Source organism: Lynx rufus, unplaced genomic scaffold (genome assembly GCF_022079265.1).
Source record: "Lynx rufus isolate CCGP_SWC_20201006 ecotype Redwood Valley unplaced genomic scaffold, mLynRuf1.p SCAF_2, whole genome shotgun sequence".
NCBI lineage: Eukaryota > Metazoa > Chordata > Mammalia > Carnivora > Felidae > Lynx > Lynx rufus.
The window spans coordinates 57,639,709-57,762,500 of NW_025814834.1; the positions used below are offsets into that span (position 1 = coordinate 57,639,709).

General features: G+C 37.2%; 1 protein-coding gene across 4 annotated transcripts; it reads left to right on the forward strand.

Annotated features, from left to right (window-relative positions):
* The first annotated feature begins 19,657 nt into the window (after nt 1-19,657).
* Nucleotides 19,658-93,882, forward strand: LNPK (lunapark, ER junction formation factor). 4 transcript variants are annotated; one of them, XM_047084765.1, is made up of 14 exons: nt 19,658-19,788; nt 26,148-26,240; nt 27,627; nt 28,044-28,085; nt 29,099-29,286; nt 41,133-41,191; nt 49,603-49,643; nt 56,681-56,764; nt 56,847-56,898; nt 71,544-71,756; nt 82,197-82,302; nt 83,602-83,672; nt 84,823-84,993; nt 92,862-93,882. In XM_047084765.1, the coding sequence occupies exons 1-14, from the start codon at nt 19,658-19,660 to the stop codon at nt 93,095-93,097; spliced, it is 1,488 nt and encodes a 495-aa protein (XP_046940721.1). In that variant the 3' UTR covers nt 93,098-93,882. The 4 variants fall into 4 exon arrangements, with proteins under 4 accessions (XP_046940721.1, XP_046940719.1, XP_046940718.1 ...); XM_047084763.1 differs by lacking the exon at nt 27,627 and adding an exon at nt 86,550-86,632 and having other exon boundaries at nt 19,699-19,788; nt 26,148-26,236; nt 92,862-92,955; XM_047084762.1 differs by lacking the exon at nt 27,627 and having other exon boundaries at nt 19,699-19,788; nt 26,148-26,236.
* Nucleotides 93,883-122,792: the final 28,910 nt, after the last annotated feature.

Below are 122,792 nucleotides of genomic sequence, written 5' to 3' on the forward strand. Positions count from 1 at the left end.
GAGCCACCCAGGCGCCCTATCCATAGAAATTATTAAAAGATTTCCAAAACAGTAAGTTACTTTTCAATAGTACAAAGAATATTTCTTTTATTTTTAAGAAAAATATTTACTTATTTTTGAGACAGAGCGCGCATTCTGTATATTTTTTGCATTCCAATGTATTATAAGGCATCTTAGCCCTGCTGGCATATCTATTGCTAACAAAGTCTTGTGGTTTAGGAGACTAGGCATGCAAACTTACCACTAACACGGTGATACGGTCAGAGCACACAAGTGTTCCAGTGACAAAACTCCCTGCACATATTCATAAGAAACCAGTGTATGGAACAGGAGCGACTCAGTTACACATTTTCCTGGTTATCACCATATAGTAGCAAATTAAAAAATACAGGTGAGTTGCTCCTCCTTGTCTTAACTTCAGGTTTTTTGGAACAAGATATTTTTAGAATTACTCTTCTAAATTCAAAGGTATCTGGAAGGAAATATCCTTTTGCAAGCCAAAGACTTCAACTGGAGATTCACAAAAGCCTCAAGACATCAAAAACTGCCTTATTACATCAGGATTGTCACCAAAGCTGTCAAAATTGTGAAGAAAAGGGCAGTCACGAGAGCCAAGAAAATACAGGTTTTTAAAATTACAGCAAAAGAGACAGAGATTGAGAGAATGAGGACCCTGCAAAAGAGGAAATGAAAAACCGAAGAAATAGAAAATAGTAAAGCAAATACAATTTGTGTAGTCAACGAAGGTTGGCAGCAGCTTTAGGTTGATGACTTCACGGACTTTATTTATTTATTTATTGGTTAATATTTTGGAAGAGGTTTTTGCTTTTGTTTTAAAGTTTTTATTTAAATTCCAGTCAGTTAGGGGCGCCTGGGTGGCTCAGTCGGTTAAGCGTCTGACTTTGGCCCAGGTCATGATCTCACCTCCGTGAGTTCGAGCCCTGCGTCAGGCTCTGTGCTGACAGCTCAGAGCCTGGAGCCTGTTTCAGATTCTGTGTCTCCCTCTCTTTCTCTGACCCTCCCGCATTCACGCTCTGTCTCTCTCTGTCTCAAAAATAAGTAAACGTTAAAAAAAAAACTTAAAAAAAATCAATTCCAGTCAGTTAACATACAGTATGATATTAGTTTCAGGGGTACAATATAGTGATTCAACCCTTCCATACGATACCTGGTACTCAATACAACTGCACTCCTCAATCTCCCTCATTTATGTCACCTACCCCCCCACCCACCTCCCTTCTGGTACCTTCAGTTTGTTCTCTACAGTTAAGGGTATGTTTTAGGAGGGCACCTGTTGGGACGAGCACTGGGTGTTGTATGGAAACCAATTTGACAGTAAATTTCATATTTAAAAAAAAAACATGAGTTTGTTTCTTGGTTTGTCTCTTTCTTCTTGTCTCTTTGCTTGTTTGTTTTGTTTCTTAAATTTCACATATGAGTGAAATCATATGGTATTTGTCTTTCTCTGACTTATTTTGCTTAGCATAATACTGTCTAGCTGCACCCACATTGTTGTAAACGGCAAGATTGCATTCTTTTATATGGTTGAGTAATATTCCATTGTATATATAAACCACAGCTTCTTTATCCAGTCATCAGTCGATGGACACTTGGGCTGTTTCCGTAGTTTGGCTATTGTAGATAATGCTGCTATGAACATTGGGGTGCATGTATCCCTTTGAATTAGTATTTTTGTGTCCTTTGGATAAATACCTCGTAGTGCAATGGCTGGATCATAGGGTATTTCATTTTTTTAAAAACTTTTTGAGGAAACTCCTTACTGTTTTCCAGCGAATAGGAAATTTTTCCAAAAAGACATACACATGGCCAACAGACACATGAAAGATGTCAGCATCAGTCATCATTAAGGAAATACAAATCAAAACTACAATGAGATATCACCTCACGCCTGTCAGAATGGCTAAAATCAACAATATAAGAAACAACAGGTGTTGGCAAGAATGTGGAGAAAGGGGAACCCTCCTGCACTGTTGGTGGGAATGCAAACTGGGGCAGCCACTCTGGAAAACAGTATGGAAGTTGCTCAAAATGCTAAAAAGAGAACTACCGTATGATTCATCGACTTTAACAAGGATTGTGGTCTTTCATTATGGCCTGTAACAAAAAAGTAATAATGACATTCAGTACTTAAAGACTTTTTTTCCCTTCACAATTGTGATTCTAATAATATTTAAAAGATTTTATTAGGGGCGCCTGGGTGGCTCAGTCGGTTGAGCGTCCGACTTCAGCTCAGGTCACGATCTCGCGGTCCGTGAGTTTGAGCCCCGCCTTGGGCTCTGGGCTGATGGCTCAGAGCCTGGAGCCTGCTTCGGATTCTGTGTCTCCCTCTCTCTCTGCGCCTCCCCCGTTCATGCTCTGTCTCTCTCTGTCTCAAAAATAAATAAATGTTAAAAAAAAGATTTTATTAATGTTTATTTTTGAGGGGGGGGGCAGAGGGAGGGAGACAGAGAATCCGAAACAGACTCCACACTGTCAGCGCAAAGCCTGACACGGGGCTCGAGCCCACAAACTGTGAGATCATGACCTGGGCCAGAGTCAGACGTTCCATCTGACTAAGCCACCCAGGCCCCCTGATTCTAACAATATTTATATAGAATCAAAGAGAACATAAAATGTGTAAAAGAGATGTTTCTCAAAAGGATGTTTAAAAATATTTTAAGTAGTCATACGCTTAGGAGTTTAGTCTAAGGCAGAAAAAGGTCATAGATACTGTTGTGTTTATAAATTATTTGCAACAGTAATTGAATCCAGACTTGACGTACAGTGGGTGGGTGTTCAGAGTTAACGAATACATTGAAAGCCCTCAAAAGGTGTGATCATTCTATGCAACGTACGACAACTAGAAATAATAGGAAAATATATGCGTAATGAAAGCCTTAACAAATAAACCAGACACCAAACCCTGCTCCTTGGCTGCGGATTCTATGCTAGATGGTCTCCAATGCTCATCAGTTGGCCATTATTGTTCTCTCCTGCTGTGATCGAAAACTCTATGTAGAGCTTTAAACATTTTGATGAACTCGAAAACAGCCCGTGGCTTTATTCAACAATGGAAAGTAACTTTTGGGCAATAGTAACCTGTGGTTGAAAACACTCATGCAGTCTTGTCCAGCAACATGGCTGCCAGGAAAGGTGAGGAAAAGGGCTCTTAGCACTCTTTAAAGATATTAATAAGTGTGTAGGATGCACACCATGTGCAGCTCATTCCTTTAATCTGGTAAGAGAAAAACCTGCCTCCACGGTTGTTAACCACGTTGGCATTTACGACTTATTTTCCTTTCAGGTTCCTCTCATAAACGGAGTATTTTACCTACATATATCAACTTGACTTAAAAAAAAGTCTAAGTATAATATAATGAGTTAACCATTATAAAGCCGTTCGAGCCTGGCAACATGGGCCAAAGACATTTTATGTACTCTAAAACAATATTTTTCGGGGCGCCTGGGTGGCGCAGTCGGTTAAGCGTCCGACTTCAGCCAGGTCACGATCTCGCGGTCCGGGAGTTCGAGCCCCGCGTCGGGCTCTGGGCTGATGGCTCAGAGCCTGGAGCCTGTTTCCGATTCTGTGTCTCCCTCTCTCTCTGCCCCTCCCCCGTTCATGCTCTGTCTCTCTCTGTCCCAAAAAATAAATAAACGTTGAAAAAAAAATTTTTTTAAACAATATTTTTCTTTTTTTAAAAAGTGTTTATTTTTTTTGCGAAAGAGAGAGAGTGTGAGTGGAGGAGGGGTAGAGAGAGGGAGAGAGAGAAATCCCAAGCGGGCTCCTTGCTGTCAGTGCAGATCATGAACTAAGCCGAAATCAAGAGTAGGGTGCTTAACCGACTGAGTCACCCAGGTGCCCCTAAAACATATTTTTCAAAGACCTGGAAGTAAAATCTCAACACGAGAAAAGCAAAATCTTACATAAAAAGTTGATAGAAATAAAATAATTTCAACTATATAATTCAGTAGGACACTTTGAAATGTTTCCGTGAGACATTTAAGAAATTGTCATCATCGGGGCGCCTGGGTGGCTCAGTCGGTTAAGCGTCCGACTTCAGCTCAGGTCACGATCTCTCGGTCCGTGAGTTCGAGCCCCGCGTCGGCTCTGGGCTGATGGCTCAGAGCCTGGAGCCTGCTTCGGATTCTGTGTCTCCCTCTCTCTCTGCGCCTCCCCCGTTCATGCTCTGTCTCTCTCTGTCTCGAAAATAAATAAACATTAAAAAAAATAAAAAAAAAAGAAATTGTCATCACCATATTTGATTTACATGAAGGGGACCATCTTTTGTCATCTTTAAATCTATTCATAAAGAACTGAGAAAATTTTCGGATAAAAAATTAATGGAAGATAAAACAAAAGGAGAAAAAGGTATGAAACTAATCAATAGAAATTATTCTAACAAATAACAAAAAAAGATTTCAAATCATCACCAAAAGCAGGAATTCACTAGAAGGAGGAGATTGATTTCAAATGGAAGTACTGAATAGGCTCTAGGATTGTCTGATAATTCATCTCTAATGAGAGGAGGGAACCATAAGAACACATTGAAAAAGGATATAAAGTTCTTGGTGATTTGACATAAAATGATTACTCTGAAAAAAGTAACATAAACTCATAATATGCCATTGAAACAAGGACATCAGTAGTAATAGTAACAACTGTCAGTGATTAAAACAATATTTCAAATTAATTAGTGTACAAGGAAACTTGAAAGTCCCAGACATCTTATAGCACATATTAAGAAAACTAACAACCTGATAGCACTTTCTCCATGTTTGACAACCATTCTAAAAATTTACATGATATTAACACAAAGCTGAAATATTCGCATGAACTGTCAACAATGCAAAAAAAAAGTTTGATAATTTTGAAAGATAGAAAGTGCATAGCAAGTGAGGAAGGGGCAGAGAGAGAGAGAGGGAGAGAATCCCAAGTAGGCTCCTTGCTGTCAACGAAAACCCTGATGCGGGGCTCGATCTCATGAACTGTGAGATCATGACCTGAGCCGAAAACAAGAGTCAGATGCTTAACGGACTGCCACCCAGGCGCCCTGCAAAAAACTTGTTAATCAACCAGAAGCCTGAATTATATTTGTATTTTTTAATAGAAAATGATATTACAAAATGATTGTCACATGGAGAGGCAATTAAAAAGTATGCAGGAGAACTTCTGATGTGGCCAAGGGAGAGAAAGCCTGTGTTTCTGATGATTACAACTAAAATCTCTTTCTAGACAACATAAAAAATGCAACTATCTGAGGACTTTGAAAAGTAAAGGAAAACAGATTGGGGAAGGAAGTAAAAACCGGGGGAAGTGAGCTGTAGGGGGGTTATTTTCCCATTTTTCCCCCTCTTTTTGCCCATGTTCTCAAGTCAAGGGTGAGCCCTTGGCAGAGCTGGGGCATCCATACTGCAGACAGCTGAACTCAGAGAAATCCTTCCTGTCCAAAAGACCAGGAAAGGGGATCCCCGTGGGCCAGAGAAAATGGGAGTAATACTTTTTTCTTTCACATCCTCGGTTTTTTGGTGTTTGTGACATACCAAGAGCTGGCCTATGATGGAGCTAAAGCAGTAGGTTTTTTTGTTCAGAGTCTTTTTGTTCAGAGGAGTTGAGAAAAGGGACCTGAGGGTAAGAGAAGGTAGAAAGAACTCCTTTTAAAAAATCTTCGTGTGTCGGGGGGGGGCAGGGGGAGGTGCCTGGGTGGCTCAATCGGTTAAGTGTCCGACTCTTGGTTTCTGTTCAGGCCACTGTCTCATAGTTCCGTGAATTCAAGCCCCACATGGGGCTCTGCACGGATGGTGTGGAGCCTGATTGGGATTCTCTCTCTCTCTCTCTCTCTCTCTCTCTCTGCCTCCCTTCCTTTCTCTCTCTCAATAAACAAACACACTTAAAAAAATCTTTCTTTTTGTCCTCTCTGCTTTGCCCCAACGGGCACCTCCAATTGTAAGAACTGTAGCAGCATGGGCATGTAGGAATCCAAGAGGAATCTCATCTTTCTCGACAGAAGATCAGTAGAAGGGACCCCTGTGGGCTGGAGAGTGTGGGGGAAAGTCTTGGAAGTGAGAGACTTGGAGAAGATGATCCCCAAAATCTGTGATAAACCAGCATAAAGCCAACCTCACTAGTGTGCTGGTGAGCTGCTTTTACGATATTTCCGACAGTAATTATGTGGGTTTTTCCCTCACGCCAACCAACTGTCCCTCTCTCTGGACATCCACCGGGTGTTCTACAATTCAGTTCAATTCAATTCTCACACTACCTACCCGGAGTTAGTGTCAGCCTCCACAGATATAAGGGCTCAGTCTGACAAGGCTGCCATCGCTTCAGATGTCAGTCACCAGTGTTGGGTCTCCAGGTTACCCACTCTTCTGTCTGACTTAGCTACACATCAGGGGTTTCCACAATTCACTTCCCTCAGGTTCAGTAATTTGCTCAAACAGCTCACAGAACTAAGGAAAACAGCTTACTTACTGTTACTAGTTTATTCTAAAGGATACAACTCAGGAACAGCCAAAGAGGAGAGATGCACAGGGCAAATTATGGGGGAAACGGGATGGCACAGAGCTGCCATTTTTAAGTGTACGGTTCAGTGACATTAAGTATTTTAATGATGTCACACAACCTTCATCACTGTCCATTTGCAAAACTTAAAAGAAATAATTCTAGATAGAAACTCTATAGCATTAAACACTAACTCCTCCTTTCCCCCTCCTACAGCCCATGGTTACCAGTGTTCTACATTCTGTCTCCATGACTTTACCTGTGCTAGGTACATCATATAAATGGAATCATCCATTATTTCTTCTTTTTTGTCTGCCTTATCTCACCGAGCATGGTTTCAAGGTTGACCTACGCCGTAGCACGTATCAGAATTCAATTCCTTTTTAAGGCTGAATAATACTCCATCCCACGTATGTGCCACATTTTTCTTAATCCATTCGACTGTTGATTAGCACTTGGGTTGTTTCCACTTTTTGGTTACTGAGAAGAGTGCTGCCATGGACATGAGATACAAGTATCTCTCTGAGTCTCTGCTTTCATTCTAATCGGTATATGTCTAGGAGTAGGGATAATGTGTTTGTAACCTGGAGTGATAATAGCCATCCTACTAGGTGTGAGGTGGTAGGTAACCCATTGTGTTTTCATTTGCATTTCCTTAATGACTAGTGGTTGTTGAGCATCTTTTCATGCTTTCTTGGACATTTGTATACCTTTTTTGGAGAAATAACTATTTATGGCCTTAGACCCTTCTTTGAGTTACGGTTTTTGTCTTTTTGTTCTTGAGTTTAGAAGTTCTTTACGTTTTCTATATATTAGATCCTTAAAAGATGCATGAGGTACAAATACTTTCTCCCATTCTATGAGTTGTTTTTTCACTTCTGTGATATTGTACTCTGACATACAAAAGTTTTATCTTTGGACCGTAGGTTTTCTTCTGAGAGTTTCATAGTTTTAATCCTTAAGTTCTTTGATCCATTCTGACTTAATTTTTGAATTGTGGTGAAAAGTGAGGATCCAAAGAAGGCAATTCTTTAACCTGATAGAGATTTACAAAATACTTACACCTAATATTATACTAAAACTGAAAGAATGTTTTTCCCTAAGGTTGAGAACAAGACAAGGATATTCGATTTTACTATTCCTATTCAATATTGTACCGGAGGTTCTATATAGTGCAAGAAGTCAAGAGAAACAAAAGAAAAAAGATACAGATCAGAAAGGAAGAAATAAAACTTTCTCTGTTTAGACTATATGATTTTCTACATGGAAAATCCCAAGGATTTTTAAAAAACTCCTAGCGCTAATAAATCATTTTAGAAAAGTCACAGGACAAAAGGTCAATATAAAAATAAGTTTTATTTCTGCATATTACCAACTAATATTTGGAAATCAAATTTTAAAACACAGTATCATTTATAATAGTACCCAAAACATGAAATAAGTCTCACAAAAATATGCAGGATCCGTATTCTAAAAATTATAAAATAATGATGAAAGAAATCAAAGATCTAACTAAATGGAAATAAATACTGTGCCCATCAATTGGAAGATTCAATATTGTCAATATGTCAATTTTCCCCACACTGATCTAAGCATTCAATGTAATCCTAATAAAAATCCCATAAGACTTTTTTTTTAAAGAAATTGATGGGCTTATTTAAAATTTCATATAGAACTAGGATAGCTGAAACAATTTTAATTTTTTAATTTTAATTTTTTAAAAGCTTATTTTGAGATAGAGAAAGAGCATGCATGAGCAGGGAGGGGCAGAGAGAGAAAGGAAAAGAGAACCCCAAGCAGGCTCCGAGCTGTCAGGGCAGAACTCGACCCGATCCCATGAACTGTGAGATCATGACCTGAGTGGAAATGAAGAGTCAGATACTTAACCGACTGAGCCACCCAGGTACCTAGTTTCATATTTATATGCAAAGAAAATTAAGAAAATGAACCTCACCTCATACTTTACACCTTATCCAAAATTAACTCACGATGGATCATTGACCTGAAACCAAAACCTAAAGCATAAAATGTGTAGATGAAAACTTAGGAGAAAATCTTTGTGATCTTGGGTTAAATATTTCTTAGATCTGATACCAGAGACATAACCCATAAAAGAAAAATAATTCTCTTCATCAAAATTACGAGCTTTTGCTCTTTGAAAGACAGTTAGGAGAATGAATAGACAAGTCACAGACTAGAAGAAATATTTGAAAATCACGTATCTGAAAAGGAACAATATCCAGAATTTACAAAGAATATTTAAAACTCAAGAAAAAGACAATGCCATTAAAAATGGATAATTTTTAAAAACAGATAATTCCTTGAGTATGACCTATTTGGGGAACAAAGAGAAGTCTGTCCAGGTGCTCTGCCCACAAAGGCAACTCCTGGAAACGATGCGGGTCCTGAGCACACTACACAGGACTTTGGTCCTTATCTTGTAGGAAAATATTGGTTCTGATTTCAGTGTTGCTATAGCATTGGAACTTTTCTAGAGCGTATGCATACATAAGGAAAACTAGTGCTTTTGAACATATGTTCGGAAGTGAAGTTCCTTTTACACTATAACCCCAAAATATCAAACTTTTAAGTTGTTCACAATTCAAGCTGCATTCCAATCTGCATGGAATTTTGTTTGTATATTCTATCTGTTACAGATGGGACAATATTGTTTGATTGAGGTTTGGTTTAACATCTACTGTTTGGGAAAATCAGGTCTTACGTTTTTTAAAAAATGAGTCGTATAGTTTGGATTTCCAGCTGTCAAATTTCAGAGGTTTGTCAAGGAAATGAATCCTACATTCTTTCTCATGTATTGGTCCGTGTCTCACAGCAGCAAATCTTTTTCTCCATTTTTATCTTCATTTTTTCCTCTTTCCTCATTTCTTAGAACTTTCTTTTTCATTCCTCTCATCTCTTCTTCCTTCTTCCTTCAAGCTTCTGCAATATCCTTCCCCCCTCCGAAATCCGTGGCATTTTCCAATTCTCTCTTTTTATAAGACGTTTTTTTCTCTACCCGGTCGTCCATTGGCGATGACTTTGTAAATCACCATGACTTAATCTTTTTCCCGTTAGCTACTGCCTACACATGTTTTACTAAGCTCCTCAGGGCAGAAAATTTGTCTTCCAATATTTTATGCTTTGTAAAATGCCATGCACTCTTATGACTCCTGCTAACAATAAATCTCAGTATAAATTAGTTGAATTTACATCTTCTTTGTTTTATGTGTAAGCTCTTTGTTTTATGTGTAAGCTTTATGTGCTTAAGAGTGAAGACTCAAGTTTCACCAGCTACTTGATCTGTCGTGTGTATCATTACTTTTTAGGTAGCGTTAGAATGCCGCCTTTTGGAATTACTGGGCACCAAGACAGGCATTTATTTTAACCTGCTTAGTTTACATGTATTTTGTTCCAGAAAAAGCAAAAATCTTTTTTCCATTGTAAGAAAATGTTCCTCTCTTTTTCGATAACTCGACTGAAATCACGTAGAGTTGTCGACATGCCCGGATGCCTTGTGTTCTAGTTGTACATCTGGTCTTTCAGGACAAATGGTCTCTGGAGTTACTAGGAGTGACAATTGGAATCTTTACTATTAGACTTATTAGGTGTCGATATCAAAATATATTGATATTTTCAGAGTTATTTCACACCAGTCTAGACTTTATTTCCTCACTTTTTAAAAATTTTTTTTAACGTTTATTTATTTTTGAGACAGAGAGAGACAGACCATGAATGGGGGAGGGTCAGAGAGAGGGAGACACAGAATCCGAAACAGGCTCCAGGCTCCAAGCTGTCAGCACAGAGCCCGGATGCGGGGCTTGAACTCACGGACCGCGAGATCGTGACCTGAGCCGAAGACGGAGCCACCCAGGCGCCCCTATTTCCTCACTTTTTTATTGGAGCAGGGGAACCACACTTAGCACACAGTTGCTTTAGGAGAGTGTGATGAAGGAGTCTAATTCTGAAGTGAGCAGAGGTTGGAGGAGCTGCGTGGCTCCTTTTGTTGTACCCCAAGCTCTTGGCTTTAGTGCTGTGCTTTCCCTGATTTTTTGTCCTCCTCCTTCCAAATACTATTTATCTTGTCTTCCAAGCCCACCTTCAGGAGGTAGCCGAGTAGCTTCCAGGACCACCTCTCTCTTGGGCATTTTTTAGTTTGGATTCTTTTTTTTTTAATTTTTTTTTCAACGTTTATTTATTTTTTTTGGGACAGAGAGAGACAGAGCATGAACGGGGGAGGGGCAGACAGAGAGGGAGACACAGAATCGGAAACAGGCTCCAGGCTCCGAGCCATCAGCCCAGAGCCTGACGCGGGGCTCGAACTCCCGGACCGCGAGATCGTGACCTGGCTGAAGTCGGACGCTTAACCGACTGCGCCACCCAGGCGCCCCTAGTTTGGATTCTTAAAGGTGAAACAATCTCAGCCACAGGACTTGAGGAATGTGACCTTCTTCGTACCATCACCAAGGCTTACTTGATGAGCCCCCCAGATATTTTGCTTAATAAGTAGGGTGTGTATTAGTTTTCTTTTGCTGCCATTTATTCTCTCACAATTCTGGCTGTCAGAAACCTGGGCACGCCGTGGCTCAGCTTGTTCTCTGCTCTGGGTTTTACGAGATTTAAATCAAGTTGTCAGCAGGTTGTGTACCTTTCTGGAGGCTCAAAGGGAGAATCTGTTTCTGGGTTCATTCAGGTTGTTGACAGAATTCAGTTCCATGAAGCCATAGGACTGAGTTCTCAGTTTGCTTGCCAGCTGTCAGGCAGGAGGCCCTCTCAGATTCTTGAGCCTGCCTACATTCCTTGGAGCTCAGACTCCTTTTCCCTCATTTGCAAAGTCAGCAACGAGGGGTGGAGTCTTTCTTGTGCTTGGAATCTCTCTGACCTCCTCTGCTGCTACTCATCTCTCGTCTCAGCTTCCCTCTTCTGCCAAACGTCACTGACTGACTCCAGCTAGAGAAATTTCCCTTTGCAAGGGCTCAGGTGGCTAGACTGGGCCCACCTAGCTTATTCAGGATAATTTTTTAGAAAATGTTTATTTATGTATTTTTGAGCGAGAGAAAGCAGAGGGAGAGGAAGAGAGAGAATATCAAGCAGGCTTTGCACCATCAGCGCAGAGCCTGATGGGGGGGCTTGAAACCATGAGCCGTGAGATCATGACCTGAGCTGAAATCAAGAGTTGGACGCTCAACCAACTGAGCTATCCAGGTGCCCCTCAGGATAATTTTTTAAAAAGTAATCTCTACATACAACGGGGCGTCAAACTCATGATCCTGCGATTAGGAGTTGGGTGCTCTACGAACTGAGCCAGCCAGGTGCCCCTGTTCAGGATAATTTATAACTTTAATTACATCTGTAATTGTCCTTTACAGTAGTACCTGGATTAGTGTTTTATTGACTAACTAGGGGATGGGAATCATGGAGGGACATCTAGAATTCTGCCTACTATAAGGTATGAGGCCTATACGATGAAAACGATAATCTTTTTTTTTTTTTTTTGGAGAATGTATAAAGACACTTGAACAAATACAGAGTTATGCCATATTCCAGAAAGAAAAGCCTCATGTGGAAGGATATTATTGCTCCTTAAATTAATGCAAAGAAATTTTAAGGAAGATCTAAATGTGATTTTGGGGGGTTTCTTGGTAATCTGGTTCCAAAGACAAGAATAAATGAATAAAAATGACACGAGAGTCAGAAAAAAAAGTATATTCCCCAACTCATTTTATGAGGCTAGCTAGTGTAATTTTAATGCCAAACCCAAAGAAAGACATTACCAGAAAGAAAAATTAGAGATCAATCTCATTCTTTCTCATCTATTCGTTTGTGTCTCGCAGCAGATAGTCTTTTCCTGTCTTTATTGTCAGTTTTCCCTCTTTCCGTATTTTATTTTATTTTATTTTATTTTATTTTATTTTATTTTATTTTATTTTATTTTATTTTATTTTATTTTATTTTATTTCAATTGTATTTCATTCTATTCCACTCTATTCTATTCTATTCTACTTTTAAGTTGGCTTCATGCCCAGCACAGAGCCCAATGTGAGGCTGGAACTCAATGGCCCTGAGATCAAGACCTGAGCCGAGATCAGAGCCAGACGCTTAACTGATTGAGCCACCCAGGTACCTACTGTTTCCTCATTTCTTTTTTTTTTTTAAATTTTTTTTTAATGTTGATTTATTTTTGAGACAGAGAGAGACACAGCATGAACGGGGGAGGGGCAGAGAGAGAGGGAGACACAGAATCTGAAACAGGCTCCAGGCTCTGAGCGGTCAGCACAGAGCCCGACGCGGGGCTTGAACTCACGGACCGCGAGATCATGACCTGAGCCGAAGTCGGACGCTCAACCGACTGAGCCACCCAGGCGCCCCTGTTTCCTCATTTCTTAAACAAAATAGGAGAGTCTCCCAGATCTTAAACAAAATATTAGCACATCAAATCCAGCAATATATAAAAAGGAAAACAGACCAATGGAACAGAATATGAAGGTCAGAAACAAATCCACACATACATGACTACTTACTTGGTTTATGACCAGGATAGTACTGCAGGGTAGAATGGGGAGGACCACCTGACAATAAGCAGTGCTGGTTTAATTTTCCACATTGAGGTGGGGGTAGGTGTATGAGGATGTATAGGCGTCTCCCTTTCTCCATTAATAAAAAAGTTAATTTCAGGTATGCTTAGAACTAAATTTGAAAAGGAAAACAATACAATTTTAGAAGACAACATAAGAGACTATCTTCATGACCTTTGGGTAGGAAAAGATCTCTTAAACAGGATACAGACACCTCTCACTACTCAGGAAAAGAGTGATAAATGACTCCATTAAGAATTTTTCATCAGGGGCGCCTGGGTGGCTCAGTCGGTTAAGCGTCTGACTTCAGCTCAGGTCATGATCTCACGGTTTGTGAGTTCGAGCCCCGCGTCGGGCTCTGTGCTGACAGCTCAGAGCCTGAAGCCTGCTTCGGATTCTGTGTCTCCTTCTCTCTCTGCCCCTCCCCTGCTCATGCTCTGTCTCTCTCTGTCTCTCAATAATAAATAAACGTTAAAAAAATTAAAAAAAATAATTTTTCATCAAAAGACATTATTAAGAGAGTAAAAAGGTGGGGCACCTGGGTGGCTCAGTCGGTTAAGCTTCTGACTTCAGCTCAGGTCACGATTTCACAGTTCATGGGTTCAAGCCCCGTGTCAGGCTCTGAGCTGTCAGCACAGCTGGAGCCTGCTTTGGATTCTGTGTCTCTGCCCCTCCTCTGATCACTCTCTCTCTCTCTCTCTCAAAAAAAAAAAAAATTTAAAAACAAAAGAGAGAGTGAAAAGGCAAGCCAGAATGGAAAAAAATATTTGTAGCACATGTAGTCAACCAAAGACTTGTTTCCACATTATATAGTCAATTAATAGAAATCAATAAGGAAAAGATAACCCAGTAGAAAAATGGGAAAATATGTGAGCAATGAGCCAATGCTTTTATGAAAAGATGTTATTCTTCACTAAAGTAAGGGACATACGAAACAGTACCACAATAAGTTCATATTACACATCCATTGGATTGGCAATAGTTAAAATGTTGGACAATTCAAGTGTTGCTGAGGATGTGGAACAGAAGAAATGTTTACACGGTATTGTTGGTTATAGAAATTGGAACAATTTATTTAGCATGGTCTTGAAAAGCTGAAAATGAACATGCCCAGGAATTCTATACCAAGGTAAAGACTCTATAGAAATCTGTGGTTATGTACTCCGGGGTAAACACATACACATGCGCACATACACACACACACACACACACACACACACACACACACACACAAACACACACACCAGCATGGTTTATAATAGCCCAAATCTGGAAATAGCCTACATCCATCAACAGTAGAGTAGATAAATTATATTTCCATGCAATATGGTCCCTTACATCAATGAAAATGAATGAGCTACAGACACGTCCACATGGGTGAGTCTTAAAGACATAACCTTGGTCAAAACAATTTAAGACATGAAAAAAACTTACTCTATGGTTCAATTTACATAGAGTTCGAAAACCGGCATAAGCTATATTTTTAAGAATGAGTAATTATGCAGAAAAAATATGAATAAAAGCCTGAAAGTGAATCTGCTAACAACAATGATAGTGGTTATCTCTAGGCCTTTGGGGGTTATAAGGGAAGAGGCACATTGGGGCCTTTTGGGGTATTGGTAATGTTCTACTTTTTGACCCAGTGGGTCACATGAGTGTTTGGGTTTTAGTCTTTAAGCAGTACACTTCTTTTTTTATTAACTTTTCTGTGTGTTTGCTATAGTCCCCATGACAAAAAATAATTCCAATCTTTTTTACCCCACACTTCCTGATTCTTCCTCTAGTTAGAAGAATCTACAGTGCCTCATAGAGACTTGGAGTTGTTACAGCAAGACTACAAAGAGAACAAACAATTTAGTCTTTAAAAACAAAAACACTTCTTAGGGTGCCTGGGTGGCTTAGTCGGTTAAGCATCTGACTCTTGGTTTTGGCTCAGGTCATGATCTCATGGTTTCGTGAGTTTGAGCCTTGCATCAGGCTCCTCGCCGATAGTGTGGAGTCTACTTGGGATTCTCTGTCTCCCTCTCTTTCTGCCCCTCCCCCACTCATGCTGTCTCTGTCTCTCTCAAAATGAATAAACTTAAAAAACAAAAAAACAAAAACACTTCCAAAATAGGTTCTTGAGAATAAAAAAAAAGCCTTGCCGAGAGCGAAACATAGCATTTGACCCTATTTCCCTTCCAGTCCTGGCCAGATTAGCTTAACAAACAAAAACAACAACAACAAAACCACAGACCCCTGAATTGGGAAGAGTATATGCAGCATAACCCTGAAGAAGATTGGGGTGGGGGCCAAGACCGGGAAAGGTTTGATGGGAGTGGGGGGAAAAGAGAGCATCAGGGTTGACTAAGCACCATTTTGGGAGACAAGGCAGGAGGCCTGGGCTAGGGGCAGGAAAGCTATTATCACAGCAGTCTGCAAGGGTTGCCTGCTGCCTCATATGCATCATTCAGCAAAGGACACCAGCTTTCCTCTGCACTGCCTGGCGGAGAGCCTAGGACGCCTCTGTCAGAGATACAGGGCGAAATCTTAGACCACCTGGTGGGGTAGTATCTCCCTCTCTCCGTTCCTCTCCTCCCTCCTACCCTTAGGGATCTTAGTCTGCAAGGCCTAAGAGTCTATTTTTAATAAGTACCTCGGGTAGCTCTTATGCAGGTGGCCCGTGGCACGGGCATACCATTTCTCAGAGAAACTCTTTGATAAGAAGAATCACCAGAGGCACTTGTTAAAAATCCCAATTTCTGGGCTCCATACCAGACATGTGGAATCAGAATCTCCAGGGAAGGGGCCTGAGAATTTGTTTTTTTAACCAAGGTCCAGGTGATTCATAGGGAATTCTGGGAAACAGCTTTAAAGACTTCTACGTTTTATTTTGTTTTCTGTAGTATATTTAAAAACAAAACATTTATTTATAATAAGGAAGTGGTATTTTTTTTTTGCACTGTGAAAAAAAATAAGTACCTTATGGAGAGAGATTACAATCTCTAATTTTTTTTCCCTCTCTTCCTTTAGCCCAGACTTCTCAGTGCTGCAGGATAATAGATCTATTTACACGACAGCTCTCCTTGAAATCACAAAAACATCTTAAACTCAACATGTTCAAATTGAAATCACCATCTACCCCCCAAACCCAACTGCCTTCCAATGTTCCCCATATCTCACTGGGGATCGTTACTATCCACCCACTGGGCCTACCAGAGATCCCATCATGTCAGACTCCTTCCTTTCTTTCAATCCCCAGTCCACCCCACCGTATATACATCCATCACCAAAGTCTCCCATTTTACTTCCTAAATTGTTCCATTTTCCCCACCTGTCTCCATCTCCTTGTTTCCATCCCAATCTGGTTGTACCACCACCAACAGTAACTACCACCCGTGGATCCTAATTGTCCATATCCCCACATTGCAGCTGGAATGATCTTTTTCAAAATACAGACCTGATCAGGTTAAATCCCCTCTCTGCTTCTCAAGAAAAGGATGAAGGTTCTCAGTATGGCCAACAAGGTCCTGCTTAGTCTGGTCTCCAGTTTCATACTGTAGCAGTCTCTTCCTGCAATCTATGTGCTAGCCACATTGATCTGTCCCTCAGGCTTGCAATGTTTCCCCTCTGACAAAGGTTTTCACGCATGATGTTCCTTGTTTTCTTTTCTCCTTTTCTCAGTATCTCATCCTTCAGATCTCCACTCCAGTGTGACTTCCTCAAGGCAGCCTTCCCTAACCTTTCTGACCAGTTCAATGAGTGACTCTATCGTAAGCCCTCCTGGTACTCATCCCTTGCAACTTTCATTTAGTTCTTGAGTGAAATGTGGTTTACTTATTTGTTGAATTAGGCCTTTTAGCATTCTTTTGCCTAGAGTAGTTTGTTTCCTTGCTCATCTTCTCTAGTGTTTTTTTGATTTCACTTCCTTAGACTCTATTACTAGACTCTATTCACTACCTAGACTCTAGGACTATTTTAGGATTAGTAAGGAATAATTCTTTAATATTTGGACTTCGCTAAAGCACCACCTTCATTGGCTTTCCCGTTTCCCCTCTGGCTGCTGTTGCTTTATCATTTTCCAACTCTTGAATATTTGCCTCGATCATAGCACTTATTTACCCTATATTGTATTTTTTTTGCTTATTTTTGTGAAGGTTTCTCTCGCTAGTATCAATTGCTTCAGGGCAGCTATTTTATTTCTGTATCCTTACACAACACATGGTCTTGTCCCTAATAAATATTTGGTGTGACCCTGATATAGTGCATACGTTGATTTCTCTGCTTCTAGTATCTTCCCTCGCTGTGCCTGACAAACCTTCATCACATAATATAAAGGAGGCAGTGGTATAATGCTAGCTTCAATGGTATATTTCTATTCAATTTCCTCATTTGAAAATGATATTTACCTTACAAAGTTGTTCAATTAAAAGAGTTAAGGATTCAATACATCCCTCCCTCCCCTTGCCAGGTCAAGCGTCTCCTCTTCTAGGGCAATTACCTATGGAATTTTGTCTCAGGATTAGATTTGGGATCTCTGGCAACCATCTAGTTCTGGTCTCCCCTCCCCCCTTTACAACAGACTTTGATGGCCCAATTAAAACTAGAGAACAAACCATTAGCAAGTGGAGAACATTTCTTCCCTGTTATCTTAGGAAAATATATTCCTGAGGTGAGGAGATATATTTGTGTAACTGCATAGGCCTTTAAAAAATATACTTTGAAATAGCATAGGATGAAAATCAAAATGGTTTAATTTCCATATCAAAATAAATGAATTGTTTCATTTTCTTCTAGGTTTGTAAAGTGCCTGACCCATAGTACACAAGAAGTAAACTTGGGTTCCCTTCCCTTCATCCTTTCAAGCTTAAAAAGCTGTAAGTTAGGACAAGCGATTCCACAGCGAATTATCTGGTAGCTTCCAGTGTAAGATTTTATTCTTACCAACTAGATCCTATGTTCAGTTTGTTACTTTACCTTATTTGTTTGCATTGTCAAAGTTTAAATATAGCACATTCAAACAATTAGTCTTTAAAAATCACGGAAACATTATTTTAATATAATTTATTGTCAAATTGGCTTCCTCACAACACCCACTGCTCATCCCAACAAGTGCCCTCCTCAATGCCCATCACCCATTTTCCCCTCTCCCCCATCCCGCCTCAGTTTGTTCTCAGTATTTAAGAGTCTCTTGTGGTTTGCCTCCTGTCTCTCTGTAACTATATTTCCCCCCCTCCCCCCATGGTCTTCTGTTAAGTTTCTCAAGATCCACATGAGTGAAAACATATGGTATCTTTCTCTGCCTGACTTGTTTCACTTAGCATAATACCCTCCAGTTCCATCCATGTTGCTGCAAAAGGCAGGATTTCATTCTTTCTCATTGCCAAGTAGTATTCCATTGTACATGTAAACCACATCTTTATCCATTCATCAGTTGATGGACATTTAGGCTCTTTCCATAATTTGGCTATTGTTGAAAGAGCTGCTATAAACATTGGGGTACAAGTGCCCCTATGCATCAGCACTCCTGTATCCCTTGGGTAAATTCCTAGCAGTGCTCTTGCTGGGTCATAGGGTAGTTCTATTTTTAATTTTTTGAGGAACCTCCACACTGATTTCCAGAGCGGCTGCACCAGTTTGCATTCCCACCACCAGTGAAAGAGGGTTCCCCTTTGGAAACATTGTTTTCAAAAGCCTATGTAACTAAAAATAAAAAAAAAAAAATCCCACGAAAATGTTTGCACAAAGGGTTAAAACATGTCACGGAGGTAAAACACTGACCAAGGCTTTGGCTTGCTTTTCTACCCTTCTCCATCGTTATCTTGTGTGGTTCAAGTATCTTTCTTTATTGGGACTTGTCATTTCCAGTTGACTAGGAAATTGCCCTTTAGCCAGTGTTTCAAATCTGAGGTGAATGCAGCCTGGGTGGTTTATTCGTGGGCCCACGTATCACGACCTGTGAAGGGAGTATGAGTTTTGAAATAGAAAACTCAGCTTCTGCCATACATGGGTTTGAAATCAACATCATGTGCCATTTGCAGCTCACCACACACGGGTGAGGTAAGCGTCCTGTCATCAAATGACCCTTTTTGACGTCCATGGGTGATAAGAGCCCCAAGCACTCCTGGAGTCTAGGCTGAATTTTCCCCACTGGCTTGGGAACTGGCCTCTTCTCAGCACTCGCACTGCTGCCGGCTGGATGACAGCTGATCTGGGACTCCTCAAGGCGGAGTCCTTTCCAGACACAGCCGTCTCCACCCTCAACCGCACTCGTCTCTCTCGCGGCCGGTCTAGGACCACCAGGACCAATTTCGGGGTTCTCCTTCTCCAGTGAGACTCGGCAGGACAGGCTTCAAGAGAATCGGGGGCAGAGGACGAGTAAGAAGTAACCGCTATTGGTAAGACTCCTAATAAATGGCAGTATACCCCTGAGACACGACGAGGAGCACCCTGCTTAGCCGCGGAAGCCACAGGGACAGGAGGCCCCCGGCCAACGGCCGGACTGGCCCGCCCCAACTGTCCGCTCGGGTCACAGTCACGTGACCGGGGAGCGGCGCGCGCCGGCCGCGGCGCCGATTGGCCGGCGGCGGAAGCGCGGGGTTTGATGGGAAGGAGTTGGCCGGGCCCATCGCTCTGTCAGTGGCGGCTGCTGCCTGCTCGGGAGGCAGGCTGCGCGGTGGCCGCCGAAGCTGGCAGACGTGGACAGAAGCGCCGGGCTTTGCCCGCTTCTTGCAGGTAGAACGCTTAAAATGAAGGCAACTGGGGGTGGCGGGCTCGGCAAAGGGGAAGCGCGCCGAGCTTTTCCCTGGGAGATACGCTCCCGGTTCCCCCGCTTGCGTCTCCCAGGCGCCCCCGCCTCATGCCAAGTGGCCTAAGAGCTCTGCGGCGGCGGCTAGTCAAACTCCCGCCGGGCTGCGCGCTAACCAACATCGCCTCCTGCTCCTCTTGATTTCCCAGCCAAGTGGCAGGGCTGACTCTGGAGTGCTAGAGACCCCTTCCCCCCACCTATCCCCGCGAAGGGGAGGTGGTTTCCCCGCCTTGTTCTCAGATTCCGGTGTGGGTGTCTGGGTTGAGTTGAGCATCGGCTCTTTGGCCCGCCTCTGTCGAGACGAAGGGTCCGAAGGTTCTACCCTAAGCTAAGCTGTCGCCTTGAGTGTTCTCTGTCTCGTTTTTTTTCTCTGAGTTGTGCGGAGGCGCCACGAATTGGACAGATTGGGAGGGACCGAAAACTGTCAGTGTCATGCTGCTCGGCCCAGCCATGTGGGCGTGGATTGTGTGCTGCTTAGAGAAGCCTCTCTACAACCGTTGTCCTTATTTGAGGGACGGTGGGCGGTGTAAGGCTGGAGGGCAGGGAGAGGTTGCGTAGGTGTCTTGGGCGCAGCGGGAGGAGAAGAGCAAATCTAAACTACATCCATAGTTTATTTCTTGGGGGTGCCTGGGTTGGGCGGAGCCTGCGACTCTTGATCTCGAGGTTATGGGTTTGGGCCCCGCATTGAGTGTGGGGATTACTTAAAAATAAACTATTTAAAGAAAATAGTTTAATTTTTTTAATAGTGGGTATGGGTATTGAGAGTTGTGATTGGTGAACTCAGTTTTGCTGATGGTGCCCTCACAGTAATAAAACTGGTGACTCATTGAATTTTCCATGTTCTGCTTTTTTCCCAGTTGGCTTCTGGTTTGTGTCAATTGTTTTCTCCTTTCTCTCTGGCTTGGGTGTCACCGTTGACAGAAATGACCCTGTTCACAGCAGTGTGTGTGCATCTGAGTGAGCTTGGCTTCAGGCATATGTTCAAACTGGCAGCGAATGCTAATCTCTTGTTCTCAGCAGCCCCCATAGTTCCATTTTAAGAGGAAGTTGATTTTGAACACGTTTTTAAAAACAAGAATGGTGCCTTTAAAATTAGAATTTTAAGTTTCTCTGTCATCTACTAAGATCAGTCCAACACTGTTAATAAAGTTACATGGTGATTATATATTAACTTGAGAGAGAATGTAAGAAGTCCTATGACTGTCAAACAGGTATGATTTAATATTAGAAACCTTTCCATATTAAATATAGTCATTTCTTGGAAGTTAGTTCAGAATGAACATCAACTTACCATGAACACCAGAATTAATCAACGTGTAGTAAAGTTACTTTTAGAGGTGTACCTCTTTACAGTAATTTTATTTTTGAGCAATAAATGTGGTGGTTTGGTATATTTCAGAATTGCCTTTAGCTAGGATATTTGAAAGTTAGAGTTCTAGAACAAATCACTCTTAAGCTTAAACTGAATAGTACAAATAGAGGTACTGTTGATGGTGACTGAATAGTTTCCACTTAGGTTTGGAAGTTGATAAATATAAAAGTTAACTTGCTTTGCTGTTAAAGGCCTGCGAGATTATTTTAATGGAAGAACCTGCAGGATATGTTGTTTTATTTTTTTAATGTTAAAGTAAATGGGAGCAAAACATTTTCAGTTAAAATACAAACTGTAACTTATTTTTCCCATTTTAAAATTATGAAAACAGATACTTTATGAGTTTAGAAAGAAAGGTGTTTGTATGAGGAGCATTGCTTTCTGATAATAGTAATAATAGTGGCTACAGTTTATTATGTGCACACTAGTTGGACACTGTGTCAGGTGATACATAATTTCATTTAATTCATACAATAATTCTGTAAAGTGTAGATATCTTCACCACTCTACAGATGTGGAAACTGAGGCTTAGAGAGTTTAATTTACCTAAGATCACGTTGCTAGTATGTGGTTGAGCCATATTTTGAATCCAGATCTTTTTTACTCCGTTATTTTTTTCATTTTATTAAAAAAATTTTTTTGAAATGTTTATTTATTTTTGGGAGAGAGAATGCCAGTGGGGAGAGGCAGAGAGAGGGGGACATAGGATCTCAAGAAGGCTCGATGCTGACAGCAGCAAGCCCAATGTGGGACTCCAACTTACAAACTAAGAGATCATGACCTGGGCCAAAGTTGGTCACTCAATCAACTGAGCCACCCAGGCACCCTTCCATTATTTAAAATAATTAATTAATTAATTATTTTTGGGGGGAGGGGGAGAGGAGCAGAGAGAGAGAGAGAGAGAGAGGGAGAGGGAGAGGGAGAGAGAGAATCCTAAGCAGGCTCCATGTTCAGTGCGGAGCCCTAGCAGGGGTCGATTCTGTGACCCTGGGATCATGATCTGAGCTGAAATTATGAGTTAGATGCTCAATTTACTGAGCCACGCCCCTACTCCATTATTTTAATATGACTTGAAGTAAGCTGAGAATTTAAGAATGACATGACCCAGGATTTTAAATTCTGACACCCAAACCTGAGTGTGAATATCAGTTAACATTGAACATTCAAAACATTGAAATAATATGGTGGGCATAATTACTTACTGGAAAACACATTAGATGCATCCAGCTCTTAAGGTCATGTCAGGTTCCACTGTGATATCAGAGTGGAAAGAGACCGTACACATTTATGGAAGAGTTCTTGGGGACAAGCCACTTGAGATTGAGCCATCTGTCCACTCAAGGGCAAACATTGATTTATGCTTCTGAAAGAAATGGTAGTTATTTGCTTCCCATGTATTTTCCATTTGTTGGAAGAGATGGATTAGGAAATAGCAATGACCACAGCAGTAAAAACAATTTATATTGAGGAATTATTTATGTGTTAGACACTGCTGTAAATGCTTTAGAATGCATTGTGTCATTCAAGCCGTTCAACATTAAAAAACATTTTTTTAATGTTTATTTTTGAGAGAGAGAGGGTGTGTGTGCCCGCACAAGTTGGGGAGGGGCAGAGAGAGAGGGGGAGACACAGAATTCGAAGCAGGCTCCATGTTCTGAGCTGTCAGCACAGAGCCGGATGTGGTGCTTGAACCCACAAACTGTGAGATTATGACCTGAGCTGAGCCAAAGTTGGTTGCTTAACCGGCTGAGCCACCCAGGTGCCCCAAGCCTTTCAACATTTAAAGAGGGTCCTTAACTATCCCTCTTTTGCAGATGAAGATACTGAGTAACTGAGACATTAAATAGCTTATTTGCCCAAGGTTTCATAGTAAATAACGGGCTACAGGAATTGGAATATGGCAAGGAGGGAAAAAGAGTTGGAAAACAGAAGAGGTATGAAACGAAAGCTATAAAGAGTTGATTTACTTAATTTTGTTATGCTTTCATATCTGATGGAAAGTACTACCATTAGTTGTGTATTATAGCAAATCAGCTTCTTTTTTTATTTTAATTTTTTTATGTTTTTATTTTATTTTTGAGAGGGAGAGGGAGTGTGAGCAGGGGGAGGGGCAGAGAGAGAGACAGAATCTGAAGCAGGATCCAGCCTCTGAGCTGTCAGCACAGAGCCTGATGCAGGGCTTGAACTCACAGACTATGAGATTATGTGAGCTGAGCTGAAGTCCGACGCTTAACCAACTGAGCCACCAAGGTGCCCCATAGTAAATCAGCTTCTTAAACAATACTGGAATTTGATAGGAAAATTGCTGGAACAATGAGGGTTGACTCATTCTTTGATTATGACCCTGAAAGCATGGATATGACATTTAATGACTATTTACCATAATGTTGTTTTCGAGGACAAATTCTAAAGCAGAATACTCTGCTTCAGAAATCTCATAGTTTATTTCATTAACACCATAACAGTTCTCCAAGCAAATAATTGATATTAATTGCAACATTATGCACATATTTCATATTATGCTTACTTAAAAAGTGATATTCAGTAAAAAAGTAAAAGCAGTGCTTGCAGACTTCTAGTATCAGTTCTGCCCCTAACTAGAGCTAGCTGCCAAAATGATTTGGCAAATCATTTAGCTTCTCTTCCATGCAGATTTAAACATTCAGATTTAATCAGATGTGGGCTACATGATCCACTGTACCAACACTGTCTCTTGTGTTTATAACTTACTTTCCACTTCAGTAGCTCTGTTTACCAGCTATTTGAGAATGTCAGAGGTGCTTTCATATATTTTATGTATAAATATTCCAATCTAATTTATATAAAGCAGACTTTATTTCTGATTTTGTGTTACTGGGAATAACTAGTTTCTTCATAAAAAGCCAAAACTAAAATACTGTGTCTGGCTCTGCTACTTAGTATTTTTGGGACCAAATTACTTTACTTCCCTAGCCTCAGTTTCCAACATTTGTAAAATGGGATGATAGTAGTATCTAAATAATAAAAGTCATGTAAGGCGTTTGCTTTAGGGTTTCCTAGAGAAATAGCAGTACTTACCAAATATTTAACTGGTATCTTTATAGTTGTCATTACTTTTTTTTTCAATGTTATTTTAAAGAATTATTTATTTTTAAGTAAACCCTACCCCCAACATGGGGCTCAAACTCATGACCCCAAGATCAGGAGTCCCATGCTCTACCAACTGAGCCAGCAGACACCCCTGTGATTACTTTTAAGTATTAAAAATCCTGACTTGTGATGGCTACAAACTTAACTTGGAGGCATATAATTGTTAGAAACCAAAACGTGTAGACCAGTTGTGTGCAAAACACTGTGCTTGACAGCATACAATTAATTCCTGAATAGTAGAGAATTACTATATACTTTGAAAATACCAAGTTAAGTGGCTCATGTAAATCCACCCCCACCCCATCACCTTTCTTAGTATTTTTAGCATCTTCAGAAGGTTTTGAGATCTATTTAATGTTTTAACTGAGAAATGTATACTTTTATTCATTAAAGTTCCAGGATTTCCTAAAACTGCACTTTAGAAATTTGAATACTTAGTTAATATTGAAGGATTAATAATATTTAGGTTGCAACTTAAATGTGGCGGATAACATTCATTATATTTATAAACACCAGAAAATTTCAGGACAGATTATTGGTATATCTGGTACTAGAAATCGCTTTGTAAGTGAAAGTATTTCATAATTAGGCTCTTTGTTACTTCTCTACCCAAGAAAGTCCAAGATGGGTATGCATTATGCTAATTCCAGCCTATAAATAGTGTAGCAGAGTGAATGTATTTACTTGGTACTGGTATTATTTTGTGATTACATTAATGGTTTTAAAAAATGTAAGAATTATGGCCTAACTTTTTTTGTGTGTGGAAATGAAGTAGTTTTATACATTGGCAGTATATAACTACACCTGGTAAAAGTGTGTAAATTTGAAAGTATGTTTTCACTCTTTCAACTTAAAAGAGTAAAAACTTATATAATTATTGACTGGTAAATTGATTTAGAACCTAAGATTGCTGATACATTTTTATCCATATGGTAATATTATAATACATTTGAGAATACTAGAAAAATGACTGAAATAAGGACATTAGATATACACTAACTGACATGAAGGTCAACTGACTTGAGGGACTTAGACCCAGTTTCAGAGAGAAATGTTTATTTGGGTGTTGGAACAGTAGTGAACAGACCAGAAGTCTGAAGATAGAGTGGTTTTGAATCATGTGTCTTCTGAGCTATTGGGAAAATTGCTGAATGTCTTTTCACTTAATTTTCTTATCTGTAAAATGGTAGTAAGGAAGGCTATCCTGTGAAAAGTGGTGGTATAGTAAGTCTAGTTTACAGAAAATAAAATTAAAGCTCCAGAAGCAATAAATGATTTGCTCAAGGTCACAGGTAGTTCTGTAATCCTTATTTTCTTATTCAAAATCCAGTTGGCTTTCTGTTATTACTTGTAAAATAATGTTGTGCTAAACATTGTAAAATGCTAATTCCAAATAACTAGTTTAGTTGGTAGGTAGCTGAATGATAGAGATATTGTATTTAAGCGTGTGGAATGAAAGTAGTTTAATAAAACTTTTCTTACAACATTAGGGGATCTACTGTAAACAACAGCAAATTGCAAAGTAGTATGAATATACGCTGCTAAAATGTGCCATTTAAAAGCCTTTTCAGCTTATTTTTACTTTTAAATATGTCCTGATTTGGAAGAAGGGATTTCTTGAAGGGTAGACTATCCCAAGGCTCTCTAAATTAAAATTCCACATAAGTGGAGTTCAGAGAAATTAGTATTGTATGTTATTTTTTGGCAGTATTGCAACATCTATATTTTATAGTGGGTATGCTGTGTGTTTAACCTAAAAATTTTAAATACTTGCTTTTTTTCTAGCTGTGAATTCCTTTGGACAATTGATGATATTTATCATTGTGCCCAGTTTCTAAAAATAAAAGATGGGTGGATTATTTTCTCGATGGAAGGTAAGTTGTTTTTCTTTATGGCCAGTTCTTAGTCTAATATAAAGTGTCACATAAGCCTATTTGTAAAAGTCTCCTTTGTAGTATAGACTTGAGTAAAGCTTGATATTGTCCCTAATTCTATTTAATTTTCTTCCTTTTCTTATGAATTAGAAGAATTATAGTTCTTATGAATTATATTTGGACTTTAATAGTTCTGCTTGCCATGTAGGTATGTAATGCCTCTGTTTAAAATAATTGTTTCACTTTGACTTATGAATTATTTTTGTTTATTCATTCACGTGAAAATAGCTATCTTTTCTAGCTTTTTTCCCTTATATTGCCTGCATTTCAATCTTATTTGAAAAATAGTTGAAACTATTATTATTGTTGAAATGGTTGAAATTATAGTTGTATGCTATACAATACCTGATTTTACAGGCTATCTCTTTTTGCTTAAAGCTTGTCATAAATATTTGCTGAAGTTATACTAGATATACTTTTAGGAATTAGAGGCTTAAAACAAAATTTCAAATGTAGTTTGATGTTATTGGTTAAGGCTTTAGAGGAAGTATCTCCAATTTAGTACTATAAAATATAAAATATATTAATATATGCTCTTTTCTAATATGAGAGGAGATAATGTAATCTCAGACAAACTACTTTGCTTATTTTTAATTCCTTTTTAGTATAATAATGGAGCCTAGAAATGCTTGGTATACTAGTTTTTGGACTGTTACTGGAACTGCTTTGTTTTGGTATTCCATGGACTCCTTGCTCTTTCCTTTAAAATTTTTTTTTTTTTCAACGTTTATTTATTTTTGGGACAGAGAGAGACAGAGCATGAACGGGGGAGGGGCAGAGAGAGAGGGAGACACAGAATCTGAAACAGGCTCCAGGCTCCGAGCCATCAGCCCAGAGCCTGACGCGGGGCTCGAACTCACGGACCGCGAGATCGTGACCTGGCTGAAGTCGGACGCTTAACCGACAGCGCCACCCAGGCGCCCCTTTTGCTCTTTCCTTTAAAACTCTGTTACAGTTCTGCTTGAGGATCAAATTTGCCTATTGTTTCTTTGTCTTTGTTAGGTTAAATCATATGAAATTACCAATATTCAACAGTTTTGACTTACATAAAAAGCAATTTCATATGGTTCAACCTAATGTTAACAACTCTTATGGGAACTGCAATGAATTGATATTCATTATCCTCCTATATTATTGAGTACATAATTGGTAAATGGTTTCACAAGTGTTGTATGAGACATTTTGGCTGGTTTTTATTCGGGGTGTATAAAAAATATTTTTAACAAACAAGCTCTGCTATAATGAAGTATTCTTAGGTGCCTTTTTAAAATCTAATCTTCAGAAATGTAGGAATTCAGAATGAAGGTAGCCTATTGATTTTGACTTCCAGAGTCCTAAATGAACTTTTAGCAATAGTAAATCAGACCGTCTTTAATCTTGAGTTTTTTAATGTAGGAGTTCTTTTGAATAATCATGTCTAAGAAAATTTTTCTTGGAGGAGAATTTCTTTTTCTCTATAAAAGTGTGTTCTGGGATTAAGACTGGTAAAAAATGAACTGTCAGAGTTGAAAGTACTCAGGCTAAAAAGTCAAGTAGGAAAATGCTTGTTTCTTTAATCTTACGTAGTTCTCTTTATAATTTTTATTTAAATCTAAATGTTATTTATAAATAAATAGGAGTATACATTGTTTAACAATATTTGAAAAAGCTTAATTTTGAATTAAAATGTTCTTTTTTGATTTTATAAATCAAAATGTATCTAAGTTTGCAATAACAAGTTTTAATGTCTCATCTGTTTTTATAACAGACAAAACCGTCAACTGTAGAAGTTCTGGAAAATATAGATAAGGTATGTTTTTTAGCTCTGGGGTGTTTTAATTCATTTTAGGTATTACATAAATATTATAGTATATGTGTAGTATTTTGGAGACTGGATCTGGTTTGGGAATTAGAGATGATATAGAGTAAGCCTGAAGACTTTAATGTTACATTATTTCAAAAAAATTCAGAGTGAATCAGTGACTTAAGAAGCCTGTGTCAATAGAACCTGTTAGAATGGAATTAGATGCATAGCATGGCATAAATCAATGTTACAGATAGGATAAAGTAGATTATAAGATGGTCTGCAACAATTTTTATCAGTACACAAACCTCACAGCTTCTTTTACTTTCTATTATCAAAAATGGTTATTCCTTAGGAATATTAAGAGTGATGAATAGATTGAAAGAATCTAGTATGGGTCACTGTTTTAATTTTTATTAATTCCTTTTTTTTTTTTTTATTTCATTTATTTATTTTGAGAGAGACAGAGACAGCCCAGGTGGGCGAAGGGCAGAGAGAGAGGGAGACAGAGAATCCCAAGCAGGCTCCACACTGTCATCACGGAGCCTGACATGGAGCTTGAACTCACGAAACTGTGAGATCATGACTTGAGCCGAAACCAAGAGTCGGATGCTTAACCAGCTGAGCCACCCAGGCACCCCAGTTTTTATTCATTCTTTCTTTATATAGCCAGATTTTTGTAGACCTTATAAAAGGAGAATTATTATTTGTTTAGTTTAATAAATACTATTTATTGATGTCAATTTCATGCTTGATCTTTGCTAATTTGGTAGGTTAAAAACAGTATCTTAATTTTGCATTTAAGAGTAACTTGTCAGACTAGGCATTTCATGTTTTTAGCCTCATTTAAAATTTTCTTTTTAATATGTTCTATTTAAAAATATTAAGGTATTATATTTCATTGACTTTTAAGAATTATTTCTTTATAACCTCTCTATACTGTTAAAATTTTTTGTTAACATTTTGATTATGAAATTTGAGATTCGCTTCAATAATATAGAATAATTCTCTCTTAACAGGAAATTCAAGCATTGGAAGAATTTAGGGAAAAAAATCAGAGATTACAAAAATTATGGGTTGGAAGATTAATTCTCTACTCTTCAATTCTCTATCTGTTTACATGTTTAATTGTATACTTGTGGTATCTTCCTGATGAATTTACAGCAAGACTTGCCATGACACTTCCATTTTTTGCTTTCCCATTGATGTAAGTAAATTGTTCTTTTAGTTGACTTTTCCTCTTTTTGACCAGATGGTTTAAATATATTAAGTCTCTCTTTAGTATGAAATAATAATGTCTCAGTTTGAGTAAATTTGTTTGTTTGTTTTTCATTTTGAAAAGTATTTCTTTAAAAAAGTAAACCAACTGTTTTAAACCTTAATTTACAATTCAGCATATCTGAGGAATCTAACTCAGTGACGTTAGTAATAATGACTCTAGGTGGGAATCTTTTGTGATTCTCTAATAGATGATCATGCTTCCCTAGGGTAATAGGGCATAGAGTGGACATCTCAGATTGTGGGTAGTGGTAAGTGAGGGAGGGTTTGTAAAATAAAAAGAACAACTGACCCAGTAATTCCGAATATATTCCATTCATCCTATCTCTCTTCCCCTGTCTTAGTCACTGCTATAAAGCAATTGACCCTTATTATAGAAATATTTTATAATATAGGCCTTTACTGAAAGTGTGTAATGATTGAATTTTGAGACAATTGAATAAAAAATTGGTACCAATTCTTGGTATTTATGGGTACCAATTTTGTAGGTATTAGATTATAATGGTGTATGGTATACAAAAATACAAAACCTTTGACTATAGATTTTAGACTACATATATCAATTAGTAAGTATGATGAATATCCTAAAGAGAAGTGTCACATGCTGTGGAAACACTTAACAGAGACCCTAACCCAGTCTGGGATGGAGATGGGGGTCAGGGAAGAGCCTTTGTATTCATTTTCTATTGTTGCCACCAATTTAGCAGCTTAGAGCAACACCCATCTATTGTATCACAGTTTGTGTAGATGCAGGTGGCTTGACTGGGTTCTCTGCTTAGAGTCTTGCAGGCCTAAATCAAAGTAATCAATCAGCTGGACCGGGATCTTATTTGGAGTCTCTGTGGGGAGAATCTTCAAGGTCTAGTCAGGTTGTTTGCTGACTTGTGCTGTATCTCTCTGACTTCCAATTTTGCCCTCAGAGAAAGCTTTGTCTTTAAGGGTTTAACTGATTATATTAGACCCACCAGGATAATCCAGGATAATCTCTCTTGCTTAAAATCTGAGTAATACTTAATTATATTTGCAAAGTCCCTTCACAGCAGTACCTAGATTACTGTTTGATTGTATAAGTGGAGGATGGAAATCTTGGGGAGGGAGAGAGATAGTTTTAGAACTCTGCTTACCATAGCCTCCCTGAAAAGTGATCTTTGAGTTTGAGATGCAAAGAATGATTATGTGTATTAAGGGTGGTGTGACAGGGGAGTGGATAGTCTGTTAGGGAGAAGGAACAGCATATATAAAGACCCTGAGGTGGATAGACTGTGGAAGGTTTAAAGAATTGAAAGAAGGGGCGCCTGGGTGGCGCAGTCGGTTAAGCGTCCGACTTCAGCCAGGTCACGATCTCGCGGTCCGTGAGTTCGAGCCCCGCGTCAGGCTCTGGGCTGATGGCTCGGAGCCTGGAGCCTGTTTCCGATTCTGTGTCTCCCTCTCTCTCTGCCCCTCCCCCGTTCATGCTCTGTCTCTCTCTGTCCCAAAAATAAATAAAAAACGTTGAAAAAAAAAAAAAAAGAATTGAAAGAAGGCCAAAGACTGGATTATAGGGAAAGTCTGGATAGTTAGGCAAGGGATATTTCTTAAGGGCTTCATAGGCCATGATAATGACTTTAGGACTTAATCTAGGAGTAATAGGAAGTCATTGAAGATTTTTAAGAAGGGATATGGATAAGGGAAGATCTTTATAGGAAGAGAACAGAAAATACAAAGGCTGTGTAATGGAAGAGAGCATGACTTATTTGAGGGTCTGTGATGGAGAGGGTGATAGGAAGTATGCTTGCAGAATCAGATAGGTTCTGGATCATGGGAGGGTTCTGGTGCTAGGAGTTTGAATTTCCTTTTGGGTGAAATGGGAAGCTTGTAAAGGTTTTAGTGGAAGAATGGCATGATGAGATTTAAGTTAAGAGGCTCATGTGTGCTGCCTGTGGAGATTGAGTAGAGGAGGACAAGGATAGAAACAGATCAGCTAGGGTGCTGTTATAGGAGTTTAATCTAAAAATCCATCTGGATTGGGACATCCCAGTGGCAGTGGAGATGAATAGATGACTTAGCAGTGTTTCAGAAGTAAAACTGAGACAACTTGATGGGAGGAAATGGAAGGTAATGGAAAAGGAGGAGTCGGTGATATTTAGGTTTTTTGGTGGGTGTAGGATCTCTTTCTGTGGGACTGCTGTAGTAAAAAAAAATTTGTTTAGTCTGTAGTGCAGGACATAATTTCAAATTGGAACTCCGGGAGATCATAAAATTTTAGCTTTTATATGTAGATAAAAGAGTAAAAAATTGAGTGCATGCATATTATGAAATAACATTTCTGCCATTTTCTTTATTTTCTTTCTCTTTTGAAATCTTTTGGAATGCTTCTTATCCCAGGTATAGTAGTGGATTTTATAATGCTGAGCCCCCTTCCCTCGTTCCTTTCTAGTTTTTCATTAAAAGAGGGGAGAAAAGAAATTTAGAAAGGGAATAGATGTGATGTTTACTTGATTGAAACATCTTTAAAAAACTTAAAAGAACTCACTTGAGGGCCACCTGGGTGGTGGCCACCCGGTTGGTGAGTTCTTGCCCTGAATGGGGCTCTGTACTGATATTGTGGAGCCTGCTTGGGATTCTCTTTCCCTCCCTCCCTCTCTCTCTCTCTTTCTCTCTCTCTCTGTCTCTGTCTCTCCCTCTCCCTCTCTCCCTCCCTCCCTGTCTCCCTCCTCCCGCCTTGCATATGTGCATGGGCTCTCTCTCTCTCTCTCAAAAATATATAAATAAACTTAACCCCCCCCAACCCACTTCACTTGACATCCATTACTATATAAAAATAGATTTTTTTTTAATTATGAAAGATTTGTATCTAGTTGCAAAAGAATGACAGGGAACTTTACTGTGCTAATTCTAATGGCTGTTCACAAATTGTGATCTACTGGATCTGCTACTATGCTGCGGAAGACTTTTTTTTTTTTTTTTGGCAAATAAATCATATACTAATTGTTCATAAAAGTAGAAAAACTTAATTTCTTTAAAAATGTTTATTTCTTCAGTTTGATCTTTCTACTCTTTTGAGTATGAGGCTCTGTTGTCCTTACTGTGACCTTCTGCCTGTTCTGCATCACCTGCATCTAGTGTTTCTTGGTTTGTTAAGCTTCAGAGCCATTTCTCACTTTGTCTCATTCACATCTGTGACCTGGTTCTCAACTGCTGCAGCTTCTGTTTCACTGAGCTCTTCACTCTTGGAAGCATAGACCAGTTATCAAACAAAGAATAGAATTGTCCTTCTGATTGATGGCAATCAAAAAAGCATGAAATAAAATACAACAACGTGAAAGTGGGTGCTGTGGTATAAAGAGAGAAGACTTACCACGGGACATTTTCTTTCATGTGAGCTATTGCCTGAGCTTATTCCTGGACTGTTTTCCTTTGGAAACAAAAGTTTTGAGGTCTGGACCAGGGTTTACTTAAAGAAATGGAGGCAGAATTAGTAATAAAATGTATCTTTTTACTTATCACAGTCTACACTGATTATAAAGCTTAGCAATCTACCTGATATTGCAAAAAGTGACTCACTTCTGCGTTCCAAATTTCCCAAATGCTTTTACTGGACAGAACGGTCATGGATTCAGGAATGAGCATATATTGCATAATCATAACTACCTTAAAGTTATCTTTTATGATAGAATGTCAGTACTCTGTATAAGATGCTTTGATGTTTTATTATATCTTCTTTTCAGGATGTAATAGGGAGGAGCTTGGGATGATTCCCAACCTGTTATTTTTCTGCCTTTCAGATTCAATAGTATATTTATATCCCTAATCTTTTCAACTATTACTGAAACAAATTATAATCTAAATGCTGAATTTGTTTCATTGGAGTCATTATGGCTATCGTCCAATATGAGGGAAGGTTTAGATTGCAGTTTAAATTTTATATTTCTTGCTTATGCTGGCAGATATGCATTACCTTGGGAATTGGTTCATTTTCTAAGAGTGAACAGCCATTAAACTTTGTCTCTATCCTTAACTAACTCTACAGGCAGTCTTAGACTTTTACTCCTAGTTACCTTATTCTTCCAGATTATAACTTCCTAGAAATTTCATTCTCTATAAGATCATTTCAGAGGCTTATTAGCATAAAACTTGACCTTCCCAGAGGATTTAGCTATATTTTCTTCCTCCCTCCCCCCTCCCTCCCTCTTTCTTTTCTTTTTCTTTCTTTCTTTCTTTCTTTCTTTCTTTCTTTCTTTCTTTCTTTCCTTTCTTTTCTTTTCTTTCTTTCTTTCTTTTCTTGGAGAGTGTGCACCTGCATGAGTTGGGAAGTGGGTGGGAGGGTGGGGGAGAGAGAAAGAATTTCAAGCAGGCTCTTCTGCTCAACATGGAGCCCAACGTAGAGCTTGATCCCACAACCCTGGGATCATGACCTGAGCTGAAATCAAGAGTTGGACCCTCAAGGAAAAAAAAAAAAAAGTTGGATGCTCAATTGACTGAGCCACCTAGGAGCCCCAGCTATATTTTCCTTCTGTTTTTGTTTGTTTGTTTGTTTTTAATTCCTCTTAAAATGGAGCTATGGGGGGAAAAGTTAAGCAAAGGACCTGAAGAAGGTGGTCTTGTCCCTATTTTTTATGTTTTTTTTTTTTTCCTACTTAAATCTAAAGTCATTTGAGGATAGGACTTTGATCTTATACAGTTTTTAACACCTTCTTCTCACTCCCCCTCCTCTCTCACCCCCTCCTCCCAACTCTGATAAAAGATACTTCCTCAATCCAGCAGGAGGGTTGGCAAGCATAATTTGTAGCCTTAAAAAAAATTTTTTTTAACGTTTATTCATTTTTGAGAGAGAGAGAGAGAGAGAGAGAGAGAGAGAGAGAGAGAGAGAGAGAGAGTGTGAGTGGGGGAGGGGCAGAGAGAGAGAGAAGGAGACACAGAATCCAAAGCAGGCTCTAGGCTCTGAGCTGTCAGCACATAGCCAGATGTGGGGCTCCAACTCATGAACCCTGAGATCATGACCTGAGCTGAAGTCATCCCAGCTGAGCCACCCTGGTGCTCCATAATTTGTAGCCTTTTGAGGAAAGTTTAACATTTCTTTCATGGTGATCTTATGAGAATACAAAGTATCTCTATACTTTGGAATCAACTATAGTTGGCTCTTAAAGGAGAAGGTTTCTGTGAACATCTGTTGATATTTACTCAAGGAGAATCTTTACTAGGAGGTTTTGGTAGGTAAGAAATCATTTTGCAAGCATCCCTTTTGCAATTGATAGATATTTGAATATTGATAGTTATTCACTTGGTAGATTTTTGTATTTAAAGAATTATGTACAGAGACATAATTAAGAGATCTTACTCTTTAATGGGAAGATTTAGTATTGTTATGAGATCAGTTCTCCCTAAATTAATCTAAAAATGTGTGATCACATTAAAAATACCAACAGTACTTTATTTTTTTTTATTTTTTTTTTAACGTTTATTTATTTTTGAGACAGAGAGAGACAGAGCATGAATGGGGGAGGGTCAGAGAGAGGGAGACACAGAATCTGAAACAGGCTCCAGGCTCTGAGCTGTCAGCACAGAGCCCGATGCGGGGCTCGAACTCACGGACTGCGAGATAATGACCTGAGCCAAAGTCGGCCGCTCAACCGACTGAGCCACCCAGGCACCCCACCAACAGTACTTTAAAGGTCTTGGCACACTCATTCCATACTTTTGAATGGAAAAATAAACACATAGAATAGTCCTGATAATCCTAAAAAAGGAGAGGAATGAGAAGCAGAGGTCTACCAGGCATCAGATGTATTATAAAACTTCATTGATTAAAGGTTTGCTATAGTATATAATTAAATAATATATACATTAATTAAAAGTTTTTACTTATTTTTAAAGTTTTTTTAAATTATTTATTTATTTTTATTTTAGAGAGCACTAGCAGGGGAGAGGGGCAGAGTGAGAGAGAGAGAGAAAGTGTGCAAGCAGGTCCCATGCATCCGTTACCCAGACTTCCCCAGTGGTAACATCTTGTATGAGTACAGTAAAATATCACAACCAGGAAACTGACATTGATTCAATTCACAGAGCCTATCAGATTTTGCCAGTTTTACACGCACTCTTTTGTGTGTGTTTTACATTTCTATGTAGTTTTATCATGTGTAGCTTCATGTCCCTGCCCCACAGTTCAGATCCAGAACGGTTCTAAAACCACAAAGCTGGGAGCACTTGGCTGGCTCAGTTGGTGGAGCATGTGGCTGTTGATCTCAGGATTGTGAGTTCGAGCCCCATGTTGGGTGTAGAGATTACTTAAAAAAACAAATTGAAAAAAAAAAAAACAAAACAAGACCACGAGGCTCCTTTTTGCTACCCCTTTGTAGTCATACCAACTCTCCTCTACCTGCCTCCTTCTTAATCCTTGCCACCCACTAATCTGTTTTATATCTCTATAATTTTGTTATTTCAAGAATTATAAAATGAGATCATGTAGCATATAACCTTTTGAAACTGGCCTTTTTCTTTTTTATCTAGCATATTCTTGAGACCCATTCAAGATGTTAAGTGTATCAATGGTTTCTTTTTTATTGTTGAGTTGTATTCCATGGTAATGACATACCACGGTTGTTTATCCATACACTTGTTGAGGGACATTTGGGTAGCTTCCAGTTTTTGGCTATTACAAATAAAGCTTCTATGAACATTTGTATATAGGCATTAGAACATAAGTTTTCATTTCTTTGGGGTATATGTCCAAGAGTGTAATTTCTGGGGCATATGGTAAATACATGTTTAGTTTTATAAGAAACTGATAAATGTTTTTTTCAGAGGAGATGTACCATTTTACATTTCCACTGGTTACATATAAATGATCTAGTTTCGGGTGATAGGCATTGAGGAGGGAACTTGTTGGGATGAGCACTAGGTGTTGTATGTAAGCCAATTGGACAATAAATTATATTAAAAAATGATCTAGTTTCTCTGCATCTTTGCCAGCATTTCATATTTCACTATTTTCTATTCTGATCATTCTGATGGGTACGTAGTGATATTTCATTGTGGTTTTAATTCACATTTCACCAATGGCTAATGATGTCAAACTTCTTTTCATGTGTTTACTTGCCATTTATATCTCCTTTTCTGTGAAATATCTGTTCATGTCTTCTATTTTTCTGATTGGATTATTGGTCTTTTTGCTGTTGAGTTCTGAGAACTCTTTATTTTTTTTTAATGTTTATTCATTTTTGAGGAACAGAGAGAGAGAGAGAGAGAGCGCGCGAGAAAGCACGTGCATGGGGGAGGGGCATAGAAAGAAAAGGAGACACAGGAGCCAAAGCAGGCCCTAGGCTCTGAGCTGTCAGCACAGAGCTGGATGCGGGGCTCGAACCAGGCTCACGAACCACGAGATCTTGACCTGAGTTGAAGTCTGATGCCTAACTGACTGAGCCACCCAGGCACCCCGAGAATTCTTTATATATTGTAGATGTAAGTTATTTGTTGGACATATGGTTTGCAAATATTTTTTCCCAGTCTGTAGTTTGTCTTTTTGTTCTCTTAATAGGGTTTTTGCAGAGTAAAATTTATTAATTTTTCTTTTTATGGGTTGTGCTTTTGTTATCAAGAACCCTTCCCTGGCTATAGATTCTGAAGATTTTCTTATTTTTTTTCTATGTTTTTTTTCTTCTAACATTTCACATTTAAGTTCATAAGTCATTTTGAGTTAATTTTTATATGAGGTGTGAGGTTCATGTTGAGATTCTTTTCTTCTTTCTTTCATTTTGCACATGGGTGCTCAGTTGCTCTAGCCCCTTTTTGTTGGAAAGGAATTGCATCATATTTAACACTATGAAATGATCTTTTTCTGGTTTAAGCCTTTTTTGGGGGGGTCTTGAATTCAACCTTGTGGGGTATTAAGATACAACTCTTGTATTGTTTGTATTTGCCTAGTATACTTTTGCTCTTTGTTTTATTATCTTCAGCTTTCAAAAACTCTTAATTTTAGATTTTAGTTTATGTTATGGAGTTGGGTTTTGTTTTTATGCTCCAGTCTGAAAGTCTTTTGCTCTGGTGAGTTTAGCTCATTTACATTTATTAAGAGGAAAGATGTTGGCCTAGGTTTTGAAACATAACTTTGTATTTTGCTTTTGTGTTTTTTTTAACTTAAAAATAAATTTCTAACTATGTGGTATGTTTATTTTTGCCCAGTTATTTGTAGAAGGTTGTATGAGTATGGGGGCATGTCCTCCTACATTCCAGGCTATCTAGAATTTTCCTTACGATCCAGGATTTAATGTGCTAATTTGCTCAGCTTTTATTTTTCCCAGCCAATAGGGTTAGGCAACTGTATATTTTTTCCTAATACAAAACTTCTTTTCTACCCTGCTGCCATAGAAACAAAGTTCTTTGTAAACAGGGCACTTCTAATTTTTTTTTTTTTTTAACATTTATTCATTTTTGAGAGACACAGTGTGAGCAGTGGAGGGACAGAGAGAGAGGAAGACACAGAATCTGAAGCAGGCTCCAGGCTCTGAGCTGTCAGCACAGAGCCCAACACAGGGCTCGAACTGACAGACTGCGAGGTCATGACCTGAGCCAAAATCAAGAATCAGAGGCTTAACTGACTGCCTCTGTAAACAGGGCATTTCTGAATGATTTCTCTTTAAGCTCTCTGCCTTCTCTGTTTCACTGCTGGAGCCAGATGGAGGAGTTTCTGCCTATGTAGCATGCGTTTCTTACTCCTTTCTTTCTTTCTTTTTTGGAGAGAGTGTGTAAGTGGGGAAGGGCAGAGAGAGAGAGGGAGAGAGAATCCCAACTGAGCCACCCAGGCGCTTCTATCTTATTCTTGTTATAAACATGGGGTTTAGGCTTTTACACTTTGAGAAGTTCGTCTTGCTCCCTCTTTGTGAGATAAGCAGTTTTCCTTCTCAGCTTGCACTCTTAATCTTCATGATCTCCATGGGTTTTGGAGTTGGGTTTAGCTATATCTTAATTTTACCAGAACAAGAATTTGCGTGTTTTCTTTAAAATTTTTTAAATGTTTATTTATTTTTGAAGGAAAGAGAGACAGTGAGCAGGGGAGAGGCAGAGAGAGAGGGAGACTCAGAATCCAAAATGGGTTCCAGGCTCTGAGCTGTCAGCACAGAGCCGGACATGGGGCTCGAACCCACAAACCACGAGATCATGACCTGAGATAAAGTCGGACACTTAACTGACTGAGCCACCCAGGCGCCCCAAGAATTTGTGTTTTATTCTCCTTGTTGTTTGGAGTATTTCTAAGGAGAGAAGAGGGAAAGGGAAATTATGCCACTATTCTCTAAGTAGGAGTCAGTAGTAAAAAAATTTTTTTTTTTTTTTTAACGTTTATTTTATTTTTGGGACAGAGAGAGACAGAGCATGAATGGGGGAGGGGCAGAGAGAGAGGGAGACACAGAATCGGAAACAGGCTCCAGGCTCCGAGCCATCAGCCCAGAGCCCGACGCGGGGCTCGAGCTCACGGAGCGTGAGATCGTGACCTGGCTGAAGTCGGACGCTTAACTGACTGCGCCACCCAGGTGCCCCAAAAAATCTTTAGTATCATCACAAAATATGTTGCTTTGTTTTCATAAGTTGTATCTAATTATTAGGAGAGCAAAAACCTTTATTGTTTTATAGATTTTTGAAGTACCTTATTGTTTTTTCTAAATTTCATTTTAAAAATACAAAAGAATTTCATTTAATTTAGCCTTAAAGGTAAACTATGTGTTCTACCTTTTCAAGTCTTGAAGGAAATGTATTGTTTGATAGTTCATTTTCTCCAGCAACAGTTCTGACAAAAACCAAAAGGAGAATCTATGGTCCACAAAGGGGGATTACTGAGTTTTATTTTGAGGTAAAGAAATACATTTCAATTCTTACAGTTTTTACACTTTGAAAATTATGTACGCTTTTTCAAAATACCCATTTAAGAAAATTTACTGATTTCTTCAGAATTCTGTCACTATCTCTGCCATTCCTTGTCCTGTGTTCTGTTTTCCTATCTTTTTTTTTTTTCCCTATATCATCTCTCTGCTGGCACTGTTTCAGTGGGTTTGTAATGGAGAAATAGTATGAGAGTTTTCTGTTGTAGAATACTTGAAGATTGTGAAAAGTACGTTTAACTTCTCCTCTTCCTCCCCTCCCCTCCCCTCCCCTCTCCTTCCCTTCCCTTCCCTTCCCTTCCCTTCCCTTCCCTTCCCTTCCCTTCCCTTCCCTTCCCTTCCCTTCCCTTCCCTTCCCTTCCCTTCCCTTCTCCTTTCCCTTCTCCTCTCCCTTCATTTTTATGATATAAACAACTACCCAAGTATGAAAAAAAAAAGACACCGAGCATTGTCAATAATGTCTTTTTTCGTACTTACGTAGTTGTCTGTATCATAAAAATGAACCAGCACAATATAAAAAGCATGTATTGGTTATCTATTGCAGTGATAAATTTTCTTAGAACTTAGTAGCCTAAAACTACAAATGTTTATTATCTCTCACAGTTCCTGAGGGGTAGGGATGTGGGAGCAGATTACTTGGGTGGTTCTAGCTCGGGGTCTTTATTCATGTATAAATTGCAGTTAAGCTGTTGGCTGGAGCTGCAGTTACCTCAAGGCTTAACTAAGGCTGGAAAATTTACTTCTAAGCTCAACACACGTAGTTGTTGGCAGGCCTCATCTCTTTGCTGGCTATTTGCCACAGACCTCTATTTTTTGCCACATGGGCCTTTCCGTAGCCCTGAATTTCCTCATACCATACCAGCTGGCTTCTCTTAGAGCAAGTAATCCAAGAGAGAGAAAGATGGGGAGTGGAAGAGGAGGCCTAACGTGGAAGCTGCAGTCCTTTATAACCTAATCTTGAAGTGACATACTGTCACTTCCACCATATTCTATTAGTTACACAGAACAACACTGATCAGAGAGGACTACATAAAGGTGTGGCTACCAGGAGACAGGGTTCACTGGTGACTTACCTTGCAGGCGAACTCCCAGGAATAGCAATGATCTATTTCAGAGTGAAGAGGTCACAGTAAATCCAGATACAATGTATTTTTTTTATGAAATTGTGAATAATGTTTATATGCTTATTCTGCCATGTTCCATGGAGAAAGAGGTATTTTGCTATATTTACATTGAATTTAAGAGATGATCTTAGCAAGTTTGTGATTAGTATCATTCTTTGATTCCCTTTTAATATCATCTGAGGTCTTATTCTAATGTAAGTCCTAAAGAATTCTCCTCATAAAATCTTTGAAAGGAGGTGTCTAGCCAAGTTTACTTATCAAATATTTATTTGAAGGTAAGTTTTCTTTTTCTTTCAGATAGCTTATTCTGTTTAGTAGAGAAGATCCTTCCAATGTGAAATAATAGAGGAGGAGCAACAACTTACATTTGTACAGTGTGCTGGAGTTTGTAAAACGTGCTTTTCCCTCAGTACCTGGGAATGGACAAATTTTGGGGGTTGATACTTACTTAAGAAGAAGAAATCTATAATTTGTTTTCTTTTGGGGACTTCATAAACCTCTTTGAGAGTGATGAACACAATGGTCTCTCCAGAGGGATACACTTATGCACACAAAGGTAATTTCACAATTTTGGGGCATCCTCAGAAGGTGCATGGATTTTAGATTGAGAACTCCTTCTTTGAAAGCAGAGGTAGACCTTTGATGGTCTCTGAAAGAAAGGAGTACTTTCTGGTTTTCAAAATAGAAAGGGAAGCAATATATTGAACTCTAATTGGAAATGTATATTTCTTTTCATTTTATAAGGCTTTTAATTTACTTATCCTAATGATGGTTTTTCTTTCTGAATTTTGCTTCCTCCGTAGCATCTGGAGCATAAGAACAGTACTTATTTTCTTCTTTTCCAAGAGAACAGAAAGAAATAGTAAGTTTAATTTGTATATTTTTATAAATACATTACAAAAAAACTCTATCTTCTAGTGCATTGGTTTCTAATTGAATGGCAGGTTGTGAAATGTATATTGAAATGACAATGTGGTAAATATTGAAGAGTTGTTTACTATCAAGCATTTTGTATGATCAACGTTGTTCTGTTTTTTTCATTTGTGTTATTTTTGTCTTCTTCATTTAGAATATTTTTTATGCAAATAATTTCTTTCTTGAAATCAAGAGAAATTATTGTTAATTTTTATACAAAACTTTTGTCGCATCATTCTCTTTAAATTTTTTTTTTATTATTATTATGTTTACGTATTTTGGGAGAGAGAGAGAGACAGAGTGTGAGTGGGGGAGGGACAGAGAGAGAGGGAGACACAGAATCCAAAGCAAGGCTTCAGGCTCTGAGCTGTCAGCACAGAGCCCGACGCGGGGCTCCAACCTATGAGTGTGAGATCATGACCAGATTCGAAGTTGGACACTCAACCGACTGAGCCACCCAGGTGCCCCTGCACCATTCTCTTTAACCTCACAGCTCCTAGGCTTTTGTTTTTATGGAAACATGCAACTTATGGTAATATCTCCTTCTGTAATCTGTCTGTGTACAGATTTTAAAGATTTTCCAGTCTTAAAAATATGAGTTATAGGGGCGCCTGGGTGGCGCAGTCGGTTAAGCGTCCGACTTCAGCCAGGTCACGATCTCGCGGTCCGTGAGTTCGGGCCCCGTGCCGGGCTCTGGGCTGATGGCTCGGAGCCTGGAGCCTGTTTCCGATTCTGTGTCTCCCTCTCTCTCTGCCCCTCCCCCGTTCATGCTCTGTCTCTCTCTGTCCCAAAAATAAATAAACATTGAAAAAAAAAAATTAAAAAAAAAAATATGAGTTATAAACAAAGATAGGCAAATTTTGTTATAAATGAACTTTATATGTGACTTCTTTTTTCTTGTTTTAACTTCTAATTTTGGGAAATTTCATATGCATAATTACCTATGCAAAAGTAGGGTGAATAATAAGTTCTCAATATACCTGTCACACAACGTTAACAATCACCAATTGATGGTCAGTCTTGTGTCATTTTTACCTCCACCCACTTTTCTACCTACTGCATTATTTTGAAGTAGATCCTAGTTATATCTATCCATAATAGGCTTTAAAAATACATTATGTAATATATTATCATTCAGGAACATAATATTATATCTAAAATATTTTTAATATCATAAAATATTAAATATGTTTTGTTTCACTCAAGATCCAAAGAGATTCATACAGATATATGGCCCTCCTCACTTATGACTTCTCTTCAGCCCAGTTTAGGTTCTCTGGTCTAGTCTAGTGACCCTTCCTTGCAGATACCCTTGACTCCTTTGTCCCTCTTTCCCATCCTACTTGTCTGGCAAAAACTGCACCTTGTTTAAATACAATAATATGCTTAATCTATGACTGGCAAAAACTTCTATATGCTTAATCTATCCCTGCATCAGAAAAGCTAAATTTATTTAAATATGTATTCAGTACTGCTACACAGTCCTATTTTATAGTTCCCTAGAAAATTCACTTTTTTCTCTTTGAGAGCATTTTTTGAGATTGTATTTCTCTTCAAATCACTAATACCTGCCTCTCTGCAAAAAAACAAAAATCAAATCAAAATAAAGCCAACCAATCAACCAACCAAATAAAAATTCAAAATCTACAAACAAACAAAATCCCACATAATCCACCTGGCCACTCTCACGTGATAGTCTCACTTTATGGAGAAAATAGATGTAAACAGAGGAGAGCTGCCTCTACTACCAAATGTATCAAGTTGGCTTCATCTGTTTCTCCTTCAGTTATGTTGTCATCCTTCAGTGGTAGTCTGGAAGACTGAGTTCTATGTTTTGGGTTCTAGATACTCTGGCCATCTCGAGAACTTTGCGCTTGCCGTTATCTCTTCCCGCAGTTATCCTCTTCTGCATTATCTGTTGCTGTTGGATTGTCTCTATTGGTGTATCATCCTGCCTCCATACGGTCAGCTGGAGGGGAAAACCCTATCCTGACCCCATACTCCCTTTAATCTACCATACATTCCTCTCTCTCCTTCAAAGTCTTAATCATCTCTACCTCCACAATTATCTTGAATCTGACCACTTCTAACCTGCTTTACCACTACTACTGTCCTAATTCAGGTCATTATTATCTCCTACTTGTACTGTTGCAATGGCTTCCTCACTAGTCTCTTTTTGAGGTACAGATCAGTTCTCTTGTCTTAAAATTCTCTGATGGCTGCCAGAGTAAATCTGAATTCTTTACCCCTACTTTCTGGCTTATGCCCATTTCTCTAACTTCATCTCTCTCCACTCTTTTTTTTTTTTCACTTTTGCTTCAGCCATCTTTTTGTCTTACAGACAAGTTTTAGTTCTCTGAACATCAGTTTCCTAATTTGTAAAATGGAAGCATGTATTAACAACATCCTTAACATGAAATATTTGTTTTGGCAAGCTGTTGTGAGTATTAAGAGAAACTATATGCCACAGGATATGAAAATTGCAAAGTGTTATATACATGTGGACTGATGACACTGGTTATTCTTTTCCATTCCTTATTCTTTTTTATTTTTCTTGCCTTTTGAATTATTTTTGTCTGATTTAAGTGGGAACAGCAGATATCCTTGTCTAATTTCTGATTTTCAGTGGAAGAGCTTTTAATTTTTACCGTTATAGATGATATTTGCTGTGGTTTTAAAAAATATTGATACTTTTTATCATATTAAGGAAATTAAGGTTATGGTGTTGTTTCCAGTGATATTTTGTAATATAATAGATGCCAGGAGGACAAGAAGAAGTCTAAAACAAATATGTTCTCTGACTTCATGGAACTAACAAACTAGTGAAAAATATAAGAAAACTTATTTTAAAAGAGTGGTTGGAAACTCTTCTCTAAGGAAATTAAATATGTGAATATTTTATCTTACAAATAGGCACACCAGGACATGGTTATTATATAAAGGGGTTGGTTTAAAAATTTATTTCATGGATCCTTTTATTTAAAAAGAGTTACTGTGGGCACCTGGGTGGCTCAGTCAGTTGAGCAGCCAACTTTGGCTCAGGTCATGATCTCACAGTTCGTGAGTTTGAGCCCCACGTTGGGCTCTGTGCTGACAGCTCAGAGCCTGGAGCCTGCTTTGGATTCTGTGTCTCCCTCTCTCTGCCCCTCCCCCACTCATGCTCTGTCTCTGTCTCTCAAAAATAAATAAAGATTAAAAAAATAAATAAAAAGAATTACTGTACATTTGAATAGGTATTACATGTACATTTAAAATAGACTTCATAAAAGATTGTCTTGCAATCCTGCACATATTTTTTTTTAGCATAAAGTCACTTCTAATATTTATTTTTTTAAGCCTGAAGCTATTGATTGTGTCTTTGCCTTTTACTCTCTTTAGTTTTATTTCCTTTTTTCCTTTGTTATATACCTAGTATAGAATAAGTGTTGGCAAACCATAGCCTGTGGGTCAAGTCCTACTTACCACCTGTACAGGTCATGATCTAAGAATGGTTTTAGTTTTAAATCATTGAAAAATTCAAAAGAATAATATGTAGTGATATTGCATTTATATGAAATCCAAATTTGTTTTTATTAAAGCAAAACGCTGTCCATTCATTTCCATGTTGTCTGTAGCTGCTTTAATTCAGAGTTAAGTAGTTGTGACAGAGTGTATGTGGTACTCAGTACTTCAGACTGTTACCGGATATACAACAAATCACACTGACATAGTTATAACTTGACATTTCAAGTGCCATATGTATTGTGACAGTTTTCTTTTTATTAAATTATCAATGCATACTCATCATATAAAAACAGAGAAGATTGGACTTTGAATGTTGCATTTTTAGGGCATAGTGGACTGTGGATTATTTTGTTATCAAACTGCAAAGCATTGTGTTTATTACTCAATGACATTATAACTGTGCTAAAAGAATACAAATGTACATTGACATTACCATACTGATTACTCATTATGATATTCCCAATTCAGAGAAAAGCAATGGTCAGAAAAATTGGAACATTTAAAATGGAATATATCATCAGAGCTGAATTTCTTCATAAAAATAAAAAGTGAAAATGAAGCTTCAACCAAATAAGTTTCTGAGTGGCTTATTAGTGAAGCAGAGAAAGCCATTTACCAATGGTGAATTAATGAAATTGTGTTTGATTGCAGCAGCTGAAGAAATGTGTTCAGAGAAAGTATACTTTTTTAATTAGTAAGTAGCCTTTTGACAAGAACAATCGCTTGAAAAATTGAGAATATCGGAAGCAAGATAGTTAATTTAAAAACATGGCAAATGATTTCAAGTGATCTTCCAGTTGGCTCTGATACTGCTCATTTGTAGTTTATTTGAGGAGTCAGTACTGAGGTTGAAGTAACTGAATTAACTTCTGGGAAAAGTCGGTGTGAAACAACTTCAGGACAGAATATTTTTAAAGTTAAAAAACTACCAATTCAGTAGGACCTGAAGTGGAATCTGCCAAGATGTATTATAATATTGGTGGTAAAATATTCCCAAAGACGACATACAGATGGCCCGCAGACAAATGAAAAGGTGCTCAACATCAGGGAAACACAAATCAAAACCACAATGAGATATCACTTCACACCAGTCAGAATGACTAGTATCAAAAGGATAAGAAACAAGTTTTGGCAAGGACGTGGAGAAAAAGGAACCCTTGTGCACTGTTGGTGGGAATGAAAATTGGTACAACTACTGTGGAGAATAGTGTGGAGGTTCTTCACAAAATTAAAAACAAATACCGTATGATCTAATAATTTCGTTATTATTTATTCTTTCTTTCTTTCTCTCTCTTTCTTTCTCTTTCTTTCTTTCTTTCTTTTCCTTCCTTCCTTCCTTCCTTCCTTCCTTCCTTCCTTCCTTCCTTCCTTTATTTCATTATTATTTATTATTATTTCAATAATTTCATTATTTACCCAGAGAAAATGAAGACCCTAACTTAAAAAAGTATATGTACTCCTATGTTTATCTGTTTATTGCAAGATTATTTACAATAGCTACAGAAGCAACCTAAGTGTTCATCAATAGACAAATGGATAAGGAAAATGTGGTGTGTGTGTGTGTGTGTGTGTGTGTGTGTAGATCTACAATGGAATATTACATAGCCATAAAAAGGCCATTTGAGACAACATGGATGGACTTAGAGGGTATTATGCTAGTACTAAGTGAAACAAGTCAGACTGAGAAGGACAAAAAACATGATTCCACTCATAAATGGAATCTAAAAAATATGAATAAACAAAAAGCAGAATCAGACCTATAAATATAGAGAACAAATTGATGGTTGCCAGAGGAGAGGGGGGTGGGGGATTGAGAAAAAATGGGTGAAGAGGGGAGGGAAATATAGGCCTCTAGTTATGGAATGAGTAGGTCATGGTATTAAAAGGCACAGCATACAATCAATGATACTGTAATAGCGATATAATGGGACAGATGATAGCTATACTTGTGGTGAATAGCCTAACATATAAACTTGTCAAATCACTAAGTTGTACACCTGAAACTAATGTAACATTGTGTGTCAACTATACTAAAAAATATGTGTGAAGCAGAAAAAAGGGTTATTTGGATTAATTTACAAAACTTGTGAAACTGTAAGGTGTTTAAATTCTATGGTTATTCCTCATGTTAGGCAATAGCAGATACTTTGCAGAGCATAGTTCAACCTATCATGTGTTATTAAATTAGTAGTGTCAATGGGGAACTTTATTCTCATGAACTTAAATATTGTCAGTTTTGTGAACTTTAATCAGAAATAGAAGCTGAATATCTTAACCTGCCCAGCCCCACAGCACTTTGATGGCTCAGCAGTGGTAAAGTTTTATGGTGGTATTTTGAGCTTAGGGCCTACACTGAAATATTTCTGCATGAGGAGAACCATTTTCAACCACTGTGATGGAATGCTGACTAATTTGGAAAATTAGCTTTTGCTGCAGAGTTGATAATGGTTCTTAATGAATTAAACCTAAGATTGCAAGACAAAACAGTCCTTATATGCAAAACCTATACTGATGTAAAACAGGTATCATTGTAATGACAAAAAGTAATTAAAAAAAAAAAGGCTATGACAAGTTAAAACAAGAAGCAAGATCTCCATTTCCACAGAAATTTGCAGCAGATACGTTATCTGATCTCGAACTATAGTTCCAGCAGTGTTTTCCATACCCCACTCAAGTAGAAAGGAAATTTCCATATTTCCTTTCCATTTAACTGTGCAGTTGAGGGGCTTCTACTTATCTTCAACTGGAAGTGATTCATTTCCAATGTTATGACAAGATAAGGTAAATATCAATAGAAGAATGAAAGAATTCTACAAATCCCTTCCAAACAGTGAATATGCTCAATTAAATCATGAGCTTGTGGTTTGATTTCAATATTTAGCAGTACCTATCTGTTTGAAAAAACATTTTGAAAAATCAAGTATGTAAAATTTCATCACAAATCAACTTTAACATATTAACATTTGCAGTCAGTTTTTTTTTTTTTTTAATTTTTTTTTCAACGTTTATTTATTTTTGGGACAGAGAGATACAGAGCATGAACGGGGGAAGGGCAGAGAGAGAGGGAGACACAGCATCGGAAACAGGCTCCAGGCTCTGAGCCATCAGCCCAGAGCCCGACGCGGGGCTCGAACTCACGGACCGCGAGATCGTGACCTGGCTGAAGTCGGACGCTTAAGCGACTGCACCACCCAGGCGCCCCTGCAGTCAGTTTTGATAGGGAACACTGACTTCTTTTTTTCTTTTCAATTTTTGTTTAAATTCTAGTTACTGAACACAAGTGCAATATTGGTTTCTGGAATAGAATTCAGTGATTCATTACTCACATACAACACCCAGTGTTCATCACAAGTACCCTCCTTTTTTTTTTTTTCCCCAACAGAATTTATTGTCAAGTTGGCTAATATACAGTGTATACAGTGTGCTCTTGGTTTTGGGGTTAGATTCCCGTGATTCACCGCTTACATACAACACCCAGTGCTCATCCCAACAAGTGCCCTCCTCAGTGCCCATCACCCATTTTCCCCTCTCCTTTTTCCCCCAGCCCCCATCATCCTTCAGTTTGTTCTCTGTATTTAAGAGTCTCTTATGGTTTGCCTGTTTGTAACTATTTTTTTCCCCCCTTCCTTTCCCCCATGGTCTTCTGTTAAGTTTCTCAAGATTCACATATGAGTGAAAACATGATATCTGTCTTTCTCTGACTGACATACTTCACTTAACATAATACCTTCCAGTTCCATCCATGTTGCTGCAAATGGCAGGGTTTCATTCTTTCTCATTGCCGAGTAGTATTCCATTGTACGTATAAATCACATCTTCTTTATTCACTTATCAGTTGATGGACATTTAGGCTATTTTCATAATTTGGCTATTACAACAAGTGCCCTCATAATACCCATCACCCATCTAGCTCATCCCCCACTCTCCTCTTTCCATCAACCGCCAGTTTGTTCTCTTTGAGTCTCTTATGGTTTGTTTCCCTCTCTACCTTTTCTCCCCCACTCATATGTTCATCTGTTTTGTTTAGGGAACACTAATTTTGAACCTCAATTAAGTGAAATGTTATCTCCCCACCCAAAAGAAAATAATTCAGTTTTTTTCATTGTTAGACCTATGTTACCAAAAAATTAAACTCAATTATTATTGTATTTGAATTTTATCAATAAGGATTTGTGGATGTTTGTTTTTTCTTATGCCTTAAACGTGCTGACTCAATTTTGCCTTTTGGCCCGTAATGCCTAAAATATTTACTGTCTAGTCCTTTGTAGAAAAGGTTTGCTGACTTCTGGATTAAGGGATAAATATTTGGCTTGGTCTTAACTAACTGTAGATGACTATTCTCTTTAAAGATGTTAACAGACTTCTTTTTCCCCTTTAGTAATAATAAGTCTGCTAGCATATTAAAAACTAAAATATTTTGGAGAAATTGTAGTAAAATCTTTTTATAAGTTTGTATTTGAATTTTTACATAAATAATATACTTTGATTTGGGTATTCAGATGCTTGCTACCCCAGAACTTCGATGAAGAAATAATAATTTTATTATAAATTTAATTAAAAATCAAGAATATTTATTTAAATTCTATTTGGTAAAATGTTTAAATCTTTTTAAGTTTTGAAAGGTGTTTTATTCTATGTAAAGTTGATTTTTCTCTGATTGTAAATATATAGGCAAAAATATGAAATATGTATGTGTAAAAATTGAGATAATCTTTATCTGTACGCATCAGTGAGAAATCCTAAAATGAGAAAGTATTCTTGTGGTTGCTTAATATATATCATTTGGCATGCTATTTTAAGATATCTAAGTATCTTAATATCTGACTTAGCTTTGATTTAAATCTTGTTTTCTAGATGAAGCATTGGATGATTTAAAATCCCAGAAGAAAAAAATAGTAAGTTATTTAAAATTAATTTATATAAAACAAATACATTAAGAATTGAATAAGCAATGTTTATCGGTTATAAGTAATGACTCTCCAAGTAACAAGTATGCTTTTAGATAGCATTTTAATGCTGAAGCTAAATTATGTATAATTTTACTAGTTAATAATGATTGACAGGAAAAAGTATTTACATGGACCTTTTTGATTCTGAGAATCTATGTCAGTTGGAAGCTGAAAAGCAAGTAAATGAATCATATTGGAGGCTTAAATGAGGCAGAAGGGTAAAAAGGTAGGTATCCAGTTTGATTATTAGAGCCAAAAAAGGTCAGTTCTAGGTTTTTTTGGACAGTTCTCAGGTATTCTGGCTGAAGAAAGGGGGAAGGAAAGAATTGTTTTTTCATTTTCTATCAGCAGCTCTGATCACATGGGTATCTCTTGTGGGGCCAGTTAGATGTGTCCTTCAGACATTTGGAAAGGGGGCTAAGCATAAGAGATGAAGGACCCTAGATATTTAGACGTTGATATATCATAGTCTCTAATAAGTGAATTGAACTTGGTGTTTGACTTGAATTTATATATACTTTTTTGTATAATTATTTTTGAAGTATGAAAATGATAATTGATAGCAATAGCATGTTATGTAGAAACTTATTTAATGAAATTTAATCAAATGCAAATGATCAATGTATTTTAGAGTAACATGTAATAAGTAACAATTATGTATGAAACTAATCAAAATTATGGAGGTTAAGATTAATGTCAAAAATTATTCTGTGAAGGTGCCTGGCTGACTTGGTTGGTAGAGCATGTGACTTTTGATTTTGGGGTCATGAGTTCAAACCCCATGTTGGGCTTAGAGCTTACCTAAAAATTTTTTTGTGTGTGAACTGGTAATAAAAGACACTGGTCTTGAGGGTTTTAAGTACTTGAAAAATAAAGGACCTTTAATTCTGAAAGGATTTCTTGTTTGAGCTGCTTCAGTGTTCTTTGAGTTATTTGTCAACATTGCATTGGCATTTTTAATGGTCCTGAAACATAGAAATATTGCCATTATATCTTATTGTATTTCTTGCGTTTCACGCATTATGGAACAGCCAGAAATTCAAAATGAGGAAATACTGATGTTTCTCAGTAATATACAAGTTGTGATATGATTGATTCGGTTTGCTGATGTGATAAAAAGAAGAGCTGATAGAGTTGACCAGAGCCAAACCCCACTTGTACCAAAATGGAGAAATTCTGATGAAAGTAGAAAGTACAAGGAAGAAGACAAAAGAAAAAAGAAAAAAATAGAAAATTAAAAAAAAATTTTAAGTGATGAAGAGCTGACCCAGTGTCATTGGTATCATATGACCAGAAAGCAGAAACTTGGGGTAATCTTGGAGTAACAGCAGACTTGGAAAACTCTGTGAAAAGGCAAGCCAAGCTATTTGTTTCTTCTTTAATAGCCCTTGAAGGAATCACAACACAAATATACTTTACCTAGGTCTGACAGTTGGGAAATTCAGTTCAGGGTTCAACCTATATATATCTATATATATTTTTTAATGTCTATATGGTTCAAGAGGCGTCAATATTGCAGAATAGTTCAGTATGTCTTGTTTCTTGCAGTATGATTAAAGAAAAATAAGTTGGCTGCTCCAACTCATTAATTAGGGAACACAATTTGTATTGATTTGACTGTTGTTTGTTATAATACTGTTGTTACTGGGAACTAGTCCCTGGCCTTTATTACTCAAGCCCTTAACAGAGCTGCTTTGCTTGAGTTGCATTACATTTTGTTTAGAACAATAGGTGTTAAGGGTGAGTTGGTAAGGAGCACAGTGCTTGCTCATGATTGTGCTGGTAATGAGAGGAAAAAGAAGGATACTACTTTTTTTTCAACGTTTATTTATTTTGAGAGACAGATTGAGTGTGCGCAAGCCTGCGCATGCATGCACAGGGAGGGGGCAGAGAGAGAGGGAGAGAGAATCCCAAGCAGGCTCTGCACTATCAGCGTGGAGCCTGACATGGGGCTTGATTTCACAAACTGTGAGATCATGACCTAAATCGAAATCGAGAGGATGCTTAACCAACTGGGCTACCCAGGCGCCCCTGAAGGGATACTACTTTTGAACAAAAGCTAACTGTAATAAAAACTGATCTTCTTCATTGATGTTTAAGTTTAAACTATACATTTATAGCTTTAAAAATACTTTTCTTATTGAAATGCCTGTAGAAAAGTAACTTTTATCAGTGTAAAATTATCCAGCTCCTGTTCTTTCCTCTTTTAATAACAAAATGAATATAAACTGTATTTACTACTTGACATTTTATTAAAGGTGCTTTCCTTAGGGATGCATCTCTTTATTCTGAATAGATTTGTAATATAATTTATAAATTTGTATAAGTGTAATTTGTAACAATGAACATGAACTATCAATTGATTAAAAAGTTAAATTATTTAGGAAAATTAGTATCTTGACAGTTTTAAATCTAAGAATTTAATGTAAGTATTTACTTATTAAAATAAAGCTAGGAATTAATCTTTAATTATCTAAAAAACTCCCAAGTCTAGATACGTACATTTTGCTACTCAAAAAAAAAATATATATAGCTTTAAAATTTATTGTTTAGTAGATAATCCCTCTGCATCCAAGAGCATCCCATCAAAACAGTTCAGAATCAAGATCCATCAAACACAAGTGTTGAAATTTAAGTGGCTTCATGAAAATGGTGTACTTTTTCAAGAACAGTATTTTTATGTGGTAATTCCTTTCTGGAATTCTCAGGAAATTTATGTTTTTCTAAATCCTGTGAAAAATCAGTTGAGAAATTAGGGACATGGGAGGGCGTGTTATAATTCCCCGAGTATTAAAACTTAACAATTAACTACAAATGTTACTAGTTCAAAGGAATCCACTAACACCAGTTGAAAGAGTAAGAAATGCTGACATGCTGAGCTATAGGTTAATGTGGATATTTCTGGAAACAGGACAGGAGCATGTAGTAGAGAAGTACTATAACCTAATTAATCAGTCTTGCTTTTGTGGCCATATTATGTTTTATGGGTCCTGTCTCTTGTTAATGTTGAGTTATTCTTGCAAATAGGCAATAATAGGCTTATACACGTAATATATTGTATATATAATCCTGTGAATGACATTCCATGAAATAAATTTTAGAAGCAAGATAAGTCCTTAAATTGGCACGTTTGGCATGTGATTCCGTATAGGGCTGTTGACCTCACTAGAAGTTTCAAATGTTATATTTTTATATTACCAGATAATGTTTGCTGCCATTTTTCAGTGTTTGAATATTCACTATATATTATATAAATTGATCTGTAGATCTTTGTAAATACTAAGAAATGCAGAGAGAAAAGATGTGACTGTTGTGGAATACTCCTATATGAAATCAGAATATGATTTAAAATCTGAACTCGTAAAAACAATATTGATTTCAGCAGAATAACCAAAATCAGGGTAAGCAGACAGTATTTTCTTCATTGTAAAAAGATGAATTTAAACAATGCAACATGTACCCTAGTGCTCTGAATTGAAGATACTTTGGGGTACACTCTTAATAATTTGACCAAAGTCAATGTAAAATGAAAGGAAATTTGCTGCATCTAGAATATTTTCCATGAAGCAAAGATAAAAAATATTAGATAGAGCTATTGATTTTTTGTGTGTTTTAAAATTTTATTTCATGAATGATATTTATTATTTTATTTTTTCACCTATTTATTTATATGATTTATTGTCAAATTGGTTTCCATACAATACCCAGTGCTCATCCCAACAGGTGCCCTTCTCAATGCCCATCACCCACTTTCCTTTCTCCCCCACCCCCCATCCACCCTCAGTTTGTTCTCAGTATTTCAGAGTTTCTTATGGTTTACCTCCTTCACTTTCTGTAACTACCCCCCCCCCCCACCATGGTCTTCTGTTAAGTTTCTCAGGATCCACATATGAGTGAAAACATGGTATCTGTCTTGCTTTGCCTGACTTATTTCACTTAGCGTAATACTCTCCAGTTCCATCCACGTTGCTACAAATGGCCAGATTTCATTCTTTCATGAAGGATATTTTAAAATTTAAGTATTTGTAGGATTACCTTTTAAAATTAAAAATTTTTCTGACATTTGTGGTAATGTTTTCTTTTTAGTGTTGTCTATGATGAAATGTGTGTATCAAGTAGAAGTAATTTTTGCATGTTATTGAAATATATAATAATATCATTGATTCATAATAAATTATTTTTTTAAATAAAAGGTCTGAAACCTTTGGTATAATGTATCACAGAAAAGCAATTATATAATTTATTATTACTTAAAATATAAAAAATATTATGAATAATATAGGGTAATTTATATTTTAGGGAATTCTGAGAATCCGATTTTTCATTCTTGCATCTTGGGATTAATATGTTGGGTATTTGAAAACACTGTTTTCAGACCCATTCTGATTAATTGGGATATCACTAAAGATTATGTATTATTGTAATTGAGTACTGTTGTAGACTTTCTCCTACATTATTGTAATTACCTTCAAAAATATTTTTGAGAGAGAGAGCTAGAATGAGAGAATGGGGGAGGGGCAGAGAGAGAGAGAGAGAGAGAGAGAGAATCCCAAGCCCAACAGAGAGAGAGAGAGAGAGAGAGAGAGAGAGAGAGAATCCCAAGCCCAACATAGGGCTTGACCCCATGAACCGTGAGATCATGACCTGAGCCAAAACCAAGAGTCAGATGCTTAACTGACTGAGCCACCCAGGTGCCCCTAAAGTGCCTAATAGTAGTATGAAGAAATGAAGAAATGTAATGTATCTGCTTTACAAAAAGAGAAACTGAGGCCAGAAGACTTGCTCAAAGTCTTTCTGGGTAATTAAGAATGGATATGTGCTTTAACCCTGATTTTTTTCGGACTTCAGTTTCAAGCTTATGTTTTTTTCACTGATCAGAATGTCTGTGTTTAAAATAAGTTGAATTCACTTAAAATGTTGTATGGATACATGTGTTAATTAAGATATTATGTGAGAGAGGCTCCTGGGTGGCTTAGTCGGTTGAGCTTCCAACTTCGGCTCAGGTCATGATCTTGCGGTTTGTGGGTTCAAGCCCCGCGTTGGGCCCTGTGCTGACAGCTCAGAGCCTGGAGCCTGCTTTAGATTCTGTGTCTCCCTCTCTCTCTGTCTGCCCCCCCCCCCACTCTGACTGTCTCTCCTTCAAAAATAAATAAACATTAAAAAAAATATGTGAAAAATTTTTGTTAAAAGTGCAAAAGAGAGTGCATTTATGTCTTTTAGTGCTTTAAAAAATGATTTTATTGAAGATACTTTACATGAACATGGACATAAACATGAATACTGGCTGAATGATCAGCAGGAATTGCAATCATTTGGTGAAGTGTCATTTTGGTTTTGAGTTTTGTGTGTTGTTTCAAAGATCATGGTTGTATCTAATCTTCTTTTTAAGCCTAGAAATCATCTTAGTCTAGAACTGTGCTATCCAGATCAGTAGCCAGAGCTACATGTATCTTTTAAATGTACATTGTTTAAAATGTAATAAAACTACAATTCCATTCCTCATTTGCACAAGCAACGTTTTAAGTGCTCATTTGTCACATATGGCTTAGTGGTTACTGTATTGTGAAGATGTAAACCGTTTTCATCATCACGTAAAGTTCTATTGCCACAACATTATTAGTCTAAGACATCAAAAATTAATTTGTAGAGATCAGGGACTTAGTTCATTGATATTCCATGTGGATTCCATGTAGATTATGTTGATTTGGGGGCGTATAATATCTTTCTATCTCAATTCCTACTTTTTCCTCAACTCTCAGGTGATACTGCAAACCTTTCCTTTACATCAGAAAATTAAACTTGCTTGTTTTGAGAATTTATCATAATTTTGAAATAATTTGGAAAATTTTTAGTTTCACTGAACCAAGGTTAATAAATCATTCATGTAAGCATTTCGCTTCTTAAATGTTGAATTGAGTTTTTAATGAGGAATCCATTAACAACTGTTGGCAGCATTTTTTTTAACTTGGTAAATGTGCTCTTGTGTTGAATTCTAGAATAAATGACCTTTGAAATAAATATGACATTTACTGAAATCTAAGTGGCTATAGTGGTCACTGAAAAGGAAAAGAAAACGTCCTATTCCAGTTTTTGCAAAAGCATTTTCTACTACACATTAGCTATTTGTCATAATATGACTGTCTTGTACTAAAATTAAACTTTCTTGATATTGGGCCATAACTGCTAAAATGATACTTTACTTACTACTTATTGCTTTTTAAATTAAACCCTGTATTAAGCCATAGAGTGACTTGAATGTATTGTAAATAAAATGCTATAATAATGAACTGTTTTAATTACAGTCCCTAGTGTGAGTATAGAACTCAGTAAAGTTTTTATTTAAATTCTTACTGTGTTTTTTTCCCTCTCAAGTTGTTTGGATCTAAGTAAAAAAGGAGGAGCTTCAGCTTTTAAAGTCATTTGAGCAAATTCCATGGCTGTTCTCCCAGTTAGTGAGTTTCACTGCATTTGCAGCAAGCTAATTGCTTCTGCTAATAAATAATCTAAAATCGATGCTGACAGCAGTTAATTGGCACAGAGATTTTATTTTGTAAAGCTCTTGGCTAACGACCTTCTTTAAATTAATAGCATTAAGTGCTATGAGGAAATAAATCTGAGGAATTGCCTGTCATTTGCTTGTCATGTCTAATAACTTCCAATAATGATGGCTGATAGATTTTTGCACATTCCATTATTGAAGTTGGTGCATGTAATTATTCTCCTCATTATATGTAAACAATTAGCAGTATTTGGTATTTCCTTCCAGTAAAGCTGTTAAATACAAGTAACATATTAGAGGTTAGAAGCCATTTTAAAATCTGGATTTTAATTATTTGAATGTAGGAAGTCTTTCATGCTATTTGGATATATTATGTGCTGTTTATTTTAAGCATTGTACTTGAACATTTTTAGAATAGGACATTTAAAAATAAGTAGTGTATATGTTTTAAAGTGTGACAATTTATGGAAATTTTTGTTTGTAGCTTGAAGAAGTCATGGAAAAAGAAACTTATAAAACGGCTAAATTAATTCTTGAAAGGTTTGACCCAGACTCAAAGAAAGCAAAGGTAAGGCTGTTATATCACTGCTATTTTATTATAAATAGCGCATTGTAATAAGTCACTGTAATAACATAACTGTAATTGACAGGAGTTTGAGCCGCCATCTGCTGGAGCAGCTGTAACTGCAAGACCTGGACAAGGTAAATAACTTTGTAGAAACTGCTGCTGCTGTTGGAAAGATCCATATTTATCCAAGTGAGTTCAAAAGTGTGATAGAGGTGTGTAAAAACTTGTGTAGAATGCTTTTATGTTGATTTATACTTGGTAGTGTGGGTTATGACTTGGAGTGGATGGCAATAAGTTTACTTCATTTTTATTTTACAGGAATATGTTGATAAATAAGTAAAGATTTATCTTTTGAGATTAAATATATAATTGATTTTAAGCTTTTGAAATTTAAATAATTCCATCACTATTTTGTTAAGTTTTTTTCCCCCTTTCTTATAAGAATCTCTTAGGGGCGCCTGGGTGGCTCAGTCAGTTAGACATTGGACTCTTGATTTCGGCTCTCGTCGTGATCTCAAGGTTTGTTGAGATCGATCCCTATGTTGGGCTCTGTGCTGACAGTAGGGAGCTTGCTTGGATTCTGTTTCTCTCTCTTTCTCTGCCTGTCCCCTGTGCATGCACTCTCTCTCACTCTCTCTGTCTCAAATAAATATATATATATAAAAAAAGAATCTCTTAGAATGCCTTATGAAAATTCTTACATTTTTATGATTTATTTTTGAGAAATTTAATGAACATTTTTGTCAAGCTTGAAGTTTCTTCTAAAAACTTTTATTTAGAAAGATAATAAAATAATTTAGAAAGTTTGAATTTCTAATAATTAAGAAAAAATAGAATTACTGCTATGTAAAACATAAACTCTTTCAAAAGTTGTGTTGTCAGATTATTAGCGAAACCATCACTACTATTGTATTAAATATTACATAAAATTTAAAAAGTTACTATTTTAAGTGGCTACATAAAGTAATTCTAAGATTGGCATGTGAAAAGATATTTTTGAGTTTGTATTGGCTTTCCTCTTTGTTCTTTTTTCTAGAATATCATAGTTTGTAAGGCTTTTGTTACAATACAGAATATATCATTTTTAAAAATTTAACTTTTGGGGTGCCTAAGTGGTTCAGTTGATTAAGTGTCCGACTTCGGCTCAGGTCATGGTATCACGGTTCGTGGGTTTGAACCCCGCATCAGGCTCTGTGCTGACAGTTCAGAGGCTGGAGTCTGGAACCTGCTTTGGATTCTGTGTCTCCTCTCTGCTCCTCCCCTGCTCGTGCTCTGTCTCTCTCTCTCTCAAAAATAAATAAACATTAAAAAAACCATTTTTTAAAATTTAACTTTTATTCTTATAAATCATCAGAATTGTAGCCTGGTTTATAAAGTTCAGGATGACTTTTAGAACTTTCAGAAGTCAATTCTTTTATAAATGTCCACAGAGACCATTGGTACTAAATAAGCCATAATACTTTTAGGTTTTCTTTTTCTTCTTTTTTTTTTTTTAGTTTTTTTTTTTAAATGTTTATTTTTGAGAGAGAGAGAGAATGAGCAGGGGAGGGCCAGAGAGAAGGAGACACAGAACTGGAAGTGGGCTCCAGGCTCCGCCTCCGCTGTCAACACAGAGTCTGCCATGGGGCTTGAACTCATGAAATGTGAGATCACGGTCTGAGCCAAAGTCAGAGGCTTAACTGACTGAGCCACCCAGGTGCCCCAGTTTTAGGTTTTCTGATTGGCAGGGCTATATGGGAAGAATCCCACCCTCTCCCATTTTCTATAAGTAGGATTTTGGTTTATAGAAATAGAAGCCTGATATTTTGATGAATATAATAAGTTTACATATGATTAAAATAAGTCATAGATACTTGCACTGAAACTCCTGCCTTCATAATACGTTTAAATTTTTCTACAACTTACACTTGTTTTTAGTAATTTTAAATGTTTCTTAAAATGTTTTTATTTATTTTTGAGAGAGAGACAGAGTCTAAGCAGGGGAGGGCCAGAGAGATAGGGAGACACAGAATCCGAAACAGGCTCCAGGCTCTGAGCTGTCAGCACAGAGCCCAGTGTGGGGCTCGAACTCACAAACCATGAGGTCATGACCTGAGCTGAAGTCAGACGCTTAACTGACTGAGCAACCCAGGTACCCCCTTTGTAGTAATTTTAAAAAGAGTGTTCGGTCTATAGGCCAGGTTTCTATAATTTTTACAGTATTTTGTGTAACTGGTACTAACGTTTCAAAACTACTTCTTAAATAACCTTAGGAAATTTTTAAAATGTGATATTTTGCAGAAAGCTGATGCTGTTACTTAAAAAAATCTGCTCTTTTCTCTCATTAAAAAAAAGAGGTATGAACCCTTTACTGACATTCTTAAGTATTTAATAATATTTAGGCAACATAATTTCCTTGAAGAATTTAAATTTATTTTTCCTTAGAAGCCTTTGAAACTCAAATACATTTTTTCCTTTTGATGTCATATTGTAGTCATAGAAAAACCATTGCTGGTCTCTGCTGTGGATTCCTGTGGTACTGCTTTTGGATATCCTTTTAGCCTTTTAGGGAGAATTAACCACTAGTTATAAGATAAATGAATTGTTTGTTTGTTTCTTTCTTTATTTAAAAAATTTTTTTTAACATTCATTAAAAAAAATTTTTTTTAAGTTTATTTATTTTTGACAGAGACAGAGTGCGAGCATGAGCTGGGGAGGTGCAAAGAGAGAGAGGGAGACACAGAATCCAAAGCAGGCTCCAGGCTCCAAGCCGTCAGCACAGAGCCTGACACGGGGCTTGAACTCGCGCACTGTGAGATCATGACGTGGGCCAAAGTTGGACACTTAACCAACTGAGCCACCCAGGTGCCCCAAATGCTTATTCGTTTTTGAGAGACAGAGAGAGACAGATCATGAGCGGGGAAGGGGCAGAGAAAGGGAGACACAGAATCCGAAGCACACTCGAGGCTCTGAGCTGTCAGCACAGAGCCCAACGCGGGGTTCGAACTCACAAACTGCAAGATCATGACCTGAGCTGAAGTCGGTTGCTCAACCGACTGAGCCACCCAGGTGCCCCATACATGAATTGTTTATTTAAAAGAACATGTTAAATAATTCTTATGTGCAAATACCATGAGGAGTACAGAGATGAATATAATACGGTTTTCAACCTTAAGAAGCGTATAAGCTTTTTTTTTTTTTCCTCTTAAAAGTATTTCTTCTGGAGGGTCCTATTGTAGTATTACTAGTTCTTCATCTGCAGTAATTAATTGCTGTTTGGAGTTTTTTCCTTATTGAAAAAAATTCTAAACTATATCTCAACTTCATTCTACTTTTTGAGAATTATAATTGAGTTTTGTTGTTTAATCCTTTCAAATCTCTTTTAGGTTTCTATTATTGTGTAGGTGACTTAGTCATACATTTTATTTATGTTTAAGTTCTCTGTTCCTGTGATTTAGTCAAATATTTATGTCTTTGCTTTTACCATTGTTCGTTCGTTCTTTCCTTCCTTCTCCTCCTTCTCTCCCTCTTTTCCTTCCTTTCCTTTCTTTTACCTGTTTCTGAACTGAAATAGGTAGGGGAAAAATATATATGTGCATATATATATATATGTGCAAAAATATATGAGTATATATGTGCATAAATGGTGCTTGAATAGATTTGCTCCCAAATCAAATTGAATTGTGCTGTTCTTATTTGAATCTAACTCTCTTGCATGATTGCTGAACCAGAACTGTGATTCACGTGTAGTAGATATATTTCTTTTATTTCTTATTACTTAGTATTAATAATATATATTATACTGAGATTGATTATAAAATTTGAGAATAGTATTCTTTGGTTTTCTTAGGTTTCGCATTAAAAGGAATGTAATATTTACTGGGAACAATACTAACCTGACCTTCACCTTCTTTTTAATAAATTTAATGTTTTAGAATATTTTTAGATTTACAGAAAAATTACCAACCTAGTACAAAGAATTCCCATATACCTTTGTACCAAGTTTTCCCTGTTAACATCTTACATTAGCATAGTACATTTGTTAAAGGTAATGAGCCAATATTGATTCACTATTAAAAGTCCACATAGCTTATTCAGATTTCCTTAGTTTTTTATTTATTTATTATTTATTTATTTATTTATTTTTAATGTTCTTTTTATGTTTCAGGATCTCATCCAGGATATACCACATTGCATTTAGTTGACTTGTCTTCTTAGGCTTTTTTGGCTGTGCTCGTTTCTCAGACTTGTTTTTCATGACCTTGACAGTATTAGTCTTGACCCTTTTTTATAAGGAATTTTTATCAGTGGGTGCTTAATATTAGAAAATCAGGGTAATCATTTGATATGAAGAAATAAATTAACATAAAAGGTAGATCTATATGTATATATACATATTTACATTTAATAGAATGATAACGGTACTTAGAATCTTAGCATTCATTCTAGTTCTGTAGAAATCATAGACTGAGAGATGGGAAGACTTTGTTCTTAGTAGATTAAAAAGTAGTAAAGTTTGGAATTAATGAAAAATGATATTTGCAAGTATAATTTTCTGAATAGATTCTATAGGATAAAGAAATCTAGATATTTGGGGTTGGTAAGAAATTTGTGTGCTATTGGGAATGGCCTATAAGACATGGAATAATTGATGATGGAGAGAGTGGGGACAATTGGTAGAGAGTCTGTAAGGAGGCAAGAAGGAATGGGATTTAGTGTACAAGTGCAGGAGTTGGCTTTCGATACGAGCGTGCATAGTTCATCAATAATAAGGGAAGACAGAGAACATGGGCAGATACAACTAGGTAGTGAGAATTGTCTTCTGATTGTATCTATTTTCTTAATGAGAGTGAGAATGGGGGAGACATTGTTGGGGCCCTGAAGAGAATATATAAAATAGGTCTCTAGGAGACTAAGAGAGTAAATGGATTAGGAAAATGTAGGAATGCCAGGGGACACTAAAGTCCACTTAAAGTTAACAGTCACGAATTTAAAGCATGGTTGTGCATGTTTTCCTGTTGTTTAGCTGTATGGGTAGAGGCATGGAGTAGGAAGAGAGTTGGTTTTAACCAGGGTTGGGGTTTTGACTAATGGATTAAATAAAGTGATAAAGGGGCAGGGTGGTGAAATTGTTTGCAAGGGAGTGATTATGACAATATATTGTAGAATCTAAGATGATCATGAGGGAAGTAAAGACATGAGAGGCGGGTGATGGACATCAAAGGTATTGGTAGTAGTGATACAGGTGTCTGAACTACAAGATCTCTTTTATATGGCTCTTGACCTTAGAATTGGTTTTACATTTTTAAAGTGTTCTAAAAAATAAGAAAGAAGAATAAGAATATCCAACTGAAGCTGTATGTGGTCCACAAAGCCTAAGATATTTACTATGTAACCCTTTACAAAAGTTGGCTGACCCCTTTAATAACTAATGGATTATAGATCTCCCCTTGGAGTTGAAAGAATAATTGAGAAATTAAGCTGGAAGGGTAACTGTGCTTTCAGAGTGGGATGCTTGAACTTGAAAATGGTGCAGTTACCTTTAATGGCAAAGTTCTAAGATTAAGTTATGACCATAAATTCTTAACAGACTTTCTTATATTTGTTTCAAAAGGAAGTCACCTAAACATTCTTTTTTACCTTTGTACATAACCCTGCATCTCTACTAATGACATTAACAAAAGAAAAGTCAATTGTATTCTGCCACAGCTAAATTTGAAATCAATAAGTATTGCAGAAAAATTTAATGGCTCTAGCAAATGGATTATAACTTCTTAAGTAGGTTTTTAGAATTTACTCACTTGTGTTATGTGGCATATGTGGAAGATTAAAGTAGAAATCACTGTTTTTGATCTTGATAGCAAAGGGAACGATACTTCATGTTTTACTGTTTTTTGAGGTGTATGTTTGATTAAAAAATCTGGAAAACACTTGTAAAATAGTAAATTTACTTTTTGGGATGTTCTTAAGTGTCATATCTATACTGTTGCAGTTATCTATTTTTTTAATGTTCATTTATTTATTTTAAGAGAGAGAGAGAGAGTGGGGGAGGTTCAGAGAGAGAGGGAGAGAGAGAATCGTAAGCAGGCTGCATGCTGTCAGCACAGAGCCCGATAGAGGGCTCGGTCTCACGAACCGTGAGATCATGACCTGAGCCAAAATCAAGAGTCTGACACTTAACCGACTGAACCACCCAGGCGCCCCACACAGCTATCTATTGAATAACAAACCACCCCAAAACTTAGTGGCTCACAACAACATTCATTTGTTTTGCTCATGAATTTTCAGTGTTGGCAAGGTTTGACAGAGACTGAGCATCTCTGCCTCACATCTTTTGGATCTACCTGATTGGGCCTGGAAGATCTACTACCAGGATGGCTTACTCACATGGCTGACAAGTTGGTGCTGGCTGTTAGTTCCTCTCTGCATGGAGTTCTCTCATGGGGTCACTTGGGCTTGCTCCAACATGGTGGCTGGATTCTAAGAGCAAGCGGCCCAAGAGACAAAAAGTAGTCCTGAAAACTGGCGCATTTATATTCTCTTGGTCAAACAGGAACAGATTCAAGGGAGGGGACATAGACGTCCTCCATCCCCCATTTGATGGCAGGCAAACCAAAGCATCCTGGGCTTGTATTTTAAAACTGCCACGTGTGCCTTAATACAGGTAACAAAGGCATTTATGTCTCCATCCATTTTTCAGTGTTCGTCTTAAATGCCCCATTCCCATGAACCCTTCCTTCATCCCATCACCGAGTTTAATCTCCCCATTCTTGGGCCCTCTATGGCACTTTGTTGGTTCCTTTTTTATGGCACTTACCTGCTGTTTCATGATTTTTGTGTGATCTTTGCTTGCCACCTCTGTGTGCAACTCTGCATTCCATTCAGTGGTGCTTTACTCAGAGTGGTTGCTTAATAAACGTGCTGAGTTGAAGGAAATAAAAGAAAACTTTTTCTTAGAATTAACAAATTGTGTTTAAATGTTGTAAAATAATAATTTACCAAATGGGATGTTGGTGAGCTGCCAGGTGCAGGTTGTTTAAAGTTGAAAGAGGTAGGAGACTAAGTAGAAATAAACCATCAAGGTGATGAAAAAAGTAAATGTTGAGATAAAGAATTATAAAGCAAAACATTTTTTTTTTAATGTTTATATATTTTGGGGGAGAGAGAGCGAGCATGACCATGAGTGGGAGAGGGGCAGAGAGAGAGGGAGAGAGAATCCCAAGCAGGCTCCACACTGTCAGCACAGAGCCCCAAGCAGGGCTTGAACCCATGAACCATGAGATCATGACCTGAGCCGAAATCAAGAGTTGGATGCCCAACTGACTGAGCTTCCCAGGTGTCGCCAAACATCCTCTTTTCAACTGAAGTACGATTGACATACAACATTATATTAGTTTTAAGTGTACAACATAGTGATTTGACAATTGTGTACATTAGCTTTCCAAGCTAAGTGTAGCTACCGTCTGTCACCATACAAAGTTCTTGCAATATTGTGGACTGTATTTCCTATGGTGTACTTTTCATCCCAGTGGCTTACTTGTTTTATAATTGTAAATTTGTATCCCTTAAGCACCTTCACCTATTTTGCCCATCCCTCTATCCTCCCCTCTTCTCTGGCAACCACCAGTTTGTTGTCTGTATTTATGAGTCTATTTTTTATTTTGTTTGTTCATTTTATTTATTTATTTATTTATTTATTTATTTATTTATTTATTTATTTTAATTTAGTTTTTATTTTAGTGCAAGTGGGAGATGGAGAGAGAGAGAGAGAGAATCTTAAGCAGGCTCCCCTGAGCCAAGATCAAGAGTTGGATTCTCAACTGACTGAGCCACCCAGGCATCCCTGTTTATTTTTTTTAGATTTCACATTATAAGTGAAATTACATGGTTCTTGTCTTTTTTCTGTCTGACTTATTTCACTTAGCTTTATACCCTGTGTGTCCATCCATGTTGTTGCTAATGACAAGTTCTCACCCCTTTTTATGGCTGAATAATATTCCATTATATGTATAGATGTGTGTGTGTGTGTGTGTGTGTGTGTGTGTGTGTGTGTGTGTGTAAATGGCACATCTTGATCCATTCATCTGTTGATGGACACTTAGGTTGCTTCCATATCTTGTTTATTGTAAATAATGATGCATTGAACATAAGGGTGTATTTAACTTTTCAAATTAGTGTTTTTGTTTTTCTCTGGTAAGTACTCAGAAGTGGAAGTTGTATGGTATTTCTACTTTTAAATTTTTAATTTTTAAGGAAGCTCCATACTGTTTTTCATAGTGATTGCATCAATTTACATTCCTACCAATATTGTAGAAAGGTTCCCTTTCTTCCACATCCTTGCCAACACCTGTTATTTCTTGTCTTTTTGGTACTAGCCATTCTGACTAGTATGTGGTGATATCTCACAGTGGCATTGATATTCATATCCCTGATGATTAGTGATGTTGAGTTTCTTTTCATGTGTCTGTTGGCCATCTTTGTGTCTTCTTTGGAAAAACATCTAGTCATGTTCTCTGCCTGTTTTTAAATTGGATTATTTGTTTATAAAATAATATAAGAAAATATATTATTAATTTAAAAAGCAGAACAACACAAATAGTAAACTACAGGCTGTCAAGTGGCATATGTGATTAGCATATTTTCTGCTTGAAGTTGGCTTTTTTTGTATGGTCTCCTGAAGTTAGACTGAAATTCTCAATGAAGCAGGCAACACAAATTCAGCTGATTAACAATCTTAATTCTATCTGCAATCTTAATTCCTCTTTCATGTGACATAACATTTATAGGTTCTGAGGATGAGAATGTGCATATGTGTGGGAGGCCATTTTTCTGCCTACTATACCATCTAAGTTGGATAACAGGCAGTTGGAAATTTAATCTTGAAATGCAAGTGGAAAGTAAATTTATTTCACAGATGTTTATTAAGCTCACACTCTGTGCTAATTACTTACCAAATCCTGGGGCTACTAAGATGCAGTTCCTGTCTAGGAGCTCTTGGTTCAAAAGGGTGCGCTCATGTAAATAATCTTAACGTATTAAGGACCACAATGAAGGTGGTAGGTACAAATCACAATGCATTATAAATTTTAGTAACAATGTGCCTTGAGAACACACTGGGATAGGACTGTTCAGGTCTACTTCACATGCAAAGATAAGAAGAGGGAAACAATGGGGTACCTTAAGAGACTGCAAATAGTGCTGTATGCCCCAAAAAAGGGAGGTAGTGTTTATGTGAGGGAAGGATGATCATGAAGCATTTTGTATACAACATTCTGGAGTTTGGGACTTTATTGTATATGTGACATGGAAAGCCACTGAGGCTTTGCATTTTAGAAAGAACACTTTTTTTTTTTTTTTTTTTTTTGTAATATGGAGAATGGATTTGGAGAGAACAAGGTTGAAGACATGGAGATGGATTAGGATATAATCTAATATAGGTAAGAGATAAAGGCCTACAGGATATAAAGTTGTGGCAAAGGAGTTGAAGAAGAAGAGATTTAAGAGATAATTAAGATTTAAGATTAGATTGACAAGATTTTATGACAATTAGATTTGGAAAGTGGGGAGTGGGAAGAGGGGTCCAGATATCACCTAGGTTTTTGGCAACTGGTTAGATGTTTTAAGCAAGATAAGCATAAGACTTGGAGTAGTACGTTTGTGTAGAAGATAATGGATTTGCTTTTGGATTTGTTGAGTCAAGTGACATCTAAGTGGTATGGTTTACAGGTAATTGATTATTTCATATGAAGCTCAGGAAGAAGGTTAAGGTTATAGGTACAGATTAGGAACGATTGGGACGTATAGATGATAGTTATTCAAACCATGGGATTGAGTGAAATTGCCCAGGGAGAGAAAACAGAGTAAGAAGGCCTATGGCAGAACTCCAGGGAATATTAACATTTAAGGGTAGATGGCAAAAGGAGGAGCCCAGGAAAAAGAAGGAATGATTAAAGTTAAAAGCAGAACTAAACTGGCATCTAGAAAGTTGAAGTGTAGTTAGGGATGCATCTGCTGTCATAGTCTGCAAAGGGTCAGGTGAGTAGAAGACTAGTGAGGCCATTGAATCTGATAAGTTATAACAGAGTTGAGGGCATTGTTGTAATAAACACTGGGATGTGTATCCTGCCTCCATCTCTTATTTTACTGTGAGAATTTGCAAGTTGCTTAGCTTTTGAGCTTTAGTTTCTTCTTTTGAAAACTAAGGATAAGAATTATCTCAAAGAGTTGGTTTAAATATTAGATGAAATTAGTAAACTCACATTAATCACCTAGTGTAGTTCCTAGTAGATAATAGGGATTTCTTAAAGAGTAGCTGTTAACAGTAATGGTGTAGGTTTGTTGGTAACCAAAGCAATGGTGTCTTCAGTGGTAAGTGGTAAGTGATATTGTAGCTAAGAAAGACAAAAAACAGATTGTGTTGGGTTGAGAAGTGAAATGTTGGGGAAGTTTTTCTTCCCTCCCAAAAGCTTTGCCTCTATGGGAAGGAAGAGGTTATGGAGTAATTTTGTTGTTAAAAGGCATCCACCTATTGAGAAAACAATCTAAGTGGAGAAATAGGGCAGAGGCTGAGTTTAAAGTAGCTTAGCATGAGTAGGATATGTAGAAGATGGTACAGTGAATATAGAGTTCAGAAAATTTTGAAAGTAAAAGAGATGTCAGATCCATGGTCTTTATTATTTTGATTTTTTAAAGGAATCATATAAATTTAAACATTAGAGACCAGAATTTATATACATTTAACAATGGAAATTCTCCTGAAGATATATCCCTTATGTCTCACAGAACTACATTTAGTAATCACTTACAAAGAGCCTTATTCACCCCCAATTTAAAAATCTCCACATTTACATATGTGAATCATTCAAAAGCTTTTTCTTGACACTTTTTCTTATGAGGCTTAGAACTGGACACAGTGTTCAGAAAACCTTTGACCAGTGCTAGGGAAAATATGAGGATCATCTTTGTAGTTTTGCCAACACTCTTTAAAGAAATTTGAAACCCAGAGTAGATAAAAGACTTTTTATCTACATAAGGAACTGGTGGTATCACTAGGATGAAAATCCAGGTCTCCTAACTATAATATGGTATTCTTCCTATTCCAGCTTACTACCGAAATGAAGACAAAACCCTCTACATGTAAAGAATCAGTATTTAAAAATCTGATAAATCAGAATTATTTGATTTCTAGAACTTTTATCTCAAGAATTATCGATAATATGCTAGAGTTATAGATTTAAGTTTTTGCATAAATTGTGAATTTACACATTTAAGTCAGTTCACAAGTAACTTTAGGAAAACATTTAATTTGTACATTAATGTCTACATTTTATTTTTATTATGGCTTTAGAAGTTGTAGGTTGCTTAGCTTTTGATTTATTGTAATCTCTGGAAAGTTTAGATGAATACTACTAATAGTTATTGTTTATTAAGTACTTATTAAGTACTTGTGCTTTGGTTAAGCCCTTTGTGTTGCTTATCTCATTTAATCTTTACAACCATAAGAAGTTAAGTATTCCTATTATGAGGAAGCTGAACTGAAAGTTGTCATCAACTTGGAAAAGGTTGCATGCACATCTAATAAACAGGGTAGAGCTGAAACTTAAATCCACACAGCTTGATCCTGGTGTCTGGTTTTTGTTTTTTTTTTGTTTTTTGTTTTTTTTTTTTTTTTTTTAGTTTCAAGTTTTTATTTAAATTCCACTTAGTTAACATACAGTGTAATGTTAGTTTCAGGTATAGGATTTAGTGATTCATCACTTATATATAATACCTAGTGCTCATCACAAGTGCCGTCCTTAATATTTATCACCCATTTAACCCATTCCCCTGCCCTCCTCCCCTCCAGCAACCCTCAGTATGTTCTCTATAGATAAGGGTCTGTGTTATTGCTTGCCTCTCTTTTTTTCACCCCATCTTCATCTGTTTGTTTTTTAAATTCCATATGTGAGTGAAATCATATGGTATTTGTCTTTCTCTGACTTATTTCTGGCAGTCTATGTTTTTTAACAACTGTCTTGTTTTTTCATTATTTTAAAATTTGTTTATTGTAATGTACTGGTTTTTAATCTCATTCAGATTCTATTTGTTTCATTGGGAATTTAAAAATATAGACATGTACTCATTCTTGTTGAATGTGATTTTTATTGAATCAGTGACTGATCACAGATAGGGATGTTGAAACATCTTGTAGTGAAGACTTGAATTTATGAAACACTCTTTATGATACTTTGCCAGAATGATGTGAAATGCTTGGTAAATATTTTGGGGGGATGGTATTTTACATTTAAATGCAGGAAATGTTGAATATAACAATATAATACTTAGTTGAATACCATAAACATTTTAGAGAAATTATAATACAAAGCATTTGTGAATGGCAGGTGACTAAAAGTAGATAAATCTTAGATGTTTTAAATTGAGACTACCAGAATATTTCATAACACCTTACCAACTATAGATTGGATGTTGTACTACTAGGTACTTTCACCTATTGATATTCTAATTCTTTGTTACTTGCTTTTCCTTTGAAAACAATGACACTATGTTTTCTCCCTTTCCTGACTCTCTTATATCATTTTTCTCCCTTTTCTGCCTAAATTTAGATTTAGAAATTATTAAGCCAAGGGTCTCTTTCATGGAATGCTACACATGGTGTCCTTTGTTAACTAGCTAGTTACAGACCTCATCTTTCAGTCCTACATGGCTGATGTTAAAAGGGTACTTTAGTTAAGTGCTCCAGGGTAGATGCGCATTTAGAGGAAGCAGTTTCAAATCTTAATAGCTACTTTTAATATAGTCTAATACATGTTAAACTTTTATTTATCTGGAAGGAAAATGTCTTTTTTTGAGTTATGGTTTACCTGAAAATTGGCTGAAAAATGAGTTGCAGTACCTGATACCTTGTTTTTTAAAATCAATTCAAATGACCAAATCTTAATATAATTTCACTGATCTTAGTACCTTTTGTGTTTTTTTTTTTTTTTTTTTTTTTAAGTAGACTCTATACCCAACCTGGGGCTTGAACTCATGACCCTGAGATCAAGCATTGCATGCTCTACTGTCTGAGTCAGCCAGGTGCCCCTCAGTACTTTTTGCAGCATTTAATGGCTTTCCTAATGTGTAACCACCTCTTAAGGTGTTCCTTGTGAGTAAAAGATAATTAGGTAACCAGCTAATTTGCAAGAGATATTAGGATACAATTAGTCCAGGTAAAATCTGAAAATTTCTAAACTGCATGGAAAATCACCAAATACAAAGACAGTTCCATTTCTATAATGATGATCTGCTTGTAATTTATTATTTCAGTGGCTAGGTTAGAGACTAAATTAAGAGCCAGAGGAAAATTAGTTGGTCTCAGTAATAACACCCTAACTGGTCATTTGAAAATACTTTGTGTGAAAACACTGTCATCTGAAATATTATGGATGTATTCAGTAAATGTGAGCTATCAATACAGACATTATCTTATTTAATCCTTATTACAGTTCTATGAGTTAATATTATTATCCTGAATTTACAGATGAAGAAAAGAGGTTTAGTGAAGTTATCCCATCTAAGGTCTTGTAAAGCTGTAGGATTCTAACCAGACTTTTCTGATTACAGGGCCCAGGTTCTTAGCTGGTAGACTAGATTGTAGTAAACTGAAATCTGATGCTAGAGCTATACTTTTAGCGGCAGTGAACTTTTAATGAAAATCTTTAACTGCCAAACAGAGTCCAAACTTAAAATATTTTGCTTCTGGAAGTATGCATTTTTACCAGTCATGCCAATTGGAACTTAACTTCTTTAGTTTCAGCCTACTGTTTAAGGATTTGTGATAATTTAAGGTGATATGTAGAATTAAAAAGCGATAAGCACTTCTTTACTTGAGATCTTTCCATTGACATTCAAGTAAGATATGGTGGGAAGGGGAAATGATAGAAGTGAAATGTTATGGAGTAGGGAATTATGAAACTTTCTGTAAAGGGCCAGATAGTAAATATAGTAAATGGCTCTGACAGTCATATGATCTCTTCTCAGCTCTTCTAAAGCAGCTATAGGCAATATGTAAACAAAAAAGAGTGTTGTCATGTTTTAATAAAACTATAAAAAGGGGCAGGAGCCTGGATATGGCACATTTACCAACCCCTAATACAGAAAATCTTGTAATTTCTGCAACTAAAAGATGAGATTTATTTAGATTTATTTGTGATGATACTGTTTATGCAGAGTGGAAGTTTTCCTTTTTTGAATGTATTGACAAAAAAAATTACCAAAAGGATGTTAATAATATAAGGAGAGTGGGAATGGTACCTAATAGTAAAGAATACTTTTTCAGCATTTCTGTGACTACTTAGATTAAGTACCTCATAAATTATTTGATGATTCTAGAATATACTTCATTCATTCATTTCTTAGTTATCTTTTTTCTTATCTTGAAAAAAATCTGCCATTTTCATTAGAGTTTTCACTAATTTTAATAAACTTTCTTTCCTTCATCATAAATTAGAGAGGATTACTATAAAAAGACATGACACATAATTGGGGATGGTTTTATTTTCATTGAATTTGTTTTGAAAAGTGATACCTGTGATAGATTGAGGCTTTTTGTGTAAACATATACAGTTGGAAGTATAGGATCAGAAATGGAGTACTCTGTTATAGTCAGTTTTCAATGTACATTTTATAGATTTCTTATTATAAGAAGTCTTGACCCTAGAGATGCTTTCTGGTGCCACAAAACTTCATTAAACGTGTCATTTGTGGTATTGGCTAATACAGATATTAAATTGAAAATACACTTTTTAATTCTTATTCTCAGAGATTCGTCAGCGAACTGCAGCTCAGAGAAACCTTTCTCCAACACCAGCAAGCTCTAGCCAGGGCCCTTCTCCACAAGTTCCAGTATCTCCTGGACCACCAAAGGACAGTTCAGCCCCTGGTGGACCCCCAGAAAGAACTGTTACTCCAGCCCTATCATCAAATGTGTTACCAAGACGTCTTGGATCCCCTGCTACTTCAGTGCCTGGAATGGGTAAACAGAGCACTTAATGTTATTTACAGTTTATATTGTTTTCTCTGGTTACCAATAAAACGGGCCATTTTCAGGCAGTATGGAAATGGCATTTCATTTGGAAATAGCAGAGCAGTTATCTGATTAAGCAGGAGTTCCATATTCAATTAGCCATAACTCTTTACAGCTGGCACCTTGTGATACTGAAACCTATTTCTTGAGCTCATTTAACTGTTATGGCTTCTTTGTTTAAATGGCAATAAAACTTTGTAGTATTCTGTAGTCAACAGTATAGCATATCTTTTTATATTCAGATTTAGAATGGCTCCAGATTTATATAAAATGGGGATAGAAGAGAACACTTTTGGAATATATTCATGTTTTTTGCTGAACTCTTCACATACATTTTTAAGCATGACAACATATTCCAGGAAGACTATTTCTGCATTGTAGTCTACAGTACTATTATTGTTACTATGGGCTGGTAGATTTTTCTTTTATTAAGCCAAAGAACCTTAGTATTTTCTGACAGATACTTTAGCATAAAGTTCTATTAAATTAACATACTGCCTTTACTATTTCATTTTTTTGGATTTTCTTTGTTCAGTGTGGTAGAGCTCTAGGGGAAGACCCCATTTTTGAAGTGTAATAGATTATATTACCCTGATTATTATTTCTTTTGGAATGTGATGGTACATGGAAATTTACTGCTTCAGGAGATCACATTATTTTATATAAATTTCCGTGTCAGATTCTTGAATATGGTAGTAAATGATTTATCTTGTCTTTATTTATTTATTAAAGTTTATTTATTTTGAGAGAGAGAGAGAGAGAGAGAGAGCGCATACACACACGGGGCAGAGAGAGGGAGGGAGAGGATCTCAAGCAGTCTCCATGCTGTCAGCACAGAGCTGGATTTGGGGCTCAGTCTAAACCGTGAGATCATGACCTGAGCTGAAATCAGGAGTTGGACGTTTAACTGAGTGAGCTACCCAGGGCCCCTATTTATCTTATTTTAGGATATTTAATTCTAGTTTAGATGATTTTGTTATTTCATGAGTAATTACTAACCTATAATTTATAATGATTTTGAGGCTAGTGAGTAGTTGATATCAAGTATACAGGACACTTATATAATAAAAGCAATCTAAATGTTGCTATGACAGTAGAGTTTTTTCCTGCTTTGCGTTAAAAAAAAAAGGAGCATAAGATTTTAGAAAACTGTTAATTTATAAACAAATTAAGAAAGCTGGCTGCAAATTAAATGTATATAAGTCATAACTTTAGTTACTGAAAAAATACTTTCAAATTTGACATATAATGATGTCACTTAAGGCAGCCATGTATTTTGTGAAATTTAGAAAAATTAAGTTGATTGAAAATTATTTATCTTTCTGTTATTATCTGATTGATTTGAAATACACATGATTTGTAAAGTTCTTAGTTACTGAAAAGTTATGAAAGAACTTTTTCTTGTCTGAGAATGCATGAATTATATACATTTGTGTATCTAATTAGTTTTAAGGAAATAAAAGTGTATTTATTTATTTTGAGAGAGAGAGAGAGGGAGAAACCTGTATAAAGTAATAAAAACTGTATTGCATGTATAAGAATAGGGTTATAGAGGGGAAATGGCCTAAATTTCACGATCATGTAAATAAAGCATATTTTACTAATGTTCTTGATTTGTTTTCCATGTAGAAGAGTATTTAAGTTGTACATTGCCAAAAATATGAATGAGTTAAATGATTTCTTATAGAGAAGATTAATAATTCATTTTTTCATTATGCCATATTTGTGGAAGAGAATCAATCTAATGTGTATTACCACAGGGCTCCCATATGTTTGAAAATTAATAACCAGCAGGTACTTGATAATTTGCCAGGCTGTGTAAAAATGACCAGTATTCCTACAATGATTGCTTTTGATGTTTGTATTAATTACCGTTATCCATAACAGCATAAATGTGAAGATGTGTTATTTTAAAAGTCATCAGTATGCACAGCATTTAAGATATTTCTTATGAAATCTGTTGTTTTATGTATCCAGATTCCTTTATGGACATTTTCATTTTAAACATGTAGAAGTAAAATATTCCAGCAAAAGGTAATTTGACTTGAAGGCTTTCAAGATATAATTTGGCGTACTTATTCTAGTTGAAAACTTGATAATGAGTGTGCATTATCTAAGTGTTTGCATCCAGGTTTACTTTTTGATGATAACAATTGAATGTTAATACAAGTAAACTAATATCTGATGAAATCTGAAAAAATGTTCTTGATTTGTTATATTAAGAACTTATTCTACAACTTAAATTTCATTTGTTAATTGCTACAATTTTGACATCATTTGCCCTTTTTTAGATGGCAACAGCCTTTAGGTTTGTGGTGATTTACAAAGCAAATCTCTTTTATTATCCTTTAAAACATTAATATAGTATTGTTACTCTTAAACTTTGGTTTTTGTCAGAATCATTTTGAAAACCTTGTATCCTTGTATTGCAAGGCTTATTCCAGCAACGTCTCATTTTGTTGCAAAGTCTTCTGTGAGGTCTTCATGTAAACCTTCATTGCTGCCCATCTTATTTTTGTGTTCATCCTGCCTTGCTTTACAAAGGCAAACATCACTTATTTTATTCTCTCACTTTCTTCTTAGTGCTGCCTTCTGTGTTGTCTCTCAGTTCAGAGTATCTCCTACAAACAGTTCTCTTTCAGTTTTCAAAGTTTGTGGAGTTACAGTTCATAGCTCTTCATTTTTGTTGTTGATGTGTTTATGTGATGTAAATCACTAATTAAAACTAGGTTATTGGGACGCCTAGGTGGCTTAGTTGGTTGAGCATCCGACTCTTGATTTTGGCTCAGGTCATGATCCCAGTGTCGTGGGATTGAGCTCCACATCAGGCTCTGTGCTGAGCATGGAGCCTACTTAAGATTCTCTCCCTGCTTCTGTACCCTGCTTGCGTGTGCTCTCTCTCAAATAAAAATAAAAATAACGAAAAAGCCCGCCCCCCAAAACTAGGTTATTCTTTTACTCTCTATTCTCCATTTGTCTCTTCTGATATTGCCTAGTTTATTACATGAACACAGTATGTCTCTCTCTTTGTTTAGATCTTCAGTTTTTCTCAGCAATGATTTGTAGTGTTTAGTATGTAGGTTTTGTATTTTTTTTTGTTAAATGTATATGTAATTGTTTCCAACTTTTGATCCTAATGTAAATAGCTTTGTTTTGGTATCTCTAGTTGTTCATTGCTAATATATATATATATGCAATTAATTTTTGTATTTTGGTCTTGTATCCTGTAATCTTGTTAAACTTATTAGTTTTATTAGTTTTTAAATAGATTCTATAGTATTTTCTACATAGACTCTTACATTGTCTGTGAATAACGGTAATTTCTACTTCTTTTCTAATCTGGATTCCTTTTGTTTCTTACTCTTACCTTATTGCACTAGCTAGAACCTTTAGTACAATATTAAGTAGAAGTGTCAAAAGCAGGGGCGCCTGGCTGGTACAGTTGGTGGAGTGTGTGACTCTTGATCTTGAGGTTGTGAGTTCAAGCCCCATGTTGGGTATAGAGATTGCTTAAAATATTAAAAAAAAAAAAAAAGAAATTGCAAAAGCAGACATTCTTGCCTTATTGCTGATCTTAGGAGGAAAGAAGGTACTTTTTCACCAGTCAGCATGATGTTAACTGTAGGGTTTTTTCTGTTGTTGTTGTTGTTATTGTTTTGTTGTATATGGATAACTTTTATCAGGTTGAAGAAGTACCCTTCTATTTCTAGGTAGCTGAAGACTTTTATCAATAATGGAAAATGGATTTTATAATTTTTTTTTCTGCATCTCTTGAGATGCTAATAATGGGGTTTTAGTTTATTTAATGTCTGTTCATACAGTGAAATACATTGATTTTTAAATATTAGACTATCTTGCTTCCCTGGGATAAATCCGACTTAGTCATGGTGTTTTATTTTTTATATATAGTGTTGGGTTTGATTTGCTAAAAGTTTGTTAAAAATGTTTGCATTAATTTTCCTTAGGGATATTGGTCAACAGTATTTTTTTTTCCTAATAATGTCTTTGTCTGATTTTGCTATCAAAAGTATGAGAAAGTATTCTCTCATCTTCAGTTTCACAGACAATTTTGTGGAGAGTTTATATTATTTTTTCCTCAAATGTTTGGTAGAATTGACAGGTTGAAGCATCTGACTCCAGTGTTTTCTTTGTGGAAGGGTTTTTTGTTTTTGTTTTCAAACTAAAAATTCAGTTGAAAAAAAATCTACAGACTAATATCCCTTAGGAACATAGATATAAAAGTTCTTAATAAAATTTTAGCATGCTGAATAGTTACCGGTTTCTTGTTGAGTAAGCTGTGGTAGTTTGGTGGTCTTTCAAAGGATTTGTCTACTTCACTTAACTTTTGAATTTATTGGGATAAAGCTATTCATTATACTCTTATTATCCTTTTGATATCTTTATAATTTAGATTTATGCCATTTCTTTCATTCCTGATGATAGTATTTTTTATCTTACTTTTTTTTTTTTCTCTGATTAGTCTGGCTTGAGGTTTATCAGTTTTGATCTTCTCAAAACAACCAGATTTTCTCAATTATTTTTATATTTTCTATTTTATTATTTACTCTTTATTCCTTTATTCTGTTTATCTTGGGTTTCATTTGCTCTTCTCTTACTTTTTTAAGGCGGAAGCTGAGTTCATGAATTTTAGATTTACCCTCTTTCATAGATGTTTAGTGTTATAAATTATCCTCTAAGTACTGCTTTAGCTGCATATCATAAATTTGATATGTTGTTTTTTCATTTTCATTCAATTCAAAATTCCATTTTGATTTTTCTTTGAACCCTCGGTTATTTAAATGTATGTTATTTAGAGATTTGTTATTTGGAGATTTCCTTGATGTCTTTCTGTTGGTGATTTGAAATTTAATTCTATTGTGTTCAGAAAACATACTTTGTATTTGAATCTTCTTAAGTGTACTGAAACTTGTTTTATGTCTCAGAATATCATCTGTCTTGGTAAATGTTTTATATTCACTTGAATACATATTCTGTTTCTGTTGAATAGAATGGCTATAAATGTCAGGTCAAGTTGGTAGCAGATAGTGGTGTTCAAGTCTTTTATGTCATTACTGATTTCTGTGTTTATTCTGTCAGTTATTGAGAGAAAGCTGTTGCAATCTCCAACCGCATTATTTTGTGTGTATAAATAAGTAAATACTATTATATATATATATATACACATTATATATATTGTGTATATATGTTGTATATACTGTTATACATATATTTTATATATTATTGCGTATATATATTATATATACTATTATGTATACGTATATAGATTACATATATACCAAATATATACTTGTCTATTTCTTTTTGTACTTCTGTTAGTTTTTGCTTCATGTGTTTTGAAGCGCATTATGATGCATATGTATGTTTAGGATTATTGTGTTCTCTTGATAAATTGACTCCTTTGTCATTATAAATTACCCTTTTTTATCCCTGATAATGATATTAATACAGCTACTCCAGATTTCTTTTGATTAGTGTTAGGAAATTTATATATATTGTTTCTGTTATTTATTTTTAAACTATTTGTGTCTTTGTATTTTATTAAAAAAATTTTTTTTAATGTGTATTTATTTTTGAGAGAGACAGAGACAGAATGAGAGTGGGTTAGGGGCAGAGAGAGAGGGAGACACAGAATCTGAAGCATGTTCCAGGCTCTGAGCTGTCAGCACAGAACCCGACGCGGGGCTCGAACTTATGAACTGAACTGTGAGATCCTGAGCCAAAGTCGGACACTCAACTGACTGAGCCACCCAGGCACTCCAATGTTTATTTATTTTTGAAGGAGAGAGAGACAGAGTGTGAGCAGGGGAGGGGCAGAGAGAGAGGGAGACACAGAATCTGAAGCAGGCTCCAGGTTCTGAGCTGCCAGCACAGAGCCCGACGCGGGCTTGAACTCACAAACTGTGAGATCATGACCTGAGCCGGAGTCGGACGCTTAACCGACTGAGCCACCCAGGCACCCCTTTTTCACATTATTTTAGTGGGTGTTTTGGGGTTTACATATATCTTATATGTATATACTTTAACTTACAGTTCACCTTCAAGTGATATAATACCAGTTCACAAGTAATTTGAGATTCTAACAACAGTATACTTAGGTTTCTCCTTTCCTGACTTTGTGCTATTATTGCCATACATTTTACTTCTAGATATGTTGTAAACCACACACACAAAAAGTTATTTTTCCTTTAAGCTATCAATTATATTTTAAAGGGATTTAAATAATGAAAGTTTTGTATATTTATCCGCATGGTAACCATTTTAGTTATTTTTCTTTCCTTTGTATAGATCCCACTTTCTGTCTGACGTCATTTTCCTTCTGCCTGAGGACTTCTTTTAACATGTTTACAGTGCAGTTCTGCAAATGATGAATTCTTTCAGTTTTGTATGTTTGAAAAAGTTTCAATTTTGCCTTCATTTTTATTTATTTTTTTTAATTTTTTTTTCAACATTTATTTATTTTTGGGACAGAGAGAGACAGAGCATGAACGGGGGAGGGGCAGAGAGAGAGGGAGACACAGAATCGGAAACAGGCTCCAGGCTCTGAGCCGTCAGCCCAGAGCCTGACGCGGGGCTCGAACTCCCTGACCGCGAGATCGTGACCTGGCTGAAGTCGGACGCTTAACCGACTGCGCCACCCAGGCACCCCAAGGGTTTTCTCCTTATTACTGGTCTTAAGCAATTTGATGATCTGTGCCTTGGTGCAAAATTATTTCTTGTGCTTAGGGTTTGTTAATATTCTTGGATTTGTGGGTTTATATCTTTCATCAAATTTGGAAATTTTTTTTTTTTTTTTGCAGTACTGTTTTCTCTTTCCTTTCTTATGGACTCCAATTATATGCATATTACGCAGCTTGCTGATGATTTATTTAAAAAAACTTATAGGCTTTTCTTTGTGTTTCATTTTGTATGGTTTCTATTGCTATATCTTCAAATTTACTTTTTCTTTTCCCTGTAATGTCCAAAGTGCTATTTATCCCATCAGCAGATTTTTCATCCTAGACATTATAGTTTTCATCTGTAGAAGTTCAGTTTAGGTCTTTTAAATTTTTCCATTTCTTTACTAACACATTGAATCTTTCCTGTAGATTCTCAAGCATATAGAATAGAGTCATAATAACCATATATTTGTCTACTGAGGCGCCTGAGTGGCTCAGTCAGTTAAGCGTCCAACTTCAGCTCAGGTCATGATCTCACAGAGCCCTGTGTCGGGCTCTGTGTTGACAGCTCAGGGTCAGGACCCTGCTTCGAACTCTGTGTCTCCTTCTCTGTCTCTGCCCCTCCCCCGCTCATGCTCTGTCTGTCTCTGAAAAATAAATACATGTAAAAAAACCCAGCAAAATACAAAGCTTTAAAATAATGTGTATTTGTCTACTAATTCTATAAACTGTCATTTCTAGGTCATTTTTGGTTATTTTTCTCATTATGGGTTGTATTTTCCTGCTTATTTGCATGTCTAATAATTTTTTAATGCTTTTTTTTTTAACTTAATTAAATTTATGGGTCAATGCCCATCCCCCATTTTCCCCTCTCCCCCATCAACCCTCAGTTTGTTCTCTGTATTTAAGCGTCTCTTATGGTTTGCCTCCCTCCCTCTCTGTAACTGTTTTTTTTCCCCCTTCCCTTCCCCCATGGTCTTCTGTTAAGTTTCTCAAGATCCACATGTGAGTGAAAACATATGCTATCTGTCTTTCTCTGACTGACTTATTTCACTTAGCATGATACCTTTCAGTTCCATCCACGTTGCCACAGATGGCAGGATTTCATTCTTTCTCATTGTCAAGTAGTATTCCATTGTATATATAAACCATATCTTTATCCCTTCATCAGTTGATGGACTTTTAGGCTCTTTCCATAATTTGGCTATTGTTGGAAGTGCTGCTATAAACATTGGGGTACAAGCGCCCCTGTGCATCAGCACTCCTGTATCCCTTGGGTAAATTCCTAGCAATGCTATTGCTGGGTCATAGGGTCGTTCTATTTTTAATTTTTTGAGGAACCTCCACACTTTTCCGGAGAAGCTGCACCAGTTTGCATTCCCACCACCAGTGCAAGAGGGTTCCTGTTTCTCCACATCCTGGCCAGCATCTATAGTCTCCTGATATGTTCATTTTAGCCACTCTGACTGGTGCGAGGTGGTATCTCAGTGTGGCTTTGATCTGTATTTCCCTGATGATGAGTGACGTTGAGCATCTTTTCATGTGTCTATTGGCTATCTGGATGTCTTCTTTGGAAAAGTGTCTATTCATGTCTTCTGCCCATTTCTTCACTGGATTATTTGTTTTTCAGGTGTGGAGTTTGGTGAGTTCTTTATAGATTTTGGATACTAGCCCTTTATCCAATATGTCATTTGCAAATATCTTTTCCCATTTCGTTGGTTGCCTTTTAGTTTTGTTGATTGTTTCCTTTGCGGTGCAGAAGCTTTTTATCTTGATGAGGTCCCAATAGTTCATTTTTGCTTTGAATTCCCTTGCCTTTGGAGATGTGTTGAGTAAGAAATTGCTCTGGCTGAGGTCAAAGAGGTTTTTTCCTGTTTTCTCCTCTAGGGTTTTGATGGTTTTCTGTCTCACATTCAGGTCTTTCATCCATTTAAAGTTTATTTTTGTGTATGGTGTAAGAAAGTGGTCTAGTTTTCATTCTTCTGCATGTTGCTGTCCAGTTCTCCCAGCACCATTTGCTAAAGAGACTATCTTTTTTACCACTGGATACTCTTTCCTGCTTTGTCAAAGATTAGTTGGCCATACATTTGTGGGTCCAATTCTGGGTTCTCTGTTCTATTCATTGGTCTATGTGTCTGTTTTTGTGCCAATACCATGCTGTCTTGATGATTACAGCTTTGTAGTAGAGGCTAAAGTCAGGAATTGTGATGCCTCCTGCGTGGTTTTCTTCTTCAGTATTACTTTGGCTATTTGGAGTCTTTTGTGGTTCCATACAAATTTTAGGATTGTTTGTTCTAACTTCAAGAAGAATGCTGGCGCAATTTTGATTGGGATTGCATTGAATGTGTAGATTGCTTTGGGTAGTATTGACATTTTAACAATATTTATTCTTTTAATCCATGGGTATGGAATGTTTTTCCATTTCTTTGTGTCTTCTTCAATTTCCTTCATAAGCTCTCTATAGTTTTCAGCATACAGATCTTTTACATCTTTGGTTAGGTTTATTCCTAGGTATTTTATGGTTCTTGGTTAATGCTTAGTTTTTGAGAGAGACAGCGTGTGAGTGGGGGAGAGGGAGAAACAGAATCCGGAGTAGGCCCCAGTCTCTGAGTTGTCAGCACAGAGCCCGCCATAGGGCTGAACTCACAAACCATGAGATCATGACCTGTGCCTAAGTCAGACGCTTAACCCACTGAGTCACCCAGGTGCCCCATCATGTCTAATAATTTTTAATCTGATATCAGGCATTGTAAGTTTTATGTTATTGAACACTGGATGTTTTTATGTCTCTATACAAAGGTCCTCTGAATGCTTACCCAGTGACCTGTGAGTTATGAAGGTTTCCACTCTGGTTGGTGAGAACGTGCTATACTTTGGGCCCATGTGAACACTATTACCTTTAATATTTGGGGGCAATTCTTTCTCTGTCCTCAGTTTCATCATACACATGTACCAATCAGTACTCTGTTGAATAGTCTTGCGGATCCTCTGTAGATCTTTGGTGTTCTTGCTCTGTGTATTTTCTTCTCTCTAGTACTCTTCCTGTAAACCCAAGCTGCCTTGGTCTTCCTAGAGTTCCAGCTTTATCTTCTCAAACTTAGGGAGACTGATACATTTCAGCTGGATTTACCCTCCCTGAGCTGTTGCCTAGAGATTTTCTCCAGGCAACAAGCTGGGGCAATTGTAGGTTCATCTTACTTGCTTTTGGTCTCTCAGGAATCTTTATCCTACCTTGCCTGATTTTTAATGTCCTTACAACTGTTTCATAATATATTTTGCATAGTATTTTAGTTGTTTTAGGTGGAAGGTAAATCTGACCCTGTTTTACTCTATTATTGCCCCAAATGGAAGTCTCCTAATTTGTTATTACATAAGATTTTAAGAATCTGGGCATTTTAAAAATTAGTTTGTACAGAGACCAATGTAGCTTCATTTCTTAATAGATTATGTTGACGGTTTTGATATAGAACATAATTTAACATATTTTGTAGTATATATTTTTAATGAAAACTTGAATGCTCTGAAGAGATTTATAAGAATTGCTATTATTTTTGTTAAAATCTTTCAAAAGTTCTGACAAGCATGGATAGTACTTGGTAAGTTAATTAAAATTTAAATGTATTTTATACATATAAATAAATATATGAGTAATATTTAAATATGTATCATGTAAAAATAACTGTATAAATAAATTTTATTGTTCCTTTACTAGGTCTTCATCCTCCAGGTCCACCTTTAGCAAGACCCATTCTCCCCCGAGAGCGAGGTGCTCTGGATAGAATTGTTGAATATTTAGTTGGTGATGGTCCACAGAACAGGTAATGTTTGTTAGGGTGGTAGGTAAATGAAAATGAAGAAGTTTATTGGTCAAAAGGGTGTGTGTGTGTGTGTGTGTGTGTGTGTGTGTGTGTGCGCATGCGTGCACACTAGACATTCTATGGTTTTGTGACTCCTGTTTCCTGATTTTAGAACATAATAGAATATTTTATGCCCCTGTAAAAGAGAACATACTCAGTTGTTTTTCAGTAAGAGTTTTGATAAAATGCAAAAAAATATATAGAGAGAACAAAAACTGTTGTGACCCTACTATAAGATTATTTTTAGAGAAATTAAATAATTTGTTTGAAACTTTTAAACTTGAAGAGCACACAAATAGTGAAAACTTGGTAGTTTGTAAGAAATGGGGTTTTATAGATGTCAGTATGGGAGTCGGTGATGGTAATGATTTTAATGGCAACGAGGACAATTTAGATATGTTTGACACTATGGTTTTCAAAATAGTTTTCCAATTATTATCTTATTTGATTTTTACAATAATTCTAGGAAGATAGGGGTGATGTGAGCAGAGCAACTGTCATAATATAGACTTTTAAAAAATACTTTAGGATAGTAGACTAGAATATTTGACAAGGTTATTGGTTAATATTATTTCAATAAAAGGACTAGAATTTAATGTTAATGTAATAATTGTATATTATTCAAAACAGACAAGTTGTTGTTTGGTCGGGCCAAGTGTTAAGTGCATACACAGAGAACAGAGAATGTATAAATAGGAAATGAGGAAGATGTATAACTAGGATAGACACAGCAATCGTGATGTTTGGAAGTTAACCTTTGGACTGGACTAAACAAATTCATTTCTTTACTACAGACTTCTCAGAAGTTTTATTTTTATTTTATTTTATTTTATTTTATTTTATTTTATTTTATTTTATTTATTTTTCAGAAGTTTTAATAACATTCATTGTGAATCACTAAGGGGTTCCATCTTTTCCAATCTAATCTGACCATGGATTTTGGGTCTGTTAGCCTCAGAAATATATGTTAGGAAGTACTGAAATTTAAGTGTTCTGTTATTGAATATGTTTGTTACCTTAGTAAGGATATATTCATTTGACTGTTGCTTAGTTTGTTTTTCGTTTTGTGTATAAATTATATTTTAGAAAGGTTGAAATTTTGGCTGTTATGGTTAAAGGGTATTGTTTATTGTTTACTAAGTAACATTTAGTCTGTTATGGCATATTTAGCTGTGTAAAATATTAGTTAGCTGTGATGGCTATTTTCATGGGCTTTGTCTGCATTTGTAACTGATCTGTTCATTTTTCCTTTTGGTGTAGGTATGCCCTTATATGTCAGCAGTGTTTTTCTCATAATGGAATGGCTTTGAAAGAAGAATTTGAATACATTGGTAAGAATTATTGGGCGTTTAGATTAAAATATTTTACTCTTAAATATTTCATCCTATGCCAAGTCCCATGTAATGTCACTTTGTTTTAGGTGCTCTGTTTGTATTGTTCAGGCATATTGTCCTTATTTTAGAACACAGAGCAAAGCAGGAACAACAATGCAGGTTTTTTCCTCATATAGTGTACAACTTCTAGGTCTTTTCAAACTTCATTGTGCATCAGAATCACCTGAAGAGCTTTTAAAAATACCATGCCCAAGACCCACCAACTAAGAGTCTGTTTTAATTGATTTGGGGTGGGTCCAGGCTTTTTTTTTTAAGCTCCTCAGAGGATTCTCATGTGCAGCCGCTATTAAAAATTATTGTACTAAATTACTTATGTTTCTTAAATATGACATACTATAGTTTCTTGGGCACGTGAGCAATGTTCTGGATTTTAAAATCCCTAATGATTATAGTGACTAGAAATGTAATTTCTGTAATACATTTGGATCATTATTAATATTGTTTTGCTATTAGATAAACTGCTGTGTAACTTACCATCTTTTCTGATTTATTTATTTACTTATTATTTACTTATTATTTTTTAAAATACAATTAATTGTCAAGTTAGCTAACATACAGTGTACATAGTGTGCTCTTGGCTTCGGAGTAGATTCCCATGACTCATTGCTTACATACAACACTCAGTGCTCATCCCGACAAGTGTTCTTTTCAATGCCCATTACGTATTCCTCAACCCCCCCCAATCCACCCTCAGTTTGTTCTCTGTATTTAAGAGTCTCTTATGATTTGCCTCCCTCTCTGGTTGAAACTACTTTTTTCTCCTTCCCTTCTCCCATGGTCTTCTGTTAAGTTTCTCAAATTCCTCATATGACTGAAAACATATATCTGTCTTTCTCTGACTTTTCTGTTTTAAAATTAATATTCTAGTTCTAATAATAATTAGAAATTATGCTTTAAAATTAGCTTTTGTTAGAGCACCTGGCATTATTATTAAAACTAGTTGTAGTTTCACAAGGGATAAATAACTTTTGAAGGGTTCTTTGACTATTTGCAAAAGTAATCTTGAGAATGATCTGATTAGTCCTTGAATTTTTTTTTTTTTTTTTGGTTTGTGGTTTTGTTTATTTTTTAAAAAAATTCTCTGCAGCTTTTCGATGTGCCTACTGTTTTTTCTTGAATCCTGCAAGAAAAACTAGACCTCAGGCTCCAAGACTTCCAGAGTTTAGTTTTGAGAAGAGGCAGGCAGTGGAAAGCTCAAGTTCAGTTGGTCCCTTGCCCTCAGGAAGTGTGATTTCGTCAGAGAACCAGACCAGTGAAGGTATGAATATGTTAATTAAAAAGTTTTATCTTTTAATAATGTTTGCTATTTAACATTAAAAGCATAATGCTTTTAGATAAGAATGGATTAATTTATCAGATTTTGCAGCATGCATATATCAGCTATTGCTCTGATACTCAGCCCTCCTGTGTGATTGGTATGATGTGTTTCAGTTTTAAAATGTAGGTTACCCTGTGTTAAGCAGCATCCACCCACAGCTGGGTAAACATTGTTTATGGAGTGACATCTAGGAACTGTTGGTAGATTTGACTAGTGATACTTTCATGGAATCATTTTTTCAGTTTATTTAAGTGAAGCATGTTATAAGAATTACGCAACTACTTGTAAGGGTAAAATTCTGCTATAATTTGTAGTTAACATTGATAAAATAGATTTGTGCCTACCATTGGAATTGGTAAGGTTACCAGAAGCAAGAAACTTTGGAACTGGAAAGTCGTCCTTGGCATTCTTTGGATAAGTATGTTGATAGGACTGGTGTTTCTTTGAAACAATTTATTGAGGTGCACAAGATTTAACATTGCTGCTGTATGCCTTTGATGTAAAACAACCTTTTGCAAAAGAGAAACAGAATTTATCAGAATTCATTGGTTTTTAGGATTCATCTTTAATTCTGTTTTAGGACTTCTTGTGGAAGTTTCATAAGCAAATGGAAAAGATGAGGTGGAAGATCTGACTATTAATTGCCAACTGTTTCTTGTTAATATTAGGTGGGAAGCTATTTGTTAAGCAGCTCCTAGTCATGGAGATGCTAAAATTATGGCACAGGCCATGATATTTTGGTGCTATGCCTGATGTAGAAAAAAATCCATATTAGAAGTTTAGTTCACATAGTGTATTTAGCAGTCTGTATTCATCCTTTTAATTTCTAGGAATTCTCATTTATAGATATTTGATTTCTTCTTTATACAAACACTGAGTAGTGAAAAAACTGCTTTAACTGAGAACAATAAAGCAGTGAATTTTCAGATATCGGAAGGTTAATATAAAAATTTGAGTATCTTTTTTTTTTTTTAACTTTGAAGAGTGAACCTAAAATACGTGTGTTGATTTGGGCTTGGCTTTTGGCTTACTGACATGCATCAGAATGAATTTGAACACAGATAGCCATGACAAGAAGTGTGTATACTTTCAACACTGAATCAATACATTCACTTTCTCCAAGTCTGCAGTATCAACTCCAAACATATCACATTTTTTCTTTTGCTTAAGTCATGCTCTGAAGCTGATTATTGCATGCAAATCACCTGCCTTGCTATTGCAGCCTCTTGGAACTGAAAACTAAGGAATTTCATACTGAAGATGCCTAGAGGAAAATTTGAAGTCCTTTCCATAAATAAGTAACCTTGCTTATGAAAGCTAAAGTGAATATTTGAAAGCCAATAGTTGGGACACACACACACACAAAGAAACAAAAGGAAAAACAGCCAACAAAATAAAAATCTTGATGAGTCCCATGCTTTATATCTTCTCCCAGGGTTGAGATGGATAGTTAGCAAACAACACCCAGCTATACCTTTCCTTCTCATCAAATCTAGGAGGAGCAATACCCCAGATGTCTCATTTTCTATCTGAAATCTCCAGAACGAAGTCTAACTGGCTCAGACTCAGCCCTAATAAGGTAATGTTTATAGGTGAAGACAAAACTTGAGGCAAGGTCTGACAACTGTGTAGTGCTGGAAACTGAAGCAACAATTCCATTTGGTTGAGATGGTCTTTGGAGGAGTAACTTTTTCATACTTCTCTTTGGATTCATTGAAATGGCTATGAGAATTTTTTACTTCTTTGGCTTTCCAGAAGATTGAAACTTTTCTCCAAGATTCTGTCTCAGCACTGTGATACACAGTTACCATTTCCAAGCTGCAGTTCTTTAGTAGACGACTAGGTAGTATTCTGATGAAAGATGAAGCTGCATTTGTTGTGACTGCTGGAGGCATACCCTTAAGTTTAAATTGAACAGTAAGTAAGGCCATATCATCTCAATCGTCTACTTTTGGTGCCAAGAGCCAGTATAATGGAGGGCTTATATTTCTGATTTCCACATTCTTGATGTAAAAACTTGAGGTCCAAAAGAAAAAAAAAATCTTTCCTGCTTTTATTTTCATATTTTTTAAAAGTAGTGAAGTAGCTCCTTAGTAATTATAGAAACTGCAGAGATTAGGTGATTGAATTCACAGATGGAACTAAAAGGTAACTTTTTTCCATCTGGATTTTTCTTTCAACAAATATTCTATAACCATTTATATGAATAATCTTGAGTCATTAGAAGCAGCCTTTTTTTTTTTTTCAATCTATGGTATAAGACTTTGAAATTAAGTTTTGTTTTGATTCTGCTACTGGAAGATTTTGCATTTAGGATGAGACACAAGGTTTTTGAAAAATTTTTGGATCACTCTTTAGAACAACATATGAAATGTTGGAAAGTTTTCATCAAAGAAGGAGACCTGGAAGAAATTTCTCCCGTTAATTACTCATTTGGATTCCTAGAATTTTTTTCTAGAATTGTGTGTCCAGATGCTTTGGTAATAGAATATTGAAGAAACACAAGAAGTTAGGACTATGGATTTTCTTTTTATCTAGGAGCATACTAGATGTGGTATGCCAAAGTAATGAAGTACTTTTAGGTTACTGGATTTCTTTTATGGCTAAATGAGTGGTGCAATAATACCTGAATCTCTGCTAATCCACATTAAAGTGGTTTATCAGTTTTGCTTTGTTAAAATGTGCTTTCCAGAATACTTGATATGTGGCATTCTTTTTTGTTAACTATGATAATAATTAGAAAAAGAGATTTCTGTATTGTTAGTGTACCAGTACAGTGATTTTAGGTTAGCATGTTTGAAAAATGTTAATGTTGTTCTAATTGCTCTGTTGTATTTGTCTAGCTCATATGTAATTATTTTAATAAAAAATAGCTTTTACTTAATTGGAAATAACTTGTTAATAATAAAACTCATGGCCTTTAATCAATATTATCAAAAATAGTAAAATTCATTTAAGGTGAAATTTATTTTGGTAATTGATTTCTGCTTTTTTCTTTTAAGCAATATACTGTTACTGTTAGGTATGTTAAACTAGAGAAAATTCTATTTTTAGTGTTGTTTGTTGTGAGGCTCTAGGAAATTGAACTATTTGATAATGTAAACTTTGTTGAATTCTGTGTATTTATCAGATCCAAAAAGCTTGTACCTTTGTTGATATTTAATTATGTACAACTTCCTCAAGGTGTATATTTGCCTATAGGATGTTTTTGCATGTTTGTTTTAGACATAGAGATCTTATGCCCTTCTGATTCTCTTTTCTAAAACGCCTTCACCTAATAGTTTTACATTGTTGCCTAATAATGACATTTCTTACTCATCTAATGGATTTTTTTTTTACCAATGCTAAATAACAGTACTATTGTTAAACAATATTCTATTGCTCATTATGAGTTATTTTCTCATAGGTGGTTTTTATTTGATTGAATTTTATTCATTGAACTATTGGGTTAAGTTTTGAGATGAGATGAGATTCATGTCTTTGTTCCTTAATATAAGTTGACCATTTTCCTCAAGGCAGAAAAATCTTGTAAAAACTGCTTTGCTTAAAACCTATGAGTTAGCTCAAAGACAAACTGTTCATTCTATTTGAACAAATTCTCCTTTGGGTAAGTTTTACACATATAGTGGGTACTGATGTGTGGGCAAGGCAAAAGTTTGATCCATTAGCAAGACAAATTTTTGTTATTGTAAAAGGAATAAAAAGTAAGAATCTAAATGAATCCACTAAAATATGAAGGGTTTTCAAAGGCATAAACTAAATAGAATTGTGGGTTTTTTTTCCCTGTGGAAATTATATATTTCTAAAGGGAATACATGAATTTGTTTTGCTAGACTATTCTTTAGTTTTCTTAGAAAATTATTCTTTCAAGAGCTAGAATAAAAACCTAAAAGTAAGGTGATGTTCTTACATGTTTTTGCATGTGCATGGTTTAAATTTTTTTTTTTCAACGTTTATTTATTTTTTGGGGACACAGAGAGACAGAGCATGAACGGGGGAGGGGCAGAGAGAGAGGGAGACACAGAATGGGAAACAGGCTCCAGGCTCTGAGCCATCAGCCCAGAGCCTGACGCGGGGCTCGAACTCACGGACCGCGAGATCGTGACCTGGCTGAAGTCGGACGCCCAACCGACTGCGCCACCCAGGCGCCCCATGCATGTGCATGGTTTATAGATGAGGCAGTGGTATTTGTTATACAGTTATACTCAGTTTTATGAGTTTGAGTTATCTAGCTGAGTTGAGGCTTTGCCCAAACCAACTGGAAGCCAATTGTTACAATTTGGTAGAGAAAGCTTCTCTCTCAAAGATACTGAGGTGAGAGTGGGGCAGGGGGTAGGAATGGGGGAAGGAACAAATTCCATGGGTCATTTTTGTTTTATGATTGTGATATGTTGGTTTCTTAACATTATGCTTGCCCAAACTGATTTTTAAAATTTTCTTACATAGGTCATTCAGGTAACTTTGTTTTAATTTTGGTGTTAAATTGGTTTTGCACAGGGGAGAAGAGGCCTGTTTAATTAGTGTAAACACAAAGGCTGGTTTCTGTTTTAGTATTTTCTGCCCAGATGTTGACATCTTTTGTAATGTATTTTTTACCACCAAGCTGTTTTAAACTACAACTTTGCAGAAAAAATTTGCTGTTTTTATTAGAATAGGCAAATGATATTCTCCCATAGAAATAAAGTAAATTTAGAATACATTTAATGATCTTATTATAAAGCCCTGTGGTTTAGTTATTAAACACGTAATTCTCTGTTAATCTTGTACACCTAATTCACTTAAATCTTGTTTGGATGACTTTTCACAAAATGGCATTGGCACCTAAAAATCGAGTATTTATGTCAGTTAGACTTATGTCTGCAATATAGGCATCATGACACATACTGGTTTTTCTGTAGTATTACTAGTCTTAAAATGACTTTTCTGCAAATTAACCTGGGAGAGGAGAAGTAGTCATTAATAGCTTTTTGATTATTTTCAAGCCCTACCCATAATTTCACCAATTTTTAGTATTCTGTGTATTCTTTGCAATATGATACAGCATTGACAAGCAAACTTTGTGTATGATGTCATTTTCTTTTTTTTTTAATTAAAAATTTTTTCTTTAATATTTATTTATTTTTGAGAGACAGAGAGACACAGAGCGTGAGCAGGGGAGGGGTAGAGAGAGTGGGAGACACAGAATCTGAAGTAGGCTCCAGGCTCTGAGTTGTCAGCACAGAGCCCGACACGGGGCTTGAACTCACAAACTGCGAGATCATCACCTGAGCTGAAGTCGGTTGCTTAACTGACTGAGCCACCCAGGCGCCCCGATGTCATTTTCTAATTATGATAGCCCATGGTATTTCTTAGAATTTATCTTAATAGACATTTAAAAATTTAAGTATTGTAGTACTTCTTTTTGTGTTATCTGCTTTAAGACCCCAGAATTTTTAAAAAATTTTTTTTTTTTCAACGTTTATTTATTTTTGGGACAGAGAGAGACAGAGCATGAACGGGGGAGGGGCAGAGAGAGAGAGGGAGACACAGAATCGGAAACAGGCTCCAGGCTCTGAGCCATCAGCCCAGAGCCTGACGCGGGGCTCGAACTCCCGGACCGCGAGATCGTGACCTGGCTGAAGTCGGACGCTTAACCGACTGCGCCACCCAGGCGCCCCGACCCCAGAATTTTTTAATTAAATTGGATTTGACCAATGATGTGTCTGCTTCTGAAAATAGTTACATGACAAAGCTTTAAGATGATAAACAATCAACTTGAGTACTTCTGTTTAAGTTCAGTACTGAGGCAGTTGGTCAGACAATGTGACAAATTACATGGGCCTCTATTCACTTAAACACATTTATTGGTGAGTCCCGGATCCTGAGCTTTTTCTTTTCATTTTGTGTGGCTTTATTGTTTTGTTTTGTGTTTTTTTTTCCAGAAGGCTTTCTAAAATATAACAAATGGTAAAGTTCTTGGCAAGTAAGAACTCTCAATGGCCAGAGAGTTGTGGAAAACCGTGACTCTTAGAATTCTACCCTGGATAAATTCTGAGAGGGTAGAATTACAAATGGTTGGCAACTCCTGAAGTTTTCCACTGAAGAACTTGCTTGCCCTTGTGGCAGAAATGCTCTGTACATGTTTAGAGAGTTTCATATGTACTTTCTGCTTTTCCTTTATGCACTGGAACATTCATATAACAAAACTCAAACAATCTACTGCCTTTCTACCTTGAGTTTTGGAAGATTCCAAGTGGTACAGCAATGCCATTTTCAGTTCCTTTTAAGATGAGAATAGCATTTTTGTGACATTTGACATAAATAGGATTTGTGAACATTACTCACTACTTTTGGGGATCATGTGAATTTTCATACAGTAAAACCTCATTAACTTGGATGTTCCCAACTGTGGAATTTTGGCCTTTCATTCTATATATGAAAGAGGGAAGGAGGTTATAACTAATTCTGTAAACTATAGTCCAAGATATGTTTAAAGACATAATCACTTTATGTGAATTACTATATATGTATTTACATAATTACTATATATGTGAAATATAGATAATTTGTATTTATTAAAACTGATAATGGTAAACCACGACTTTGTAAGACCTCCACATTTCTGTGTGCATACAGCACATAATTTCTTTGCAAAACTATTAACTAATTTTATTTATTTAGCAAGACTCTGACCTGTACTGTAAAGGAACTAAACTTGAACTTTTTACTAACGTAAACTGGTTTTTCCTCCGATTTTTTGAATTAATGACATTTGTAGTGTATCGTAAGGGATCTTGTATGAGCATAATAAAATCTGCTTATTTGTTTAGCTGATGTGATTTAACGATATTTCTCCTAGCAAGGATCTTTGTTACTATCTATTACAAAAACAAAAGCTAGATTTTTATTTTTGACTTGGAAAATAAGAGACCCAAAGCTTTCTGCTTCTGACATCTTCCCCTCCCCACTGGCATTTAATTTTTTAAACTTTAAAGAATTAAAGGGACTTTATTGAATAAAATAATAATAATTATTATTAGGGATTTGAGTTTAATGAAACTCAAAAGAGAGTTTAAAGGGAGTAAATTTTCAGGTAGGAACCAAGACCCTCCCTTAGCTTCTGCTATGGCGACAGGGGCCAAAGACCCTTCCCTTCTCTTAGTAGTCTAGGTATATAGCATATTCTGACCCAGAGGTTTAAATCCTGAGAACTTGTCTTGTAGAGGGTTGAAGGGAGACTTTTCATGGGAAAAGGTAGATCCAGATCACCCCAGTCTTTGGATAATAGAGATGCAAATCAGTGTGGGGAATAGCACAGCCCACACACACACACACACACACACACACACACACACACACACACATTTATTGTTTACAGGGTTGCCTGGGTGCCAGGGACATAGTTCTTTCAGGAAACATGATCTGGGAGTTAATACATTGGCCTCATTTGCTCTACTGTTTTCTTATGGCACATAAATCTGTTGGAACTTAGTTTGCTTTATTTGGACATTTAACTTTCAAATACATCTTTAGGAAATTTCCTGAATATTGTGAAAGTTGCTAAATTTTAGGAAAATATAGGGCTTTGGGTAAAAGTGTGTTTATGCATTTGTTTTCCCCAAATTGTTTTTTTTCATCCTTCATTCATACCAACTCATATATGGGTATGCTACAAGGAGTTAAGTACATATTTTAAAAGATTTTAAGGATAATGTTGGACCATTCTTCTGTTTCTTAGTTCATGTATGTGTGTGCTTATCTTTTGTTTATCTTATTTAGCAGTTTTAACATTTGGATATGCCTAAAATCTTGACTCTTTATCTTTTCAGAATCTTTAGAAGAACAAGATGTTCTTGATAACAGTACAGAGCAGACAGATGAGAAAATATCAGATACAGAGCAGACAAACCAAGGGATTGAAAAAATTTCTGGCACAGAGGACCCGGAGGAGAGACAAGAGACCGAGAATGAGGAGACCTCGGTGAATGAAGCCAAATCAACAGTTCCCAGAGTGGATTCTATTCCGAATCCTGAACTCAGTGGAGAATCTTTGATGGCAGTGTAGTAAATGCTTCCACGTGCCTTCCACTGGACATTTGTAGACTTGTTGATGTCAGTTATTGCTTTTTAGGTGCTGCTTTCTTTTTTTCCCCTCTAAGGATGTGCTTGATATCATTTGAATTCAGATTACTTAGCTATTTCAATATGTCAGAATTGTAGCTACTGGGTATTAAATTAAAGGCAAGGGATATCAGTAAAGGAAGATCCTTTGGAGTGTACAAAGACCCACACTGTTTAGCCAGCTTTTAGATGTTTTCTTCCATTCTAAAAGTAAACAAACATAGCATTCTTGTTTTCTCTATGTGTGACCTGTAAATAATACCCATTTTGACATAGGAAGAACTTTGGTTATGAGTAAGTTCTAATAGTGTTCGTTTTAAGGAATGAAACCCAATTAAGATTTTAAATAATTCATTATCAAAAATGGATAAAATTTTAATTCTTGAGATATTTTCCAGGAGGGGAAATGTCTATTTAGGCATTTACATTAAGTGGTATGAAAGTTACAAATAACTATATAGGCATTGGTACGAATTCTCAGTAAGAATGCAACTGAACAGTCAAGTGCAGTGTTTCTTTTTGATGTTTCTTATTTTGCAGCTGGGCCAAAGGCACATGATGTATATAATTAGCTTATGTTTACATATTAACATATAGGAAATATCTCTGCACTTGACTGTACTTGAATTCTGAGCATTATTTATACTTGTAAAATAATGGTGATATTATAAGTGAATTTTGTGCTCTTGTGTGTATATTGTTAAGGAAAATAAAGATGATCTGGCAGCAGTTTCTTTTTGTTAAATATCTAGACTTCTTCAGACAGTGTCTTGGTAGATGACTTGGCTATCTGAAAAATCTTAGTAAGGGGAGCTCACAATAAAATTAATCCATAGACTCTCCCGAGAGCAAATTTTGATGCTTCTGTTCAGACCAATTGCCTTTCAAACTCAGAGAAATAGTGACATGTAGACGTTCTAATCAGAGATTAGAGTTTCCTGATTCGGGAAAACCTTAAGCCATTTGTAATTTTTTATTTTGAGAGACAAATAAGTACTGTGAGAATAGGTAGTTACTAGTAGTTCATTGGGTTTAATATATGTATTAACTGGCAAAAAATTAGACCCAGAATGGTAATTCTCATACCTTGCATACAATGTGGTTGGTTATCTTATTTTCCTTTTATCTTTCTTCTCCATTATTCAAAAAATTGAAATCAAGTTATGCCAAAGGGAAGCATATACAGGAATGGTACATATGGGAAATATTTCTAAATTGTACGTAGTTTATTAAAAATTTAATAAAATAATATTTGTTATTAAAAAATTCATATTTATGATTTAATATCTTATATATGATAGGTATTTTAATGAACCCAATATGTTAATAGTCTGAGGCATTATGGCACAGGGACCAGAGTTTTTGAGATTACAAAACGCTTTAAATTTCAGCTCTGCAGTCTTGGGCAAGTAACTCAACCTCTCTGAGACTGGTTTTTCAACTGTAAAATGGGAAGTATGATACCTACTTGTCGGAGTATAGGGAAGGTGAGAAATAATTTGTATAATAGACCAATTATTCATAGATAATTAAGCAGATGGTAGCATTTTATGTTATTGATACCCTTGTGAAATATGAAGGGCTATAAATTCTTCCTCTTGCAAATAAGGAAATGAAAAAATAATGTGAACATAGAATTCAGCTGCTCAGAATCAAGCCAGTATTCTCTGCATCAGCTTTTCTCTATCTTATACATGTATAGAAACACATAGATTAAGGAAATAGGAACCTGAAGCTGTGGAATATCATCTCTGAATGTAATTTTTTTTTGGGGGGGGGAGTGAATCCATCAGATTTTGTACGTTATGGGCTCATAAATATTTTAGTAACATCTTGTTGAGTCGTCTTGTTTTAAAACATTCAAATTCTGATATACATTGCTTGAAAATGAGTATTTCAGAGAAATATAACTTAATGATAGAATCAAGCAAATATTATGAGAAATAACTTTGCAAGAAATGTGGAAGAAGGTTAAAAGGGGATTAGTAAAATTAATGCAATGGGTAACATGCTTACCCATTGTATAGTAATTGTATAGTACGCTTGAAAACAGAAAAGGTTATTCTGATATTGTAATAAGTAGTTAATGGTTCGCGAGAGTGGTAAAATGTTCTGATTCTTTTTTTTTTTTTTTTAAATTTTTTTTTTTTCAACGTTTATTTATTTTTGGGACAGAGAGAGACAGAGCATGAACGGGGGAGGGGCAGAGAGAGAGGGAGACACAGAATCGGAAACAGGCTCCAGGCTCTGAGCCATCAGCCCAGAGCCTGACGCGGGGCTCGAACTCACGGACCGCGAGATCGTGACCTGGCTGAAGTCGGACGCTTAACCGACTGCGCCACCCAGGCGCCCCAAATGTTCTGATTCTTAAGACTACTATAAGAAACTACTATTGGGGCTAGGAAAAACAAACTATTGAGTGCCATTAGCTAGAGTGAGCTTCCCTACTAAGAAATGCTCAACAGATATTTTCTAAACTCTTCTCACTGTGTCCTCAGCATGATCTACAAACATGGTCTGGCTGCTACCCCTCCATGCCTCTTCCACCATTTGCTACAGCTTCACGGGCCCTTCCAATTCTGTGACCACGCTAAGCCCGTTCCTGCATTAGGTCTCCGCTTAAATGGTCTCTTCTCAGAGAGGTACGCTCTTACATTCCTGGTCTAAAGCTGGCCTCTGCCTGTTGCTCTCTGTCATATCACTTAATCTCTACTATTGGACACTTTCAGTATTTTATTTGTTTACCGGTTTACAGTCTGCCTTTGCAACATAAAATCTGTGTGTGCAAGGTTCTTTTTTTGTCTTACTCACCGCTGTATCTCCAGGTCTAACACAGTGCTTGACACATATTTATTATGTGAATGAATAACTTGTTGCTAAATCCAGTGAAAACTCTCAGTCCTTAACTTATTTCACTGTTTGACAGTATTGACATTGCTGAGCATTCCCCTTGGTTTGAAACACTTTCTTTTTTTCTTTTGGCTTTTGACCTCTCACACTCTGGCCCCTTTCTCTCAGCGTCCTTTCTCTTTCCCTGTGCGCCCATTAAATACTGGTGTTCCATAGCTTCTACCTAGTGCCACATTTTTTCACTCTGCATATTCTGTCCCTGGAGGATGTCATCAACCCCATGGATTTAATTAACACCTGTCTCTCTGATTCTCAAATCTCCAGCCTTGATCTGTTTGCTTCACTTCAGAGAGATATATTCACCTGCCTTCTTAATGTCTCTTACAATCAGTATATCAAAAAATTAACACCATTTTCTCCTTCAGACCTTCAAAACTTTCAAACATTATGTGTTTGAACTACAGTGCCCATTCAACCCTTTCCCCCTTTTTCTTATATCTTCACTGTCAGTTTCTGTCTCCAAAACATCTTCGAGTTATTTTCTCATTTTTCCATCCCATTAACATTACGTCAATAAATGATAATAAACATTTGCATTCTTCCTCTGTGCCAGGCAACATGCTAACTGTTGTATGTGTCTTATTTTATTTGTTCTTTGGCATAACCCTGTGAGGATTTTTATTTCTGGATTATAGATGAGAAACCTGAGCTGTAGAGAGAGTAAGCAACTTGGGCAATGGAAAAATCTGGGATTTGAATGTAGGCAGATTACTTCAGAAGTCTTGCTCTTAATTACTGTTGTGCTGCCTTCTAATTCAGGCTTCCATTATCTCCAAACTGTCTCTTCACTGGTTTCTATCTTCAGTCTTGCCCACTTGCTATTTATGATGTGCACTATAGCCCGAATGAATTTTCAGAATTGGAAAAGGAATCCTGCTACCATTGCTTAAACTGTTCTATGATTCCTCCTTGTTCTTGGGATGAGGTTCAAACTTACTGATCGGGCCAACAGAGCCTGTGTAATTTTGCTTCTAGAACACAACTATTGCCATTGTTTTCCGGTCTCCCCGCTCCCCTCCCCGTCCCACTTTTAATGTAGCTGTCCTAATGTTTTCTGTGGTTTGCATATGCAAAGTTTTTTTTATAATCCCCTAGCTTCCTCTTCCCGTGCTTGGGATATCCTCCCACTCACACAGACATGGGGACACTCAATAAATAGTTGCCAAATTCCATCAAAATACTAATAGAACCCACATTTGGAAATTTTGCTAGTTGTTAACCTATGCCTTTTATTGCTGAAATTTGTCTTTTGCATTTTATTCATTAGATACACAATGTTATGGAGAACACGACTGAGTCAGGAGACTTACAGCTTTGAGTGTATATGTGTTTTTGTGTGTGAGACAGAGAGAAAGGGAGAGATATTCTAATTATATAATGATTGTCATTAAGTATTATATGCTGAGTGTGTCAGAAAAGCTAAATGATTTAATGTCACAGGAGTAGCTAGCATCTAAACCAAGCTGGAACTCAGATCTCAGCTCTTAATGCAGGATACTTTATACTGAACCATCCATTTCACACTGCCAATCAATAATAGTGTTAGAGTTTAAGATTACTTTAAAAATGTAACCTGTTTTCTTATTTTTTTTCTAATATTACTCTGCAAAATTATAATACTACCTGTTAGATCGTGTGCAAATCAGTCAAAGGGTCAAAGAATGGGGGTAATTTACAGAATTGTGACTGGCTATTTTGAAACAATCATGGAGAACAGAGCTGCTTTAGAAAACCGGAAGAAAATAATGTGGTAAGTTATTCTATGGTATAACTTCAATTCATTGTAAAAATTGTAGAGATTTAGATATAGTTTATGGACTCCAAAATAACTATTAATATATATAAAGATGATCATGAATTGATGATCTGCTAAATCTTAGTTTGTAATTTGACTTCTTTCAAAGTGTTTTTTTTTTTTTTATGTTTGTTTATTTTGAGAGAGAGAGTGCGTGGGTATGTGCGAGTGAACGGGGGAGGGGCAGAGAGAATCCCAAGCAGGCTCCATGCTCAGCATGGTGAGCTTGGAGTCTGACACAGGGCTCAGCCTCACGACTGTGAGATCATGACCTGAGCCAAAATCAAGAGTCAGACACTCAAGCTCTCAACCGATTGAGCTACCCAAGCACTCCTGTTTCAAACTTATTGAAGATCTATATTTGTTAACTCCACCTAGCTGGTAAGTAAATGTGTTCAGGCTCTGAATTTAGAAAAATTTATAAATAGAGCAGAGTACGTTTATTAGAATACAAACATAAGAGTAAAAATTAAAAAGAATAAAAACCTTACTAAATTTTATTGCTCCATAAACTATTAATTTGTCTCAACCTAATTTCTTTCCTCCTCAGAAGTGAATCTACATTTTCTACTTTGATACTATTTAAAAATGTTTTTTTAAAAATTGTTGGGGTGCCTGGGTGGCTCAGTCGGTTAAGCGGCCAACTTCGGCTCAGGTCATGATCTCGCGGTCCGTGAGTTCGAGCCCCGCGTCGGGCTCTGTGCTGACAGCTCAGAGCCTGGAGCCTGTTTCAGATTCTGTGTCTCCCTCTCTCTGACCCTCCCCCGTTCACGCTCTGTCTCTCTCCGTCTCAAAAATAAATAAACATTAAAAAAAAATTTTTTTAAAATTGTTGAATTTATTGTATAGTAGGTATCTCCCCCCAAGTGCCCTTTAGTTTGCCTTTGTGTGAAACTTAGCTTCCACTTAATTTTCTATTCTTTGTCCAGAGGTCCTGCTATGTGGTTTAATTTATACTACTTGTAGACTTTAGGAGAAGAAAACACTATCCACTTATATAATTCTATATTATTTGATGTTTTTTACAACCTAGATTTTCTGCTTCATTTTTCTCTAGGTTTTTTGTTTTTTTTTTTTTTAATATTTATACCTTCCTTTTTTCTTTGGCAGCAAAAATGGTAGAAGTTGGAAGAGCTCTGAGAAGATTAAAATGTATTCTCAAAAATCTCCTTCATAAATTAGTTTTTTTAAGTTCTTATTCCAGGATTATATGGGAACAGGCCAGATTTTCAGCTGCCAAAGACTTTTACCAGATCCCTGGCATTTGATTTAGGAAAACTAGGGAAAATAATTTATTTTTGTGAAAATAAATATTTTTATCTCAGTCTGATTTTGAAGGGTGAAGAAAGTGGGGACTTAACATTTTTTGAATACCTGCTCCTGGTCAGGCCCTGGGTGCTAGATACTTTCACATACATCTCTTACAACCATGTGAGGAGGTGAAATCTTATCAAGCAGGAATTAAATTAATTCCCCAAGACCTCTTAGTTTATGGATGTTGTAAATGGAATCAGAACCTAGGATTTTTTTTTTAACCCTTTTTTTAAAAGTTTATTTTGAAAGAAAGAGTATGAGGGGGAGGACGGGTAGGGAGAGAGGACGGGGAAAGAATCCAAAGCAGGCCGTCCACTGTCAGTATAGAGCCAGACACAGGGCTCGAACCCATGAACGGTGAGATCATGACCTGAGCCACCCAGGCGCCCCAGAACCTAAGATCCTTAAGTCCTTGTCCTAGTCGCTATCTGTGAGGCTTCTCTTTTGCTGGGTGAAAGAATAGATTACTGTTCTTTTGGGTTTCTCATATTTTTGTGATGATTCAAGTATTGCTTCTTCAGGACAGTCTTCTCAGCTGAACACTTGTCTCTCTACTCACACACCCTCCCCTTGAAATTCCTTCATAACATCGTCTCCTACGCCAGACTGTGAACTCCTTGAAGGCAGGCCCATATCTGTTTTTACTTGTCAATATATTCCTAGTGGCTGGCATGTAAAAGACATGATAAGTTAGCTGTTGAATGGGTCGTATGCACACCCAGGTGCGTGCAAGTGCACACACACACAGAGTAGGAAATAACTGCTGTAGTCTTTGTGCAGATTTTATAGTGTGGGCAATTCTGTAAATCTCAACTTTGAATTGTTGAGTAGGGAGAGGGCCAGATAATTCGATCCTCACAATTTAGGTGAATTTCAATAGTCTCCTTTGTCTTTTTTGTTTTTGTTTTTGTTTTTGATTCATCCATCCATATTGCCGTAGGAGCTTTCTAAAACACAAGTTTAAAAAACTATTCTAAGATTCCTTTGTATACGGCTGACTCCTTAGGCGGCCTGGGAGGATACCCTAGTCCAGCTTTCTCTCCCACTGCTCTCCCTTATGCTCTGACCACAGATGAGTGTTTGGTGCTTCTGAGAGATGCTCTGCACTGAGCTTACATGATGCTATTCTTGTTAAACTCTCACTTCTTTTAGCCCCGGTTTATAATCTTCTGAGTGACCTCTTCCTCAGCTTTCCTAAGAAGTTACTTTTTGTTCTCATTGTATCTTATACATTCATAGGTAACTTACAGTCTCCTGACCTCTTGTTATACTGTCTGTCTCCCTCATTTGATTGTGAACTCTGAGGACAGGCTGTGTCCCTCCGATTTGTGTTTTCTCACTCGCGCTCTCCTCAAACAACACAACACAAAACAAAACTAAAACCTGGTGTGGTGCCTGCTCCCTGTATGTTTAGAGAGTCGATTCATATAATTAAGTGAGAGACCTGACCGGGTCAGCCCCAGTGGCTGGTGTGCTCCTCCTATTTTGAAACCCCTATAAATAAAGTAATTGTGGCTAGAAAGTGAGAAGCACTAGTTCAAGATTTGAGGATATGGAAACTGTGAGCACACTGAGGGTGGGGAGGGTTCGTTTGTTTTTATATTCTTAGTGCCCAACATAGATGCTCAGTAACTGAATGAACCGAACTGGAGATAACCAGTGTGCTAGTTGGTGGGATTACAGTGTGGAAGCTGTTCCCTAATTCACGTGAATCCAATGTTTGGGCAAGGTTTCTAAATTGTATATAAAATAACGTGGTTTAACCCCCATTCTCGATGATCTCTACGTTCCCCACCCTATGATCTCATATTTAACTTCAAATGGGGTATTTTTTTTTTCTGTTTATTTTTACTATCTCATTTCTGACCCATTTAATGTTATGACTGATGTTAATTTAGGAACTTTCTGGATTAAGTAGGTGCTTTTTTGATACCGTATCTGGTGGAGTCTGGATAGACACACTCACAAAATACAATTTAGGAATATTTCCTCTTTCATTATATAGGTCATTGGAATTGAGACCTTAAAGCTGAGTGCTTGCCTCAAAAAAAAAAAAACATTAAAAGGTATTGTATACTGCACATGGCAAGTATTAATTACAACTTGCACTCATATGATATATTTTGTGAATTATAGTCGGCTAAGTTATTTATTTTTCTAAAAATGAAATAGGCTATTTGTGCCTTATTGTCTCTAGCAAGAATTCTAAAGCCTTTGCCTACCTTTCAAGAGTTGACACATTTTATTAAATTATAGTGGCTTGCTTTTTAAAAAATATATTTTCCTAGGAACCAAAAGGACTCAAAGTTTGGAATGAACTTGTATTCTTGATTATGACTGTTCACACAACCAAATAATACACGAAGTTTTAGAATAGGATGCTGTGAGTTTTATAAACTGAGTACAGGCTGAAATAAAATTGATATGCTTGAAACATGTTTTGGGTGGATGTTGTGGATTCTTTTCAGCACTTTTTTTTTTCTTTTAGTTTTTGAAGACCTTGGACTCTGTGGGTTTGTATGATCTTTCTTCTTTTCAGTAGGCAATCTCCTGTAGTTGGGCTTGATGAAATTAAATAGTATTTTATGTATTGAAAGACAACCACAATCATTACTAAAGTGTGGGGATTTTCTCTTTCCTGCTGCTCTCCACCTCTCCCTACCCTTCGACACACACCCCAACCACCAAAGGGGAGAGCATCAGGTTTTAGTAGATTTGTGTATGAGTGACTTATCCACCCAGCAAATGGTTGTAAGCAATAGTTCAACACAAGCGTGAATATCCAGCACTCCTTTCAGGGTAGGATGGCACAAAACTACTAAACTGTCTGTTGGGACAGTCGTGCTATGTATTAGGAGTTGGAAGAGGAGAAGTGGGGAGCAGATGATTTGTCTTAATAAAGAAGCTGAATTTAGGGTTGCTGTGTTCCAGATGAGTAACAAGAGGTATGGCAGTCGCCACTTCTGTTTTTAACAGTGCCTCCAATAGACATGTAAACAATTCACTTTGTTCATTATAGGTTTTATTGTCTCTAAAGAGTGATTTATGTCCTTATTTCTGCATTATCGCCCACAAGGTACTGCCCTCCGTCAGAGGGCCTGTACCATCTAATTTTTTAGACCTTTGTCTTCATTAGTACAGCAATTTTAGCTTGTGATCATTGTACTAGACCTCATTGATAAGCTAAGACAGTGTGGGATTCATAGTGCTGACATCTAACCTTGCCACTGGCTTCTTGACCCTTCTGCTTCCGAAACATGGGTTCATTTAAAAAAAAAAACAAAAAAAACCCGAGGTAGAACTCCATCTATTTTTCACACGCATTGTGGGCAGTTTAAAGGTTGGTCAGAATCAAATACTGTGCTTTCAAATTTGATAATGTATGAGTACAGAAGGATGACCTTTGATACATAGTCATACATCAACATGACATGAGCAGTAAATGCTGCAATTACCTTTAGTACATTGAAATGGTGCTTTAGTTTTCATCTTTAGAGCCATTATTGCAAAAGCAAAACAAAACGCATTGGGGTTTTTATTATGAATTTTGTAGAATTAAGTACCTTTAGAAATAGTCCTAATTTATGCACTTATTTTCCACATGAGTTTGGTTTTTATATGATGCAGTAGTTCGCTACCAGAGGATGTTAATTGCTGACCTGATGATTTTAGGCAGATTGTTGTAAAGCTATTTTGTGTTTTATGAGTAGGTTATTTTTCAAAAGGATTAAATGCTGTTTCTTTACAAAAGCATTTTACCACGTGTGTTTTCAAATGTATTAAAGTCTGTTCCCAGTGGTCATCTAAAGGAGTATTTAGTGATGACAGGGACCTTTATGTTGCAGCAACACACAGCTGTAGAGAGTGTCTGCCGTTCTCTATGGGATGGTTGCTCCAGTGTGATCACGTATACATTCATTTCTCCTTTAATGAGTACCTTCTAAGTGCCAGGCGCAGGAGATGGGAAATGAATGACGCATGGCCCCTGCTCTCAGGGAGTTCCCAGTCTAGCAGATGAGTTTAGGCTAATAGCTCAGTTCTCTCTTGAGAAGTCCCAAGATGGGCAAGCTGACTTAGTGAGTGCTGAGTGAAATGTATGCTGGACTTAAAAAAAGGCAGGAGACCGGGTTCACATTTTGATTCTGCCACTTTCCCGCAGTCTGACCTTGGAGATGTTAACCTCTCTGAACCTTAGTTTCTGTGGCTATCAAAAAATAATATGTAGTGCACAGAGCTGCTGTGAAAAGTAGAGAATAGGAAATTCTAGGCCAAGTGTGGCCCAGAACAGAAACCCTCTTTTTCTACTTCCTACCCTTCTTCTGCCTTCGCCTACACTTCTCAATTAGCCAGTTCACTATTTCTCTATACTTTTTTTTTTCCTGGTTCAGAGGTGGATAACAGGGTCCAAGGACCTCCAGAAATTTCCTACACAATTTTGTGTATGTGCATGCACATCTTTCCAGGGAGAGAGTACATAGCCCTTATGTCATTTTCAAAGTTGGACCATGAGTCAATAGAGCAGGCACGCTGCGGCTCTCTTCTAGGGGAACAGCCATCAAAGATATTACTTAACATTACTGTAATATTTGGATTAATGATGTAAAAAAATCAATTGAATCTCAAGTACCTTTCTCTGGGCATTAAAGAATCCTTTAAATGACCCCTGTGGCCAGAAGCTGTATGCCAGGTGCAAAGCAGCAATGCCACGCTGGTGGCAAAATTAATATAAAAATGGAACTCTAGTTCAGTGTATAGGTCTTATATCTATATGCTTTCCAGCTGCTAATAGCTTTATCGATGGTCTCTTTTAGACATGCAAATTGCTTAAAATTTGCCAAGCTAGCAAAGTTGAATTTTGAAAATGAGATGCGGTATTATAAGGGATCACAGGTATCTTACTGGATTTTGATATTATAAATATTATAGTTCCACCCCCTAGATTGTTCTTTAATTGTCCCTGCACCCCCGAATCTCCTCATGCAATGCTGTCATGAAGTTAGGGTTGTTGTTTTTTTTTTTCCACCGATGCCTGCTTATTTTTTTCTCTCGGTTTTTAGTATAAGAAATGTAAAGCACAATGGTAAGAGAGAAATTTAAAAAGCTCTTTACTACATTCTATTGTTGTAACCCACTGTGTTTCTTCCTTAGGTTTCCTTTTAGTCTTTAGTCCTTTTAGCTTGTATGTTTTACAGATTGATATGTACACAGTTGTATTTTTTCAATGTTTATTTACTTTTGAGACACACACACACACATACACACACACACACAGAGTGCGACGGGAAGGGTCGGGGGGGTGGGGGTGGGACACAGAATCTGAAGCAGGCTCCAGGCTCCGGGCTGTCAGCACAGAGCCCGGCTTCAGCACAGAGCTGGATGCAGAGCTCAAACCCATGAACCGTGAGATCATGACCTGAGCCAAAGTCAGACGCTTAACCAACTGAGCCACCCACGTGCCCCTGTACACAGTTGTATTCTTAAACCAAACAGAGTGAGGTGCACTGTGTGGGGTCCCACTTGCCTCTTGCAGCTTCCTGCACATGGGCTGTTGTCAGACTTGTGAGTCAATTACTGTCCATTCCGAAACACCTCAAGCCATGGATATCTGATACATGAGAAGAGGCTTGCACCCTCAACTTTTTACAGGCCACAGAGCAGCTGTTAAGGGATAATAAGTTTTTCCCCTTGTACTCAGGGAAACACAGACCGAAGGCTTGGGTGCCTGGTCTTACTCCTCCCTGTAATATCTCCTCTTGCATTTCTCCTTCATAGAGTTTAAGTTTGTACATTTGCTTTGTGGATCTAAACATACTGCATTGTAAAATGAGGTTCATCACAGAATTATTTTTGATAGTGAAAAAATAGGTGATCAAAATGTTCCAGAATGGGAGAGTGTTTAATGCGTTTAAATATTTTTGAAGTCTTTTTAATAATGTAAGAAAATGTTCATGATTTGATATTGAGAGAAAAGTGGGTATACATTTGCACAGTCTTATAGTCTGGTCTTGTAAGCAAGGATATATATATATATATATATATATATATATATATATATATATAGACAGAGAGAGAGAGAGAGAGACTGGAAGGAAATACAACACATTTTAACTATGTTTGGGTTGTAGTATATGGCTTACTTTTTTTTTTCTTTACCTTCTTTTTCCTGTATTTTCCAAATTGAATACCAAGAATGTGTATTACTTTCACCAATTCTAATTTTTCAAGTAAAAAAATTTTTAAAAATCTGGAATAATGATCTACAACAAATCACTGTGTTACAGAAAGATTTTTAAATTTAAGTTGACAATTCAGTTATTCCCAAGTTCAGAATATTTTCACATGGGCAACGTCATGGGAAAGAGTTGATTTTAGTTTAACTTCAGAAGGATGAGAAAAGAATGAGTTTATCTGAGCAGTATCTATATTTTTATAGAGACCTTGGTAACCTTGGAATAAAGGAGAAAGATGAATGCTTTATGAATGATACAGACTTAAAAATGAGGAAGGAATCTGAGAAGCTTGGATCATTTTCTTTTTTAGAACCAGCAGCTTAAATGAAGCGCTCTCAGCTTGTACAGTGGTATGAAAGCCCCCCCTTCATTAACATATTTTCTCTACACACCTTTATGCTCACATATATAGACATACACAGCTTATTAACTCCTTTAGTTAAGAGGAATGAATCAAAGGTTTTGTCTTCTAATAAGTAGTTGCTTTGTTATATGCAGCGTGGCACCGTCATCTTTGATCTTCCCTTAAAATACTTCTTTGGAAATCTCACAACTATCCAGACTGCTTTTTTGGATGTTCAAACACTTTCCTAAATCTGGGTTCTGATAAACATTAAGAAATAATCATAATGCAGTATACAGTAAGGCATCCCAGTAGAGTTTGGTCTACAATTACCTTGTGATAGCATTTATAGCAAAATTTGATTATAGCATCCCCAATTGAGAATTTCTGGTAGTCTGTGGTAGGGATAAGAATAGATTTCATGATTTAGAAGATGAGATAGGTAAATTAACGCTATAGGTAAGATTTTGGAGAAACATCTACTTTGTGGGCACTTATTTTACGTGTCTGTTTCTGTATAGCGGTGGACCTGGAACCCACTCTGATGTCCCAGATTCCTACTTAAGAACTGTAATTGACCAAATGCTTAATCTACACCCGAGCTGCTATGAGGCATCTTATATACACAGTGTCATTTGATTCTTAAAAGGATTCTTCAAAATAGATAATTTTCATCTCCGTCCTATAGATAAGCAAGCAGAAATTCAAAGCATGTGAGTAATTCACCTAAGGTCATGCACTTAGCAAGTGGCAAAGGCAGCCTTTGAAGCTAGGTTTATCTATACGTGATATGTGTTTCATTGTATCACACTATTTCCCATCTCAGCTATTGGTTAAAGTTGGCTTTTTACCATCCACACTTCCTTTACCTTATATGCTTTAAAGTGATGGAAATATCCTGTAAAAATGTTCCATAATTTTGTCTAATATTCTGAAGAATATCTTCAAGTATCCCTTTTTAAAAATTTATTTATATTTGAGACAGAGAGAGATAGCGAGAGCATGAGCTGGGGAGGGGCAGAGAAGGAGACACAGAAGTTGAAGCAGGCTCCAGGCTCTGAGCTGTCAGCACAGCGCCCAATGTGGGGCTGGAACCCACGAGCTGTGAGGTCATGACCTGAGCCAAAGTCAGACGCTCAACCGACTGAACCACCCAGGAGCCCCTTCAAGTATCCCTTTAAGGAAGACCGCCACTCCTTAGGTGGTCCTGATTTTGCAAAGCACTTTTGGAGATGTCACTATGAGTTTAGAAGCTGGAAAAGAATATTATAGTGCTTGCTGGCTTCTCCTCCCCTTTATAAGGGGTAGTGTGCATGCTTTCTGCTTTCGTCATTGACTATGTCTCTTCTGTGATGCCATGCAGAATTGAGTTGATTTGTGACAACAGAAATGATTATAAGTTGCTCTGTATATAAATTACATTTCTATTCTTGGTACTAAGTGAACTTTAAAATCAACATCTAAATTCTTTGATTCTGTGTTGCTTAAAAAATTGTCTTTCCAGTGAGATTGTTACTGAGAGCACTCTAATTTTTTTTTTTTTTTTTTGTCTACCAAAACGTTTTTCGTCTGTGTTTCAATCTGTCAAATGCTGGTTTGGTTTATACAAAGGATGCAGACTTCTTCCTGGACTTCACATTCGCCGAGAGATTAATTGTTCTCTTAGGTACCTTCAACTGTCCACTTAGAACAGTGCTTGGCAAACAGTATGTGCTCCATGCATGTTTGTTAAATTGTTTCTTAGCAAAACATCGTGCCCCCGATACAGATGCTTATCTTTGAAATTTGGGACTCCTGAATGGGCGGAAGAAGCCTTAATTTTGGATTCCCTTGTACCTCCATGTCTTCCACGGAAGTCAGAGAGGGAAGGGTCTGGACTACTTGCTATCCACAGGTCCCATTCCCTTGGGCTTTACCTGGAGGTTCAGGCATCGACGACCAGCTGCCTTTCTCCACTTAACCTTTGGTTAGAGGCGCTGGCCCTAGAAAGGGCCCCACCCTAGTTGGCTGCCTTGTCTGGACCCTCTCCCCTTCCTCTGACATCCTTCCTGTGCAGTCACCCTGTGCTCGCCTAGCATCAGCACCTCCATACTTTGAGTGCCCTGCTATTGGATTTGGGGTATTCACCTTTACCTTGGTCTTCGATAGCTTTTCCATGGAGTTTTCATGACTCTTGTTTATTATATGTAACTCACATGTTGTGGCGGGTCTATTCACAAAGAGCATGCCTTCTACAAGCTTCTACTAACACATTTTGCTGTCAAGCATTATTGCCAGTTGTTTGGTAAGGCAGGTAAGGAAATAGTTCAGGGTTATGAGCCCCAGGCCCTCCAAAGAGAGTGATGGGGAAGTGGGTCGTCCTGTTGCCTTTAAACACTTCACAGTCTTTACGTCTCCTGACAGCTGGGACCATCGGTCTTCCCAGTGCATGGCATCTTTCCCAGCAGCCCAGGGAGTTCTAGTTTTCATGCTGTGTTCCACAGAACCCCAAGATTCCACAAGGGTCCTTCTGTGACTCTTCAAACATTTGTCTCAATTTTTAACATGAGTGTGTAGAAACTTTAAAGGGTGCATACATCAGTCTATTTTACAACCAGTGTTAATACCAGAGGCAACTAATTTGTGTTCTTTCTGATGGACTGATTTTATGAAATCATAATAATACATAAATGCTATGAATTGGAATTGGTAAATAAACTCATCTGTAACCTAGAGACTGGCTGTCCCTGGAGGCAGCCTCGAGTCTCATTCATGTTCTGTGCTGTCCAGACAGGGGCCCTGCCCTCAGCTCTCAGCCCTTCTCGTCTCTCTTCTGGGTTATTGCAGCAGGCACTCTTCTGCTTTCCTCCCAATCCATTCCCAGCAGCAGCCAGGGCAAGCCTGCTCAAAATCCTTCCGATATTACCCATCTTTTTTTGGTTCTCATTGTTGTTTCATTTGTGTCCTGCCCACCCCACCCCAGGTTTATTAAGGTATAATTGACATATAACTGTTGTGTAAGATTAAAGTAGACAACGTGTTCATTTGATGCGTTTATAAATTGTATGGGGCGCCTGGGTGGCGCAGTCGGTTAAGCGTCCGACTTCAGCCAGGTCACGATCTCGCGGTCCGTGAGTTCGAGCCCCGCGTCGGGCTCTGGGCTGATGGCTCGGAGCCTGGAGCCTGTTTCCGATTCTGTGTCTCCTTCTCTCTCTGCCCCTCCCCCGTTCATGCTCTGTCTCTCTCTGTCCCCCCCAAAAATAAATAAACGTTGAAAAAAAAATTATATAAATTGTAAAATGAGTACCACCATAATATTAGCCACCACCTCCATCCTGCCATGTCGTTACCATTTCTTTTTTGTGTGTGGTGAGAATGTTAAGATCTGCTCTCTTAGCAGCATTCAAGTATATGGTACAGTATTACTAGCTGCTGATTGGTGATTAGTGTAATCACCATGCTGTATATTAGATCCCAAATTTGTTAATCTTAGAACCCAAAGTTTGTACCTCTTGACGAATATCTCCCCCTTTCCCTCAACCCCCCCTCTACTCGCTGTAGTTTGTTTTTTAAGATTCCGTACGTAAGTGACTGTGTAAATACAGTATTTGTCTTTCTCTGAAATTTCACTTAGCGTAATGCCCTGAAGCTTCATCCAGGTTGTTGCAAATGGCAGGATATCCTTGTTTCTCATTGCTAACATTCCATTGTGTATACATAGTACCACATCACATCTTCTTCATCTAGTCATCTGTTGGTAGGCACTGAGGTTCATGGTTGAGATCCATAGTTCCCCATCTTATTTAGAGTAAAAGCCCAAATCGCTGCAGTAGTCTACAAAGTCCTGTACCATTCACCCTCAACCCCTGCTTGATGCTTCTGTTCTTATTGTCCAATCTCTCTTTGGCCTCACTGGCTTCCTTTGCATTCCTCCAACATGCCAGCTATACCCCTGCCTCAGGGCCTTTTCTCTTAATGGTCCCTCTGCCTAAACATATTCGCTCAGCTGCACCCACCACCCCCAGGTTTTACTGAAACACTGACTTGTCTTCCCTGATGTGACAACACCCTCCTTCAAATCCCACCCCCCATTTTCCTTTCCCCCTTTTTCCCGCTCCACTAAAATTGTGTAAAATTTCTCTACTGACAGTAATGTTCAATAGCAATGTTATCACCATCTAACGTTGCATATTTTGTGTCTTTGTTTATTGTACCCCTTCCTCCAGTAGAAAGTAACTCATGTTGCCGGCAATCTCTGAATATTTTGTTCCCCGCCGTTCTTAGGACACAACAGTTGGTAGATTGTCAGTAAATACTTGAATTCTCTAGAAATAATCCATGAGCCCCAGAACATTAATAAATAGGCTAGATTTTCCAGGGACTTTTGTGGGGGAGATGGACAACATGGCTTATGTCCAAGAGGAGATTCTTTCAATTACTCCTTTCCTGAGAATAGAGACCAAATTATTTGACTTAAGAGAGCTGCTCTCCTAGTGCCTTGGATATCTGTGTCAACAGATCCTTTCTAGGTTAGTACAACACGTAATCAAGCAAACCATGAACTGATATTCGTGGGAATATCAGAGTGAGATGCGCCATAACACAAAAGGATTTCGGAGGAGAAAAGGTTTATGAAAATTCGTTTTGATATTACCTTTAAGTGCAATGATGTATGTAAGCCCAAATAAGTACCTTAATTTTTTTTTCATATTTTTCCTAAACTTCACCACCAACCACTTGCCCCCTCACGTGTACCACCGCCCCATTGATGAGGTAAAGCCAAACTTATTGTCCAAAGGTGGATTATGCAAGCCATTTGCTTTTTCCTTGTCCCTATTTTATTTGTAGACTTTTGGCCATTGCTGTATTGTTTCCCACCTGGAATGACAATATGTGAAGGTACGATTGAGGTGGTCAATGTTATCACTTACGGTAAAAAGCTGGGTGGGGAGAAAAGAAAAAGCATTGGCTAAAAGGAAATTTTACGAGCCCAATTGGATTGTACATCCATGAATTTCATTAGCACACATAACCGATAGCGATACCAATGCATTAGAAGTGACATTCTTGGGGGTGCCTGGGTGGCCCAGCTGGTTGAGCGTCTGACTCTTGGTTTCCACTGCGGTCATGATCTCACGGTTCATGAGTTCAAGCCCCACGCTGAGAGCATGGAGCCTGCTTGGGATTCTCTCTGCCCCTCCCCCACTCACTCTCTTTGTCTCTCAAAATCAACAAATAAACTTAAAAAAATAATAAAAAAAAAAGAAATGACATTCTTTGCTATCCAGTTTGCTTTACTATAGCACACAGGTATTTCATTAACACACATAAGCAAGCGCAATACACATGTAGTAACAAATGAGTTTTCTTTACTAGCCTTTTTGCAAAGTTAGTGAGCGACGATTTTTAAGGCCGATCTACCGGTATATGGTATATGTAAATGTAAACACCTCTGTATGCAATGGCGACATCTTTAAGTAATTGAAAGCTCAGCATGAAAGTTGTGTCCAGCCTCAAGACCACTCTCAGTTAAAAGGTTAATCCTTTTAACAGTTGAATAGGCTGCCCTCTCAGACATATCTCAGAGAAGAGAATTTATTATATGAGGTACAATCTCATTGGGTATGCGAGGTAAATAACCTCATTAAGAATGGAACGTGAAGGAGACACAGTACTATTCAAATAGGGCAAAAGGGGGCCAACAAGGTAAAAACAAAAGGCAGTTATGGAAGTCAACCACTGCTTTTATTCTGTATTTCGTCTTTTGTGCTGAATAAAGCAGATTAAAAGGGCAAGCTGCTTAGCATTGAGAGGGGCCTAAAGGAAAGAGGGCTGGGTAAATTCTTTTGGGGAAAAGCAATAGAGTAGAACATAGCCTGTTGGTCATTGATTAATTGAAGAATCCCAGAGGGTAGAAAATGTTGACTACCGAGAGGGCTGTAAATAAAGAGATCCCTTCTGGGTCTAGAAACTCTGATACACCTTGGGCACTTGTTTCCCAGAGGCATGGATATCTTCTGATTGATGGCTTGATTAGCTCTCCTCTTGTTTGACTGAGCTTTCTTGTTATGCTGGAATGTCAAAATCATTACCTCTCTATGAAAAATCCCTCTTCCACTGGAGGTACTGGGCAGTGGTCTCCTGCCAGTTACAATCTTTGTTTATTGTCATCTACATCTCTATCATCTATAGTTGTTGTCGTTCACCTATCATCAAAAAAGTTAAATTGCCCTTGAGCCTCCAGAATTAAATATTCCTACATGGCAAGAGTGGACGGGTCTTGGAGGTTGTTTGCTTCAGGCTTCTGCCTTTAGATTGGTAAAGAAGTAACGGATATAGAACACTTTGATATCTTCTATTTTGTCAAACAAACAAACAAACAAACAAACCCATGTCAACACTTGGGCAACACCTTTGCCAGTGGGGACTGTAGTATGTTTGTACGACATGAATTAACTCTTACACAACTAGCTCTTAGGAGAGTGAGGTCAGTATAACTCAGAAGTCATGTTGGTCAGACCTGATTCTTCTCAGATCGTTAATGTGTTGCATCATCCGACAGCAGCTGAATACAGCAAGCTGTGGAAGAACACAGAATATAGAACCTACAGCCAAACTAAAGAAAAAGACCATCCTGTGAACAGTCAGCTATGTGTCTTGTCTTGGAGATGCTTCGTGTGTGGTTCTTTCTGATCTTTTGGTATTTTGCTCTTGTCTCCACTGATCAGCAGCCCCAATCCTTCATTTTGTCTCTTCTTATGTAAGCTACCTTCTGTCTCTCTGTTGTTGTTTTTTAAATTGTGCTAAAATGTACATTTTTTTAAAGGTAAAAATTCCTGTGTTTACCGTAGTATTTTCAAGTTACAAAGTTTACTTGACTTTTTTTTAACTGAGAATATTTTTATTAGGCTTATTCTTCTTTTTGTTGGTGTTTTTGTTACAACGTTGCTGAAGTTTCGAGTGGTCTGCTTTGAACTCTATTTCTCCTGTTAGTCCTGTGATTTTGCAGAATGCAAGTATTTTTTGGAACACATATATCTCTTACAGCAGAAGAGCCTGTATTGCATTTTCTTAACGCACGTTATATGGCTATTATAACTGATCATCTTCAGGGTTTGTATTAGGAAGCTAAACTCAGGTTGGAGCAGGGTTATCTATAAAGAGTCAGTAAGAGATTCCAAGATTAGCTAGGAAACTCGCTGAAATTTTTGCAGGCTCGTTAGTGTCAAAGTCCAGAAGTCTCCCAACCTATCAATCTTACTGCAATGTTCTCATTCCTCAAGTCTCTCCTACCTTCAGTGAGTGAGGATATATAAAATGCTGTCCTAACTTACGATGGTAACTTCTCTGAACTTTCTTGAAGCCACTAGAAACAATTTTTGGTGTCAAGCATATGGCTTACTCAACACACGATAAAGTCCTTTCTAAACCTTTTTCGGTTATGTAAGAATTCTGAGTTTTCAGATGGGATATTTATTTTCTTCTCTCTACTCTTCCCCCCACCCACCACTTAGGACTCTTATTCCGTTCTCTGATGCTTCTGCTTATCGTCAGTTGGACACATCACATGGACTTGATCTTAAGGGTGCTATTTCAGTCCAATAAGCATGTATTAAGCATGTACTATACACGTAGGGAACTCTGCTAATGAGTTTCTGTTAACTCTCCCAGATCAGAAATTGATGTCTCACCAGAGAACTTCTAGGGGCTGTATCTCAACCCAAACAGCAACCAGACTGGAATAGGGCCTCAAATATTCTTTAAGTGCCTCTTAAATCTCTTAAGGGACTAATCCCGATATCTTGCTGGGTGACCTATTTGCTACGATATCTGCAAAGAAGCTGGGAGCCAAGAGGAGGAAAGTTGGAGGCCGATGGGCATTTATGCCTCAGAAGCAACCTTATTTTGTAGCAGGTTTCATCCATGGAATTATTTTAACGACGGGTATATGGGTGTGTATGTGCGTGTGTGTGTGTGTGTGTGTGTTCAAATTCCTCCACAAAAGACCTTGAAACCTGAAGTGTCTCAACAGCTAAATTTCTCCACGTCACAAGGCCATAAAGCTGGCCTGGAATAGTGAAATTCCCATGAAATTGAATTGATCCTCAAATTATTGCTTAAATGATAGGACAGTAGAAACTTAAGAGCATATTAATGCTAATGGGAATTGCTCAGCTAATGCTGTGTAAGACCACTTGTGAACTGCACGAGACATGCTACAAAAGGGCCATTATGCTCATCTTTTCATAGATGCATGATTTGTTTTATTCTTAAAACATTGAGGTTTAAAGTTTTTATATGACGCTTTATGAATAGAAGTGTAATGAGGTTGAAAACCAAAATAGTGCTCACCACTCTGCATAGAAATAGGAAAAAAAAAAAAAAAAGAAGAAGCGTTAGCCGAATGTTGCCCAGTTGAATCCCTATTTCTAAAAATCCAATTTAATTTTTTATTACTTGTCTCATTAACCCCAAGATTTAGAAAACTGAATGCTACCTGAGTAAAATAAGAGTGGCAATGCAAAAATACTTTTAAAAGACGTAGTTTGTCTTTTGCTCTTCTCTTAAACATCTTACAATGAAAATATTCTTACATTATAGAACTGTTTGTGCAACACATACGTGATTTATCCCCAAGTTTGAATCTACCTGTCTTAAATGTACACCGAGCCTTTATTTATGCTTTGAAAATACAGTAGATAAAAAGCATAAGTGTTTCTGATATTATGTTTTGTCATCTCCGGCTAAGAAGATTGAAATCTTGAGAAATAATTTTCTGAAGAAATGAAATCGTATGCCCTCCTGAACCCTTGGGGGAAAATAGCCTCTCTGTTTGCTCAGAATATGAAACAGTGAAACAGTACAAGTAAAGCAGACAGCCATGTCATGCACGTCACATTTCTATTTGTGCCGTTTGAAATGATGTTTTAAGGTTTTCTGGGGTTTTATTTATTTATTTAAGAAATAACTGGAACAAATAATATGTGCACAATCTCACTGATGTAAGAGTTTCCAAATCAGTTGTATTTATTTTCCGGGAAATGTGAAAGATTGCTTTATAACCCTTTAGAACCCTATGTTCCATAACTTCACAGAAAATATGTAAAAGAGAAGATTTGGGAAGTGCTATCGTGGTAACGTTTCTGAAAACGTAAAGAGAATCCTTCAACGTCTTTGTTTCCTGGATCCTAAGAGAGTCCTCAGTCGACTGGCTTCACAAGGTGAGTGGAAGGATACCTCATAGAGGAAGAGAACTTTCTAAAAGGCAAAAAATGAAAAACATTGTTAATATTTGAGCTGCTATTTTTTTTTCTCAAAGGAAAATGATCACATTTAAAGTAAGCTTTTCTGGATATGGTCATTTCTCATCCCTTAAGGTAATACACGTTCCCCTTGGGTTAGATGATAGTCCAGATAATTCAGTATTGTTGAAGTTGGAATGTAAGAGTCTGTGAAACCCAAAGTACTCTCTCTCTCTCTTTTTTTTTTACAAGTTGACATAATACATCCAAACACTTTTGACAGCGCTTCTCGTGCACTTGTTGGAAGACTTTGGACTTCAGGAGAAGAGTTTTCCTTCTCCTCATTTATGAATCTGATTGAGTAAATCATATAAGATTTTTAAATTTTACTCTGCAGCTAAACTATATTCTAAAATGGTAACAGTACATAACTGAGCAAAATCACCTGTCAGAGGCAGTTTGTAAATAATGAAATAAATATCCATCTCCATATTTATAGTCAAATGTTATTTCTGATGCCAAGTGATTTTCTAAGCTTGATTACTCGCTTTAATCAACAACCTTGGCTCCCAACAGTTTGGCTCACTCCACAAGTCTCGACTTGTTTCCAATGATAAAGATTGGTACCACTAAGAGTATTCAGTAAGTAACCGCCAGAATGGAGTTCCAATGCTGCTCGAGAAATGGCAGCCTCACACTCCTAGGCTAATGGCCTTGGAGGAAAAGCACATACCTGGCATATTTATTTAAAAATCAATTGCTTTACTGTGGAGTCACATCTTGTTTACCATTTTGACTCAGAAATACATCTCTTCCAGCTTCCTTAAGAACTCAGGAAACTGTTGGGAGCCGCCATGCTTTAAAGCACATGGGATCGCTCAGCCCTAAAATTTTGGTGATCAGAGAAGAGGGATGGGCTCAAGAACTGTGGAGGAAGCCAAGCCACTTGACAACATTCATTCAACTGTTGGTTGCTGATCACTACCTTCAGGAGAGGGTTCCTTGACCTCTCTCTATGTATATTTATGGGCTATCAAAAAAAATATATATATGTATATGCATTTACATACGTACACACATTTTGTGTTATTTAGAAAACACAAAAAAGTATAAAATAATTAGAAAACACATTCTAAAATATGTGAGCAGAGTTGACAATGTCACCTTAGTTTCAGATGTGCAACAATAGTGGTTCGCCATCTCTCTATGTTACATTATACTTATCACAGGTGTAGTTACCACCTGTCACCATAGAGTGCGACTACAATGTCATTGATTCTATTCCCCGTGCTGTGCCTTCTATCCCCATGGCTTATACATTCCATAACTGGAAGACTGTATCTCCCATTCCCCTTCAAGCATTTGCCCACCCCTTCCCTTCCCTCTGGCAACCACCGATGTAGTCTCTGCATTTAAGGGTCTGATTCTACTTTTTGTTTATCTGTTCATTTGTTGTGTTTTAGATTTCACATACGAATGAAATAATATGGTATTGGTCTTTGTCAGTCTGACTTATTTCATTTAGCATAATACCCTCTACGTCCATCCATGTTGTCACAAATAGCAAGACCTCATCCTTTTTTTTTATGGCTGCGTAATTATTTATGTGCCATCTAAAATAGTGATAGAACAGCCCTTGTTCTCAGGTTGTTTTATAAAAAGTTTTTTGGGGGGGCATTTTTATGTGTGTTAATTCTTTATGCTTGTGTTAGAACTTTATTGGCTGCAAGTTGTAGAAATCCAACTAGTTTAAGAAAGAGGGGACTATTTTAGAAGTGTACAGGTTTATCTTATATGACCTAAATTTAGGCAGAGAAGGCATGTGGCTAGATCTTAGGGACAATGGGATCTAGACATTCAAATGCCCTGAGACCTGCTGCTCTATCCAATTTTCAACCATGGCTCGCTCTGCTTGTTTGTTTTGCCCCCGACCACTGTAGAACAATGTTCTCTATGTGGCGGAGAACACACGGCCAGTGACACCAAGCCTTGGGTGTCACAGCTACTGCCACTAGATTTGCCAGTTGTCATTTCCAAGTTCTAGCTCAGTCAAGCCCAGACAGCCATACCTCTAGACCCAACTGGCATGGCCAAGGAGGTCGTGCAGCCCCCACAGGGATCACAGGGCTGGAGAGAATGGGGCTGGGGTGGGGAGAAGTTCTCAAGAGAAGGGAGTTTTGGGGCAGAAAACAGAACAGCCATCCACCACAATTTCTAACCAGAAATATAAGTACGCCAGGAACAGAAGTGATAGAGGGTCAAGCAGAATGGTCTGAATGCTCAATATATATTTAAGAGTGACTGCCTTCCAGATGATTTTTAGGGCTCGAGAACTATAACTGCCCTTCAAACTACAGAATTGGTAAGAACAAATCTCCCACATTTCCTTGACCTCACCACAGAGATTACCTGAGGTGACACTACAGTTAAGGACGTGAGCTCTGGAGCCAAACTCCCTGAGTGGAAATCCACCCTGCTGGCTGTGTGACTTCTGGCAAGTTCCTTAACCCCCTGTATCTCCACTTCCTCATCTGCTAAATGGAGATGGTACCCGCTTCAGAGGGATGTCTGAGGATTCGGTGAGGTTCCAATACGTGTACCTGACAAGTAGTTAAGAGCTTAAATAAATGTCAGCTATTATTACTAGTATTATTATTCTCACAGTTACATAATAAGAAAAAGAAACTCTGACGGAAAAATATCTATGTGTCTTTGCAGAAGCTCCTCCTTCCTACCCTCTCGGCGTGCAAAGCTCCAACAATGCCACAGATCCAGCTTTGCTCCTCCGGTGCTCAAAGCATCCTACAGACAGCAAACACTGACACGCTACTGTTGAGCTGCTGATGCTGCTCTCCCTGTGTCCTGTGGGAACTTGGAGAGTATGGACCATGCCTGGTTTGTTTCTATATTTTTAGACTGTAGTAGATAGGTGGAGATCAATTTTTGGTGGTACAACTAAAAGCATGCACGTTTCTTAAATTAAAAAAAATTTTGTAATGTTTATTTTTGAGAGAGAGAGAGACTGAATGCCAGTGGGGGAGGGGCAGAGGGAGAGGGAGACACAGAATCCGAAGCAGGCTCCAGGCTCTGAGCTGTCAGCACAGAGCCCCACGTGGGGCTCGAACTCACAAACTGTGAGATCATGACCTGAGCTGAAGTTGGATGCTTAACCGACTGAGCCACCCAGGTGCCCCTAGAAGGATGCACTTTTCAATTTTCTCCTGTTTTTGTAGCCTCTGCCATTCCACCTGGCATTTCTTCCTTCAATCCTCGTCTTACTGAAACCCTACTAACCCTTCAAAGCCCGGTTCAAATGCTGTAGTTTTTGGCAGGCATTCTCTGAACGGCCAGCCAAGTTTCTGCAATCCTTCAGCACACTTTCCTTCCCAGTCACATAACACTGTCATGGGTGTACGTACTGGCTTACCTAAAAGTAAATGGGACATAGAGGTTTTTGTTTTTATAGCTGTATAAAGAAACTATGTAGTCAAATGAATGTACCCCTTTGCTTATAAATAGGGCATATGTAACCAATCCTGGTTTAAAAAAAATTTAGCTCAATGTGTTTATAAACATAGTTCTGTGCCCCTACAGCCAGCAAAGGGCCCATTCCGTTCCTAAATTTTTATATTTAACTTTAAAACTATTATCATCTACTTGGTAAAAAGCTGGCATCTATTAAAAGATTCTTTCTATTATAAGATAAATTGGAAATTCGGATTCCTGGCTCTATTAGATTTTAACTTAATTCAAATTGTTAAGCATAGAGAAGCCAAATAATCTTGAGAAGCCAAAAGAAAATGTGCAAAAAGGGAAGAAGAGACAGGTGGGATTTATGCTATTTCCTAGAAGGTTTCAGGGATCAGATTAAAAAGCAGTGAGCAGTCTATGGAGAAAGACCCGCTGCCAATTTTAAAAATGTGAATTACAACCGAGGGTAACTAATGTCCGAGGCGCCCTTAATTGTGAGAAATTACAGTATTCCCAACCTCAAGTTGCATAAAAGTGCTTGTTTCTCTGCACTTTTTACAGTTCAGGTGGCCATCTTGTTTTCCAAGAGGAGGTGCCATATTTGACAGAGAAGGAAAAACTTGGGTTTGGTTGTAGTTTCAGCTGGAGACCCTTGTCTATACAGACAGAGGACATGACACCTGTGTCGGTGACGACCCAAAGGCATGAGATCTGGGGGCACTTGACTGTGAGCCACAGTGTCCTTTCTGTTTCACTGTTGGCAAGCCTTTCTCTTCCCATTCCACAAATAGCAAGTATTCCTTCATGAGATATTTTATCTAAGTATTCATCAGTATTAAAAAAAAACCCCAATATACTTTACTTCAATAGCTATATCAACACGATTAAATTAAAAAAAAAAAAGGTGGTGGTGGTTGGGCAGGGGGAGATCTTCTGGGTGATTTACTTAAAAAACTCTATTACTTAAAAAAAAAATCACTATTTCTATTGGCTGGCTCTACAGAGGTCCCATGGCTCTGTCCTCAAAAGCCCAACAGAACAGACTGGACTATTTTAAGAATATAGGAGCACCCTGTCAAATAATTTGCTAGACTGGTCTTTTCCCCCAGTGATTTGATGGATTTCCAAAGCTGATCCTTTCATCTGATTACATCTCCCAGCTTCCATCTCAAGACTGGTATCATCTGTTTTTCTCTTCCTAATTCCCTCCCCAATTTCTCCTCCCCTCTACCATCTCCTCTTCACTGGCACTTTCCTGTCAGCCCAGATGCTCAAGCTTTTGGCATCCCCAAGGAATCTTTCCTGTATCCTGCCTCTCTGACGCTTAGTCTGTTCCCTCCTCTTTCCAAACAAGTATCTGAAGAAGAAAAGTCTATTCCTGCTGCCTCCACTTTAACCCCAGAGTCTCGCTTCTCTCTCCAGTGTTTATTGCAGCTACCTTGCAAAAGTCACCAGGGTCCAGCTAATGTCTCGCTCAGTGGCTTTTTTCTTTGTTAGGCACGGTTGACAACTCCTTCGCCACGATCTATCTGCAACTTCCCTTTCCTCGTTCAAGATCATTGCTAGTTCTGGCCTCCTTTCTCAGTCTCCTTCAGTGTCTGGCCTTTTTCCACCTACTCTCTCATTCGTTAATGGTTGACATTATTTTCGGGTCTCTTCTTGCTACCTTATACTTTTTTTTTTACTGGTGGACTCATTCATCCCCACTGTTGTAACTATAGAGCGTGCCCACACGCTGGGAACTCCAAATTTGGCATTTCCAGAGCTGAGATGGTCGTAAATGACACCTGATCCCATAACTTTTTACTTCTAACTGTTCGTTCCCTGTTTCGCTATCATTTATCTTTATGTTACTTCCTTATGCTTAAATTCCCCAGGGGCTCCTTGCCATGCGCTTCCCTACCTTCAGTCATGTCACACACCAGGCTGTCCCTTGAACCTGCTAGATCTTTCATTCTTCTCAGCCTCTATCCTAGCTGATCCCTCTCCCTGATCTCCTCCTGTTTGGTTTGCTGCTTGAAGACTCCCTGTTTCTAAGGTCCAACTCAAATCTCAGTTTCTCTATGGAACTTTTTCTGGTTCTCCTTTCCCCTAAGCCTCAACTGGAACCAGTCCATCCCTCTGTTGTGCTTTTATTGTACTTGGTTCATACTGTTAGGGACATAGTGTTATTGTTATTGATGTGTCTAAAATGTAGGGACGCTGAGGGTCAGGGTCACATCTCATTTATCTGTCCACCTCATATCCTTAGTTCTAACACATCTGCACATGTAAATGCTCAATAAATGTATATTGACTGATGGGTGACTAGACTGGCTAAACTCACAGATGGTTTTGGTGAAGTCTATCTCCTGTCCATAACGATATCACATATCGAGGAACCCAAAGAAGAAGAGAACTTCCAAAAAAACTACAATCCCTCTGATATTTTTACAGTATATAGCCTCAGTGTTCTTGGGATTGTTATCGGCAACGAAGCATCTATAAATATTGTTCATTTTGATGATGACTTTTTTTTTTTTTAATTTTAGAGTCTTCTCCAGTTTTCATCTATAATTCTTAGTGTCACCCCCCGCCTTTTCCCCCACCAAGGTTAGCTTTTGTTACTTCTGGCCACGTGGTTTGCTTGTTTCAACTGACAGTTTTGCCTATGAGAACAGGTCCCACAACGAATACCGTCATCTGGGAAATCAAGAACTAGAAACTGCTGAGCCACTAGGAACAGAAGAGGAGGCTGGCACTTGACCTGAGGAGCACTGGGCCATTAGCCTGGCTCTAGTTTCTCTGGCTAAAGCCACTGTAGTCGTGAAAACCGTCTTGTTTCTAGAACCCTCCAGGACACAAATGTCACCTTCTCTATCCATACTGTTCATTTTTTATTGCACTCCCACTTCTCTCTCTCTTTCTCTTTCTGCCACCTTGTTCCGCAGAAGATTTAAGGTAGTTTATTTGGTACATAAATATATCAAGATAACATACATTAGGAGTAACTTCTAAAAAGTCAGTGAGAAAGAGAAATAATAGAGAAATAAAATGGAGCCAGGGCTGAAGCTAATTCCAAAGTGCTTATTTCAAATGTCTAAATGCTTGCTAGAGGCAGAATTTAGTATTTCCAATTTGACTCTGAGCTTTTCTGCTGCCAGCAAGAAGACGAAAAGTCTGATAAGCTATGTAAGTCATGATATCTATAACTAAAAGCAAAATCAACTCCCCCCGCCACAACTATTTCTTGTGCTAAGACCTGAAAGACATCTCAAGAAGCGGATCTTGGGTAACATTCTGACTGATACTCGCAACTACATCTTTGTCATAGATGAATACGTGTCTTTCTTTTTAAAATGACATTTGCAGGGTGGAGTATGATATGATTCCTCAGCTTGAGCTTCATTTCAGGCTACGGAAGTCTTGTGAACTAATCAGAATTTCATTTGGATCCCCGGGAATTTGGACTCCTCTTCCTGGACCTCTGGTGGGTTTTCCTGAAGTAGGCTAGATCTGAGGTAGTTTCAGGACATTGTACGCAGAGGCACAGGGGCAGAGTTTGCTAACTTCCGAATCTGTTCACAACGGGTAGGATAACTTCGTACAGTGAATAATGCATGCATTCAATGAGGCTGGTTGCCCAGTTGGGATGAAATGGCTCATGCCTGCCTTAGGAATTGTGGATGGCAAAGCATGGGAATGATAGAGTGCAGGACGCATATGGGTACGTACGCGCGTTCTCATTTTCCTTAAATAACAGAATGGGATAACACGTTCTTACTATATCTGTCCTCTGCACAGAAGGGGCACCATACCTCCCTGTTGGCCAATATCAGGAGGGCTCTTCTGTTCTCCATGCCACTGCTCACTCTGCCTTCTGTTATTCATAAGCCAGATGACAAAGACCTGCCCTGGGTGACTTCTTGGTCCCTCTTGTGTTTCTTTCTTTTTTTTTTTTGTGGGCGGGGGGGAGGATGGTTCACTTGGTTTTTCGTTTTTTTCTTCTTTTTTAAAAATATAATTTATTGTCAGATTGGTTGCCATACAACACCCAGTGCTCATCCCAACAGGTGCCCTCCTCGATGCCCATCACCCACTTTCCCCTCTCCCCCACGCCCCATCCACCCTCAGTTTGTTCTCTGTATTTAAGAGTCTCTCATGGTTTGCCTCTCTCCTTCTCTGCTTGTAACTATTTATTTCCCCTTCCCCTTCCCCGCGGTCTTCTGTTAAGTTTCTCAAGATCCACATATGAGTGAAAACATAGGGTATCTGTCTTGCTCTGCCTGACTTCTTTCACTTCGCATCATACCTTCCAGTTCCATCCACGTTGCTGCAAATGGCCAGATCTCATTCTTTCTCATTGCCAAGTAGTA

Bases quoted from the DNA above. Each gene is read 5' to 3' on its own strand.
- LNPK (XM_047084765.1), top strand. From the start codon at position 19,658: ATGGGAAGGAGTTGGCCGGGCCCATCGCTCTGTCAGTGGCGGCTGCTG. The intron at 41,192-49,602 runs GTAAGTTTAATT...CTTGTTTTCTAG, and splicing joins CAAGAGAACAGAAAGAAATA to ATGAAGCATTGGATGATTTA. The intron at 49,644-56,680 runs GTAAGTTATTTA...TTTTGTTTGTAG, and splicing joins AATCCCAGAAGAAAAAAATA to CTTGAAGAAGTCATGGAAAA.